Source organism: Vicugna pacos, chromosome 25 (genome assembly GCF_048564905.1).
Source record: "Vicugna pacos chromosome 25, VicPac4, whole genome shotgun sequence".
NCBI classification, from domain to species: Eukaryota; Metazoa; Chordata; class Mammalia; order Artiodactyla; family Camelidae; genus Vicugna; species Vicugna pacos.
The window spans coordinates 37,782,195-37,913,330 of NC_133011.1; the positions used below are offsets into that span (position 1 = coordinate 37,782,195).

General features: G+C 57.6%; 2 protein-coding genes across 6 annotated transcripts; both read right to left on the reverse strand.

Moving 5' to 3' along the window:
- Positions 1-3,521: 3,521 nt before the first annotated feature.
- SLC45A4 (solute carrier family 45 member 4) lies at positions 3,522-72,998 on the reverse strand. Of its 5 annotated transcripts, XM_072949808.1 has the most exons (9): positions 72,050-72,175; positions 71,576-71,865; positions 32,524-33,159; positions 11,520-11,708; positions 9,354-9,533; positions 7,812-8,845; positions 6,865-6,964; positions 6,203-6,414; positions 3,522-4,223 (listed from the first exon to the last, which is right to left on the reverse strand). In XM_072949808.1, the coding sequence occupies exons 3-9, from the start codon at positions 32,765-32,767 to the stop codon at positions 3,864-3,866; spliced, it is 2,319 nt and encodes a 772-aa protein (XP_072805909.1). In that variant the 5' UTR covers positions 32,768-33,159; positions 71,576-71,865; positions 72,050-72,175; the 3' UTR covers positions 3,522-3,863. The 5 variants fall into 5 exon arrangements, with proteins under 5 accessions (XP_072805909.1, XP_072805908.1, XP_072805910.1 ...); XM_072949807.1 differs by lacking the exons at positions 71,576-71,865; positions 72,050-72,175 and adding an exon at positions 72,810-72,997; XM_072949809.1 differs by lacking the exons at positions 71,576-71,865; positions 72,050-72,175 and adding an exon at positions 44,974-45,078.
- A 34,312-nt stretch (positions 72,999-107,310) lies between these two features.
- Positions 107,311-117,378, reverse strand: GPR20 (G protein-coupled receptor 20). Its single transcript, XM_006220291.4, has 2 exons — positions 117,341-117,378; positions 107,311-108,419 (listed from the first exon to the last, which is right to left on the reverse strand). Exon 2 carries the CDS (start codon positions 108,391-108,393, stop codon positions 107,311-107,313), a length of 1,083 nt encoding a protein of 360 aa, XP_006220353.2. The 5' UTR covers positions 108,394-108,419; positions 117,341-117,378.
- Between the last annotated feature and the right edge of the window lie 13,758 nt (positions 117,379-131,136).

Below are 131,136 nucleotides of genomic sequence, written 5' to 3' on the forward strand. Positions count from 1 at the left end.
ATGGCTGTTGGTTGAGCCCCTAAGGGCTGTCCAAGGTCAGAATTGACCCCACTTCCTCAGGAAGTGGGCCCTCGGGGCAGCCCCGGCAGGCAGGCTGGAGCCCTGAAGATGGATGGTGTGTCCCAGAAGCAGCCGCTGGCAGACGTAACCTTGAGAAGGATGGGCGTGTCTGTCTCTGGAGCAATCTTCCAAGGAGGACCGTGGCAAGGGTGCTGGTGCTCACGGCTGAGGGGGCCAGAGGGGACAGAGGCTCAAGTCTAAGCTCGGCAGCTCGAGGTCGCGTGGTGTCTGCTGAGTCTGCTTTCACAAACGGGTGCAGCACAGGCGTCTCCGTCACTGGCCGCTGTACACCGTTAGCCACACAAGAGGATGGCTGGGCCTTTTTAGAGTGATTTTTAAGCGCACCTCGCAAGCAGCAAGGCGACAGAGGCCTGGGCCGCCCTGGGGGGCAGAGAGAGAAGCGCTGCCCTTCAGCGCCAGGTCTCCCTGCTGCTCCTGCTCCCGCGGCCCCCCCGCTGTGGGGCGCTGCGGGTCAGAGGGCTCCTGCTCCACTCCACATGCTCACGCCTTGAAGAAACATGCCTGAGGACCACTTGGCATCCGTGCCCCTCGGGGGCCCAGCCATCCTGCCCCTCTCCAGGGGACACTGCGGTCCCCCGACCCTCACAGCGGCAGCGGGCAGGGGCTGGCATGCCCAGCAGCAGATTGGACCCCACTGCCAGCCCCCCAGACCCCCGAGAACGTCAGAGCACTAGCTCTGCCGACAGAGCAGGGACAAGGCGCTGCCTGGCCGACACTGATGTCTCCTCTGTGCCCTCCTACCGGCGCACACTCCTGGGCGACGCAGACCTCTGCCATGTGCTTGGGCCACCTCTCTAAAAGATTTGTCACTTAGCTGACTTTTATAGGGAACAGAAGATGCCAATCTGACCAGTGTTACCCTCTTTTGGTAATAAGTTCATTTATATTACACAGCAACCAACCAGATCCCTGCCAAACACGCTACCCGCCCTCTGCTCATGGGCACCTGGCCGGAGCCCACAGACCCTGGGGGCACCAAGAGGCCGACCCCAGGCTGTCACAGCCCACTGGTCACAGCCTGACCGGGGCCCTCAGCTAGAGCACCAGACAGAGGACCTTTCAAGTTAGCAGGCCAGGCTGCAGGGGAGCTGCTCGGGGGCAGTGCCCCCTGCGGCCCCGCCACGGGTATCTGAGGTACAACGTTAGAAAACACATACACACACAGCCGGCAACCACCACGAGCGGCCACACAGCCCTTCCTCCAGGCTCTTCTTAAGACACACGGTGAGGACCCCGGGCTTCAAGTCAGTGCAACCTGGGAAAATCTCAGTGCAAGGATGGGGCTGAGGTGAAAGGACCCACTGTGTGGTCCCCCCTGAGCTCACACCTGGGCGAGGGCCCGGAGGCAGCTCCAGACGCCGCCCCACAACTGTCCCTCTGACCCAGGCCACGAGGCACCTGCCCTCCCGGCTGGCACCGCAACACACACTTTGGTCACAAACATCCAAAGGGCTTCAAAGTCTGTAAAACCTACTGAAGCACACTCGCTCACTGGCGCACGGAGCAGCAGACGGCAGCTACGGCCTTCGCAGGCCTTTCCTGTGAACACCTTCCAGTGTTGTTCTTGTCCAACAGTGACTTCAACATAATGTCCTTAGACGTTTTCGCCATTGCAGATCGCGATCAAATGTAAGGCTGGGATCTCAAGGGTTAACATGCTTTTCGGGTGGTGGTCCCACCATAAGCTCCTCTTGCCTGTACACACCCACCGAGCCCTGGCCAGGCCCTGGGCCTCCTGCACGGCTGTGTGCGCCCGGGGAGGGGCAGGCCCTCCGTGGGTTCATCTCAGAGCTCGATTGGGTCGCTCTTGCAACACCCCCATATCCTCCGCTCCCTGGCCTCCCACTTTCTAGCTGCCAAAAGACCCCTCCAGGAGTAAAGCAGCTAAACAGAGGCATGGCCACAGTCCTGAGAACCACAGCAAAAGTGGGCCCACCATCCTAAAGCCATTTAGGGATCAAATTGCATATAAATGACCTGCCAGGGCACCAGCTGGGCGGAGGAGGTGGAGGGTGCACGGCGGGCGGCCAGTGGGGGTCAGGGAACACCGACAGGGCCTTCAGGAGTGGGAAGGGCTTTCCTGTCCAAGTATAAGATTGACAAGGCTGTTCGTTCTCCGGCTGCGACACACATCAGAAATGCTCACGTCTTCCAGCTGGTTCTCTGTGACCCTGGTCTTCGAGGGACGACCTGAGGCCAGCGGGCGCATCCGACATGGACAGGTGCACCCGGCGTGGACAGGTGCTGCTGCTGCTGCTCCAACACGAGCCACAACCTACGAGGTGCCGCCAGGGACTGAGAGACAGGGCGAGACCAGAGCCGGCCAAGTGCACACAACACGGCGGCTCCTTTCAATACACAGAAAATTCAAGTAGTTTATTTAAAAACTGCTTAGTTTCATCTTGAAATATATATATATAGTATATGTATCTGCTTTAGAAGGATCATATTGCAGCATGATTCTCATGCACTTTACAGCACTTTATTTTAAAAACTTCACCTTGAGGCGGCGAAGCACTGCAGGTGTCTCACTTGATCCGGCGACGTGCGGGAGGCCTCCCTCTCTCCTGAGATCAGTAAACCTAGACTGACCGTTCCAAGTTAGAAAAGCAGAAACCGCTGAGTTAGAAAGAGATTGTGGTTTGAAAAGCATTTCCAAACAGCTGTGGCACATGATGGCCATGCTTCCCCCGGAGTCCGATTCTGCGCTGACACCAGGCACACCGCGCAGAGCGGACCTGCCTTCTGTCCCAGAGAGACGCTTTCTTCACACCGCGGCGGTTCTGATTCCGGCGGCAAAGTGGGGAGAGCAGGCCCAGAGGTCAGAAGATTGTGGAGCGCTCCTGCGGGCAGGCCTGGCGCGCGGCGGGGCCACGCTGGGGGCTCTGCCCTCATGATTTCCCTAACAAATGGTTTAAAGATGAATCAAAGTGCAATGAAGGAGTCACAGTTTCTTCGGGGAGCTTCGGACAAAGACGACGGGGCCGGAGGGCCGACACAGCAGCCCCGCACGCAAGGCCCAACCTGCCCCTGGCGGCGGGCCGTCCTGCGCACATGGGGTCCCGGGGGCCCTGCCTCCTCCCAGCTTTGGTGTTGGCCGCTACCACTGCCCGCTGACCAAGAACGGGCTGCCCGGGCACAATTTGTCAGACTCTGAGGAAGAAAAAGGAGATGCTGTTCTTCTAAGAAAGCCATAGTTTTGGGGAAAAAAAATCTTTTTTTTCTAAAATAATCATAGAGAAAAATACTCTCCAATAGCTGCAGCACCAGCAAAGTGTGACGAGATGTGACAGAACGTCCAGATACCTGCAGGCGTCCACAGAGAAAGACTTTGATAGAAATGTTTTAGCCACTGACTGCCACACTGCTATCTGAAGTATTCAGATAGGTTATAGCACAGGGCATCAGATCTTTTTTGTTTTCAATTATAACTTTAGAAATGCAAAAATCTTATCTTTTATTTCTAAATTACTTATTGTCTATATTGTAAATCTGGTTTACAATTTTAAAACATGCAGAATAATATACCTGCAGAATAAAAGAGTTGAAATTAAAAGATTTTTTCGATTAAAAAAAAGATTTTAAATGATTTTTTTAATTGTGGAAAAATAATTAACGTGGTATTTTTGCCTAGTGGCTCAAACCTACCCTACAACTACTGAGTCTCCACTCCGCTTTGTGAAGGGGCTCTGGTCCGCGCTGCCACGAGGCCACGGCAGCCAGCCCGCCCGGAGGGCCGCCCTCCCCGCCTCCCGCCGCCCTGGAACGTGTGCGCGGGAGGCTCAGACCATGGACTCGGTCTCCACGGGCCCCTGCGGGCCCTCCTTCCGGGACAGCCGGAGGATGGTGGGCTTCTCACTGCTGCTCCCGCCTTCGCCCAGTGCCTGGGAAGACAGGCCCTTCTGCTCTTCCTTGGCCTCTTCAGACACCTCTGGGTAGATGACCAGGAAGGTGGCCGTCAGGAAGCCCAGGAAAGAGCCCACGGAGGCCACCATGGGGATGACACGCACGGTCCCAACAGCGTCGACCACGCCACCGAGAGCGGAGGCCACCAGGATCTGGGAGATGTAGACCTGGCAGGAGAGGATGGCGCAGTCGATGCCGAAGCCACGCCTGGAGTTCCCGGGGCTGTGGTGGACGTACTGCAAGAGAGGAGGACACAGCATGAGAGCTGGCACTGCACCCAGAAACCTCGGAACAAAACCCGCCTTCCCCTCAGCTGCTTGGCGACCATGCACCTGTCTCCCCGACCCGTCCCACTTATACTGAATATAGTATTGGAGGCCATTGCAAGAAGGCAAGGAAAATAAATAAAATGTATTAAGGATTGTAAAGAAAGAAATAATATTCATTATACATGGATGATGTGATTATGTATGCAAAGTCCAGAAGAATGTATAGATATGCTACGAGGATTAATAGATTATACCATATACCTATTTACGGATAGAAAAGGTCAAGACTACAAAGTTTTAAGTGTCTCCAAATTGATGTATATGATTGATGTATTTCCAATAAAAAAAAGTCCAGAACTTAACTTTAACATTTAAATGAAAAGGAAATGGTCAAGCCTTGACGAAGAACTGAGCTGAAATGTCAACTTACACTGCCAGGTTTCCGGTCTTACTATAAAACTACTTAAAACGTAGTGGCATCTCTGGGACAGACCGACCTATGGAGGAGAATACAGACATGCCCCCAGACTCCCCCAGACGGACGTGTGACTCCTGACAAAGACAGCGTGGCAGCACAGGTGGGGATGCTGGGCAACATGGCCACCCAGACCTGGGGAAGCCGTAAAGTTCTGATCTTCCACCTTAAACCACATACATGAAATTCAGCCCAGGAAGACTACAGGCCAAGGGTGCAGGTGCAGGATAAAACATGGGCAAGGATGTTCCGTGCAGCAGCACCAGCGATAACCCTGCCCAGGAGAACCCCGATACCGCCCACAGCAGGGTGGCGGATGAGCTGTGGCCAGGGGGTGGAACACAGGAAGGAAGGAGGGACCACAACCATGTCGTGCAAGCGCAGGTGGGAATCCCGGACACAAAGTGAGGTGAAGGCAGCAGACTGTCTGGTCTTACAAAGTCCAGAATCCGCAAGACCAACCACATGTTAGAAGCCAGGACAGTGACTGTCTCCAAGCTCCACTCCTCGGTCTGGCTCGTTCTACAAGTGTGTTCTCCCTCCTGGAAATCCATCGAGCTGTTTGTTTACAATTTGTATACTTTTCTGTAGTCATGTTGTACTTCAACTAGAAAGTTTATTTAAAAAGTAATGCTGTCTTTAAGACTTTCATTGGTTTTGCATGTGGTAGGCACCTAATCACAGTGAATTCATCTTGCATAAGAGGTTAGAAGCCGATATACATCATTCAGGTTTAGGAAGAAAGACTTGTGAGCTTTTCTGTGTCTTCTTCCTTCCTGTTGGAGGGTCTGTATGTTCAGTTTGAAAGCCATGGTCTACTTTTGAAAAGTGGCTGGCCTAAAACAAAAGGTGCTGTGGGTGTGAAATAAACACCGAATTCCCCAGACTTGGTGACAATGCAAAGTACCTCAGTGTTTTATACTGGAGTACATGTGGAAATAATGATGTTTTAGATGTACTGGATTAAATTTTTAAAAAACTATTAAAATTGACTGCACCTGCCTTTTGTTTGTCAGCCATGGCTACTGGAAGTGTAGACCTGCCTAGGCGGCTTGCACTTTGACGGGACAGTGTTGGTCCACAGCTTCCCCTCCCTCGGGGGCCTGTGAGGGGACCGCGAGGGCCAGGCAGCCTCCCCAAATCACAGCCCTGTGAGGTGCGCCTGAAGCCTCCAGGCAGGTGCCAGTGGCCCAGGGGAGCCAGCAGCTTAAGGAGCAGACCCTCCCGGCCAGGGATCCCGCGCCTTGGACAGGCTCCTCAGGGGCCGTTTCAGAACTGCAGACCCAGGGGACCGTCTGTGTCTCGAATGTCCCCCAGAAGGTATAGAGCTCTGTCTAGGGCTGTGTGGAGAACAGCCTGAGCTGTGGAGCCAGACAGATCTAACGACCGGTATGGAGGTATGATCTGGCCTCTGGCCTCGTGCCCCACTGCCTCGCCCAGTGCCTCGCCCGCCACCCCACCGGCCACATACCTCCTTGATGTCATGGTACTGCCCGAGCAGGGCGTAGGGGCAGTAGGAGATGCTCATGGAGACAATGCCCATGGTGCTGATCATGATCATGGCCACGTAGACATTGGCAAACATGGCCATCACAGCCGTGCCCACGGAGAAGCCCAGTGTCCCCAGCACGTAGATGACCCTGATACTCAGGTCGTAGTTGTCCAGGTACTTCTGGAGCAGGGCTGCAGAGACAGCGCGGCCACAGGACAGTGATGGATGTGCTCCCCTCCCTCCCCCCACCCCGCCCAGCCCATTTCCGTGGTGCTCAGCCTGGCTAGGGAACAGGCAACGCCCCTCTTCCCCACCCAGACCACGCACTGCCCACGCTGCAACGATGGCCCCCACCCCCCAACATGCCTGCACTCCGCTTCCAGGGGCTCCAGCACCTCAGAGAGAAGGCAGCCCCCTTGGTCCCAGACCATAGTCTGGTCCTGTCCCACAGCTCCCCGGGGCCTCCCTTGGATAACGGTGGCTTATCCTCAAGATGAGGATGGACGGTTCTCAAAGCTGCTGTACCTGCAGTACAGCCCCAACCAATCCCAGCCCGCTGTCCACAGACCAGGATGCCCATCAGTCCTTCTAGTCACCAATCATGTTCAGGTGCGCCACTCACCTGACTGGGGGCCACTCACCTGAGCAAATTGCACCAGTGGCCGCATAGATGACCAGGCCCCAGCAGCCCATCTTCACGCCTGCATTGTAGGCCTGCCAAGCCGTCGAGTTGGATGGGGCCTGTTCCAGAAATGAGACTGGGGTTAGGGGGCAGAGACACCAGACTGAACCCTCTGGGCAAGGGAGGTTATTTTAACCTCGACCGCAGGCCAGCTGGTGACTCTAAGAGGTGGTGACACCATGTGGAGGAGACGCAGCCACGGTCCAGGTCAGTATCTGTGGCAGACTGTCTGCCACCTCCTCCCCCAGCTTCACTCCTTCCCCGTATCTGGGTGGATCCGACTTGCAGCTCCTGCCTCTGCTCTCTCAGAGCCCAGCGGCCACATGGAGCAGCTTAGACGGGCCAGGAAGGTAGGAACACATGGAGTGGGGAGGCCTGAGCCTATGCCGCGGCCATCTCGGCCTTCCTGGACCGACCCCAGGCGATATGGCCATGGGTGTGAACCAGTGGACGCCACAGGTGCACCCAGATGACCCGGCCCCAAGTAACGACAGATGGAGGCTTGGGTCGGGGGCAGCGTCAACAGGGTGAGAGCTGGCGTGGTGCCTCCCTGGCTCCTCCGTGGCCTGTGCTTGCGAGAGCCCAGGGGTTTCCTGCTGCTCTCATGCACTCCAGGTGTGTACCCACCCTCGGGCTCACACAGTGATGCCTAACCACATTGGCAGGGGTGCACACTGGCTGGCTGCCCGCCACGCGCCCCAGCCCGACATGCAAGGCCCGTGATCACCAACTCAGGTGCTGGGCTGGGGGAGGTGAGGGTGGCCAGGCCACCGTGGGGGAGGCCTTGGGCCACCATGCTGCCACCACTGCCCGGCTCCCCCAGGTCTCCTCTGGTCTGGACCTCACCACCGGTCGTGAATGCCACCCGCCCCTCCCAGTGGCTGAACTAGGGGCCCTGGCGCTGACCTTGGGGTCCCCCTCGAAGATGACCTGGCCCATGAAGTCGGTGTAGAACACTGCCTCCGCGATGACGGAGAACCAGGTGAGCAGGTGGCAAAGGCAGAGCCGCACCAACTCCTTGGGCATCTTCAGCATGGACAACCAGAGCAGCCGCACGGTGGTCTCCCCCTCGCCCTCCTCGCTCTCCGTGTCCCCGCTGGACGTGGTGGCCCCGCTCTGGTTGCGGCGCCGGCAGCGCTGCCGCTGCCGCTTCTGCAGGTCGTAGAGGTCGCTCATGCTGCGGGAGGGCTTGATCAGGACCACCGCGTTGGCCCGCCGGTAGCGGTAGCGGTGGGACCCGATCTTGCCGTAGTAGGAGAAGGTGCAGGAGGCCTGCCGGCGGAACATGTGTCTTCGCCGCCTGGCGCAGCTGGACGTGGCCGAGGGCTTCATGCCCACCCTGCCATAGCTGCCGAGGCCGTCGCATGCGGGGGAGTGGCCCCCGTTGGGGAGCCCGCTCACACTGAGGTGGTTCTCGAGCAGGGTCTCGTCTTCCCTGGCGGGCTCCCTGAGCAGTGGCGGCAGGCCGGCTGGCCTGGCCCTGGCGAGCTCCTGGCTGGTGCTGCGGGGGGTGCTGGGGTAGGAGGCATCGTGGAAGATGGAAGGCTCGATGTCCTGCAGGAAGAGCAGCCCAGGCTCCAGGTCCAGGGCGGCGTCGGGCACGTGCAGCACCGAGTCGCTCTTGCTCCGTGCCATGCCCACGTCCAGGTAGTCCAGGGCCAGCTCGTGCTCCGACTGCACCTCATCTGGGAATAGGGCGCTGCCGTCCAGGATGCTGGCACGGGGGCCGGGGGCCGTGGCGTCGGCCACCTCCACGCCACGCTCCTGCTGGGGGCTGTGCTGCTCCTCCTCAATGCTGAACAGGTGCAGGGCCACCGATACCGTGAAGATGACGGCCGCGAAGAAGAAGAGCACCTGGTTCTGTGTCCGGAACCAGGTGCCCAGGAAGGTCTGGGTCCAGTCCAGCCCCCCCAGCACGTAGCCGATGGCCCCGCCAAGGCCTGTGGGACGGGAGGGGAAAAGCAGTCATGACCGATGCAGGTGCCTCCGCCCCGACAAGGGAGACTGGCCCGGAGGGGCGGCCAACCCTCCCTCGGGGGCCGGGGCCACCACTCAGAGTGAGAAAACCGCAGGACAACAGAGGAACTGCAGCTGCCCCGAGGCTCTGCGTTCTCTGACCCCACGGACTCTCACCTAATAAGCCAGAGGCAGAGGACGGCAGCTGCTCCGTGTCTGCTCTCGGCATCAACTGCCACTGCAAGCTCGGAGTCCGTATTCCTCAAGGAGGTGTAAGCTGCTCGGCTAGGGCCCTGGGCTGTGGCCACTGGCTAGCATGTCCCCCCCACCCCAGACCACAGTCACTTGGGCCTGCTTGGGTCCCCGCTCACAGCCTCGCCCACCGAGGTCTGAGATGCAGCCACAGGCAGGGGTCACGGAAGCCACCCTGACCCTTGGGAGCAGCCTCCCCAACCCCGCCACCCTCCGACGGCCAGGCGAGGGCACACTTACCGGCAGAGAAGGCGTGGATGTTAAGGGCCATGTCCTGTTCCTCGCTGTCCACCACGTCCAGCAGGTAGGCGCGGATGGGCCCCTCGGTGGCGTCGGCGCTGAAATCCAGGACCACCACTCCCAGCACCGTGAGGATGATGCCAATGGGCTGCCGGCTGGGGACATCGCCGAGGGACAGACCTGACAGGGCACAGAGGAGCAGTCCCATCTCAGCGCCCAAGTGCCACGGCGACCTCCCGGGAAGATGGCGACCCTCCGCCCAGCCAGCAGGGTGTGCTCCTCGGCACAGACGCTCCAGACAGAAGCTGACCTTTGTCGTTTCCAGGGTAACTTTTTCTCCCCCTTCACTTTAGCTGCTCGGTGAACCTCAAAGACCTTACTCACCATTACATTTTGTAACTGAAAATGGGGAAATGATCCTTCCTGTCCAACCTTCACCAGGGGCCGTGCTGGGAGCGCTGACTCAGTGTCAGTGAGGAGGGGGCCTGAGACACACCTGGTCACTCGCGACACCTCTGTGCACACGGCATTAGAGGTCAAAGTCAGCTCCTCTGGGCGGGGGCCTCCACAGGGAGCCTGGGTGCGGGCTGGCCCAGGGTCTGCAAGTCGTTCGGCTGGTGCTTCCTGAACATGATGGGTTTTCCTGATTATCTGAGAGACACTTCCTTATCCGTACACTGTGGTTTCAGAGGAAGACTCTGCTTGAACGTGACTTCCTGAGCTACACAGGGAGCATGTGTCCATTTTCCAACTTGCTTTACAAAGAATTAAGCTTCCAGGACTACCACTGACCCAGGCCTCATGGCCAGACAGCATCCAAGGCACCGGGCTGGGCCAACGGCCACTGCGTCACACGCCGGTAGAGCCTCGAGCAGAAGCGAAATGACACCGAAACGACACCCATGCCTGCCCCTGGGAGTCTGTCAAGCTAGTTCACTGCACGGCCTGCCCTCCAGCAGGGTGCGGCTCTGAAGAGAGGTCAAAGGTCTTGCTTTTAGCACGAGTCCTCCCAAGGGGGTCGTAAGCACACAAGAGCAGCGATAATTACGCACCTGCTGCAGGTGAGTCTGCTCCTGAACCCAGAGACCAACCTGCTCCCCTGACAGCTGAGCTAAGGCTGGTTTACTGGACTCATTGCTGTGAACCGAGGACACTCTGCACAGAGGAGCTGAGGAGGCAGCTGGCTCGTTATTTGGGACCTAGGCTCTGCAGACAAGGCTGGTCACAGACAGACTGGCCCCACGTGAAAGAAGGAAAGGCATTCTGACCCGGGGCTCCCTGCTGGCTACCTCGACCCCACCGTGCCCAGGAGAAACACAGGTAAAGGAAGAGACAGGCACCAGAGTGCAGGCTGGAGCTCCAAGCTGATGCCTCTGGGCCACAGTGGCTGGGGCCACCCTACAGGTACGTCCCTGAGAAAGCCATGGCGTTCCCTCTGAACTGAGCATGCAGGTGCCAGAAGGGCACCACCCCCTGGACTTCTGATCCAGAGATATCCAGCTGGGGAGGGGGCACAGCTCCTTGGCCGCCCCCACCACGCCTGGGAGCAAGCTCGCCCAGCTGGCCCCACACAGGCCTCGGAGGGGCCGAGAGGCTCCCACTGCACAGAAAGGTTTCCTCTGCGGCCCCTTCCCGAGCCTCCCAGCATCAGTGACCCCCACCTGAACTGACACAGACGTGGGACTTGCTCACATATGTCAGAACTCAGATTAAGCCTCCATCTTAAAAAGTTGTTGCCAGAAAACAGGATTCTGTTTTGAGCAGTTTTGATGGGTGCCCTCAAGACAAAAGCTCTTTCCCACATACAGTTGCTCTAATTGAAAACAATACAAAACAAAACAAAACAAACCACGAGGACGTGAAACCAAAAACAAGATCAAATTAGGTCTGCACATTTTCAATACCAAGTCTAAGAAAAGGAGAAAAAAAAAGAAAAGATAATTTCTGAAATAATGCTGGAAACAGGACGTGGTGTCAGATACGCATTAAAAACAAACGGATCACAACAGGAAGCGCTCGCTGAGAACAGGTCCCCACGGCTTTCCCACGCGGGGCCCCGCTCGGCGCGGCCAGGCGTGCCCCGTCCAGGACCAGCCCGTCCAAAGGATGCAAGCCTGCACAACTCACGGAGGGAGAGCTGTCCCAGGCGGGGTGCAGGACACTCACCTATGGCCGAGCCGTTAAGGAAAAGGGCCACTCCGAAGAGCACGCCCACGCAGAGCGCGAGGATGAAGGGCCGCCGGCGGCCCCAGCTCAGGGTGCACCGGTCACTCGCAGAGCCGATGAGAGGGGTGAAGATGAGGCCCAGGATGGGGCTCAGGAACCAGGTGAGGCTGTAGTACTGCTCCGGAAGGCCTGCAACATACACGCGGGCCATTACACACACGGTGCGCGTGCTGCAGACCCACCCACCCTGCTCGTGTGGTTCAAAACTCCTTGGGGGACACGTTCTCCCTGCAAGGCTGAGTGTTTGAAATCAACCAAAGTCCCCTGGGAAGCGTCAGGTGGCCCAAGGCCAGCACCTGGGCCTTAGAGCGAGGGGCCCGGGAACTGCCCGCGGTGCCCATGGCAGCTGGGCACAGAACGTACAGAACAGCACACGCCGGAACCAGCGGGGATCAGGCTGGCCATGCACACGTGGGGAGCACCGTGCCAGGCCTGCACGCAGCAGGTGCCGCAGGGGCAGCGGCACGAGGCCAAGACCCTCTCATTCTACTGGCGCTGACCAGGGCCTCAGGGACTGCTTCATGGCACAAGGCACTGTGCCCCCTTCAGCCCAGAACAAGACGGGTCAGGGGGTGCAGCTTCAGAGAGCAGTGAGGACCCATGCTGCTGGCATCCTGGCCTCACTGGCCGAAATCCATCACAAGGGTGCTGCCGAGGGGTCTTAAAACCATTGACAGGCTCAGTGACCCCGGCAGCAGGCTTATGAGCAGCCACCAAGAAGCGGCAAGAGGGGAAGAAGCATCAGTGTGCGGCCAGCTGGCGCCTGGGGTGTGTCTGGTGCTTATGCTCACTCACTTGTCCTCTGAGCCACCAAGGGAGGTAGAGACGATTGTGCCCATTTTACAGACGGGGAATCTGAGGCTCAGAGAGGCTAGGCAACCTGCCTGGAGTCACAGAGCAAGAAAGTGGAAGCCCCAGGATTTAAACCCAGGGCTGCCTGATTTCAAAGTTTCTGTCCCCCCGGCCTCCACCCAAACTCTACATGGTGCTCACACAAACCCAATGCCCATCAGAAACAGGGCTGGCACATTCTTACTCGGGAGCGCCAGGCAGCACCTGGCGTGAACAAGCAGCAACGCACAACATGGCCAAATCCACACACATTTGGTGCAGAAGAGCACACGCTGGGGGTGCTGTTTACGTGAAGTCCAAAAGGGCTAACGGCATCTCTGCGGCAGAAGGCAGGGTGGTGGGCACCCTTGGGAGGGGCATGGGCTGCAGGCTGGTTAAGTTCTGATTCTGATTTGGAAGGGGGTCCCCGGTGACGACTCGCCCAGCTGGACACTTGGATCGTTCACCTCTCTGTATGTCATACTTCAGTGACGCGTTTACTTAAAAAATAAAAGGGGCTTTGGCACGCCAGCAATTCATCTAGCTGATGCTTTACACCGCCAAAGGCGCTGAGCTACCAAGAAAAACAGACTATGCAGGAGGAAATCATTTTCAAAGGAGGCGGGAGGCTCCTTTCAAAACCACTGCTAACCCGCCCACTAAAACACTCGCACATCCAGCCTAGGTTTCAAGGTGCCGCCTCGACCTTTGCCTCCCGTAGAGCCTCAGGAGGGGTGGATTTTGTTCCTGTTTCAAGTCAGCAGAATGTACTGATGGTTCAGGACCCGTGGGGCTTGCTGAGTGTGCTCTGCTGACACACTGTGGCTTACACAGCAGGCTGGGTCCCCGTGCGCCGTCAAAGTCAGGCAGTGGGGAAAGCGACAGCTGGGCAGCCACAGCGGCCACACTCGGTAAGGCGCACGGCTGAGCAGCGGGCTTCTCGGAGACGACTGCCCCGCACAACCGTTAAGCAAATGCGACGCAGTCAGTTTCAGAAAGAACGGAAAACATTCTCAAGGTGCATGGACTCCGACTTTGACTTTCGCTGGGAATTTCAAACATCACAACTTTACTAATAAATGCTGTCTAGCCTGGTGACGGGGCTCCACGCAGAGCTGCAGCACATGCACGCACACACACACACAGAGGCATGCGCGTGCACACACAGCGACACCCTGCCGCTCCCTGTCTCTCCTTGGGGTCTGGCCTTCCTGCTCTGGGCACAAGGACGTGCTCAGCTCCCTGCCTGCTTCCTGTCAGAACTCAGAGGGGTCACCCCCCAGGCCTTCCCACGCGCCTGCAGCTCCCACTGACCCGGGCTCACCACCGCTGCTGTATTTCCACACTCTCCTCCCTCTCGAGGTCAAGGCTCCAGACCAGGGCTGACCAGCTCTGTGGCCTGTTTTTGTGCAGCCCCCAAGTTAGGAATGTTGCTACATTTTTAAATGGTTGAAAAAGATCAAAATAGGAACGTGGAAAAGGTTTACACGACATTCCCACTTCAGCGCCTGTACGGCTGTGTTGGAGCGCGGCCACACGGGCCCGCTGGTGAGCGTGTGCGGTGGGGCTTAGGGCCGGGACTCACACGCGGCCGGGGAGCCGGGAGCACTTCCTCCGCCGGACGCGGCTCCGTGTTGCGCCGTCTTCTGCGCTGTGCTCAGGCTCCCTGTCACCGCTGAACGAGGGGTGTTACAACCGCCAACAATGATGGCGGAAGTGTTCAATTTTGGCCATCTCTGCTTAACGCGTCTCACAGCTCGTCTCAGGCACGCACCCCCCATTCCTGAGCTGCCCCTCCATCCTGAGCAGCCCCTCTTTACTGCCAGCAATACTCCGTCTTTACCTGAAGTCCACTTGGCCTGGGATGCATACGTCCTGTGTCCTTCCCTTACTTCCCACTGCTCTGCGACGCAGCGTTTTAGCGTCTCTCTTCAACAGCAGGTGGATGGTTCCTGCTGTTTCATCCATTCTGACCTCTCCCCTCGCTGGTGTGGTCGGTCACATACAGAGTAACACTGACCATGGTCAACGTGAGGGCCCCCATTTTACTGCTTGCTTTCTGTCTGCCCCCTCCTTGTGTCTCTGTTCCTCTTTTCCTGCCTTCTTTTGGGTTAAATGAATTCTTTTCTCACATTCCATTTCAATGTATGTATCAGCCTTTTAGCGTTATTTTGCAGTGGTTGCTCTAGAGATTGCATTCTATGTCAACTTCTCAGTCTGTCAGCGTCTGTTATACGTGTCACATAAGAGCTTTGCAGCTAAAAAAGCGGGGGTTTGGAGGAGGGGATAGCTCAGTGGTGGACCGTGTGCTTCACATGCACGAGGTCCTAGGTTCAATCCCCAGTACCTCCACTGAAAAAAAAAAGCTTCGCGGCTCTCTCTGCCTGTTTACCTCTCGACCCTTCCTGCTGTAGTATTAAACAATCATTTATTTTAAAAGAATTGAGAGGAAACTTGTCTTTTATTTTTACCCACCCATCTCACCATGTCCATACCCTCCCCTGCGTCCTGAAGCTCCCAGGCCCCCTGGGGCATCACTTCCCTTTGGCCAGAAGAACTGTCTTTAGTTTCTTCAGCATTTCTGAGAGCTCTGCTGCACTTACATTTTATCTGAAATCTCATTAGTTCGCTTTTTTTCTTAAAGGACATGTCTGCTGGATCCAGAACTCCGGGTTAACTCCTCTCCTCCCAGGGCCCTGGGGACTGTCCTCTGCGGAGAGAGCTGTGAGGGTGCACGTGACTGCAAACCTCAAGTGTGTCTTCTTCCCCCGGGGTGCCTTCAAGACTTCCCCTTCGCTGATGGCTTTCAGCTGGACGGTGAGGAGCCTGAGCGGGGTTTGGTTTTCTTCACAGTCCCCTTGCTCGGGGCTCACCGTGCTTCACGAATCTGCGGTTTAAGCTTCCACCGAAGTTAGGAAATTTCTGGCGGTTGTTCACTTCACCTTTTTATGCCGCGCTCGCTCTCCTCTCTTCTGGGACTCTGGTGACACGTAGCTCAGGCCTTCCTCCTGACACTGTCCCACTGTTTCCAGGGGCTGGTTTTCCCCCAGTCTCTGTTCTGTTCTTCACAGTATCATTTCTACTGACCAACTTCTTAGCCCACAGAATTTTCTCTCGTCCCCCAAGTGGCCCTTAACCCCATCTGATGAATTTTTATTTCAGATACTGCATTTTTCAATTCCAGAACTTTCATCTTTTTTTTTTAATAGCTTACCTTCCTCTGTCAGGACTTCCTACTTTCCATCACGAGCTGTTTTCCCTTATGCCCTGGAGCAGAGCAGGCCTGTCTGATCATCCCCGCTCAGGCAGGCAGTCGTCCTGGAGTCCCACGCCCTGCGGCCTTCTCTCCTGATGAGGGCTGTGCTCTCGGCCCCGAGGACTCGTGCTACTGAGCCATGCTGCAGACACTGCGTTGCAGAAACTCTGTATTCTGCTATATTCCTTGTAAGAGTATTGATATTTTTGTTTTAATAAACAATGAACTCAGCTGGACTCAGACTCAAAACTGTCTCTCCTGCAATGGGAGGTAGAAGAAATCTCTGTTCTGTTCTTTTAGTTCAGCTGAGTTGCTTGAAATCTGTCTCACAAATGTACATTTCAGGAATCAGCAAGAGAGATGAGCAGAGATGACACACAGGATTTAGGGTTCCCTGGCTCCAGCTATGCCCTCAACTCTGTCCTTGGGTCCTCAAGGCAGTAATAGGGCAGGTACCCAGTGATGTTCCAATCCCACTGTGTTGCATCACATGAAGCCAATTCAAGCAAAAAGCCACAAAACAGTGAGAAACTCACCTGGTGCCACACCATTGTATCTGGGAAGTTCTCCAGTGCTAACGGGGAGAAAGGAAATTGCACGGATAAAATTGTTCCTTGAAGATTCAGCCTCTTTGACTGGCGAGGCACAAACAGTGGCCAAGCACTTCCTTCTGGCCACGAGTGGTCTCATTCCCACTGTTGTGACCAAGAGCTGAGAGGCTACAGAGCCTGGTCACAAGACAGCTGTTTGTCCTCACTCCCCAACTCACGAAAACATCCTGCAAACGTCTCGGAGCTGCAGGGCTCTGTGGCAGACGGAAGTATCTGAAGACTGACTGCAGAGGGCACAGCGAGTGCCTGTGAGACAGGCCCACAGTCCCCCCTAGTCGACAGGGGCCGGCAAGCGCGGGACACGTGGGGTCTGGCCGATGCGGGGCCTGCGCTCTTCCCAGGGACACGCTACAACACGGACACGCATGGAAAGGAGGCTGTGTGAGGCGACAGAGAAAGCCACCTCTGTCGTCGGTACCCCCTGGAAACTGAGGCTTCTCACCAGGGAGGGTGCACAGTGTGAGCAGAAGTCTGCACAGCCTTGGGACCACTCCCGGGACCATCAGGAACCCAGAAAACTGCGGCGGACCCAAAGGTGCCCTCCCATCACAGCTCACACTGCGGCAGCACTGCCCCTGCGGGCACCTGGCAGGTGGTGGGCGCCAGGTCCTACTGGCAGGTGTGTGTGTGCTTCACCCCAGGAGCTGCAATGCTCGGGTCAGAGTGCGGCTCACCCCTGTGCCCGGTTCCTGAGTTCAAGTGCATGCCCCAGAGCCAGCTACCACTCTGCTTGCCCCCCAAAGGCTCCTTTCCGGTGAGCTGTGAGCTGTGCCGTGTGTTTGCTAAAGACAGCCTTTCGGAGCAGGGCTGTGGGGCTCTGTGGGCCGGTCCCCTGACACAGAGATGACCCCTGGCTGGTATGACAGGACGAGGGTGTGGCTTTCAGGTACGGGGCTCACAGGTGCGAACTGGGAAGTTCTGTCACCCCTTTCTGAAAACACTTGGGTAACTAGAATTAAAACAGTTACCAGTTTAAACCAAATCTTAGGAACTCATTAGGAAATCTGTCAAGCTGGGTGCTGGTCAGCAATTCACCCCAAGTCCGGGTCCCACCCAGCATCATGGGCCTCGGGCTGTCTGAGCACTGGCCGGCCTCAGGGGCGGAGGGGCCGCAGGTGCACGCGGAGCCCCGCTCACCTTCCCCAGCTCACAGCGATGCTCTAATCCCTGAGGGACCGAGGAGATGGCGGAGGTGTTGGGGAGAACCCGGCCCAGGAGTCGGCACCCTAGCGCACATGCCCTTTCGCCCTTGCCCCTGCCCATGTAAACTACTCCCTCCTCATGCCCCCTTTGCTCCACCTGCTAACACCCACAGCCCCCCGAAACTGCCCTCCTGGTCACCAGGCTGCCCGCCTGCCTACCCAGCCCATCCTCATCCACTGACTTGGCCAAGAGCCCAGAGGGCCCTACGTTGGCACAAGTGCTGGCCCATCTGGCAGAGCGCCCAGTGTGCAGCGGGCTCCAAAACCACGTGCCAGGTAACAGCGTCACTGGGCAGTGGTGCCAGCTCCCTCCCCTCCCTCAGCGGGGCCGCTCTCCCTCCTCCTGCCCACTCCACATGTGACACCACAATCCAGGGAAGGCCCTCTGGGGCGGGTGGCAGGGACCACAAGCTGGTCAAGCTGAGGAAGGCAGGAGAGCCCAGGAGGAGCAGATGGGACCGACCGTAGCTTCTGTCCCATTACTTTCTCCCCAGCCCTCCTGGAAGGGATCCAGGCTGCAGAGAGTGTGCAAGCCCACCAGGCAGGGTCTGTGCCGGGCTGAGTGGCCAGGGCCATGGGAACACACCCTGCACTGGGTGCCACGGGGACACCCGGCCACGGCTCTCATCTCAGCACGTTGCAGAGAAAAATAAACATTTCCCATCACGTCCCCAGAGCAGCCCCTGGCAGAGCGAGCGAGCCCGGCTCCAGAGGCCCAGCCCTGAGAACACAGCCCCGTCCCCGACCCCGTCCCCGGTGAGGCAGCCGCTGGGACGCCCTGGACGTGGCATTTCCCAGCAAAGCTCTAAACACACGCAGTGCCGGTGCGTAGTAAATAATTTTTGTTTTCTTCCAGGCAAAAGCGAACAACAATGGTGAGACCAGGAAGGCTCCCCGTTCACAGGAAACACTGAGTGTGTCACCGCTCGTCGGGCTGAGTGAGGTCACGGGCGACGCCACCACGCTCGGTCACGCGCGGCGCCCCCATTCAACACAGCGTCTCTTTTGATAAACTGGTGCTCCTGGGGGAGGGGCGGGGGCGGGAACATTGCCTGTAAATGTTTAACAAAAGATCTGAAATGGGAATGGGAACTACATTCTTTCTCTCAATAGACAAAGCCTTCCCCATCAAGATATGCTTGTGCTGCAGACAAAAACTGCATGATAACATTAAGCCCATGAGAACCGGGTCCCTGGGAAACGCTCAGCAGCCTGGAGTGACCTCTGATGAATGTAACCAACCCTGTGGGGGACCATCACCAAGGGGGCTACAGACATGGCAAAGCAAGGGTCCTGCCCTCCAGAAGCACACACCAGGCCCTGGGGCAGAGGCTCAAGTGTGAAGTCCAGGAAAGGGGCCCCCTGAGCAGGAGGGTCTGCCCTGGGCAGAGGGCAACACCTCCTCCAGCTGGAAAGAGGGCTGCAGAGTTGCAAGGAACCTTCCAGAATCCCAGGAAGGTAGGGAGGAGGAGGTAAAGAGAAAGAAAGGGGAATCAGCTCAGATGCCTCGTCTGGGGCCTCCCCTGGCACAGCACCTCCTGGCGTTTCCAGGTGCAACAGAAAGGGCCCTGCGGGTGTGTGCCCGGCCCAGGCCTGGTCGTGCCTGGGAGCACAGAGACAGCGCGGACATTAAAGAGCAGGGGCGGGAACCTGGGCCACGTGGGGCCGGACCCAGTGACGCCAGGGACAGCAGTGCCATGGAGAGCCACGAGGCGCAGCCAAGTTCGTTCAGTTTATTCACTACGTGCTCCCTGCGAGCAGACTCCGGTGAAGACAGCCGAGAGGCTCCCTGTGGTTCAAGGCACCATCTGAGAACAGTCACTTAGGATGGGGCAACAGTTTAGAAATGGCACCATCCAAACTTACTCAAGGATTCATTAATTAAGTTCCAGCAGGTTCTGAATGGTCTTTCTTCCACTAAAATTAACATTCTCCAGCCCCTTGTGTTGGCCCTGAGGCCTGGCTTAGTTTCAAGGGAATAAACGTGTGCGGCCACCACCAGCCCTGCATGGGGGCTTCCCGACAACTTGGGGTGAGGGCACGGGTCCTATGTCTGGACAAGGAGCAGCCTCAGCAGCCCAGTAGGATGCCCCCGGCCACACGCAGGCAGGCACTGAGCCTCTGGGAAGCCAGTGGGCACACCTCCTGCTCCCTGGGGCCCAGCTGCAGGGGTCTCTCCTCCCAGCAGCTCCCCAGGATGCAGCCCACCGCAGGCCCGGGCATCAGCCGCTCTCTGCCGGTGCAAAGGTTGGGGAGACAGTGCCACCTCCAGAGCTGCGTCAGGATTGGGTCATGGGGACCAGCTGGCTGCAGGCGCACATCGTGAACACGTAACATGGTCATGGGGTCCGCACACCTCGCTTACGAGAGTGGGGAAGTTCCTCCAGCAGCTCTGCTCCCTCCTGAACCACACACCAGCATCACTGCAGCCTCCGGCCTGGCCTGGTCCAGGGCAGGCGGAAGTGGCCTGGTTTGTAGAAGCGGAGAGGCTTGAATTCTGATTCTATGCTTTCTGGCCACCTCTGGGCAAGTCACCTCCCTTCCTGACCCTGACACCCTTAGCACAGGTCTTGTCTAGGACCCTCGGGAGCACTGAAAGGTGACAGGTGAAGTCCCTGGGCCAGCGTGAGACAGGCTCTTGTGTCTGTTCCCTCCCCACAGCTCAATCCTTGTACGTTATTCATTATCCCACTTTGACATTTTTTAAAAATCACAAATCACTTTTGTTACCGCTCTTAGGATCTCTCCATCCAAATGGGGATCCCAGGTGGCCTGGCCTCCCCACCAGCACCTCGTGTCCACCACACAAGGGATCCAGAGGTGGTCGGGGGATGGGCCAGCTCTAGGCGGTCCTGGTCCTTACCCGATTCCTGGTCTCTACAATGTCTCCTCAGCCCTGCCCCGGCCAGGGCCCCCACCATACTCTGCCTGCAGTGCAGCAGGGCCCCAGACCTGGTGACGGGAAAGCCAGCACACCTGGCCTGGCTCCCCACGCTGGGCTCAGCCCTGGCCCTTCCTCCAGCAGCCAGGCTCTCAGGGCCTGTGCCCTGGCCTGCAATGGCTGTCACGTGGTGACCTTGGGACGAGCTGTTGAAGAGAGTGACCTCCCCTTTATTGCTGGCCTCCTCTCCCCACGCGTGTGGGCTCACCTCCAGTGACAGCAAAACCCTTGGGCTGGGATGCAGGTAACCTGCACACTCAGGGCTCTGCTCACCAGAGCTGCAAAGGCGAGGGCTGGGCCTGCCCCGCTGTCACACCGGGAAGCCGCGACCACGGCAGCACCTCTGAGCACCAACCAACACAAAATCAACATGGAGAGACGCGTACTCTGCTCTCCACTTAGGTTAATGATTCAGGTGCACGAGATGCAGGTGAGGCACCCTTTACGAGCCGTGTTGGACCACAGGGTGCTGGCGCAAGCAACGAGGAGCACTCGAACCCAGGTCAAGATGGGTCCGCAGACTGTATTTCCGGTTTGGCCACAGGGGAGCTGAGCTTTGCTGTCAGTCTAGTAAAGAGGAAGGTGAAGAACACAGGCCACACTTCTACTGCAGAGAACACGGGGAGAAATGGGCCGAAGGCCTCCAGTCAGCCCTGCGATCACAGAGCACAGAGCTGTGCGCCAGGGCGAGCAGATCGGGGAAGTGCTCAGAGCCAGGCTCCCGGAAGAGGAAGTGCGGGGGCCCCTCATGGACCCAAAACTTACCATCAAGATAGCAAGTGCTGCCCGCCAATCATGCTTTAAAGTAACAGCAAAACGTGAGCATGTGTAGGGCTAAAAGGAACTTAAGCAAAACATGATTTGGTTGAAATTGATGAAACCTTACAACCTCTGGCCAGACTCGGCACCTTCCCGCCACCCCATGCTGAGCCTGGGACCCACCCTTGACTGTGGGCACTTTCTGCCACCGATCCTCCGGCTGGGAAATCCAGGCCCAGGCGCAGGGCTCTCCCGCGCCACAGTCAACAGCCCAGTGCACGGGCGGCCCGCCCTGACCGCCTCAAGCTGAAACTCACACTTTCAGTTTCCACCCAGTTTTGCATTTTGTGATACACCTTCACCGAGATTTGCAGATACAGTACTTCTAACAAGTTACTTCCAATTCAGCAGGTCGGTGGAGGTTCCCTCAGTTTGTGATGTTCCTACAGCAGTTTGTAAGCTGTAAGATACACCCATGTCCTCCCTTCATTTAACTGGGTGGGGGCAACGACCCATCTTGCACCAAAGACAACTCCTACTCCCACATGATTGCATGTGACATGTGCACATGTTTTGCTGAAGATTTATTTAAATTGTTGATTTTTTAATGACAAAATTACCATCATCTCAGAAATAACTGAAATATTTTCCTGCTGGACACATTCTATACTGATTATTTTTAAGAGCAAAGTTAAGAGACCATTTGTTCATTATAAAGTCAAATGATCATTTTCTGCAGGAATAACTGATAAAATTTTTTTCTGTCTTCTTTAACCTGAGTGTTACAGTAGTCCTTTGGTATCCGCAGAAGATGGGTTCCGGGATCCCCCCCGAGATTTCCATAGTTGCTCAAGTCCTTTATATAAAATGCTGTATAGTATTTGCATATAACCTACGCACATCCTCCCATATACTTAATTTATTTTTAATTGTACAGTCGGTTACAATGTGTCAATTTCTGGTGCACTCCCATGTATTTTAAAGCAATTTTATATTACTTAGAACACCTAATACAATGTAAATGCTATATAAATAGTTGCTGGCACAGCAAGTTCAAATCTTGCTTTTGGGAAGCTTCTGGAATTTTTTTGGAGTATTTTACATCTGCAGTTGGTGGAACCCACAGGCACGGAGGGCTGACTGTACGTGACTCCTGTCCTGTTACTGTAATTTTGAAGACTACAAAGATCTAGCACATTTGGATATGGCTACAATATAATAACACAGTGCTTACTATTAAGACTTCTAAAAAGCATTCCTGCTTTACCTGGGCTCCTGTGAGCACTACTGGAAAAAGGCAGACTCGCTCAGGTTTCTCTGGAGATCACCTCCTTGCAGTGGCACATAAGGCCTCCTATGATCTGATTCTGGCCCACCAGGGACCAGATCTCCCCTCACACCACTCTGCACCAGGCTCACACACCCTTAAGTTGCCACGCAGACTTAGTCACAGTCTCCCTAACACACCCAACTCTCTTCCCTGCCTCTCCTGCCGTGCCACAACCCGGAATGTGCCAACGCGCCTTTACTCGCAGACCCCTGCTTACTCTTCACAACTAGGAGGCCTGGCACCTCCGCTACACAGCTCCCCCACCCCTCGCCCCGTCTTTCTGTGCCCAGCCGGGGAGCCTCCTGTCTTGTTCTGCTGTCGACAGAGCAGGCAATGGCCAGTACTCTGTCCTTTCTCACTTTGCTTTTTGGGACCATAAATCACAACCTGCACCCCAGGCCCTGGCAGCACACGGCGCAGGGCACAGGCTCAGTGCCTGGATGACCTCCCTGCCGCCTCCCCAGATCTGGAATCTTTTGGCCCTTTTGGCTGGAATGAGGGGGCCAGCTTTCCCACATGTACTCCAAGCCTCTCACCCCCCTCCCCATAAACCGTCCGTGACGTGCCCCGTCTCCCTGCGAGGCAGCGACCGCAGGCTGCTCCAGTGCGTCTCCGGCCCCTGGCCCCGTGCCCGGCACCTGGCAGGTAGGCACTCAGCAAGCGTTTGATGCGAGAACAACAGGCGTGTAATTCCTTGGGAAAAATGACTGCAGCTGACATTTCATTGTTTCTAAAATACAATGATCTGAAACATGAGGAAATCTAGACTTCCCAATCCAAACAGAAGAGCTCTGCACAACAGTTTCTTAATTATTTTAGGCAAAATTCAGGAGATCTCTGACAAACTTCTGCCAGTTTACGTGTCTGACCTCTGGCACACTGCTTGTGAGCCTTGGAGGCCGAGTGAGGGTCCCCCAGCCCGGGTGGGTGCTCACGCCATGACTCCCAGGCACGGACACCATGTGCAGGTGTCGGGAGCTGTCTCCCACCCGACCCCCAGCCCGGGCCATGTGTCACCCTTCAAGCTTCCTCAGTCTCAGTCAGCAGGAAGTCCAGTCTTCAGCTGGATATTCTGTAAGGCCCAGCTGATGTTCTTTCACATTTGAAAAACTGGGATAAAACATACGCCGTGTAAAAGTCCTCATTCTAACCATCTCTAAGTGCTCAGGTCAGTGACACCAGGAGCACCCACACCACTGTGCGGCCACCACCACCATCCTCATGGGACTATCATCTCACAAAACTGAAACTGTGCCCTTTAAGCATTCACACACACACACCCCCGCCCCACATTCTACTCCCATCGCCATGGATCTGACTCCTCCAGGTCCCTCGTGTAAGTGGATCATCATATAGCATTTGTCCTGCAACTGGATTTAATGTCCCCGAGGGCCCAATCAGTCTCGGCCATTTACCACCCCCTCCTTCTCGGCACCTCCAGCCCTGTGGGCCCAACTGCCCCGCTCACTGGATGGTACTCCGGGGGAAGGGGAGGACACTGAGCCCAGTGCTCTCTGCACAGGACAGTTGCCCCCTGTAGCCTGAACACCCCTTCCCCAACACCAGGGGACACTGCAGGGGCAGAGCAGAGCCCTGCCCTCGGGGGCTGCACCTGATTCTTTGAAACAGCCCTTAAATGACGCAGGGTCGTGAATGAAGGAGTGGCAGGTGATCCTCATGAACCCGAAAGGTACGCCTTAGGAATTCTTCTGGCACAGAGGAAACTGAGGGCAGCAAGGTGCTGGGTCTGCTTCTACAGAACAGGAGCACCAATCTGGAGCCTTACCCGCAGGAGGCCCCGGGGTGTCCCACCCGAGCAGGGGATCCTTAGGAAGGTGGCAAGCGAGCCTGAGCCACAGAGGTGCTTCCGTGCATTCACACACCTGCTGGAAGCCCACGTTAGCTGCATTGCGCAAAATGTAGCTCAACTTCACGACAGGTCACCTGCTGGCAACATCTGTGCCCACTCGGGGAGGGTGCAGGGGACCCAACCGTGCTCAAAGTCATGACTCCGCGAGAGCCCACCTGGGCAAGCGACGCCTGCGCGGGCGCACACACGGGATAACGAGGCGCTTTTCACTTCGGACGCAGCGTGACCCTGCGCCTCTCAGTTCTCCCCACGGACTGGTGCGGGGCGCTGCCCCGTGGGGTTCGACCGCGAACTGCAGCCAGTGGCACGGGAAGGCACACAGCTTTAGAGCCGGGGCGCTGAGTCCCTGGAGGGCTGGGCTGTAACCTCTCACTCCCTGGGGGGGAAAGGCCGCACCCGGATTTCAGAAAGGTGTTGATTGTGCGATGAGTCAGCGAGGCCGCTGGCGGGCTCCCGCTCCGCTGCTGCCCTCCCGGCCTTGACAATCAGGGAGTGGAGGGAAATGACCAGCACCTCAGGCACTTAAGCTGTGCTGCTTTCTTTAAGACAGGCTTTTAAAAGGGTAGGCTTTTCCCACAGGAAGAAAACGGGGGCTCCAAGTTCTGACAAATCACATCCTAGGGATTCTGACTCACATTAAGCCATGACAGAAAGTGGAAAAACTCTGCTTTGGAAAATTAAAAAACAAACGGGCATAAACAAAATGAACAGTTTCACCAAGTTTCACCCTCCCTGAATGAGACAGCCAAGACCTGACCTTCCCCGTAAATAAACCTGCAGGCCCCCCCCCTTGCTCCCGGGGGCCGCGGCACCCCCGCCTTCGGCCAGCAGGAGATAAGTCCAAGTCTCTCGCCGTGGGCTGAGGGGCCACAGGGCACTCTTCTTCCTCTGACTTTCCTTTTCCCTCGAGGACACTTCTTGAACCAAGAGGGAAACAATGGGGGTGAGTGGGGGGGTCTCTCTCCCAAGGGACAAGGCTGTCTGGGAACAGACTGTGCCAGCGGGAGCCACCTGCCCAGGAGGGTGCCTGCCCATTAGGGAGGTCTGCTCAGGGCTCTGGGCAGGCTGTTCCCAGCCTCTCCTTCACGAGGGACCTCACATTCCCCCTTGATCCTAACTCTGAGAGGCCAGGTTCATCAGCTGTGCGTGAGTGCACACACGCATATAACACATGCACACAGACACGTGTGCAGCATGCAAACAATGGGCACCTACCTCCGGTGCGAGCCACGTGGCAGGAGTTGGTCTGCAGAAGCTTCCCGGCAGCCCCTCCTCTGCCCTCAGACCACCGGCCCTGCAGGAAGTAGGCACGGATGCTGCTACGCCTCAGCATGGCCTCAGGCTACCAGCCCCTGCACGTCACACCCCACCCTCTTCCTTGTGCCCAAGTTTGAGGCTCTTACCAGAACACCCCCTTGGCACTAACAAAACAGCAATTTTTAGGAGCTACTCTGATCTTCCTCATTTGAATCTTTCACCCTGAAGCCTAAGAATGCACATAGTTTTAAAAGTCCCCACTAGAAGCAGAAATGTTTGATGGTGTGGAAATCTAGAATACAGCAAATGTGGCCTCTGGACAGGTGAGGAAGAGACGATGGTGATGCTTGAAGACACATGGGACCAGCCCCAAGTCGGCCAGGAACCTCCTGCAAAGTCAGAGCCAAGGGGGGCGCCCACCAGGGTGATGCAGTGACGCCTGGAGAGAAACCCACAGGCTTTCCGCTTTGACCTGGAGCTGGGCTCTTTCTCTGCTCTGTGCTCTCTGCTGCTCCTGGGGACAGGGACAGGGACAAGGCACAGGGCCACCAGTCTCGTGTGTCACATGTGTGGGAAAACCCTGGGAGCTGGGCGGGCACCGAGGTGAGCATGTCTGAATCTGCCCTGAAGGTACTTGAAATCTGGCGGGAAGCAGGGGGGACAACCCACAGGAACAGCTGACACGAATACGGCTCTCGGAGCCTCCCAAGTGTAGGGGACACGCACACACTGACCGCAGCAAGCCCGGCCTGGGGACAGGCTGCGGGTCATCGCATCGGAACTATCGCCACTGCCGAAGCGACAAGCGTAACAGGTCGCCCAGAGGACAGGGCTGGATGTTGAAGGGGCTCGGGGCGGGAGCGCAGGCCACGCGCAGGCGGGTCTGAGCTCTTCCAAAGCACGAGCTCTGCGAGCCTTTGCAGGAAAAAAAGAGATGCTGGTACCCACAGAGATACAAGGCCGGCCGCAAAGATGGATTCTCCAAGAGCCAACATCTGGTTAAGAGGCGGCCCCCTCCCAATTTCACCATGGGGTGGGGGCCCAGGCAGGGCAGGGCAGCTCTGTGCCACCCAATAATGCAAAAGAGAAACCAGAACCACACCCTGCGTCATCACCACAAAGACGAGCGCTACGGTTCACAGTGCGCTCCAGAGCCAGGCTCAGCAGAGTCCTGGGGCCCAGGGCGCAGAGGACGCTGAGCCTTGGGGGCCAAATGGCAGCCCACAGCCTCCTCTCTTCCAAACGGGTATGTTGCGGAGACACTGCACAGCCAGAGCACCTTGCAAGGAGCCCCAGGGAGGCCAGCCCGGAGGAAGGGCAGCAGACACAGAGGGACCCTGCAGACCAGCTGGAGGCCAAGGGGCCCAGCTCTGTTGGAGACTACAGACAGCCTGCAGGGGGCCCTTCTTGGCGGGGGAGCTCGGTCTGAGTGCTTGCTGTCAACAGCCACTGAACCCCAGCACAGCCCAAGATGGGGGGCTGGGAGCTCAGGGGCTTCTTCACTCACACGTTCATGTCTTGACTGGCGCGCGCGCACACACGGCAGGATGGTCCCGGTTTAACAACGCCGGAAAATTGTCAAAGATGAACTGTCACACGCATGTTCTCAACTGGCTAGCTACTCCTGGGTGGAAAAACTTTTCTAGTAATTTTTATGATGGCAGAGTTTGAACTGACTTACTTCTCAGTTTTCCATTTGCTGATTTTCCATGGGAACCTTTTCACTGGAGAATCAGTCTAATGAACAAGAAAGGGCAGACTTGCTATTGTTTGATATTTCAAAACACAACCACTTTCTAATGTAAAGATGTGCTGAGATATTTACCAATACAAATGTGTTCCATCTAAAGCACTTCTACGCCTTTTTCTAACATGAATACTTAGGTAATGGGGAAAACACAGACTACATTCCTAACTACGAAGGGGGAACGGTGCAGTCAAAACCAGTAACAGAGCACGTGTCATCAGCTACCCACTGCTGCCCAACAAGCCGTGCACCTCAGAGCGGCTCAGAACATCTATCACCTGGCAGTTGCTATGGCCGGGAACCCAGGCCCGGCTCGGCAGGGTGGTCCCGCGTGGGGTCTCTCCCAGGGCTGTGGTCATCTCGAGGCTCCGCACGGGGAAGGCAAGGCTCACCTGGCTGGTTGATGGGAGGATCTAGTTTCCCGCAGGCTCCCAGACTGAGAGCCTCAGGTCCCCACCGGCCAGGAGGGGAGGCCTCTCTCAGTTTCTGGCCATGCTGAGTCTCTCCAAGAAGGCAGCTTGACTCATCAAAGTGTACAAGCCAAGAAGGCAAGAGAGAGCGCCTTCTGACCAGATGGAAGCCACAACTGTTTGTGACCTAGTCACAGAAGTGACATCCCTCTCTGTTGTCATAGTCTGTTGGTCACAAGAAACAACTGTAAGAGGAAGGGGTTATACGAGGCCAAGAAAACAAGGTGGAGGGCACCACGGGGGCATCTCAGAGGCTGCTGATCACAGCACACACTGCAGGGGTCTCTGGGGTCCCATCTATACTCACTCCTGACCCCTCTGTGTAATGGTGGTTTTATTTATTAGAAATAAAAATTCTAATAAATGATTTCATTAGGAAGGAAATATCTAAAAACCAATGCTCTAAGCTTGACATTAAGTAATAAGAAAAAGAGCAAATTTAAACCAAAGTATGCGGAAGAGAAAAATGAAGAGCATAAATCATGGAAAAAGAAACAGACAAGCAATAGAGAAATCAATGAAATAAAAAGCCACGTCTTTGAGATCAATACAATCGATAGATCTTTAACCAGACTGATGAGGAAATAAAGAGATGATACAAATCAGCCATACCAGGACAGAAGGAGCACCACTCCAGGTCTCCCAGACATCACAAGCTACCAGGCTAAGTGAGCTTGGCAGGACTGAAGGCTACGAGGTCAATTCACAGCAAAGATTTTTATATTTCTATATATAGTGATTTACAATCAGAAGTTGAAGTGAAAACAGTACAATAGCTTAACAGAGTTGAACACTTGGGGATAAACTTAAAATACATGTGAGACCCATATGCTAAAAATTTCAAAAAGCACCTAGGAGAAACTAAAGACCTAGATGTACACAGAAGGGGTACCATGTCCATGGATTGGAGATCCCAACATCAAGATGTCAATTCTCTCCCAATTCACCTGCAGATTCGGTACAATACCAGTAAACACCCAGCAGGCTTTTTTGATAGAACATGGTTAAGCTAATTCTAAAATTTATATGGAAATGTGAAAAGCCTAAAGCAGCCAAAACAAGTTTTTAAAGGTAGAATAAAGTTAGAGAACCTATATTTGCTAATTTCAAGATGTACTGTAAAGCACCGTAATGAAGGCATTGTGGTACTGCGGATAAACACATCAATGGGACAGAATAAAGAGTCTAGAAATAGACCTGCATATATGTGGCCAGTTGACTGTCAACAAAGGTGCCATGGAATTCAATGGAAAGGACAGCCTTTTTACAAAGGGTGCTGGGAAAACTGGATCTCCACATGCCAAAGGGTGGAGGGACCCTCCAACTCGTACTGTACACAAAAATTAATAAAAAATGGATCACAGATCTAAATGTGAGAGTTGAAACTATAAAACACCTAGAAGAAAACATAAGAAAATCATTATGTCCTTGGGTCAGGCAAAGATTTTCTCAGTTAAAACAAAAAGAATAAAATAAATTGATATACCAAATTTCATGTAAATGAAACATTTTTGCTTTTAAGGTACTGTTAAGAAAGGAAAACCACAGACTGGGGTAAAATGTTTGCAAACATATCTGAAAAAAAAAAAGTTTGTATAAAGAACTCTTGCAGTTCATATGACAAACAACCCGTTTAAAGTATCAGCAAAAAATCTGAACACACTCTTCATCTAAGAAGATATACAAATGACCAATAAGCACATGAAAAGATACTCTGTGCTACTACTCATCAGGGAAACGCACATGTTGTCAAGGATGTGGGGAAACTGGCACTCACACAACAGTGGGGGGAAGGGTCTGCTCTTCTAAGCATGAACCTGCACTTACCACGTGACCCAGCGTCCCACTCCTGGGTCTCTACCCATGAGAAATGAGACACACATCCACACAGAGACTTGCAGGTGAATGCTCAGAGCAGCTTTATTTAAAACAGCCCCCAGATGGAAACAGCCCAGATGTCCACCAGCTGATGAGTGAATCGAAAACAGGGGGTGTGTCGGTTCAGCGGACCCCTAGTCAGCACAGCAGGATGGATGAATCGGCCACAGAGGCATCACGCCAGGTAGGAACCAGACCACACACCGTGCGATTCTGCTCATACGAACTTCGGAAAGGGCTAAACTGTGACAGAGGCAGGCTGGCGGTGACCGAGGGCCGGCGTGGACTGACGTGAGGGGACACGGGGGGCCTCGTAGGAAGGATGATGACAGTGTTCCTGGTCTTAACTGTGGAGGTGGCTGCACAACTGTAGGCGTCTATCAAGCGATCTAACTGCCCCCTCGAGAGGGAGCACACTGCCTCTGCACCAGCTTCGACAGTCGTCAGTACCCCAGACCCAGCGATGAGGACAGTGCCCTGGGCGTGGCCGACAAGGCCCTCCGGCAAGGCCGGGCGCTCCATCGCCCTGCGGCCCCTGAGAGGGCAACTACAGCACAGCCCCTCTCGGCATCTGGACAAATCTAAACCCCGTCTGATGACTCCCGTTGCGTGCCGTTCTTCTCACCCACAGAAGCACCCCGTGCCCATGAGCCCTCTCCTCCTGCGGACCAGGAGCTGTGTGTGCGGTCCTTAGGGTCAGTGGCAGGGACACTTTCATCCCCTCTGGGGCAGTCTGCCACAGCCACCTACTGGGACAGCTCTCCTGTTCGCCATCATCGTTTTCAGAAGTGTATCTGGAACAGACGTACCTGTAACTTTCAAAAGCTACATTTAATGTACGGCCTGTGTATTATACTGTAAGGTAAGCAATACATGTTATACTGGATCATCTGAAATCGATACAAGTCTCATGTGATACATGAAATACTTACAACCAAACAGTGAAATGCAAGTTGTGTGGAAACGAGACGCACAACCTATAAAAGTGTGAAAACTCCCAGGAACCAGTACGAGGGTCTGAGCCGCAACACACAGACCCGACCACAAAGGAACACGGGAACAGCAGCTCCCAGAGCTCTGCTTGTGCCGTCAGTGTGCCTCTCAGTCACCAGAGGTTGTGAACTCTGCGCGTGTCACCACAGCTGTGAGAGGTGGTCGAGAAGTTACGTAGCGGTACCCGAGTCTAACCCTCACCTGGGCTTCGCCACAGCTGCCTCTGTAATGACCTCAACCCACACACCCACGTCTTGCACAACCCAGGGACAAAATGACTGTCTGCTGAAATTCAAGGCCGCTGGACTTTGCCCACCCCGGGGTCTGGCCTCAGAGGTGGTCTCGGCTCCTGAGCTCACCAGGCCTCTCCACGCTGGCGCCCTGAGAGGCCTTCCCAGCCCGCATCCCCGGAGGAAGCCGCGTGGGAGGGATGTGGCCTGGCACGGGTGGGCGCTTGGGGAAGGTGAGATGGTGAAATACAGAGATGAAAGGAAGGAACTCTCCAGAAGGTCCCGCACCTCACCTGGGCTGCTGGCCCTCTGGGACCTTGGGAAGCCTTCTCAGGCCTCACATGGTTTTAAAGATGAATGAAACACGCGGATGCCAACAGAACACATGTGGAGACACAGCAACCTAAACACGGGGAGGGACACGCAAGCTCCTTTGTGATGCGCTGGGCGACGAGGGGCGGGGCGGGCACAGGACCCCCTGTGACGGGAGACGGTCCGAGAATGAGTGGTGTGTCCGGACAGCTGCACAGCGTGACTTGGGCCCCAGGCCGCTGCCCCCACCAAAACCAGTGGGTCCCCACGCCCCCAACTGCTCGGCACCACAGTGGGCCTTGGTGCGCACTCTCGGAACAACAAGTATTTTATTATGTTTGGAGAAACAAACACTCCTACAACCGCCAAAACAAAGAGATTCTAAAAACACCCTGTTCTGCGCACGCGGGCTTCTGAAACGCGCCGTGCTTTCCAGCAGCTGGGCCCCGACCCAGACCTTCCTTCTGGGGGCTGGGGTGGGGGGGTGACTAGTTTGGATTGTTTATTTTTTAATGGCGGGGCTGCGGATTGAAGCCAGGACCTTGCGCATGCTAAGCATGGGCTCCCCCACTGAGCTGTACCCTCCCCCCACCAGATCTCTCGTAAGTTGGAAAATCACAGATTTTAAAACCTTACACATTGGGGAAAATTAAACACCACGACCACATCCCAAGTGGTAATTTGGAAGGGGTGCCCGTGTTTTCACATGCCAGGCTTGGTCTGCTGGCCTGAGTGTGTCTCTGAGAATCCCAGTATTTCTGGGAATACCCATCATTCAGCCACCTGAAGTCCACAGTGGACTCAGATTTAAGTCAGCAATGAGAAGGAAAGAAAACAGCATTCTTCAGGGTTTTCTAATAGCCGGGCATTGTCCTCATAAGCATGGCCTCATACCTGACCGGGGGCTGGTCTGCGAGTGAGTGAGGGGCAGGGAGGTTCCCAGGATGACACAGCTGGTGACCCCACGGCGGGCTGGGGCCCAGCAGACGGCACCTGGGGGGAGGTGGGCGCAGGTGGGTTAGAGCTTATCAATGCCGAACGCACTTGCCCGGACGCCCAACCGCTGCCTGGCCAAAACCTCTCAGTCCCTGTGAACATCCCAGGACCAGTTCCCGCCCTGTACCCAGTGAAAACAGGAGGAAATGGATCGGAAGAGGCTGAAGGGAGAGAAGATGGGGACACCTGTCCCCAGGGCCCTGGAGGATGCCCAGCCCGGCTGCCGCCGTCCCCGCGGGGGACTCCCTGGGCAGCACTTACCAATCTGCAGCAGGATGGGCGTGACCAGCGCCGTCTCCATGGCATAGCAGAACTCCCGGCCAAACATCACCGCCCCGTGCATCACCCACAGGCGCACGGGGATGCGGTCTATGGACCCCTCGCTGACGGTCTCATCCCGCGTCTCGGCCTCCGTGCCTCTGGGTTTCTGCTGGTCTGGCAGGGGCACCGGTAACTCCTGAACTTGCATAGACTCTGAGTCGGCGTTCTGCGGGGCCATTTTCATCACCACCGAAAAAATATATATATATTTACTCTAGCTATATAAATAATACTATCATATATCTTTAAGGATAAATTAAGACGTCTTCTCTTTCTGCTTCAGCTGTGTTCCTCTGGCAAGTAACACTTGTGTTCCTCCTTGTACAAACGGGGTCTTGAAACCTCTCACAATCAGACGAGACACGCAGCAAAGCGACGACTTTTGCTTGACGGCACATGTGGCTTTTGCTGGTTTACTGTGAGTTAGAGTTAAAAATCCATAATTGCCATTCAGTTAATACCAGTTTCATCATCATTGCTGAAGAGGTGCTGACGCGCCTTTCCTTGCTACAGAGGGGTGGGAAGGTGACACACACAGGCGGTCCGCCGTCGCTCCCCATCGAGTGACCGGTGGGTCTGCAAGAGAGGAGAAGCCCCGCCCATCAGACGGCGCCTGCTGGCCTCCAGCCCCCACCTGCGGGCGCCCGTGCGGCTGACCCCTGGCCACTCAGGAAACCACGGACCTCTGTTCTCTGGTGCTCACCCGGGGTTGTCTGTGGCGAAAACAAAACTCAGCGTCTGGAGAGAGCATGTTCTCGTGTGTGGAACCAGTCCGGGGGCTAGGGGGGACAGACAGAGATGGGGCAGCAAAGGGAAGCTGGATGAGGGAAGAGGACACAGAAGGAGCTCAAAGCTTCTGCTCCGGGCCCTGGGGACCCCGCACAGGAAAGGTGTTAGCAGGGAGGGGGTGGAGGAGGAGGGGAAAGGGCAGGATGTGCACCTGCCCAGGGGAAGCTCAGAGTCCACCCTGGATTCCTGCTGTGGGCTGTCTACAGCCATGGTCCTTGACCTTCCTGCTAGGAGACCTTTTGATAATCAAATGAAAGTCATAACCCCTCTCCGGAAAAAAAAAAAGTACCTGCACACCGAACACTAAACACCACGTCCAGGGGCTTGCAGACCCCAACCCCAATGCACACAGCATTCCAGGGGCTCTGGAACCTGTTCCCTAATCTTGTTTCCAGCATCCTAGTACCTTGGACCCAGCTTCGTGCCCCATTCTCTGCCTGGATGAACACAGCACGTACGGCGTCGGCTGCCAAGACTCTAACTACAGCGTCCTTTAGGGAGGTTTCAGGAAAGCGATCATCGTCCCCGTGCGAGGCAAGACCAAGGATGCGGTTTTTCCCTCCCTCTTCTGCACGTGCACCTCCAGACAATGGGCTTCTGTTCAGTCTGAACTGTGTTAAAACAGGTAACCTTGAAATCGCACACAATGTGTTACATTTTTATATTAAGGTAGGTCTGTGGGTTGATAGCTTACCAAAAATTTTCAACAACTGGTTTAAATAAAAATACTTCTAAGCAACCTAAATGTCCATCAACAGATGACTGGATAAAGAAATTGTCACGTACACACACACACACACTGGAATACTAGTCAGCCATAAAAAAGAATGCAATAATGCCATTTGCAGCCACATGGACAAACCTGGAGACTGTCATACTAAGTGAAGTCAGACAGAGAAAGAAAAATACATGATATCACTCACATAAGGAATCTAAAAATTGAGACAAATGAACTTATTACAAAACAGAGACAAACTCAAACTCACAAACATAGGAAACACTTGTGATTGCCAAGGGAGAAGGAGGGAGGGTGAACAGTTCAAGATTAGCAGATACCAACTACTGTATATAAAATAGATAAACAACAAGGTCCTACTGTATAGCACAGGGAACTATATTCAATACCTTGTAATAGCTTACAATGAGAAAGAATATGAAAAGTCATCTATATATAACGGAATCACTATGCTGTACACGAGAAATCAATACATTGTAACTGAATGTACTTTAGTAAAAATTTTTTTAAATTTCTAGGTAATATTGATTTAACCAAGGATGATCTTAACTAGCTTCTCCTTTCCTCCCTAGAAAGTACCAGAGATGGAAGGGTGTTCTTCACTGAGTCTCCTCCTTGGGGAAGCCTGGAGGTGATGGTGGCTCCCTGGCTTGGCTGCTGGCAAAGCTGAGCTGCTTGCCCCCGAGGTTCTGAGCCCCCACCTCACTCTTCCATCAGGCTGGGGCTTCCATGCTTCAACCAAAACCTCCTGGGGGGTCCCAGGTCCCAGTGGTCCCACCGACACACTTGCTTCTGATGCCCCCGAATTTCACTGCAGCCCCTACCCGAGATTTCTCAAGTTTATCAACATCTTCTACCAAATAATCAATATCTCAATAACAGCCGGCGTTTCCCCACGGTCACTCTCCTACAATCTTCTCTGCAAACGTATTAGCATGAAACTTTCTCATATACACAAAGTAAACAAACCAGTATTTTTTAAATAACCATCCAGCGTTAACAGTTACCAACATCCATCCTTGTCACTCCATGCCTGTCTTTCGAGCGATTCCCACCCCGAGACAAAGTCTCATGACTTTTCTCTGGGTTCAACCTGCCACTCTTAGACCAAAATGAGATCAATAATTTTAAATGCCTTTTCCCACCAGTAAGACGGGTCATTTTTATGTGAAGAAAGTGTATCAGGACGTGTCTTTAAAGCTCTTATTGATCAGTTGGGCCTTCGGCAGGAACACCCTTGTCCCACTGTGTCTCTACCTTGAGACTCCCGTCTGAAATAAAGCATCATTTCAGCAACAGCTATAAATTAGGCAATAAAGCTCCATAGCAAGTGTACCTGAATTATTTCAAGGCTGTAGTTCTTACCCAGGGACACCTGTACCCCTGGGGATCCTGGGTGATGCCTGGAGTTCTTTAGAAGCCAGGGCTGGGGCTCAGCACCCTGCAGTGGCCAGGACGCCCCCACAGCAGAGAATGATTATTAAACAGGAAAACGTTTCTTTAAAAATGCTGAAACCCTTGATTATCACACTCTGAATCAATCAACTGGACCAGAAGCTGCAACCTCAATGTCACTACCGCTGTGTTTTCCTACATCAGCCTTTGCTTGCAGAACCGGAAAACGCAGGTGAGCTCAGGCCACTCACGCCCTGAGGAGGCAGGGTGTCTAGGGTCAGGTTTATAAGAGGGAAGGGGTGCAAGCCATCCCCTTCCCGTCAACTCACCCACACCACAGGTAGTGGCACCCCCGACGTGTTTTCAAAGAAAAGGCAGCTGAGCACTGCCAGTGGGCCTGCGGGGTCTGCTCAGGCCTTGGGCTCCAACCCCAGGCCCGGGCGCGCCTGCTCAAAGGCCTGCGGAGTCGGCTACGGGTTTCTCAGCAAGAGGTCTCGATTTTGCATGGAAGGCCGAGGAGCTGTGGACTGAACACTTCAGGGGCAGAGGGCCCGACATCCAAGGACAGCCGCACGTTGGCAGAGCCAGCTGGTCAGTCAAGTGTCCCCTCAACAATGCGAGTCACCACACCCCACTTCCTCCTTGTGTCCGGGGTTCCCACCAGACTTCTACAAACGGTCCCACAGCGGCCTCTGGAAAGAAGTGGGGCGGGGGGGGGGGCAGCTGGCGGACGGTCTGCGCTCCCCGGGCTCCTCTAGGGCGGGGTCCGACCACTGGCCCGTCTCCCGCTGCTCACGGCCGCCTGACAGGCAGCAGTCTGCGTTATGCTGAGGGCGCTGCGGGCTGGTCTCAGGGCCCAGGGACCCTGCATTTCCAGACGCACACACGGTGCCCCTCCAACCCCAGCCACACGCGCAGCCTTCTGCAGCTGGGCACTTGCCGGGGGCGGGGCTTGCATCTCCAAGGCCCCCCGGTGCTCCATCGGGGGAGCCCATCCACAGTCCAGGCCCAACACAACGCCTGTTTCTAGGATCAGAGGGCAGGGATCAGCTTTCAGGGCAGGATGCCTGCCGCCCCCTCGCCCTGTTCTCCACTCTTCCCTGAGCTCTCAGCACGAAGCCCACCTGCCCGTGGCTCAGCACCCTTTAACCTGGGCCCACCGGGTCTCCCACCTTCAGCTCAACTCCCTCTGAGTCCCTGAAGGCTCTTCTCAAGGCCCAGAGCCCCACCCCAACCCCGCGAAGGGCTCCCAGGCCTACCGTACTCGGGGGCCACCAGAGACGCTGTCACCCAGCTTCTGTCCCTCTCATGTCACCCCCTGTGCCTGGCCAGGCAGGAGCCCAGAGGGCTGACTGAGAGAATGACAGACCAGTGCTTGCTGGGGGCTGTCTGCCCCGGTGACGTGGGTGCCCAGCTGACAAGGTCCAGCCTCGTGGGACGGCGAGAGCGTGGTGGGCTCCCCTGTAACCCGGGGAGTCCAGGCAGTACCACAGCCGCCGCCCTCCCTCAAGCAACAAACGCTGCGGTGCCGTGGAGAGACTTCACACAGTCCACTCTGCTGCCGTCCGCAAGGGTGGGAACCGCACGTGTGGTGAGCATCTTCGGTGGGCCCAGCGTCAAAGCCGCAGCTGGTAAGCACAGTCCCAGAGCTCTGCGCACCCGTCCGAGCAGCATTTACCCTCTAGCTGGGCTGGGAGCACCCGCACCGGTGAGCACCGTCTCCTAGAGCAGGCCTCACTTTTTAAAAACATGGAGGTGGCTTTCCAAACAGCAGTTTTACAAAAGGCTGACGTGACTAATGAAACCGACGCGCCAGAGAACACTGGCCTTCCTCACAGACCTGACCACCCCGGTTCACAGTCTGGCCCCTTGAAGACAACGCCCGGCTGTTCAACAGCAGGACATCACTGGGTGCAACCACTGCGTCCAAACACTCCTTTCCTGCAAAGCCCTGGGGACTTGATAACATTGCAGGGGATGCTATGAAACCACTTCGAAATAAAGTTAAGTTTATACTCTCAGAAATAAGGGTCCTATCACCTTGTCAAGGAACATGGGCACCTAAAGACCTAAGTGGTGGGGCTGGGGAGGGGGCGGGAGCACAGAGGACCACGGCCACCCAGCCCGGGGACCAGCCATCCTGAAGTTGGCTGTGCCAGAAGCCCAGAGGTTAGTGTCGGAAGACCCAGGGTGAGCACTTCTGTTGAAGAGCCACGGCTGAAGGATGGGTTCCTGGGTCCACAGGACATGGGAAACGCACCTGCGAACGCTGGCCTGTCTGTGAGGACTCCACAGGCCAAGCACGTGGGTGGGAGGGTGTTCGAGCCCACCACCGGTTCCCCCACAGAAAGCCAGCGGGGACATTTCCGACCGTGTGTGTGGTGTGAGGAGCAGTGTGCGAGGTACGGAGCCCCTGCCAACTTTTCCCGGGGCCAGCCGGCTGTCTCGGTGCGATTTACTCACAAGCTCGTTCCCAACCCTTGGAGACGCTCCCCCTTACGTGTCGCAGTGGCCAGGCCCGCGCTGAGCCGCATCTCAGTTTCCTGCTCTCCCCGCCAGTGTGCCTGTCTGCCCACTTCCCGGGGCCCTCGCTGAGAACTACGCACTCAGCAGGTCCGCATCTCTGTGGGGGCCGACCCCTCGGGCAGCTGCTTTTCCCAGAGTGATCCCATTCATTCCTGCATGTTTATTTGCAAGCACTTTAGGAGGATAAGTCCTTCAAGAGCTTGACCAGCCCTGGGGGCTTGGGGGTGGGGCTTTGTTGCTATTTTTACTGAGACTCCATTGATTTTATAAATTAGCTTGGGGAGGACTGCCACCCTCAGGCTGCCATGTCACCCTGGCCCAGAAGCAGGGCCGTCTCACCGTTTGTCCAGGCCCACCCCAGTGCCTTTCTAGAGAATTTCAAAGTACGCCTTCTACAGCTCTGCACACTGCTTAAGTTTCTTCCTACTCACTCTGCCTTTTCTGCGGCCACTGCAGATGGGGTTTTCCCTTCCCCTGCACCTGCCAGCGGGTCGGTCTGCACACGCGAAGGGAAGCAGTGCTTGCTGATCTCCTCAGCAATGGGTTACACGCAGTGACAAGTGTACCATTCAATCAGTCGTGACTCATTTATGTCAAGAAACAGAACGTTTCCAACACCCGAAGTCCATGTGTGTCCCTTCCCATCCAGTTAAGGCTAACGATTTTTTATATTTTAATTGGATAACCTCGTTCTTTGAGAATGGGCAAAAAGAAGACAATGACCACAACCAACAACAAATCCAACCGTCACCCAAGTACGCACGCTCCTCTTGGTTGTGGTGGTCTCGCTGGCGCGCACATCTGCCAAAACGTATCAGGCTGCACCTCTGAAACACATGTAGCTTACTGCCGGGAATTACACCATAATAAAGGTGTCCCAACTCAGCTCAAGGGAGGACTGTGTTCACCTCGTCAGAGACTAAACTCGGGTTCCCCTCAGTCTGAACTAAAAATTGGCTCTGAGACGTGGAACAAGTGCCCACGTGGCACACGTGCACCGTCCTGGGCACAGAGACCCTGCAAAGAGTTTGAGCTGCTTCCCCACAGCCTCCCCCACCTACTCCGATCTGAGGGCCCCTTAGAAAGGGAAGGAGAGCAGCTCAGAGAGGGAAAGGCGGCGTGAGGGTGGGGCCGCCTGCGAGCCCGGTGTGTCGTCCCCTTTAGGGCCGGACCCGCCAGGTTCCTTGCCCACAATGCAGTATCCACGAAGCAATCAGATCATTTTCTTTAAGGAAGCTATTTTATACAAACGCCAGAGCTATTAGGTGTAATATCGGAAACCATGAAAATGCTTTCCTCTGAAGCACCTAACTCAGGAGGCCCAGGCTGAAGCCTGACAACGCACTGAAGCAATTTAAGAAAGATCAGGTGGCTCCTCCCCGAGAGCACAGGCAGGCCTGTGCTCCCAAGGGCCTCCTCCGGGGCTATTGGAAAGTGCGGAGTTCACGCTGAGACCTATCCCAGTATCTCCTCTTCAAAAAGCCAGAAAAACTCCAAAGACAGGTTTTCCAGAGCTCAGAAAACACGCTCCCCCTGGGGCCGCTCCGGGCACCCCACGGAGCCTGCGCCAGGGACAGCAGTTTGGTCGTGGTCTGCAGACGCACTTAGACACGGGAAACTACAATTGTTCCAATCAACAACTTCCTCTATTGTCCTGTTTCTAATTTAAGGGTAACTGATGCCAAAACACATGACTTCCTACAATTTGCTGTGTGGACCAGCTGGCTGTAAACTTAATGTTATCAAAAAGTTAACTGCGGAGGAAGTTTTGACAGGCAACCCAAGCTTTGGTGACAGTTTAAGATTCTACGTAATGGTCACAATATTCCAGAGTAGTATGACGACAAACTTCAGTGACTCACACGTCCTGGAGGACGGCTGGGGCGGTTAACGCACGTTTGCAGTGCAGCTGACGCACGCCGGCTCCGGGCGCGGCACCCCCACCCCTGCGCGTGCAAGAGCGCAGGGCTGGGGCCCTGGAGACGTGCAGCAGCAGCTTTACGGTGCCCGGTTTCATGCACCCACCGTTTAAACACAGACATTTCTACCCTCGAAAAGCCACCACAACTACCAGTGTTTTCATAAAACATAGTCAACTATTACCTGCGGATGACCTTGTCCAACACTGACTAGAACATCCTCTCCATCGCCACCAGCACACCTCTCCCCACTCCCAGTGACCACGGCAGAGAACCTAATGACACAGAACAGATGACACAGAAGCCAGGGAAGCCAGACAAACAGCAACATATTATAAAGATCAGCTTTTGGACCAAGAGTGAAAAAGGTATAAAATCGAATTGAACAAGGTCAAAGTATCTGTGATAGAATAGGGGGGGAAAAAGCTTTCTGGTAAAGTTACTTCCTTAAAAGCATTTAAGAAATCCCATTGGTTTCCAATATAAAATCAATGTGTCCAGAGAAGGCAAAGACAAGGCACAGATGGGAGAAAGTACTTGTAAAAGATGCAGCTCATAGAGGAGTGTTACACAAAATATACAAAAACCCACAAAACTCAACAGTAAGAAAAGGAACAACTCAATTTAAAAAATGGGCTGAAGATGGGAAGACACCTCACCAAAGACTGAGAGATGGCAAGTAAGCACCTGGAAGGCTGCTCCACATCACCGGTCATCAGGGGATGCAAATGAAAGCAACGAGGTCCCGCTGCACACCTACTAGAATAGACAAAAGCCACCACACCGACAACACCCAGGGCTGGCGAGGATGTGGAGCAACAGGAGGGCAGGTGCTGCGGCCACTTTGGAAGACAGTTGGGCGGCTTCTTACGAAACTAAACACACTCCTACCGTACGATCCAGCAGTCGTGCTCCTTGGCATTTACCCAAAGGAGCTGAACACTTACGTCCACACAAACACCTGCACGTGGATGTTTATGGTAGCTTTATTCATGATGGCCAAAACTTGGAAACGACCAAGTTGTCCTTCAGCAGGTGAATGATAACCTGTGGTGCATCAGTGAAATATTCTCTAGCATTAGAAAGAAGCGACCTCTTGAGCCACGAAAAGACACGGAGAACCTTAAATGCACAGCACTAAGCGAGAGGCCAGTGTGAGAAGGCTGCCCACTGTACGACTCCAACTCTGTGACATTCTGGGAAAGGCACAACTATGTAGACAGTAGAAAAATCACCTACCGCCAGTGGTGCGTGTGGGATGGGGGTGGGGACGAGCAGGCAGAGCACAGAGTTTCAGGGCAGGGGCACTGCTCTGTATGACACTCCAGTGGTGAAGCCATGCATTACACATGTGCCCAAGCCCAAGGACGTGCACCACCAAGAGCAAATCCCAGCATAGTCTCTGGTCTCTCGGGATCAGGACGTGGCCACGCAGGCTCGCCCGCTTACAAATGACCACACTGCGGGGGGATGCTGATAACCGGGGAGGCTACGCACGTCTGAGGACGGGGGTAATGCAGGCACTCGGTACCTGATGCTCAGTTTTGCTGCAGCCCTTAAACTGTTCTAAAAAATAAAGTTTATTTTTCAAAAATGTTTTGTTCTCACATTAAAAAAATAGAAGACATAATCAAAAACATCTGAAAAGAAGGGCATTAAGAGGTGGTCACACTGGCTGCCACAACTTGGTGACCCCTTTTCGCACCTGAAGTTATCCAGGAGGGAACTGACCCGCCTCAAGGTGTCATGTGCATCACCTGCAGAAGCCCAGGCTGTCTCCTGTGCTCAATGTGCCTCTGGTCTAGGATATGTGAGCTGAAGAATTACAAAATTAACACCATACATTTAAACCAGACAAGTGACGCTGTGGTATCCCCAGACCACACAGCTCAGCATCCCTGTGGATCAGTGCGTGTTCTGGTTCAAGTGTCTGTGTCCCCCGGATTCACATGCTGAATTCCTAGCCCCCAAGGTGATGCATGAGGTCATGGGGCAGGGGTCTATGGGATCAGTGCTTATGAGACCCCAGAGGCATCCACGAACCAGGAAGCAGGGCCCCGAAGACGGAACACTAGCGACTCCTGGACTTGGGCTTTGGGAGCGCTCCGTCACGGCTCCATCATGGGACGGAGGGAGACACTGAAACCGCATGAACCAGGAAGGCCGAGGCAACGCACTTAAAAATGTAGATCCCTGGGCTCCACCTGGTCCACGGACCCGGAGCTCTGCGGACGGGCCCACAGTCTGCAGGGAAACCCGCTCCCACGCCCAACCGAGCGTGAGCCGCTGGCGCAGGTCTGACGCCCTGGTGCTCCGGTTCCACTGCCAGCCACACCGGTCACTCTCAGGGGTCCCAGCTGGACAGCGTGAGGCCCCGCTAGGCAGAAATGATCCAAAGCTGAACTGGGACTTCACTCTTCATAAGCCAGCCTTAGAGCATTTTGTGTCACGAGACCTCGTCAAGGACACTTCACAGACCAAAAGGTGTGTGTGTGTGTGTGTGTGTGTGTGTGTGTCTTTCTCTCTCTCATATCCTCAGTATTAAGAGACTGAATCAAAGAACTCTGGAAAGGGGCCCCAGGGGGCGAGGGGATGAAAATACTGCTACACTGTTACCAGTCCGTCTGGTTCAAGTATTTCTCAGTGGATCAGTACCCCAGCAATGGGCAGCAGCAGCCCTCCGGGGCCTCCCGCTCCTTCTCCCAAAAGCCCTTCTGTTGCTCCTTATCCCGACTGCCCTTCTGTTGACCACACAGCCCAGCCCTGCTCCCTGGTCCCTCTCCCAGACAGTGCCCAGGGTCTCCCTGACCAGAGGGCACCTGGCCTGGGCCAGGCTGCCCACTCCTGCAGGAGGCCGGGTCATCATGCTCACTACAGGGCTCCTCTACACCCACCGTAAGCTCTCAGAGCAGCCCCTTGCGTGTGTACAGGACAGAGGACCTGAGGGCGTGGCACCTCAGAGGTGTCCCAGCCCCCACTTTTCCTTCAGGAGCCACCAGATCCGAGGGGGCACCCAACACCAGCGTCTCTACCGTCCCCCACCATGGCACTGCCGGAGGCCCACAGCCCCTCGACTCACAGCAGCCCACCTGGCTCTGTCCACTCACTGACCGCACAGCCAAGGGCAGGAGGGGCTCGGATCACGCAGGAAGTCCAGCCTCTGGCCAGCACAGGCCCCCAGATGGCTTTAAAATAATGAATTCTCGAGCTCGGGAGGCAGAGGACCAGGCTAACCGCAATTACTCCATTAAAAAGAAAAACCAACTTTTTAGAAATCCCTCCCTTTCAGAGAGAAGAGCAGGATAATCACAGAGACCAAAGAAGAGCCATTCCTCTTCTGAACAGGAAGCAGAGGCCAGCGCGTGAGTGCCAATGAGCAGCGGGCTCACTTTTTTAATGCCTTTAAACTGGCATACTGCAAATGAAGTGAACTTTCAAAACACACTCTACTTGAAAACTATTTTTAAAGTCACCACACCCCGCAGCTCACAACGTCATGTCCACACAGAATTTTGCAGGAATTACTAAACTTTAATGAGACAGGGCACAAGTCCAGCTGCTCTCAGGTGTGACCCAGGTCCTTGAAGCAGAAAATGGCGGTCAGGGTGGACATGCAGCACCCTCCAAACCAGCCCCCACCTGCCTGTCAGGGGTCCTGGTGCCCCGTGTGATGCCAACTCAGTCTAGTGGACTCATCCCAGACCAGCTGGGAGGCTTTTGGGGTGTCTGCTTTTGCAGCAGTAAATCGTAGACCCCAAAAGGTCTCCCGCTGGCCCAGGGACTTCCTGGTCCCCCGGAACAGGAGGAGCACCACCTCTGCCTCCCACCGCCCTGGCCAGACCTCCACTGTGGCTGGAATCGGCCACGTGTGCTTGTCTCCCCACCCAGTGCAAGACCTGTGACCTCAGGGGCGGCAGAGAGCACAAGGGGCCCCGGGGGCCCAGTGGACCTAGAGGACAGGGAACGTCATCGCTAAACCGGAGGCGAAGAGCTTAGCCAAGGCAGGCTGCGTGCCCGCGCACCCCCCCCCCCGAGCCAGCTGTGCAGCCACAGGGGACAGCGTGTCGGAGACAGAGCTCTCCTGGAAGGGCCCCGAGCAGCTCTGAGGACAAGGACCTTCCAGCCGGGAAGCAACTGGCCTAGTGCAGGAGGCTGACGGGTCTGCTGGGAGGACGGACTCCCTCCACTCCCGGGCCCAGGGTTTCCTCTGCCAGCACACCCAACTCCAGAAGCTACTTCCCATCCACGAAGCAAACATCAGAACTGCCAAAAGAGTCACAGGCTCCCAACAAGAATTTTGTAGGACCATCGGGGACAGGGCATGACTGCAGGTTCCTCGTGGTGGCAGGCCTGCCCAGACATGCGAGGACCGTGACTCCCCGGAAAAACGCCCAGCGGGCCGGTGGCAGGGAGTAGGAGTGAGCGGAATGGAATTCACGGTGAGCCCCAGGGAGCCCCCTTCCTGCCCCCACTCCGGAACGGGCCGGGGAAGGCTCAGGTCCCCTCCATGAGAGGGCCACCAGGGGAGCCCCGGTCGGCTCCGAGGCGGGGTGTGCGCTCCACCCCGCACGGAGAGCACGCGGCATCACGCCCCGGCGGGACTCCGGGCCACCCCTGCCCTCGTTCCCCAGGGCAGCCGACGCTCTAGACCAGCTGAAAGCACGACACGGTTGTAGTAAGTAGAGAGGGTCATGGAAGCCGAACCAACAACCTCTAGGGACAGCTTACAGGACAGCAAACATCTGTAACATGGCCCCCGCCAATGTGCTTCCCGTTCCACCTCCTAAAACTGCGGGGCAAGGACTAGGACTAAGGTCAAGCACCCTCTTAAACAGGTCCCATCTTCGCCCTCTGCTGAAGCAAACTTACCTACGTGTGAACGAGGGTAAGATCCAGCATCCAACACTCAGAAACTCGCTCAGGAGGAAACTACTCGGAAACAGGGACAAACCGCCCCCCAGAGTAAACCCTCTGCAACGTCTGCCTTCTGCTAAAACACAGAGGCCTGCTCACGTGACTCCTCACCTCCGCCCTTCACATGGTTTTCCTTCCACTGCACGATCAGGTGAGCAGCAGCTTGTATATTTTTAATTAAAAAGCTGTGAGGTTTGTCTTTCCCCTCCCCTTCTTGTAAAGGCTCCTCGCACCGATTTGCTAGATTAAGCTGCTCGGGTCAGAATGAAGCTTTGGCTGCCATGGAAACAGCAACAAGCCTCTGGCCGGTGCAGCTCCTAGAATCCCGGCTAGCCCAGGAAAACTGAGCTGCGGGATCACCTAAAACGCCAAGTGAGCAGCCGCTGCCCGCAGTTCTGGGACAGGCTGGTATTTCTCTGAACGTCTAATTAATTACTTCAGCTAAGGTGCAGGGCCAGGCAGCGGAGGACTCAACCTCTGTGTCCCGGACAGGGAGACGGAGGCAGGTCGCCAGCTGCCTGAGGACACTTGTAAAAACCAAATGGTATTAACAAATGAAAATAAAGATTCCTCGCATTACACACATATAATCAAGAACTGACCTCAAAGACAGGGGCATAATTAAGGGCTACCACTAAAGACTGCCGAGATGTAGTCTTCTGGCGGTACTTGCAGCATATGTAATGCCAAGTCAAAGCAGCTCCCAGAGTCCCAGTTTATCCTAAGGGAAGAAAGGACGCAATGCTACAAAAGTAAGATCTGGAAACAAATTAACTGTCTGACAATATGGAATTATTTGAATTATGGTCCATGTGTCAGGTAAACACAAAATGTCACTGTTTTTACAGAGAAGTATGAAATATACTTACGGAATGTTAAAATCAAAACTGGTTTTTAAAATAAACCTAACATTTTCGTGAATGAAGAGAACTTATACACGGCATTAGCCTGGGGTTGAATTCCTCTTTACGCTCTAGGACCATAACCCAGCATTCTGCATCCCTCCCCGATTGCACACCTGAGCCAGGCTGAGGCTCACTGACCTGCAGAGATGGATGAGTCAGGGCTGCGCCATTACAGGACAGTGTGGCCCATTTGAGCTGCCAAGAATGTACTCAGAGCCACACTACAGACTTGTGAACTCCACACCCTTGTCAGCCCCCTACTGCCTCACGGCCCCTGTACATCATCTACAGGAGGAAGCCGTGGTCCAGGACAGTCCCCGCCGGGAGCCCCGTCCGCAGCCAGGCTGCAGGTGGGGGACGGACGAGGGGCAAGGCAGCCACTTCCTGTGTCCACTCCACCTCAGCTCAGGGCACCCACTGGAGCACCCAGGACAACTCCTGCCTGGTGGGCAGAGGGGCAAGAGGGAGTTTTCTCAATGGCATAAATCAGACTAGAAGCTCACGGAATCTGTCCTCCCCCCTCTTCAGAGTAGCCCTTAACCTGGAGGTCTCCCAACATTCTGTGAAGAAACCCAATTCGGTACCTGAACGACTAATCCTCCTCCTACCTGGAAAAGCCCCCAACTCAGAACCAGCACCCCGGCAGGTCTACTTGGAGCTGTGCAGACTCGATCACCAAGAACCGTCTCAGAAGCATTCCCCCATCTGACGTCAGCATTAAAGTGGCTCCAGACCTGCTCAGTTACCTACCCAGGAACGCAGCAGATCCTTCCCCAACGTTCTGGTACCTGGAGGCTACTCCTCCCTCCAGTGTCCCAGCGTGGACTGGACTCAGCGGTTACTCCGGTTTCTAATCACGATCACAGGGTGTTTCATTCAGCAGCACTTACGGCTCCTCCTGGAGCTCAGATTTCAGTCTGCTTTTCTAGCCTTCTCCTAGCTGGACCTCCGTTTGCTTTGTGTATCACAGATTCTCCCACAATGCACTGAACCCAGGGGTACTCACCACCAGCCTCGACAAGCACGTCCACCAAGGAGAAAGAGGAGTCAACTCTTTCCTCTTCTCTGCAGGACAAAACAGAAAGGCCCCGCACCAAGGTCTGAAGCAGGTCCTCCTGGGACTGAGAAACTCTGCTTCTTGTTCGGGGGATGTACAGCAGCTTCCTCCGCCCGCAGCCAAGATGGTGCCCGACTTCCCAGGCCAAAGGCCTCATTTGGGTTTCTCAGCTGCAAACACCTAGGGGCACCTTTCCCATTCATTAATCTGTGGGTGCTGATGTCCCCCCGGCCTAAAGCACCGCCCTCCACAACCAGATTCCCGTGTGTGGGCCAGCGGAAATGCAGCCTCCAGCCAGCGCTGAGAACACAGCCAAAGACACAACCCTGTGAAACAGGGTCTGCGCCGGACAGGAGGCCAGAATTCCCAGGCACCTGCCATCCAGGTGAGTGCAGGTGTAAGGGCTAGACGGTTCCACCACGCCTGACACAAGTGTCAGAAGTACCTAGGCCGCCTTCTGCAGGATGACACCCATATCACGCAGTGCGGGTCCACACAGGGCCTAACAAACGTGGCTACAGCTCTTTCCTTTCACCGTTCTGGGAGACCAGCCAGCTCCAGCCAGCTCCGCGCCTGGACGCCTCATGCTGATGCGAGTGAAATGGTGCCTAGGACGCAGAGACGATCGGGCCCCAGGTAAGATCATGAACACAGAGTGATGACCACCGACCTCCACCAAAGAGCAGCGTCTCGCCACAAAGCCCGGCCACAGTTCAGGAGCGTGGAGCACAGGAGTCTTTAAAACTGGGGAAGTAACTAAAATCAAGCTGCTCGGGCACAATGGAGCCCTCAGATACACACAGTACGTTTAACTAATGAAAACTCAAAGTGACAGAATGACCTGGACGTGTATCACAGACACCACGTGTGCCAAGATGGATGGGAGCAGAACACATCAGACCTCACCTCTACTGGAAGCAAACGACAACTCACTTAAAACTCATTGCCTTTACTTAATTATGTATTTATTTCATTTACTGAAACATAGTCGGTTTACCATGTGTCGCTTTCTGGTGGACAGCATGTTTCAGTCATACATATGTTCATTCTCGTATTCTTTTTCATTACAGGTTACTACAAGATACTGAATATAGTAAGTCACTGCTTTTAAACTCTACACTTCCCATCCAAAAATCAGTCACACACCCCTCTGCGTCGCCCTCGGGTCAGCCCGGCCCGTGGCTGACATTCCGACAGTCCCAACATCAGAGAGGAGTGCTTTCCACCGCTCAGCAACAGGCACTAAGTTTGTGAACACACAGCATGACCACAGGAGCTTACTAACTACGATGAATTTTCAGGTGCATTGAAAATATTTGTAACGGGTACAGAGCTTCCACTGGGGAAGACAGAAAAGCTCTGGAGATGGATGGTGGCTGCACAACACTGTGAATGTGCACTTAATGCCACTGAAATGCACCCTTATAAATGGCTGAAATGGTAAGTTTTATGTTAGGTATATTCTACCATGATAAAGAGTAATAAACGTAATATGCGAGATCTATCTGGAAAATGACCTGGGAAAGTTACGTTAGGCAAGAAAGTGAGCTTTCCCCTCTGGAGGAACTCAGTTCAGCCCCCCAGCAATTCAGCCAACCACCCATCTTTTAAACACAGATTTTGAGACCCATGAGGACACTGGGGCATAGACAGGGATGAACACCTGTGTGGCCGTGTGGGGATGGCAGGAAGACACTGCCTCCGGCCCCGCTCAGGCCACGTGCAGCTCAGGGGGCGAGTCAGGAGAGAGGGACAGAGACATGGAGAGACAGAGACAGACAGAGACAAAGGAGGAGCAGTGAGTCAGCAGGGCAGAGTCAACTGGCCCAGGAGGAAGAGCTAGTCCTGACTGAGGTCTCATCGGGCACAGACGCAACTCCACCAGCTTGGCGGGGGGGGGGGGCTGGACCTTGCTGGGTGCGCGCACTCAGGCAGGGCCACCTGGCTGGTCTGATGGGCACCTCCGCACACTCCCCCACCTCCAGCCCCCCCCTGCTCTGCCCCCCGTGGGGCCCAGCCCCACACCCTCATGGGGGAGCCCAGCCCCTGGTGAACTTTAACTCACTTTCTGGACCTCCCGCTCCAGTTTTCACTGCCCCCCCCATCAGCCGTGCCGAGTCCACAAGTCTGTCCTGGTGCACAAGCTGCGGGGATCTCCTCCCAGCCTCGACAGGCACTGTCCTCACCCCCACCTCCCACCCCCCAACACTTGTTCCAGGGCTACCTCTTATCCACCCAGTCAAGAGTCAGGGGGCTGCCACACAGAGGAAATCGATTCTGGAGAGGCCCCAGGAAGCGGCTCCTTTTACTGAACAGTAACATCCTCAAGAAAGGTCTCTATTGGAAAACTTTTTTAAGGACTGAGTTCCCCATCAGTGTATTTTCCTTTAGACCTGAAACCTCCCGACCGCACATAAGTGATACCGTCTACCGCAGGTTGTTATTTGTATCGCTCTTCCTTTCTGACACGCTGTTAAGTCTTTGAAGACTGCGTGGTGAGGCCAGTTTTTCCCCTGGAAGGAAGCATCTCTACTTCCAAAGGGACAATTCATAAAAAGCCAGGGCTCCAAGCGCAGCAGTCCGGATTCCTGAAAAGCCTGCCAATCACGGAATGAGTAACACCTGAATGTATTACAAATCCGCTCGGGGTGCCAAGTCTCCCCTCTCGAAGCACATGCCAGACGCCGGCCAGTAACAAACAAAACACGCATGGATAAAGACCTCTTCACGAGAGCAGCCAACACGATTCCATCTGTTAACAAAAACTAACTTGCATTAAAGGTTGCAAGTTCAGACACAATCTGGCTATTGTAAGCACTGCCTCAGTTTATCAACGTAACAATGACTCTCTTTCAAAGACTGATAAAGCTCTCTAGGCAAGTAACCGCCCTCCAGCATTTTTAAGATACTTCGCAGGATAAATATTAGCTCGGGACTTGCCTACAGGAGAAGTGAAAGCTGCCCAAGAAGCAGTTTTATGAAGAAGAAAAAAAGAAGGAACAGCAGCAGCGGGAAGGCAGCGAGCCTCCGGGCCTGGTCTCCCACGGCCCCTGCCTACCCGTCCCGGGCCGCCCCGCAGCGGGGCAGGGCACCAGCACTCAGCAAGTACAACGGCCTGGCAAACAGAAAGCACTGGAAAGTGGAGTTAATTAAAAGGAGAGATTTTAAGATGACTGCTGGGATGAACGCAAACGAGGAGCGTTACAGCTGAAATCTGATTAAATGTGGTTTAACTTCAGCAGCCTGGGTGACCAAAGGCAGACGGCGAGGGGAGGGCGGGCTGGCGGGGTGTGCAGGGCGCTCCCATGACCGGCTCCAGACGCTACTCACCCTGACTTCACCTGGGGGATCTTTTCAAGTTTAATGCATGAGCCTGCAACTCAGCAGGAACTGGACGCAAACTCACAACCACAGGCACGGCACAGCGCCAAGGGGGCCAGAAAGGCTCCAGGACAAGCGGGCAGCCGGGGCGTGGCAGGAGAAAGAAGGCTCAGCTGGGGTCCTGCAGGCCTTGACCCTGCATCCTCCGTCTTCAGAGGCCAGGCTCCCTCCTCCTCCCCACATTCCTTCTGAGACAAAGCATGCAAGCTGAAGGGTGTCAGCACTCTGCCAGTGAACCTGCACCGTCCTGGAAACAGGCTGGGCTTCCCAGCCCGATGGTGGGAAACAGCGGGCGCCAAGCCTGAACCACGAGCGCATCTCTGTTAACAGCTGGGACTCGGACACTCGGCCCTCTGCTTCCCCCCTGGAGACGAGGCAACACCCACACACGGTGGTCCTGGGGACGGAATGGCGCGGATGACTGTGTGCAACAGGCTCAGGAGGTCCTGAGCTCGGGAGCAGAACGGGCAGCCTCTGGTCACGTTCGGGTAAGACAGTGCTGCAAACTCCCCGTGAATCGAACGCCCTGTTCAGCTCCAGCACAGAGCGCGCAGTGTTCAGGTGCTTGGTCCCAAGGAGACAGCCCACCGAAACAATGGGGAACCGTCAAACAGAATTTAAGTTACTGAACGTGGCCTCACTTTTGAATGGCCCAGAAGAATAAAGGAGTAGTCTAGTAATGACGGTATCATCAGTTTTATGAGGATTTTTACCCAGAGTGGTCACTAAAAAAGATAAATTTTCATTAGAAGAACAAAAATTGAGCTTAAGTGTTCTACTCAGTTATCTGAACGCAGTGCAGCCTGCTCTCTCTGTAACGAAGGCGCAGGGTCCCTGACCCACAACCTCACCTCCAACTTCTGCCCAGCACCTGGCCCACCACTAGGATGACCAGCAAGGACTAGGGTGTCAGCTAGGTGCACGGGAGCGCTGGTGAGCGGAAGCGCGGAGGGCAGGGGCCTGTCCAGCGGCCCGAGGGGCGTGTGGGCAATGCGACATCTCGGGGAGGGTTTCCCTCTGACCCTCCCACCCCGACTCCTAGGTGTCCTGAAAGGAAGGACCCTGGCCTAGACCCCAAAGTAGCACGTGTCCAGGCTGCCCACCCACCAGGAGCCACGCAGGGGACAGAGCTGGAGGTTTTCAGCAGGAGCAGGACGGTTCACTCATTCCATGAATAGTGCTGTGCGCTTGGACTTTCCAGTGATGGTGACCATGGGGCCCACCCTGCCCCTTCAGAGACACCCACGAGTGGACGGGCCAGTACAGCCCAGCAGACAAGCCCGGAAGGGCAGACCTGCTGATCAGTAGTCCCCAGGCAGACCTAAGGTGGAGGACAGGGAGGGGCTGGAACTTAAACTGACCCAGGTGGGTCGTGGGGCTTCCAGGAGCCTGGAGCAAGTGTGAACATGGACATGGAACTCCTGTGGGAACAGGCAAGCATTCACAAGGACCAGGCTCCAGGCCACAGGCCGGGGGGGGGGGCAGCCCCACCCCCCCGAAGAGGAATGGGGTGGGGAGGCCGGGGCGCCGGCAACGGCACTGACGTGGAGCAGAGCTGCCCTGACACCGGCTCCTCCGGGCCTCCCAGGTGCCCCTTGCAGGACTTCCTCAAAGTTCTGAACACTGGCTGTCTGTCCTGAGTGTGCATGAACAGAACAGACTCACAAGCAGTCTGTGCTGCATGTTTGCCTGTCTTGACGAGAAGAACCCACACATGTGCTCCACACCGCCACCGAGACCGCTGACAATCCCTTTAGCTGCTCAGGCCGCCCGGCCTCCACGCAGAGCCCTGCCCCCACTGGCGGCAGCTTCCCCAGCCAGCTCCTCCTCTCCCCCGCTGGTTCTAGAGGCCCCTTGCTACTTTGTCCCCAGCAGATGCAGGCCAGGACCCGAGGGCCACTGGGGACAGTCTGTCTCCAATCAGCCCACCCCCAACACCGTCCCTCTGCTGCTCCTCTGCCTCCCTCCAAAGGAGACCACCTCAGTCTTCACCGCCCAAGGCCCAGGCTGCACGCAACAGACGACCTCTAGGAAGTGAACCACCTTCCCCGCGGAGGCAGCTATGCCTTTAAGATTTGGAACAATGTCACTGGAATCTTATCTGTCTCCTGAGTGCCTGAACAAGGGGCCGCAGGTCAAGGGGCCTGCACTGGTCCCCTTCCCTCCTACAACTCCAAGGCCACGTCTCATCGGGTGCCTAGCAGTGGGACAGGCTGTATAAGGCCAGACGGAGAGGTGGCACATCTCAGCAGGGCCTCACACCCAGCACAGTGAGACAGGGCAGATCCTCAGCCAGCCTCCGTGAGAGCCTGGGGCCTGGTGGCCAGCAGGGACTTCTGGCTGGGCTGCAGGGACAGGAAAGCACTGGTGAGCCACTCTAGCACCTTATTGTGCGGCTTGCCACATCTGACACCGAAAGCCTCTTCTACTCCAAGCCCACACCCTCACCACCAAACGACCCCTACAATCTGAGTTGTATGCAGAGCCTTTCGGGGGGGAGGTCTGAGCCTAGGACCCCCAAGTACACCAAGAGCCTCCGTGCTGAGGAAGGCTGGGGTGGGGGCGCACATAGCACCCCTCTCCATGGGGAGCCAGCAGCAGCCCGCCTCCAAGTCGGCAGAAGTCTAACGGCACAGGCAGCTTCCCTCCCAGCCACGAGGTTACAGGCCTCCCTGGGGCCTCTAGTCCAGAGCCCTGGGACGGACGGGAGAGGCAGGCAGAATGGAGGACAAGCGAGGAAGTTCTTGACACTGTAGCCTAGAATGTCTCAACTTCTCCAGAAATTCCAGGCATCAGCATCAGCTCCCAACTCTGCCTACACTTTCAGGGCGATCCCAGGAGCCCACCAGACAGAGAGGACAGCAAAGGGGCTCCGGTCATCCAAGCACACAGCTTAAAGGCACAGAAGACAGGTGGCAATGCAGACTCAGGCTAGGACTCCAGTCTAGACCCAACGGCAGAGCGATTACCAACCCCGAAGGCGGCACGAGGGCACGGCTCCCAGAACTTCACAGGGTGTTTCAGCACCACAGTCCCACAGCCCAAGCCCAGCACATGTGTGTCTAAGCAAGGGAGGACCTCACAAATGTGCTGCTTTGGACACATCCCAGTTAACAAAGTTAAGGAAGTGAGACAGGGGATGTCTCCGTGTGACCGTCATAGCACGGACCTGCCTTAATAACGGCTACAGTCACATTTCTTTTCACTGGCTTCTGCCTTTGCTTTGCCCTGAGATTCAGTGACCACAGTGACCTTCCACAGCTCAACAATGAAGACGCTGAGGTCTGTGGTCTACAAAGAAGAGTCCCAGAAGGGAGCTCGCAGGCACGGGGGAAGCTGGGTGGCATGGAGTGAGCACCCTGAGGCCGGCCAGCCGGCCAGCCGCAGGATGAGAGGGGCAGGTGCTTGGAAGCGGGTGGAGGGGCCCGGGCCTCCAGGGCCCAGCCCCGCCATCTCGGGATGGAAAGTTGGCCAGGGCTGGCGAGGACGTCTAGTGTCTATAAAAATGTTCCTCCCAGGGGAGCCTCTGGAAACAGAGACTCCAAGATACTTTCATTCTTTTCCTTATTTGCCACTCTGAAAAATAAGCCGTTCTTCCCATTCTGAAATGGAATACGAGTCAAAACCTTCTACAGTAAATGGTGACCCAGAGAGAAAGGGTGCTAGATCCAAAATATTTCTCGTTTGGCCAGTGGCCCAAAGTAGCTCTATTCTGTTTATTTGGTTCCTCCCCTGGGAGAGAAAAACCTAATCCAATAGCAAGTTGCCCATATTCACCCACGTCTCGTAAAGAGGCTGCGGGGCAGGCAGGTTCTCGCTCCCTCTGGCGGGTCCTCCTGGGTCCTGGCCACCCCCCGGCCTAGGGACTCTTCCCTGTCCCCACGTGGCCAAGCGTCGAAGAAACTAAGTGCCCACTTAGCTGCGCCTGTCCTGAGCGTCCACCCCACCCCAGCCCCCAGCAAGGCTGACTCCGGAGAATGGTGACGGGAAAGGCCTGAGCAGAACCAGACCCGGGGCTGAGAAGGGGGCTCGGGGTCGCCTGGCTCCACATGGGCTTTCTCCCCCTAACACCACGTCCAGAAGGAGAAGTCGGTCCCGCCTGCACCACGGGTCCTCGCCCTGTTGTTTTCTGCAACTTCAGCCGCTGGGATAAAGACCAACACCCAGCATCTCAACAGGCTTTCCTGGGTCCCAGCACCTCAAAGGCCTCTGCTTACTGCTCCAAGCTCTGAGCCAACGCCTCCTGCCCTGGCAGGACCTTGCCTGGGCTGCAATGTAGACAGTTCCCCACGTCTGCTCAACCTCCTCTAAAGCATCGCTGAATCCCCACTTTGGGAAGACAGGCGCTTTTCTGCAGAAGGACCCACTTCAGAAGACTGGACACACTCCCAGTGTGTAAATCCCACCCAAGCAGCCTGCCTCAAACAGACGGGTCTTCAAGACTCCTGGGAGGTCTGCACCCTCTCAGCGCACACCTGCTCCCGCCTTCATGGAAGACGTCTCCTGAGGAGGTGCACGCCCCGCTCAGGGAGACACCTCCCCAGAAACAAGACCAATGAGGTGAGAAGGGGAGGTGAAGCCCAGACGCCCTGTGGAGGCCCACGACAGAGGCTGGCACAAAGGCCTGAAGGCGCGGAGCAAGGAGAAGGAAAGTGCACGGGTTTGCACACACTTCCTGAGGCCTACTCCCAATGGGGAGGCTCTGCACGCCCTGGAGGTACGCAAACACAAGATTTTAGTGTTTCCCCAGACAATCCCTGAAGATGAGAGAGCACGAGTTTTAGCAACAACTCCAGATGAAGCATCCGCGATGCTTCTAGGACCAGTGAGGGTGCTTTTTGCCCTCTGACATCAGTCTACCAGCTGAGTGTCCACAAGACACTGCTTCGCAGGACACACCCAAGGCCAGCAGCATGAAGGGGCAGGGCAGGGGGGCACGTGGAAGGAGGGCGATGGGCGGCGGGCTCTGGGCCCATGGAGTCCCTGGGGGCTCCCCCCTGACACTATGTACACGGCTCGGGGGTGACAACATGCTGGCTTAGGTGAGCTAATACCCACTAGGGGGCCCCAATCGGGCCCACCCTCCTGGGCTTCTCCTGGGCAGGAGCTGCCTCAAAGGCACAGGGGAGGCAGGCCTGGCTGCAGCCCTTTGGGAGCCCCTGCACTGGGTCTCCAACATCTCCCCCGGGGGAGGCGGGGGCCTGAGCTCATGGGCCCTCTTGCTTCCAATTCCGTGCTAGAAAGACGGGATCAGGACGAGGCGAGGAGGAACCACAGCGCCTGCGCAGTGGTGGTCTCCACGTGCACGCACTGGAAACAGGCCAAGGAGGGCGCAGTAAGCACTTACCTCACTGCGCCTTTAAATACATCCCCTACCTAAACCATCTTAAATCCTTTCCAGAAGAAGGTGAGTGTAAGCAGAGTTACGCCCAAAGCCCATCGAGGTACAAGGGACACAGTAACCTGCATCGTCTGCACTGTCCCCAGAAGCCTGACCACGACCCCTGACCCCAGGGAGCAGTCCGTCTCCCATCTTCCATCTCCGCAGTCTGCCAGGAGACCGTCCCGCGGCCCTCTTACCCACAGACCTCCCCACAACACCGCCGTCTTCTGTCTCAGGCACACCTTCCCCCAACAAAACAGAAGAATCCAACCCTCCCAAACCACCTACACCCGCGTGAAGGCAGCCAAAGTAATGCAACCATCCCGTCTGCTGCAGGGGGTGGGGTGTCCTTCACCATCTGCCGAGGGGCTCTGCCTTCAGTCTCTCTGAGGGCACTATGAATGTCAAAGGCACGGCAGACCAGGACCCGAGGCCGCTGACCCTAAGGAAGCTGTTGACCTCTCCAGGCCGGGAGCACAAGGCAGGGTGTGAGCACTGGCCCTCCTCTCCCACTTCCCCAAGCTCCGATCCGACCATTTAAGACCACGCACCAAGGGCACCCTCATCACAGGAGACAGGCCTGCAGGGCGGCAGGAAGCCTGTAATAGACACATTATAAACTCAGCACACCTCACTCTCCCTTCAAGACTAATTTTAACAGGGAGAAGACATAACCGCAGCTACAAACCTTCCCTTGCGGATATAATTTACAGCATCATGACTCAGCGGCCCTGACGGCCTGACAGGTGAGATCACCTGGCTGCGTAATGGCATAGTCATGAGGGAGCCGCATCTGGCAGGGGAAGGAGAGCAGCTTTAGCACCCAATCCCCGCCCCAGGGACCACCCTCCCGGGCTTCCCTCCCCCAACGCCCTCTGAGCCCCTCCACCTGCCTGGCCCCCCTGTTAACCCTTCACAGCACGCCCGCAGTTCCCGTTTCCTCCTGGGGAGCATTTCCACGGTCACGATGGCCCAGCTGGCTGAACCACCAATTAAACACAGTTGACTACAAATAGAAAAATTATGTATTCGGTTAAAGAGGTTATTTCTTTGGGGCATCTGGTAAGTCTATCAAGAAAAAAATTCAGGCCATAAAAGGGTCACTGTACCACCTCTCACCACACCACCTCCTCCAGGGCTGCAGCCAGTGCAGTAGGCTCCTCGATGGGCCGAAGGCCACTGGGCTGGGGGCTCAGGCAGGCAGCCAGGGGGACCCTAAGCAGCCCCAGCACCTGCAGGCACCAGTGGACCACTGGCCCTAGGCCTTCCAGGGCACAGTCCCTGAGGGAGCCCCACGTGGGGACGAGCTGGGGGGCCCCCCGCTCTCACATTGCTCCCATCCACTCTGGGTCCCGCCGGGGCCCCTTCCAGGCTGCTTCCAGAATTCTAACCCTCCCAACTGGACCTCAGCCTCTGCTTCTAAGCAGGCCAGCCACTACCTTGCCCCAACTCTAAGCCAGTCTCCCAACCCCAGCACCAGGGACCCAGCCCCCACACACAAGGAACCCACAGGCAGTGAGGACGGCCACCAGAACCACCTGCTCTCGTGGCATCTCCTTCTGTTCACAACCCTCCCAGATTCCACGGCCCTTGCCAGACAGGCAGCCAAACGTGCTGCCCTGGCCCAGCGGTCAGCACCCCTGCCAGCCTCGCCCAGAGCTGCCTCCCTCTGCCCCAGCCCGGCCCAGCCCGAAACGCTTGCAGGTTGAGGTGCTGGCTCTACCCCACCACGAAGGCACGCACTCCAGCATCCAACACAGGATGCACTGCCCCCATCGGGGAGGTCCGATTTCCCCCACTGGAGCTCACCACTCCCTCTCGGGAACTGCAGCATCTCTGTGTAGTACTGAATCTTTAGCTGCTCCATGTGGGTGTGTAATTGTAGCCGAAACTCTGAAAGTACTTCCTGTGAGCCAATGACTATTCTAGCTGCTGTGCATATATTAACTCACTCACACCTTGTAACAGTCCACTACGGTGAATACTAGTTTTAGCCCCAATTTACAGATGAGAAAACTGAGGCCCTAGGCCACTTGCTCGGAAGATGCAGGATTAGAAGTGCTGGGCCCGCGGTGCTGCCTCCCTGCGCTGGCGAGAGACCGGGGAGAGGCAGGAGCCTGCATCCTCCTTGTCCAAAGAGGTCAGGCAGGCAGCTGGACACAAGCATCTAGAACTCTTGCTCACGAGGCAGACGGGCAGCAGGTGCACGCCCGCTGTGGAAATGTGGCCTGTGAAGGAGCAGAGCCCCAGGCGGCTGCGGGGGGGTGGGGGTGGGAGCAAGAGATGGCTGTGCTTGTTCCTTTCAAGGAAGAAATTAAAACCAGGTCTCATCAAAATTCTCAGGTACCACAACCTTTACTTCACCCTTCACACACAACAGACAACCACTAGAGTGACACTTGCAATCCCAGGGATGTGACTGGACCCGTGGCTTCCTACTCAGGTCGGACTAATTGCTAGGGCTGCAGACGGGGTGACAGACGCTGAGAAGCACCACAGCTGGAGGGCTCTCTGCACCTGAAGAGCACGGCGACACCATTCTGTGAGTGGGTGGGACGCTGGGTTCTTCTCGGCTTAGAGGAGCGGGGCAGGAAAGGATCTCACATCCTGTCCAGAGAGGAACTCAGTGGCCCCCAACCAGACCCGTGGGGCCCCAGGGGCCGCTGCCTCTGCAGAGGGACCTGGAGGAAGTCCTTGGCCCTCCTGCTCGCCCAGGGAAACAGACTCGGGGCAAAGCAGGCCCTCTGCCGACCTCCCACTCCTGAGTCAGGAGTCAGCCAAGCACCCTTCTGCCCAGCCGGCCCAGGGGACGCCTGGCACTGCAGCTTCAGGCCCTCCACCACAGCCCTGCAAGACACGCTGTCCCTCACGTCATCAGTGGAAGTGAGCTGGTGAGGAACGGACAGCTAGACACGACATCCCCCCAAAGAACATTCAGTAAGTGAAATACGCATCATGGTACAAGACTGCGTTAGCCGCCTTGCATGTGTGTAACTGCGAGTATCACATGTGGTATGTCACACTTTGTAGTCAAGTAGACATTATATATGACTTACTATAACATAACACACATACATATGACAGACTCCATCACACTACAACACTATGCCATATATAAATGAATACACTGGTCTCTCGGTATCTGTGAGGGACTGGTTCCGGCACTCCCCACGGGCACTCCGGTCCTTATTCTATAAAACTGCATTATATAGTCGGCTCTCTGTATCCCAGATGCAGAACCTGCAGATGTGAAGGGCCGACTGTATATTTTAAAGCCAGGGCATCTACAGGCCGCGGTACACATCTGGCTCTGGGGTTAACTACACAGAGGCGCAGCGCAGACAGCGGCCTAATCCAGCGGCCCCTCCTCAGCACTTCTTGGCACTGACACCAAGGTGCCTTGAGCTGCAGCTGCAAGCCTGACCCTTCCACCTCTGCTCGGCTAGGGCCAGGAACTCTACCTGCCACCCCGAGTCTGACCTCAGTGTGACACTGCTCAATTCTTTTCGACAACCTTGACACTCCGAGGCTCTCACTGCTAATTTTAACTACCCCACATTCTCCACAAAGTAAACTGGAGCATCCCAAAGTCACCGTCACGACAGCATCCCACTGCCACCCTAGCCGGCACTCTGCCCTCGGCTTCTAGACTCTCCAGCCCTGAGACAGATGCCCCACCACGGTCACAACAGCCAGGAAGCACCACGGGTCACCGCCCTCCAGCCCAGCCCAGCCCCTTCCAGAGCTGCTGGATGACAGGCTTACGCAGGATTCCAGAGACAGACCAGGCGGTCCACCCTGCGGGGTTGCAGCCTGGCTCCAGACAGGGCTCCTCAGACAGGGACCCGAGGACTGTCCCCAGAGGTGTTAGGAGACCCACGAATACTTCCTAGAGGACACACAAAGTGGTGTCTCTGCATTTTTGTGAGAAAGAGGTCCAGAGTCTTCACCACATTTCCAAAGGAATACACGCCCCCCAGAAGGTGGAGAACCACTCGGGGAAACGGGCGGAGGGAAGTGCACACAGTCACACAAGTGGCCAAAGGGAGTCTTGCTGTGACACGGCTGTTACATCACCTTTTCATAATTTTTCAAAGTCAGTCCTTCCTTTTGTAATTTCCTGTAGAATTTTGTTGAGCAATTTAGGTTCAAACAAACAAAAAAGGCAGATAGGAACAAAGAAAAGCAGCAAGATGGATTCTAAATTTAGGAAAAACTCCAAGGGCCAGCCCAGAGCATTACAGAGCTGAGAATTTTCTGGACCTCAAACACACACACCTGGTGACATCAGACAGCAAAGATCAAACCACAGTTTCTAGAACTGACCCTAAAGGAAAGGACTCAAGCACACACCGCTACGAGTAAAGGCCTGCCACTCTGTCAGAGGAAGTGGAGCCAGCCAGCCAAGCCCTGGCGTCTGCAGCGGAGTCCCAGATGAACGTGACTTACTCGGCTTGCTGGGGTGACAATGGGCTTGTTTTGAACCTTCTGTGTATTGCATTAGTGCATTCATTTTGAAAAGTAACCCAGGACAAACCCAGCGGGGGAAAGACTGAGTGAGAGAAAACAGGTCAGCAAAACACTGGTCTCATGTTTCATAACCAAACACGAGCCGCCCTCCACATAATACCTTAATCTGATCCGCACACAGAGTTCACATGAGGGGTTCAGGAATCAATCGCCTGTCTCCCTCAGACCACCTCGCCCGGCTCCGGAGCTGTCTGCCAGGTGCTGGGGCCACAGCTCAGACCCTGATCCAGCCAAGGCCTCATCCAAGCTCCCCCTGCACACCCGGCGCACGCGCACTGCGGCTCCCCAGGTAGCTCCAGGGCTGCCCTGACGAAAACGAAACCCACCTGCAGCCCTGGAAAATGAGAACGCGGCCGTCACCCGCGGGGCTCGAACACACGCTGAGCAAGGTCACGCCTGGATCCTGGGCCCTGGCGCCTGCCCAGCCTGGGCTTCCCAGCTACACTGCCAAGACCCCAAGTTACCTTAACCCACAGCCGTCGGCTCCCACCAAACAGGGAGCCGCGCCAGGCAGCAGGAAGGCCAGGACCACGCGCAGGTGCACTGCGCCCAGGGGCCGAGCAGCAGAAGCGGGGGCTTTGGGCTCCTGAGCTCCCAACCTGACAGGTCACCATCAGTGGACCAGGCCCCTCCATGGAAGACCACCCTGTCTCCCGCAGACCCTCTCTTGAGTGGTTCTGGTCACTGTTCCTCCCTGTGTCCCTGGGGCCGGGCTCGGAAGGCTCCCAGCAGCAGGCGAGCCCTGCAGGGCGTTACCCCCACTGTTGGTGTCCCTTAGCCCCGCCCACCCCTCTGTATGGGCCTTTCTAAACCCCCTGGCTCTGCTGAGGATGCCATCTGCTTCCTGCCAACAACAAGACAGAACAGATACAACAGCACACCACCCCCACCCCACAACACTGACACACACGCAGTCACCACGGGGCGTGGAAACCCGCAACCCCTACTGGAGGATGAGGGAGGGCTCAGATGTTCTCCATCAATGTGTTACCACATCAAGACAAAACCTGCCGCTCTGGAAACTGACCCCCAGCTGCAAGACAGTAAGTAGGCTGTGTAAGCAGATTCCAGACGAGAAGCCTGTGTGCCCTCAGGGCCCAAACTAACCGGGAATCATCGGAAATGGGTATCAGACACCCACAAGCGTGGAGTCACTCAGGCCAGTGCAAGGAAAATGGAACCTAAAGGCAGCTCCGAACAAACTGGATGTGCAAGCCCCGTTCAGTGTAAATTAGCAATTCACCATGAAGACAGCAGTTTACTCACACCACACACACAGCGTGGGGAAAACGCATCGTGCTCCACAGAGTGCTCCCCCTGGGCTTGGCTCCCAGCATTGTGGGGAGGGGCGGTTGTGCTTAGAAATGAATGCAGCGTGTATAAAACGTCCTGCAGTGAGAACATAACGCAAATCTAGACAAGATCTTTCTGGGGTGAAATCTGCAAAAGAAAAAGTGAGAAAGAAAGATCTGAAACAAAGGCTGAGGATTCCTGGTTTAGGGCTCAAGACCAGCTCACGGTAAAAATAAGAAGGGGCCAGGCCAGACTCTGACCAGGAGGGTCCTGGGCCCAGGGGCCAGGGTCTCGGGCGGCAACCCCTCCCCTGCACGCTGTGCTGGAAAGCTAGGACGGTGTTCCAGCAGGGCCAGAGGGCACGGGCCTGCCTCCACCCTTGAAAACAGGCAGTGAACAGAGGTCCGGGGTCGCTGGACACAGGTCTTGTCCGCCCACTGCAAGGGCATGGACCTGTCTGCCTTTGCCTGCTGTCAACTCCCGCATCGGCCCCGTGCCCGGGCCGCAGTAAGAGCTCATGGATGCTGGCTGAGTAAGCGGGGGGAGAGGGCAGTGCAGGGAGTTGGGGGACAGCACCAATCAGAGCCTGTTCTGGAATGCCCGGGCCTGAGGGGCAGCAGAGGAAAGCGGGGCAGGGCTCAGCACAGGCAGGACACAAGGTCCCTGCTGGTCCAAGCCAGGACCCACGGAGCCCCAGGGGGCTTCTCTGGCCAAGGGCTCATTAGCACTGGTCCTCGCAGTGACCAGCCGTAACTCTAGAACTGCCGTTGTGGGGACAGTGGTGGCGTGACAGGTACCTACTGACCACAAGCCGGCATCAACTATGATCCCAAGAGACACCACATGGCACACACAAGGTTAACAGGGACTGTCCCTCAGGCCCTGGCTCAGACAAGGGCAGGTTAGCCTGGGGAACAGAACCACTCAAGGGCCCCACCTGGACCCGCTTCAGACTCTGAGGACAGGCAGGTGTCCAGGGGACACCAGGCACTCCCCCAGGCTGGGCAGCATGGACAAGAGTTGACTCCCAGGTCAGCATTTACCGGGCACCTCCCGGGGGCTGGCCTGCACCTGGGCTACCTCACTTCATCCTCCAGGGCACCCCAGCAGCTGGGTTCACAGGTGAGGACCATGACCCGCGAGCAGCAGCGAGGACCCAGTCACCCCCCCCCCACCCAGAGCAGGGCACAGACCTTCCAGGTGGGCTTCAGGAGGGCCCCAAGCCTAGAGGTCGGTCTTCTGCTCCAAGGCGCTGGCTCCCAGCAAGGGAGGCGGGCCGCGCCACACACAACAGGTGCAAGCGAGCCACAGAAGCCAGTGGGGAGGCAGCCCTCGGGCAGCGAGGCCCAGCGCGACCAGGGGGTGTGGATTGGCTGTGGAGGGCCCTCGGGAGCTCCCAGGGCTTCCAGACAGTTCCAAGTTCCCTGGTCCATGCCCCACACCTGTTTCCAGATGGAGCCCCTGAGGCTCACAGAGGTTAACTAGTGGGTCCCAAGTCACAGAGCCCTAGGGCAGGCAGCGGGTCCCAGCCTCTGCGGGACCTCCCTGCTCCCGGCCTGGGCTTCCTTACCTGCTATCAGCTGGCAGGTACGGCCCAGGCTGGTGCTCAGCCAGAATTCCCAGAGTCACCAACTTCCAGTTAGGTGAGCCGCGCCAGTCACTCAGTCTCGTTAATATAGATAAGGATATCTCACTTTAAAAATGAGAATAACCATTCATCAAGGGTTGTTTTAAGCTTAAATGTTATCAGAAGCTCGGTGTGCAGGGCACGGACCTCAACCACGGACAGGTCTGACGGGGTGGCTTCTCCAGCCCCCCCCCCACCTGCTACTGTGCAATGGAAACCAAGGCAGGGAGCACCCAGCTTCCCTTGGGGACCCCCGGTGGGGGCAGGCTTCAATCACGCAGCTGCAACTTCCCGGTCTGAGCTCCTGAGCTGCCCCCAGGAGCCCCCGCCGCAGCGAGGGCTCGCAGGGACCCTGAGGAGAGGAGCTGTCAGGCCGCACGCAAATGCGCTCAAGCTGCATCCACCCGGACGTGTCCGATGTACACACTGCTGAAGGCAGCTCCTTCCCGCCAACACAGTGCTGAAGGCAGCTCCTTCCCACTGACCAGGCCGCAGCAGCAGGGCAGTCAGGACCCAGAAAAGCCATGCGCAGCACAGAGTGTTTCTAAGCTGAAAGGATCTGAGAAGCTCGAGGGCACCACACCACCCAGCATGTGTCCAGCGCCCACCCCAGTCTGGCCTTGTCCCCCCCGCCCCGCTCTGGCACAGAGCCCCTGCCCCCCTCAGCTGTCCTGGCGGTTGTGATCTGGCAAGGCCACTGCCCAAGTTCAGTGGTGTCTTGAACCTGGCAGCAACCCAGGCAGGGTCGTCATTCATCAAAATAAATGTGGTTGAAGGTGTGTCCCTCCTCCACCATCCAAAGCAGCAGCCACATCTTCAGACCTTGACAGTCAGGCTTTACTTCTGCCCAAGCCAGTGATAAAAGCCTCCACTGCCAAGAAGCCCTCCCTGAATACGCTCACCTGAATATGGTAATAATTCTTCTGTGTGTCCCACGAGCACTGCACCATCACCCTTGTTTGTGTCTTATTCTTCAGCTGGCACCTCTGCTTAGGCTAAAACTGCTTTTGCATCTCCCACTGTCCCTTATACATTTTCCAGCAGAGATATTCAACCAGGAGATAAAATTCCAGGCGGATTTCCTAAGGTCTCTGGGCCTCAGTTTTCTCAACTATAAAATGGGGATACCGCTCCTTCTGTGTAGACAGTTGGCAAATTCAGGCATGAACTCTGAATCTAGGTGGCCCTTCACAGAAAACCTGGCTCATGTACATACAGGTGCCTGATACAGGTCTGGGGGATTCCTGGGGGCTGTGAGGACCCTGTAAACACTCAGAGATGATGGATGTCACCTGGGCACACCAACGCTCACAGTGTCAGGACCCCTGGTCCTAACGGCCACTCCATTCATCAGAGCTACTGACGGAAGTCTCCACCCTGCTCACACAGGGGCCTCAGGAAGCTCAGAAACTGCTCCTTTCAGATCCTTCCTTGCACAACCCATGCATTTTAGGAAGTATGAATCCCCAGCTGCCCCTGCCCCTGTTGTTAAAGTCAAGTGCACCCAGGACTCCCAGCCTGTAGAGCAGCAGGAACTCCCCTCCAGCCCCCACAGCGAGCCCCCTGGCAGGGGCCCTGGCAGGGCCGTGAAGAGGCGGCCTGGGACCCCAGGCCACGTCTGAAGTGCTCCGAGCCCAGCAGAACCATGCAGGCAGGGATAAATCCCCAGATGGACAAGGGTCTGAGCGGCCACAAGGAAACCCATATCATCATGGTTAAAACTATCTCCCCAAACCATACGGGAGCCAGGCAGAAACCACGGCCTGCGTTCACCTGGCTTCCAGACCCTCCCACAGACCCACGGAACTGAATCGAAAGCCTATCTGAACTTCACAACCATGAACAGACGTCGTCCACAGGACTCTTATCAGCACACGGCCTCTCTGCAGAAGTCACTCCAACAGTCAGGGATAGACCAAGGACCGATAACAGGCGGCGACACTGCCCGTCACCAAGAGCCTGGCCCGCGGTGCCCCGTCACCTGCATCGCCGTGACGCCCCATGACGCTTCTGTCCTTTCTCAGTTTTGAATCGTCAGTGTAATGGTCACCAGCCAGTTCACTTGTTGGAAAAACGGTCCCAGTTTTACTTTGCATTCAGCTAATGTGAAAAGCTGTTTCATTCTGTGAAAACTTACCAACATCATGACACAGTCACAGCACTGGAGAAAGTCATGATCCCCGAAGTTCAGAAACACATGTATTCTCGCCACACAGTGACCCCAGCTTTCCATCCAGATGGAGGGAGGCGGCCCACAGCCCCAGGGCTGACGGCGGCCCACAGGAGACCCAAGGCCTCAGGCCCAGCACCCCCGCAGGCGAGCTCCAGGGCGAGCTCCCAGGCTCGGCCACTTACTGTGTGGCTCTGGCCAAGCTGTTTAACCTCTCTGTGCCTCTTTTTCCTCTCTGTAAAATGCAGCACAGCCTTCCCCGGGCTGTTAGAGAATGAGCCGACTGCTCTGCACAGCCCCAGCCCTCTATCAGTTATTTCTCAGGGCCTGCGAAGGGCCAGGAACAAATACTCATTATGTTCCCCAGGTTCTCACACAGACATTGAAGCTCGGAGCAGTGGGCGGCTTCTGGGCCAAGGTCACAAACCCCGGGATGGGCCAGCCTGGGAGCTGATGCTCCTGGCACAGCACTGGGCACAACGCTCCTGCTGCAAAATTAAAGGCACAGCCCCGCCCCCCATCCTCTTAAGAATTAAGAACACATCAGACATCTGAGTACTTCAGGGCTGTGCTGACAGCCATGTTTTAAACAGCCCTGAGCTTCCGTTCCGCTCCCGTCCCACTAGGCTTGTTGAGCCCAGGCCGGTAAATGGGAGAACAAGACAGCCTCAGCTCCACCTTCCCTCCCCAGCACCACATCACGGCTGCCTTCAAATGGGCACGCAGACCGGCAGAGGCAGCCCTGGCCGTCCCCTGGGAGGACGGGCTCCATCCAGCAGAGGGTAGTGGTGTGCAGGCCTTGGTGGGGAGGGCCTTCGTCGGCCAAGCTTTTTATGCAGCGGGTTTTACAAAAACAGGCATCAGAAAGCACTGACGGTTCCTGCAGTATTCCAGCAGGGGTGGCAGTGGCGCGAGCCCACTACTGCAGCCAAGCCCCAGGTGAGGCGGTCATTTCTGGTGACCCCACTGGGCAGGGTCACCGTGCGCCTCGGCTCCCTGTGAGCAGCCCCAGCCTGTCTCTAAGCCCTTGTTGTAAGAGTCTTAATCCTTGATTTTAGCATCAAGGCCTGAAATGCCAAGAAAGCACAAACAGGGATTTATGCTTCAAGGATCAACGGAGGTGCCCACTCCAGGGCGCCTCATCCCTCCTCGAGCTGGGGTGCGGTGGCGGTGGGGGGCAAGGCCATGCTGCCCGGCCACCTCCTCCCCAGTTAGATGCCCCACAGGGTTCCTAGAACGAGATCCTGGGACTAGCTCGCTTATCTCTAGAAACAAAGGCATTGCCTCACAATCTGGGGAAACACATGGTGTCCCGAGTATTTACAAGTCTGCCTTCAAAGTGAAGCTTTCATAAGTGGACTCTCAATGGCCAGACCTGGGGACAGAAGACAGGGAAAACTCCAAGAGGACCCATGTTACCAAAATCCAAAGAGCCGGGGGAGCAGCTTGCCTTCGCCCCGACAAAGCGGATTGAGCAGAGGCCCCTAGTCACCTGGAACCCCCACATGTCATAACTATCCCGTGACACGAAGCCCTAGAGCTCTCAATCCAGAGCACTTTCTGTTTCAGGGCATGAAGGTGGAACAACGTGTTGTTGTGTCTTAATTACTAAACTTACTTTCATATCAGATTTCAATTGGCTTTTAGGCTACAAATGGTCAATGTTCATGCTTCAAGAGCATCTCCAGTTTACCCAAGAGCAGCGCAGCCCAGCACTGCCGAGCAGCTCTGAGCGAGTTCTTGGGAACTGACGCCAACCTCAGCCCACCGCCCAGGGAGAGAGAGGCCCCACTCTCACCAACCCGGACCCGCCAGGCTCCTCTGCACCCCCAGGAGCCTCTCACAGCCCAGAGCGGCCCCCACCCCAGAGACAAGCAGACAACACTCCCCTCCCGGAACACACTCACTGTTGCCTGGAGAAGGGAGACAGGCAGAGCAGGCTTACTGGATTCCTGCGGGGCGGAAACCTCTTTGGAATCCAAAGCCCAGCCAAGCAGTCTTTTCCGCTTCTAACACCTCTTTCTGGAAAATTAAAATTTAACTCAAAGCACAATTTTACATGCTTACATTTTAACCCAATCAAATAAAAATGCATTGCCAAAAACAGATAAACAATAAGGTCCAACTGTGTAGCCCAGGGAACTATATCCAATACACTGAAATAGCCTATAATGAAATGGCATATGAAAAGGAATATACACATATTTACATGGACACCGGAATCACTGAGCTGTGCACTAGAAGCTAACACAACACTGTACATCAGCTACACTTCAATTTAAAAACACGCGTTGCCACGAGCCGTAGCACGTGTACTTATGGACGTGTCATCTCTTGCCCTTTGACACAGCCCATCTAGAAAACATGTAATTAAACGTTAAAGCACACATGGGCCAGCACTGATGTCATAATTTAATGAAGTGGCAAAGAGTTCTTTATCCCTCCGTCCACCAAGCACAGCAGTGTGATACAGCAGAGGCACTTTCCAGCAGGTGTCCAACGCAAAGACGTCCCCGGGGTTCTCAGGCGCGGGTGACTTTGCGAAACACCATACAGACCTTCAGTGTTGAAGTGCCTGAGACCTAGGTTGCCTCCACACTCTCCCTTCCCCTGGGAGAAGGCACTCTCTCAGGGAATGTCCCTGTAGCAAGTGCATACCTGGCGCCAAGGGCAGGCGGACAATGCCTCTCACTGAGGCACTTTAAACAGATCTCCAACCAGCTCTGTAAGACACACTCCTCCAATGTATTTTTATTTTGTGCATTCAGTAATTATTTATCAAGATCAATACATTTTTGCTTCCATGATCCATTTTGTACTGATGACATTTACAGTGACAAAAAATTCTTCTGGAATTAACAGAGCCTTATGATCATAGACATGCTTTAAATTGCAGTTTACGTATATTTTTGCAACAGAGAAGTCTGACGAATGATCAATAAAAGGCTTTCAAGTATAAAAGTGCATGACACACGAATAAAACCCCACGAGGGGAGACGGAGCAAAGGTTCAGGTTCAGGAAGAGAAGATGCCTGGGTGACAACTGTTAAGAACAGTTTGCTCCTTTTTTAACGGGTGATGGCAGGCTATCAAATCGTTACGAGTGTTCAACATTAAAACTTAAAAAAATTTTTTTAACATTAGAAACTTTTAAGGGCAATATAATAGTTATTTTAAATGGCTACGTATAATAAACTGGAAATTACATCTTTTACGCCAACATTAGCAAGAAAACGTTTAGATGTCAGCTTAAAAATACACCCGAAGTTCTTCAGTTATTTTACAGAACAGGAGCAAAAGTGTCTGAAGATCTCTTCTTTGAGGCAGCGTTAACTCTGTTGTCCTAAGGTAACCGGTCGCAGTGATGAAAGCACCGCCTACTACTCACTCAGCTGGTGCTCCCCCACCCCCGCCCAGTGTCCATGACCACTGGACAGACAAGCTCATCCCTGCTGCAGAGATGTCAAAACCCCTCCACTCAAAATAACTGATGGAAAAAGGTCCCCTACCCCTTCCAAACCAAAAGTCGTACTCTTCTGGATAAATACATTTTCCCAAAACAGTGACTGAAATGTTGGCAATGAGGAGCTTATTTACTGTTTTCTGGCCTTACAATGTCCAGGTGGCTGCTTACAATTGAGTAGCAAGATCTGTATGAAAAAGTACAGCCACCACTACACCTGGACCAGATAATAAGGACCCGTTCCAATACTTCTTTACCTGTTTTAAGGGTTTGCTATGAATTTTGCACTCAAGATTTCCCTTTCTTTGAAACGGGAAGAACGTGGTCGCCAACCAATTTAACTGGCTCCAGGATTTAACGGCAGAACCTCAGGAGAGGCCCCTCCAGCAAACTCCAGTAACTCAAAACCAGCTGCACCACAGAACCCCAGGCTGGAAGGTACTCCCCGAACGCAGCAAACAGAGCGCCTCTCGGGCACTGGTCCAGGAATGCTGTTCTCCTCTCACTGCCAGCAAAGCCCCTCAGCAGGTCTGGGAGGTTGCAGACACCAACAACCTAGGTGGAACAAAGCTTCCCGCCCCGGGCTTCGGGCCAAGCAGAGGTGGGAGGACAAGACAGCCATGCTTCGTAACTTGAAGTGGTTCCGCAAATCCCTCCAGCTGCGAGGGGATCCTACCCTGGCGCAGCCAGCACCCCCACTCCTGCACTTGGGAGCCCCGACGGACTCTGCTATTTACTCTGATCACCTCTACCTCGCCTGGACTTCCACACCAGCCAGAACCCAGAGCCCTTCTCACCAACCTTGGGGATCTGTCTTCTTTCCCAAATCTCTCTCAAAAAGCTAAGCAGTGTGCTTAACTCAACATGAGCGTGCTCAACAAATGACCCAGGCAGGCCACCTGACCACACTTCCGACGTCCTGGAAGGCCGAGGTGGGAACTGCTGCGGGAGGGCCGCTGGGGAAACCAGGTGTAAAAGGAACATCTGAAAACAACAGGGGATGATGGAGCCTTGCAAGCCCGTGGATCTTAATCTTCTTAAAAGGCCTCGTCTAAAAGTCACTTGCCAAGAAAACAGGTTCACAAACACTATTAGGCCCCCAGTAAACATTTCCAAAGTCACTGCTACCCAAGTGGCAGTGGGTTGAAAAACGACCACTGTGTACACTGGTCTGGCTGGAGGCAGGAAGATTCCTCTGCGTGTGTATTAAAAAGGTCCACCATCTCCCAGCTTGCTCAGAGTGCCTCATTTCACAAAGGCTTAGCATTTGATACCTTAAAGGGGGAAAAAAAGCCACTAAAAGCACATTTGAAAGTTCTACATTTAAAAAGATCCTTGTTCATTGATTTTGGTGGGATAATTAAGCTAATCTAAACAAGGGGACCTTGTTTGGGTGCGGGTGGGGGAGGGGCCGCGGGCCTGGTCCTGGCCTGGGAGACCCCACGGACAGTGGGGCTCGGGCTCTGGCTCTGGGGTCCTCTACCACCCCCTCCTTTCTATATGGCCGCTGTTCATCTGAGAGGCTTTTCTCCTCTGGTCAGATTTCCACTCAGCAAAGCTAAATTGCTCTCCTATTGCCTGGCTTGGAGTGGAGGCCATCCCCTCAATGGTGTTTCGCGGAGTGCACCTTCATCCACAGAATGATGTTGCGATTAAAAAAAAAAAAAGGCTAGGAAACCAGAGGACGCGGGCACGGGACAGCAACCTCTCCCGACCTCCAGCATATTCCGGCTCCGTAAATTAGAGCCCCGGCTCTGCAAGGGGTGTTCCCGAGGAGGGCACAGCAATTTGGGGTTGCCCGCCACCTATGGTGCTCACCCAGACGCCCTCACCCTGTGCCACGCTGAGAGGCTGTTAGTCACAAACCACCCCTGCCGGCTACGCAGGGCTGGGCTTCTGGGCCCCACAGCAGGAACAGGAGAGGGCAGAGGATGCAGACGAGTGACAGGGACAGATAGGCACCACATTCAGAAAATGACAGCACAGCCAGGACTCCTGCAAGGCCATCCTCTCTCCTCCCCACCATCCCTCTGACAACATGGATAAAACCAATGCAACACCAAGGAACCTAGCTGCTGGCTAAAATACCTAGTTGGGTTCCTTTCCTCCACTGGGGATGGGGGAACTGCTGTTGCCGCAGCCCCTCCTCCCCTGCAGACCAGCAGGGTGGGATCTCGCGGCTCCAAGTGGGCAGAGTCCCGTTCCCAAGCTCATCCCGCCCCTTCCCACTCTCCGATAAACTAAGTTGAGGGCAGAGACAGCCCCAGAAGGGTGGAAACTACAAGCCACCTTGGAGATTACCCAGTCCCATCTCTGCTCCGCTTTCACCATGCGACACGGGCCAAGACTGCAGCACACAGCTCTGCAAGGGAAGCCAGCAACCCTCAAAGGCCCGGAGCCCCCCCGGGCAGCCTCCCCAGGGAGACACCCAGTCCACAAGCGCCCACCATTAAATACCTAATATGCATTTCAAATGCATCTCCATCGAGCCCCATCTTTCCTTTACAGCTGCTGCCCATAAAAAACAATTAGCCTGCATGGGACTGGAATTCCTGGTTTTTAAGACCACCTATTCCCCACCCCTTCTCCAGAAGCACTGGTGTCCTTCAGAGGCCTGCGTCTTCCCACCTGGGGCCTGCAGCGCTCCAGGGCACAGCTGCTGACCCTCCCCACCTTCAAGCAGATTATAAACACTTAACTCTTCCTTTTAGTATAGAATTCAGACCCAGCAGCAAAGTGAAGAGAGTATGCATTTTTTAAAGGAGGCTAGAGTTACCGTTTCTGAGCCCCAGCCATTTGTTACATTTCTTCCTCAGTAAAACCAACCTCAGCTTTTGATTTTCTTCCTTTTTCTCCTACTATAAGCAAAGAATGGAAGAGATGAAAGATTCCCCCACACCCTACCTGCCTTTTGTGGCTGGGAGAAGGGGAACGGCTGCAGGGAAGAGCAGGGCACACTCGAATAATGCCGGGAAGATCGATCTGGGTTTTCCCCGGAGAAATGGGCTTCGATGCTGACGATCATTTGACCCCAAAACAACTGCTTCAATCACTCATCTTCTAAACCCTCCTCCCTTCCCAGGCCTTAGGCTAGGAGATGCCCCAATAACCAGGAGCGACAGGGCCTCTTCTGCTGGAGTCAGCTGGGGTATCCGATGGGGCTCGGTGGCTCAGTCTGACCCATCAGTGCCCCACTGGGAAAGAAAAAAAAAACAACTCACACTCCCTAGATCAAGTGCTCCCCTGCCACACACCCAGAATCACTATGGTTAACCTGGAGGCTGTGCTTTTTCCAAACCAACACCCCTCCCATTTTGACATACATCCCCTGATAAAGCCCTTTGCTGCTCCCAAGGAACCCGATCAAGAGCAACACACCTTGGGGAGGAATGGGTTAAACTCAAGAGCTCTGGGCAACGCAGGCAGCACGGGAAAGGGAAAGTGGTGCTGAGACGCAGATAATGTGCCGGGACTTCTGCAGAGCAGGAGCTCTGGACCTGGTTGCAGAGATGCACTGGCCCCTCTCCTCCAGGGGCAGCTTGGCTGTAGGAGGTGTCTTCAAAGGACAGACCAGAGGACAGTGCAGATAAGACAAAAACACAAACACAGCCCAGGAGGCAGCTCCGAGCCCCAGGTGTGGAAGCCCGGCTAGGCGGGCTGAGGGCGTGAGTGTGCTGGGGGTTCAGGCAGAGGGGACAGAGGCTGAACTCTCAGAAGTTGGTGATGTCAGGCCGAGGGTGCAGGGCAGGGTCGGATGGAGGCGCCAGGCTTCCCTCCAGGTAGAATAATTCGAGGAGACAGGGGTGGGGATGCTGAGGGATGGGACCAGGGCAGGGTCCGTGGGAAGATGCACACCGCAAGAAAGGGCCCGGGATGCTCCAGGAGGCCGGGGGGGACGGAGACGAGGAGGGGCAGGTGCAGTCCGGGTGCAGAAAGGAACAGGTCAAGAACGGGGGCGGGTGCCCAGCCGGCTGGCCGCGTCCTGGACGTCTCCTCCCCGGGGAAGAGATGCCAGGCAGCCAGGAGCGGGACCCGGAGCTCGAGGCCGCAGCCGCGTGGGGGTGGGGGCAGGGAGCGGCAGGTGCCGGGCACCCAGGTGCGCGGCCGGGGGCGGCGGGCCGGCGGGGCGGCCGCTCACCTGTCTCCTCCGGCCGGGGCCGCGGGGCGGCGGCGCGGCTGGGCGGCCGGGCCGGGCCGGGCGGGGACAGCGGGGGCGCGGCGCTCCGGGGGCGGCGGCGGCGGCGGGGCCCGGCGGCGGCTGCTCCTCGGCCGGCCGGCCGGGCGGGCGTCAGAGAGCGAAGCGGGCGCAGAGGGAGCGCTACGAGACTGCGGCCGGCGCGCGAGGACAACGCCGCTTTATCAGGTCGGAAACAGCCGCCTCGCGCCGCTTCCGCTGACGCAGCGCCGGCCTGCGCTCATGACTATGCAGCAGTCGCCGCGGGGGGTCGGGGCGGGACCTGCGCCTCTCGCGCCCATTGGTCGCCGTGCGCCCCGCCCACCACTCTGCCCCGCCCCTCTGGGCGAGGCCCCGCCCCTGAGCTGGCCCCGCCCCTGGCCGCGTCCCGCCTTCTGCCTCTGGGAAGGGGCTGCTGCGCGATCCCAGCCCCCGCTCCTCGCGGCCTGAGCAGCAGACCCTCATCGAGAGCCCTGAACCCCGACTCCGGTCGCGTCCCTCTCGGTAGCGGCGGGAAGGAGAACCTGCAGCCCCCGCCTCTCCCCGCTCCTCTCTCTCCCTAAACGCCCTCCGCGCAGAGGGGCCGGGAGAGCCTCGCGCCCGCCAACAGCCTAGTCCCTCTGCAAACACCCTCCTCCCAACCTTCCGCCCCCAGCCCGTGATGGGCGGGGTGGGCTCCGCCCCTAGGTGCGACCGCCTTCGTACCCAGCTCTGGGTCTCTTACAAAACCCTCCTACCTCGCCATGAGCCGTCTCCCTCTCCCCACGCCTCACGCATCTTCCACGCTCAGTGCGCCCCTGCCCCTTGCAGCGGAGGAGCGCCCTGGAGAGCTGGGCAAGACCCCAGACCCCGAGGCTTCCGCTCGCGGCCCGACCCATGCCAAGGTCACGGATCCCGTGTCACCCAGCAAGTAGAATGGCTGTACTCCGTAGGATGGGGCTGCTAGGAAACCCTGAGGACAAGGTCGGGAAAGGAGCTTGACAAACGGAGAAACATGATAAATTGGGCTGAGGTCAAACAGCGCTGTGCCTATGCCAGGGTTTAAGTGGCTCTAGAGAAATTACTTCACCTCTCAGAGCCGCGGTGTCCTCATCTGTAATACAGAGATCATAAAACCCATGGGATTGCTGAAGGTATTTAGAAATAAAGGGTGCACTGCACAGCCTCCAGAGCAGTAAAAATGGGGAAATCTGACAATATTAAGTGTTGACAAGGAAGTGGAGCAACTGGAACTCTCATACGCTGGTGGGGATGCAAAGTGTTGCAGCCACCTGGGAAATCTGTTTAAAAGTACTTGATTCTATGTAAAGCCTCCTAGATGCATACCTTATGTGATCCTATTTCTGTTCATAGCAGCTCCATTTTTAATAGCCTGAAGGTAGAAGTTGCCTAAATGCCCATCCACCATAGAATGGATACATAAATTGTGGTATATTCACACAATGCAATGACAATGAATAATCTATAACTACACACAGCAATATGGATGACTCTCACACATGAGGAATAAAAGAGTCAAACCCTAAAGCATGCAGGATTCCAAGTATATAAACTGGTAGACGTGTAGGTAAATGGTGATAGAAGTCAGGATAGTGATTAACCTTGGAGAGAGGGGTGCCAGAGCCAGGCCTCGAAGGGAATGTCTGGCGTGCTGATTACATGGATGTGTTCAGTTTGTGACATTTTCTCCAGCTGTGTATTCATCCCGTGTGTATGTGACACTTCAGTGAGGGCTTAAAAAGAACATCAGGCGTGTATAGATAAAGAGCAGAAAGTGCCACCTGACATGTCCTGGCTGCTCATAACTGTCTATCTACCTGCCCTATTGGGTTTTGGCTCCTGTGTCCAGAGGACGGAGGCAGAAGTAATTCCGGCAGTCCTGTGTGCCAACTGCGTGGTCTTGGGCACCTGACTTCATCTTTCAGAGTCCTCATCTATAAATGAGACTTCTGATAATACGTTGCTCACAAGTCAACGTGAGGATTACATAATGCTTTTTCAAAAGGCTTCATAAAAGTAAGGAGCACAGAGTAAGGACTTAGTAACTTTGATTATTCGTTAAGCACTGGTATTCACTAAATGCTGTATTTGTTGAAGCTTCTTTATTTTCATTCATTCAACAACTGATGACTGAATGCTTGCCACAGGCCATGTACTATGCCAGGTTCTAGGTAGGACAAGAGCTGACAACAGGATCTGCTCTCTCTCGGTAAGGATGCCACAGTGGAGGGGGAAACACAAATACCCATCAGCCGTAGAATGGATGTATAAACCGTGATACATTCACACAACGCGGTGACAGCGCAGACAATGCAGCTTACCAGCCACTGCAGCCACAGAGCCCAGCAGAGGGATCTGACCAACACTGGGTTCTCCATTAATTTCTGAAACAGTAAATGAGTGAAAGAGATGGGATTTCCTTCTGTCATCTGGAGCTCCACAGAGAGATTGGACGGAGAGCAAAATTAAGGAAAAGCATGGCCCCAAAGTGCACATGCCCAAAGCTGCACGTGTGTATGTACGTGTGTATGTGCGTAAGCATGTGCACTAGGGCCAGGGCAGGGCCACTCCACCAGCACTCCGTCTCAGCCTAGCCAGCTGGGCCCTCATCCAGGTGCCACCACCAGGAAAGGTGTTATGGACTGCGTATTTGTAACTCCCCAAAATTCTTCTTGAAACCTTACCTCCAATGGGATGATATTTGGAGGTGAGCCCTTGGGAGGTGATGAGGTCACGGTAGGGGAGAGCCCTCCTGATGAGACTCGTGTCCTTACAAGAAGAGGCAGGAGAGAGCTTACTTCCTCTCTCTGCATGCGTGCACCAAGGAAGGCCTTGTGAACATAACCAGGAGGAGGCTCCATCAGAACCCGGCCTCCCCAGCCCTGATCTCGGATTTCCCGGTGTCCAGAGCTGGGAGAAGCGGGTGTGCGCTGTCTGAGTCAGCCAGACTCTGCTACTCTCATTGCAGAGGCCTGAGCTGGCTGAGACAGAGTGGGAAATGTGTCTGTGGCCTGTGGCCCCACCATCTAGCCGCCCAGGAGGGCCTGGGAATGGGGCCAGCGGGGCCTCCAGCAGCCTCTCCTCTCTCCCTTTGGAGTGACTGGCCCCCAGTCCTGTGAGGAAAGAGCTTGACACGTGGGAAGTCCTCTTGTCCTGGGCTTTGGCCTGGCTCCAGAACAGGGTGTGCGTGGGCATCTACCTGTCACAGGTGTGCAACCTAGACTCAGAAGAGCTCCACTCCTGTTTTACTGCTCTGTTGTCACTCTTTCAAGTCTTAATAATTTTAAACAAATTATGGAGCCAATCCTGTGTCCTCATTTGTAAGCACTTTGACCGGCAGGGACACTTGTGGGAAGTGTCCATGGCCTCTTGTGCAAACTTGCCTTCTCCCCACCTCCCATGGGGACCCTTGGAGCAGGGCTATGTCTGCCTCCTCCATGGACTTCCAGGGCCTAAGAACTATAAAACTGTAACCTTGATAATTTCTGGATATTCACCAGGAAGCACCTCCTCCAGGAAGCCCTTCCAGGTGTCCTGCCTTGGAATTATGAGTGGCTCCCTCCTGTAAGCTCTGAGGCACTCTGCCCCTTCACTAATCATTTCAGACTATTGAGTTTTGGCATTAACTGGGCATTTTCTGTCTCTCCAGTGGTCTGAGCCCTATCCAAGGGACTGGCACCAGGTCAGTTTCACTGACACATCCCAGAGCCTGACCACAGTAGTGTTGAAGACATGTTTGGAGGGAGAGAGGGCAGAGAAGAGAGAGAAAAGCAATTTCTAAGTTAGGGCCCATGGAGAGACTTTGGGGAGGTGTCCACGGGCCCCTGAAACAACATGAGCCAAGCTTGCCTGGGTCCTTGCTGAGGACTGGACCAGGTGTTCCATGTGTTTCCCACAGTCACACGCCTACACGGGTCAAGAGCTTTCATCTTCATCTTGTGATCCGACCCTGGTCAGGACACCCGCGTCAGAGGGCATGAAGCCCCAGTGACACTTAGCATCCCTGATTCTGGTGCCGGGAGACTGGGAGAGGATGGGAGGGTGGGGCAAGATTCAGAGCAGGTCAGGGTTTGAGAAGTGGTGGGGTGACCAGCAGATAGGCCCTAGGGGTCCCAGGATCTGGGTTGGAACTTTGACTTCATTGTAAATGAGCCTGAGTCTGTGAAATGGAGGGGACCTTACCTGGAGAAGGTGTAGATCAGGAGCACAGACAGGGAGCACCCCTGCCTGGGCTGAAACCCGGACCAGCCCCTAACCAGCTCTCTGACCTTGGGCAGGTCCCCTCAGCTACACAGACCTGGGTATCCTTAGCTTCCAGGAAGATGGCAGTTCCTGCCTGGCAGGGCTGTTAGGAGAAATGGATGAGGCCGTATCCATCAGTGAGTGAGAACCTTCTCGGTGCCCGCTGAGTACTTCCCAGGGGCTGGCGCCGGAAGGGAGCTGGTATGCCTGGAACTCGGTTGACTGGATGGCTCAGATTTCAATGTGATTGAAACAATAAGCCTCCTTATTCACTGAGGGCCTACTGTGCGCCTGGCCCTCTTCCTATCTCACCAGATCTCTTTGGGGAACTGAGATGGGAGCTCTGTCCTGAGACTGTAGTCTGCCCACATAGAGGGGCCGCGGGGATGGCGGGAGGGGAGTGTGTGGTCAGAGAGCCGGCAGCTGAATGAGTATCAACTAGACAGCCCTTTAGTGGGTGCCTCCTTTGCTCCTTTGCAAACCTCTCCTTTGTTGTTTAAGCAGCAAACACTTTAAAAACTTCTGTAAAGTCCCAGGATCTCAGTGAACGTGTTCATTCATCAACAGGTATTTCTGAGCACCTGTTCTGAGCCAGGCTGGGTCCTCAGGGCGCTGGGTTCCAGTTCTCTGCCCGATAACATCTTCCCTCCAGAATGGAAATCATGGGGGCAGATTTCCCCTTCTGCCACTTCCCGGTGTGACCTTGGGAGAAAGACCTCATTTCTGTGAGCCTCAAGGCAACACGGAGAGTCTTGGAGCCCTCAGAGAGTGCGGTGTGGACTTCCTGGGATGCAGGGTAGGTGGGCCCATGCCCTACGGTTCCCAGATCTGCAGCACGGCGAGGTTCCCCGATTGCCCGTGATAAAACCCGAGACCTCAGAGGACACTGCCTGCCCATCCCCAAGGGGGACAGAACCATGAGGGACCTCCAGGTGCTGGAATCGTCAAGAGCACTTCAGGCTCCCTGGGGTGATAGTGGTACTCTGGGTCATATGACTTCCCAGAGTCAGAAGGCTACCTAGGGTCTTACAGACACCTGAGGTCCTTAGATATCCAGGGTCATAGAGCTTCCACAGGTCACACAGACACTTGGAATCATGTAGCTTCCTGGGGTCATATGGCTATGTGGGGGTCACACAGCTTTCCAAGGTCATGTGGCTTCTGGGGGTTATGAGGCTTCTCAGGGTCATATGGCTCCCTGAAATCACACAGCCACCTGGGTTCATACAGCTACCTGGGGTCCCATGGCTGCCCAGGGTCATACGGCCTCCCAGAGCCATATGGCTATGCGGGAGTCATCTGACAATCTGGGAGCACATAGCTTCTTGGGGTCATATGGCTCCCTGGCCATAGGCTGACCCATGGCCATGTGGCCATACGCTTCTGAGTCGTATGGACACCTGGGGTCACAAGTTGGAAATTTGGGCTCCTTCCAGGTCATTCTATTGCCTCTGTGTCCTGAGTGAGCCCCACTCAGTCCTGAACCTTCCTCTCCTCATCTGAGAGGTGGACAGGACATTGCTTCCAGAGCACAGGGCTGCAGCAAGGGGCACGGGGGAAAGGATGCACATGCAGCCACACTGGCTGTGCCCCATCAGCAGCAGCAGCACCAGGGTGACCAGCTGTGGCCACCGGAGCAGCACTTCCCCACCTCCCCCAGCCTGGGGGAGTTCCCCAGAAGGGACCCGGGCTGGTTTTCACCAGGAAGTGAGGAGGGCCTTCTAGCTTGGAGATTGGAAAACGCCTGGCTGGTTCGGACAAGATGAGCGGGTTGGGGCTGGGACGGGCCGGGTGTGGGGAAGATGCGCTGAAGGGGGCGGCAGGTTCCCTCCGGGCGGGGAAGGGCGCGTGGATGTGACAGGCCATGCCTGTCTCTGCAGCTGTCTTAGTCCTACAATTAAACCTGCAGACTAAATAAGTGAAACAGTAAGACACCGACTCCAGCCAGGCTGGAAGGGCCTCTGGTGCGGGGCCATGGAATTCGGCTTCTTTCCTTTTGGCGAGGGAGCCTTGGGAGGTCTTTAAGTATCTGGGCTGGGAAGCCCCACAGGCAGCGGCTATCCCCGCCCCGCTGGAAACAGGGTGAAGATGGGCGGGGGCGGGACAGAAAGGCCCCAGGAGGAGGCTGTGTGAGTGACCATATGTGGGGACAGGGTGGCCATCTCATGGTCCCTGAAGACCTTTCCTGCTCGTCCCCAGGGCTACCCTTCCCCACCCACTCAGCTCCTTCACACGATTGTCTTGCCCTCTTCCCTCCTCCCCTCCTCCCACAGCCTGCCCCCTTTTAAAAAAGAGGGCAGGGCTTACCCCACCCCAGCACCCACCAGAGGAGTCCATCCTGATGATGGCTTCTTAGGCAGCCGAGTGTCATAGGGGAGCCAGCACGTTCGGGGGTGCAAAGTCCTATGGAGGGGTTCACAGAGCCTTAAAGAAGGCACACTCAGGCTCGTACGCACGCACAGACACACACCATGGCTGGAATCCCAGCCTCTCAATTCGTTTCCCGGCCCAGGCCTCAGGAAAGACTGGGGAACAGAACATCCTCCTGTCCCAATACCTGTGGGGCCTGGAGTCCCTGCAGGAGCCCCCAAGTGTGGGGCAGTCCGGGTTCTTGCGGGAAGGGACCCAAGAGTCCTCAGGTGGGGACAGCTGGGTGCCAACCCATCTGGGTCCCAGTCCTCGCTTAACCCCGTCCTTGCCAGCATCACACGGGCGCCCTGCTCAGAATGACCCCATGCTTGGTTTAATGCATCAACACTGCCATTCTGCAGTTCCTAATAACTTGTGACCAAGGAGACCCAATATTTCATTTTACCCTAAAAATTGTGTAGTGGGTCCTGGCTGTGAAGGAGTCTCTTTGCTTCTCTGCACCTCAGTGTTCTCACCTGTAAATTGGGTACCTGGGTTCATTTGCTAATGTCTGTCTGGCTTGAACTCATGAGCCTGGGGAAGGATGAAGAGTGATCGCCATGATGGACTGAACACCAACCCAGGCCCTGCCTGGATAAGGTCACCTCTTGCCTCAAGCAGCCCTGAGCTCAGCATGTCAGCATCCCTGTCTGCTAGAAGAGGAAACTGAGGCACAGAGAGGTAAGGTGGCAGGCCTGGTGTCCTGCAGGGGGCAAGTGGCTGAGCTGGGATTTGAATGCAGGCTGCCTGGCCCTGAGTCCTGGTGTCCTTCCCCAAGGTCACAGAGCCAGGAGCTCCCAGACTCTCAGAGTAGGGAGAGGCTGCAGCCTCTGCTCACATCCCGAGTCCACTTGTCAGGATGGGGGGGGGGATGATCAGGGTCCCTTCAGCTCAGCCATGACACAAATGACCAGGGTGACCTGGACAGGAGGCGGGGAGCCAATTGCCTACGGCAGGTGAAGGGTGGGGCATCTGGCAGAACTTCTCAGAATGAAGGGTGAAAGTAGGTGATGTGTGGGGCCACTCCACCCAGGGCCTCTGGCAGAGGCCGCACCTGCTGATGTCAACAAGGGCAGGGTGGGCCCCTGGGGTGTTCCAGCCAGCTCATGGTCTCCAGCCAGGACTCCCACCCCCACCCCTGCTTTGTCGGCAGCTCCCCTCAGTCCACTGAGTCTGCTTTCTCTCCTTCTACCTTCATTCCTCCTACCAGAAGTGCCCACCCTTTTACTTGTGCCTCCTCCAGGAAGCCCTCCCAGACCACCCCAGTGCACAGTCATCCTGGCCTCCCCTGGCACGTGGCAAAAAATAAAGCTGGGCTTTGATTGTGTTCTGAATTGCTATGTACAGAGAAATCAGCACTTTATAAGACACTTTTCCTGTCCATGGTCTCTTTAGAGCCTCATAGGAACCGTATGAGATCAGACGGTTTTGTCCTCATTTTGCAGATGGGGACCTAAGAGGCAAGGTAAGGGCCTGAGCTTACATGGGGGTGCAGTTGTACCAATGGCTAACACTTGTGGGGACCTCCCTGGGTGCCGAGGGCTGGCCTATGTGAGTTCCATTCATTCATGAGATAAATGTTGACTGAGCCCCTGCTCTGTGCCCCCCACTGTCAGAGATGCTTTGGAAGCAGCAATGAAGAAAACAGACCAGCACAGTCTCTTCTCCTGAAATTTGCCTGCAGCCAGGAGACAGATAAGAACAGGCATCGCAGGGAGAGGAGGCGATGGCAGGTGCTGGGCAGGAGCAGGAGGGAGGAAGTGCTGGGGCAGGGGAGGTCAGGTGTGATCCCTTGCAAAGTGAACCTTGCGGAGAGGCCTGAAGGGGAGAGGGGACAGTCCCAAGGGTGTCCATCCTGGAAGCCATTTGGTCTCATGCCAGGGGCTGGGCATCTCTCTTCCCTCACAAAGTGCAGTGGGGTTCTCTTTCGGCCCCTCGCTGGAGCTCTCTCCCTGACCTACCACCTGGTCCTCCCCCCAGCCCTGGCCACTGGATCCGCGACCCTCTCAGCCCGCAGGACAGGCCCACCCTGCCTCGCTGCTCCTGGGCTCCCTGGCTGGGGTCAGCACATGTCCACACCTGGCCGGTTCACCAAGGAGCTACGAGCAAGTGAACTTGTGGGCAGGTGGCAGGTCCTGGCCCTGCTCACAGAGGCCCACTGTCTCGGGTGAGGGGGTCAGGGTTAGGGAGGAGTTCCTCCCCTTCCTGGGCCAGGCCAGAATCAGCACACCCTTCAGAAATGAGCTAAAATAGGACTGCCTCCTGGTTCCGCTGCCCTCCTGTACAATCACACATCACACATTCACTTGTTCACATGGCTGTACATTCAGCAAATAGAACAGCCTGTCTGGAGGTGCTGGGGTCTCACTGAGCAGGTAAGACACAAAGTTTTCACTCTCAGGGGGCTTGTATTCTAGTGGTGAGACATAGCAACAGGTACCTAATGGTTATCAATACTCCTGAGAAAAAGAAAGCCTACAAAGGAGGCCGGGAGGAGGGGTGCTGTCACAGGGCTGGGGGGTCAGGAGGCCTGGAAGAGGAGGGACACACTGCACTTAACATTTTTAAAGGTCCCCAGGCTGCTGCCTGGAGGATGCCTACTGGCCTGGGCAGAGAGGGAACCATGGCGGGGCCGGGCTTCTGTGATGGTGCAGGGGAGAGGGGGACAGGGAGGGCGGGGGGAGTGGGGGCTGGACTCTGGACAGAGTCGCAGGATGGTCTGGTGGATGGGAACGGGACGTGAAGGAAGTGATTACGAGCAGTGAAGTTTATCTAATCATCCTTAAGCCTCAGTTTTCTCACCTGGTCGTTGGGGTGCTAGGGCCTCACTGCCCACCCAGGCTCTGGGGAGAAGCCGGGAGAGTGTGGAAAGCCTTGCCGAGACCTGATCGGTGCTGGCCCTGGTCTAGCCCGGGGCACAGCGCGCAGTGGGTGCTTTACAATTGTGGTTTCTTATTTTTCAAAAGGAAGTGGTAGAGGGTCATGCTGAACCCAAAGGCAACGAGGAGCTGGCGATGGGACTGGAGCCACTGCGCTCAGGTGGAGGCAGGCCATTTGGGGGCACAAGGGTGGCAGTGTCGGTATTGTCTGACCTTGTGGTCAGGGAGCCCAAGAGGAGCTGCCGCGGGTGACCGGAGTCCAGAGCCAAGCACAGCAGTCTGACCCCACTTTCCGGTCGGTCGAGGTGCTGGGAGGCCTGTTCTCCATGGTGCTGCCTGAGCTCCTCCGGCTCCAGGGAGCCGAGCGCTTGGGCCGAGCCCCCAGGGCCACTCCACGACAGGCTGCCGGGAGGCAGGCAGGGAGCAGCGGGGGCGGCTGAGTGTTGCCCAGGCCAGCAGGGAAAGGTGGGGGCAGCAGGGTGGGCAGCCGCTCTTGAATCTGCAGGCCTGGGAAGCCACCCAGTCTGGGCTCAGTGCTGGGGCTGGGGATGGAGCTGAGCTGAGACACCTTCCTCCAGGCCGCAGGTGAGGGAGGGGTGGAGCAGACGCAGAGGGGTCATGACTCAGGAAACAGGGCCAGGCTCAGTCAGGGAGCAAACAGGGTCGGCGGCGTTCAGCCAGTAAAACCAGAGCCAGTGGTAAGTTGAGGGCAGGACCAGGGCTTAATGTATAACCGGGGTCAGGGGCTCGTGTCTGAACAAGGTTAGTTCTTAGCATGTGAACACGGTTGAGGGCTCAGTGTGTGCCCAGGCTCGGTGCTCAGCGCTCATTCCATGAACAAGGTCAGAGTTCAGCCTGAGGCTGGGACCAGGGTTTAGTGTGTCCCTAGGACCAGGGTTCAGAGGGATCAGGGCTCAGTCTGTTACTAGGACTGGGACAAGTCTACACGTGGGATCCGGTCTCTGCGGTGACTGACAGAGGGCTCAGCATGGGGCCCAGTGGAGCTGGTGGTCTCGAGGCTGACGTGGCAGCTACAAGCCAAGGTGGACTCAGGGTTGCGTGGCCTCTTTCCTTGGCACTATTAAGCCCCATTCATCTTTGTCTCTCATTTAAGAATCATCTATCTGTTCGGTGCCAGGCGTTGTCGTCAGACTCAAGGTGCTTCAGACTCAAGGGTCACCTAGCTGCCGTCCCAGCCCTAAAGGGCCTCCTGTTCCCCAGGTGCTCAGCCAGGCCTCCACTGGTACAAGGTACTCTGGGGCCCAGAGGAGACCAGGGATGTATTTTTGCCTTGGACTCGAGGCTCCCTGGAGAAGCCTATGAAGGCTGCTTCACCCGAGGGAGTGAGCAGGAGGGCATTCCACGCAGAGGTACCTTGAGCAAAGGCTTGGAGACAGGGCAGCTCGGAGCAAGGCAATCTGGTTGCCAAGGTGCCCACTTGACCAGTGTCAGAGCTGGGGGCCTCTGTGGACGAATAGGGCCCAGTCCCCAAAGAGTGGGTTTCAGAACAGCCTTGGGACAGGAAGCCACACTTGAACGGGCTCAGAAGTGGCCCCAGCCAGTTCCCACCAGGTGACAGGGTGATTGTTTTGGTGGGCACTCCCTGCCCCGCAGGCCGCCCACAATGGGTGGACCGGACGCAGCAGCAGACGTTGGGAAAGAATGAGGGTGCCTGAGGCTGACAAGCATGGCTGGCAGGAAGGGGCGGAAGGCGAGGGAGGGCGGGTGGCAGAGGCCCTGGGAGAGTGGATGAGGCTGCACACGGCCCTGGGAGAGCCACCGTCAGCAAGGGGCATGCAGCGGGGCCTGGGACACCTGTGGGACTTGGCGGCGGGGCTCCCAGCTGAGCATCCTCTCTGAGTGCTCGGTCAACAGGCCAGGTACCTGCAGCCTGGAGGCCTCCCTGTCCCCACATTGAGCCTGCAGAGCCAGGCCTGGGGACGTCCTCCTTCTGGTCTGCCATATATGCAGGAGTGTGCAGGGCAGGGAGGGGGGACCCTGGGCTGCTGGACCCCAGACTCCCACCTGCCCAGACCTCAGCTTTGACATCCTGTCTGGCCCACTTCACACCCACCTTTGCCAGTGAAAGAGTCATTTTTTTCCAAGCACAAAGGAACCAGATCTGGCCACTGCTTAACACCCTCCCGGTTTTCCTGCTCCTGACCCTGGCCCAGGCTACCAGCTACTTGGGAACCTTCCCACAGCCTGGCTCAAGTGCCCCGACCCTAGAGGGCAGCCGCTGGGCCAAGGCAGGCTCTGAGGGTGACAGTGGGACTATCAGAGGGGCAAGGGCTGCTTCCCCACGGCCCAAGGAGAAGGAGAACGCTGAGGCTCGACAGTAGGGAGGACTGCGGGTGCAGGCACTGGCTGGGGAGGTGGTGGGCTCAGAGGAGGAGGTCTGCAGACTGGAAGTGGGTGGCCAGGGTGCAGGCAGGCTAGGGTCCTGCAGGCCGGGCCGGCACGACTACCACAGCTCCTTCAGTCCTCAAAGAGCCCATTCCCAGGGGCCAGGTGCTACCATTCTTCCCTTTGCTCAGATGAGGAAACTGAGGCCCAGACCAGTCAGGTGAGGCATCTGAAGTCACCCAGCCACCGGCAGAACCAGGGCTCAACTCCCGGCCAGCGGACCCAAGGGCGGGAGCTCCAAACCCCATGAGATTTCAGGACCATCGAGAACGGAACCAGTGCTGGGCAAAAAGCTGGATGTGGGGCGGGGGCACAATTGAATTCAGAGGAGGCTGAGCCGTGGGGGGCTGGTGGGTCCTGCCTGCTGCTCCGACTCCTGCTGGGGCACCTCACCCTGATGCGAGTCATCACTCTCCTAGATGGAGAGTTGCTGAGCCTGAGCTAACCACAGCCGGCATTTAGGGAGCGTTTACTCTGCACTAAGCCCTTTCCTCTCTTGCTCATTTGAGCCTCACCCCGCAACCTGAGGGCCACGTTCTGATCCCCGTTGATGGATGCAGAACAAAGGCTGAGAGTGGCGCAGTAGCCTGGCCCCATTACAGTTGACAGCAGATCTCTGACCCTCCGTCCATCGCCTTCGGCTGTCCTCAAGGCCAGGAATAAGTTCACCCTTGTCCTGCAGGGGTGGGCGCAGGGGTGGAATGAGGCCCACCCAGTTCCCGCCCAACCTGCTGGGTTGGTTTGGCCCTGCCAGTGCCCCACACCTGGGGAGCCCTCCGGTGCCAGTCTCCCCATTGGCTTCTTTAAGAGCGGGGACTTGCAGAGTTAGCTGTGACTGTGAGAGGGGCAGGTCCTCGGGGGACCCTCCTTAGTCTCTGGAGAGTACGAGGCTCAAGGAGCCAGGCAAAGCCTCAAGTACGCCAGCCTCGTGGGTGAGCAGGTGTGCAGTGATGGCCGCCCAGGGCCAGCACTGACCCCAGGGCAGGTGTGCCGTGGGGGGCCCTGCTCAGGACAAAGCCCCGCCCAGATGTGGACAGGTCACATTGCTGGCTGGGGCCTCGATTTCCACATCTGCAACTTGAGGCAGTGAACACCTTCATGGAAGCCCAGGAAGGGGTTCATAGAGTGCCGGCTCTGAATGCAGCCCCAGCGCCCAGCCCCACAAGGCTCTGCCCCCTAGTTCCGGGGTTGAGTGTCAAAGGGCACAGGCTGAAACATGATGCAGATGTCCAAGTACCCTCGGCCCTCTGCTAGCTGTGAAGTCGGACGTCCTGTATCCCCTCTATGTGCCTTGGTTGCCCTATGTGTGATGGCACATGGCACTTGCACAGGTGCTGGGGGGCAGTGGGTTCTCTGGGGCCCCCAGGGTACCAGATGGGGATCCGTGGCCACACACACACACTCTGCCCTCAGACCCACAGTTGAACACACTCATACACGGGTGTGCACAAACACTACATACTCACCTACAGTGCCCACAGATCAGCCTGCATGCCACGCCCCGCTGGAAGCGCCCGCCCACCTCGCCTGCACACAGTGTGCATGCTGGTCCTCTCCCGCAACTGATGTGTTGTCTCTCTGTCTCCCATGCCCTGTCCCAGGCTCACCTGAAAGCCAGCGCAGGTGTCTGCTCTGCTTCGCTCCCTGTTTCCTGCACCCCTCTCTGGAGCTCACGTCTCCGAGAGGGTCAGCCCTGGGTCCAAGGGCTTAGGCAGCATTAGAGAAACAGGAGCCAGCCAGGTGCTCAGCCAAGGCCCTCCTTCCTGCTGGGGCCACAGTGGGGACCCCCACAAGCTGAGGTCACTTCCCATCCATCCTCCACCTGAGAACTCTGCAGAACTCCACTCACCTGCACCTAGAGCCCTGTGGACCCCCAGGCCCCTCAGCAGCCCGGGGAAGTCTGGGGGCTCCTCCTTTCGGGGTGCCAGTCTGCTCCTCTGCAAGGGCTGCCCTGCCCGCTTCACACTGCTTTTGCCACCCAGAGTCCTGGCTCCAGTGCTCACCACTGTGTGCCGTGGGGCTCCCTCTACCACAGTCTCCTTACCTGTGAGATGGGGACACATGATAGGACCCACCTATGGGGCAGTAGAGGGCTAATAAGTGAATTGCAGGCCTCACAGCGAGGACCCACCAAGGAGGGCAGGTCCTCCTGATCCTGGCAGATCATTGCCAGCTTTGGAGTCACACAACTGTCCCTGGTCACCTGAAGGAGGCCTCTGCGTGTCCCTCGAGGCCCCTTCTCCAGGACTCTCCCGACAGTGGGTGTGAGGAACTGTGGCATTCACCTGCTGTGCCTCGGTTTCCCCATCTGTGAGATGGGCCAGTATCCCAGCATAGGACTTGGGTGGAGGATGTGAGAGTAGCTTACATGAAATGTCCTCAATAAAGAAAAGCAACAATGGAGCCAGTAGGGATGTGACAGACTCTTTATCCCCGAGGCCACAGCACCTCGGAGACATTTGCTCCTTCTGGATGCTTCTCAGACTCTTTGATGCTGTTGGGGAAGTTTGAGCGTCCTGCTGGGTCTCTGCAGTGTGACACCCTCAGTAACGCAGCACCTGGCTCGTCTCTGACTCTGGGGTCTTTGGGGCAGAGAAGGGTCTTGTGCAGCACATGGCAGGCCCTCACTGTGATCCTCAGAAGAGTGGAGGACACCAACCAGAAATGATGGGCAGCCCGGTCCCCACCCCGGCTCACACCCATGTGACCTCCGATGGCACTAGTGAAGGAGATGCTGCCACCCCACTCCCCAGGGAAGGTGCTGAGGTCCCGGGCTGAGTGGCTTGCCCGCCCTCCACCCAACAACCCCTGCCACAGCCTGGCTCTGAGCCTCCCGTGCCATGACCTGCCTCCCGTGGCACAGTGTGGGACCTGCTATTGACAAAGATTCTACTCCCACGGGTCCCCCGGCCCTGCAACCCTCCCAGGGGTGTGGGAGGGTGGCAGGATTAACTCATCTGTGAATGAGGAAACTGGACTTTGGGAGGTGAAAGACTCGTCAGGGAAGGTCATGGGTTCCTGGCTTAGCTCACCAGGGCTCTTGGCTTCCGCCTGAGAGGGACTTAACTCTCCATGCCTCACTTTTCTCACCTGTGAAATGGGCAGGGTTGTAATGCAGGCAAGGGCACAGCCAGAGCCTACTGCTTCTTGTGTTACTACGACCAGGGCTCAGGGAGGCCTGCTGTGAGTGATGTTTGAGCCAGGTGGTACGGAGGGGCTGGTCTCTATTAGCAGACAAAGTAGGGAAAAGCATGCTAACCGAAGGAACAGCATGTGCAAAAATACCAAGACCTGGAGATCTGCTCAAGGCCGGACAGACCCCTGTGAGGTCTGAAGCCAAAATGGGTGGGTGGGTGGGGGGTGTGCTGGTGGCCACGGGAGGCTTCCCGTCTGCACTGTGAGGGCACCCGGAGCAGGCCACTGTCAGCAGTCAGCCCCACTCACAATTACACATGCTGTTCCTTCCACTACAGTGCCACCTGGCCCTGCCCACGCCCTCCACCCCATCCAAACTGAACCAAGATGCAAAGGCTCACTCATAAAGGTGCAACAGCAGGAGCAGCACCATGCTGGGACCAGCTCAAAACACACAGCGAGGAGGCCAGTGGGGGAGGTTTCCCGGGGTGGGGGGTGACTTCAAAGCTGGGACTCGGAGTGAGGAAGGCCCTGGGGGGACAAGGAGGGGTAGAGGGCTGAGAGCCTTCAGGTCAGACCCAGCCAGGCCTGAGGTCCAGCCTCGCTCCGCCCTTCCCTGACCTCCACTGAGCCTTATTGTCTATGACCAAGCTGGTCAAGCCCCTACAGAATTTCTCTGAGTTTTAGAGAGACCTCCTGAGCTCAGGACAGGAGACCACTGTTCACAGCAAGGTTTCCAGACACCCGCTCCTCACAAAGCTCGTTGGGGTGCTTACTGCGGGGTTTCCTCGTCCGGGTGCTTCCAGGCACTACTCAACCCTCACTGTTGCCCATTCTACAGATGGGCACCCTGAGGGGGAGAAGAGGCCTGCCAGGGTCCTGGCTGGGAGGAAGGCAGTCTCCTGGGCCCAGGGTGGGGCGGCCAGGAGGGAAGGTGCCAAGGCTGCTTCCCAGGCAGGGTGGGACCCGCACGGCCTGTGGGAACCGTCCCCCGGGGCCTGCAGGAGAAACACCGATACCCCCCCGGGCGCCCACGGTCAATTAGCTGAGGAGGAGGAGGCTGTTGCAAGGGCCCAGATTTTGAAACTGGACTGTGACAGCTGCCCCGGTGAACTTGCTTCACCCACAGGCTGGGATCCACCTTCTTTGGAGCCTCCCTCCCCCTGTCCCTCCCTCCAGGTAACGCTGGTTCCCCTGTACGCCCAGCAGGCTCCCGGCCCACTTCCTAACCTCCTCTTCCCTTTTGGGAGTGTTTGGGGTTGAATTGTGCCCCCCAAAGTCGTATGTCCAAGTCCTAAGCCCTCGCAGGACCTCAGAGTGGGACCTTACTTGGAGATGAGACTTTTACAGAGTTTGCCAAGTTACAGTGAGTTCCGGTGACCCTGATCCAACTGACTGGGGGATTTGGACGCAGCGCCACAGGAAGAGTGCTGTGTGAACAGGCGAGCAGTCGTCTACACGCCGAGGAGAGAGGCCTGGGGCAGATTCTCCCTCACGGCTTCAGGAGTCAACACTGCTGACACCCGGATCCTGGACTTCTGTCTCCAGAGCTGGGAGACAGTAAGTGCCCACCCATTCGGCCTCCCCTTCTGTGGTGCTGGTCAAGCAAATAATACAGCGAGGCTGTTAAGGTCCTTTACATTACAGTATCTGAGGTGCCGAGTGTGACGTCTGGCAGATGTGGGCCTCCAATAAGTGTGGGCGATCACGTTAACATTAAAAAGCCCGTCACGCCCTCAACAAAATGAAAAGCAACTGCAAGGCCGGTGTCCGGCCGGCCGCTGGGGGAAAGTGGGGCTCAGGGTCCACCTCTGAGCCGCCCGCGGGGGAGGGGGGTGGGTGGGGAGGGCAGCCGGCGGCACTGGCAGGGTCTGCTCCGTCACCAGGAGCTCAGCACAGGACTCGGGCTCAGGAAGTCTGAAATTCTTGGCCCCATTTGGGAGCGTGGCTGCCTCAGGGACCCCCCACTTAAACACCTCCAACCAAAGCTTCCCAAGCACCTACTGTGTGCCCAGCCCAATGTAAGAGCATCAGCACTCTCAGCAGCACCACGGCCCTGGGAAGTGGGACCCATTCCTATGCTCCCATTTTATAGATGAGCAAACAGAGGCTCAGAGGTGCGTCATTCAGCCCAACCCCACCTGACTCTAGCACCACGTACCCACCTTTTCAAGCCCAAGCCAGCTGGGCATGGCAGGGGCTGCTGGAGTAGACGAGGGAGGTGGTTGGGGAGCGACGAGGAACGGGTGACACCTCAGACAAAGGGGGAGCCGGGATCAGGGAAGGGCATTCCCAGAAGAGGGAATGGCTTATGCAGCGCTTGAGGGGGGCTGGGCTGTGGCACAAATGGGGCAAATGGGAGGTGGGGTTAGCAGCTAGAAATGGCACTGAGTCACAAGAAAAGTCCACGCTGGGGCGTGAAGGGCTTCCTTAGAGAGCCCTCCGTTGGAGACAGACGTTCCTTGTGTTGGTGGTGTGGGCAGTGCTCTCTGATGGAAACGGTATGCCAGGCACATAAGCAACTTCAAGTTTTCTAATAGTCATGTTATAAAAAGGAAAAAGAAATCACGCAATTTATTTTAATACATTTTATTTAACCTACTATAATGAACAGTGACTGAGACGTTTCACATTACTTTTCTCATTCTAGGTCTTCAGAATCCCACTCCCAGCCCATCTCAGTTTGGACTCGCAGCTAGGGCTCAAGTGCTCAGGAGCCACGTGAGGCTAGCGGTCACCACTTTGGACAGAGCAGGTGTGGACACTGGGCTGTGGGCGCCAGAGCGGAGGCAGGGAGGCTTGTGGGAGGCTACTGTCTAGGGGAGACTTGTGCTGGCTCTGGCCTCCCTCCTCAGACGCCAGCCCAGGTGGGGCACAATAGGAGGGACTTGTAATGACCGGTCCCAGACTGCACAGAAGGCAGCACCAGGTCTGGGCTCCTTCGAGCTGGACACGTCAAATGGGCAGATCACGAAGTCGCAGCACCACTGCCTGAGCTGGTTTCAGCCCAGACAGCTGGTGTCCCCAGCTGGCCGGGTCACTCTCCCGGCCCCTGCCCACCCCGCCCCTCCAGACTAATGTGAGGCTTCCTGTCTCAGCTGGAGGGTGACCCAAGGCCTGACCCTGGCGGCCCTGGCGGATGAGCCCGGAAGGAGGGCCTCCTCCTCGATGCACTCCACGGCAGACAGCTGGCTGGGGCTTCCCTAGGGACTCCCTCGGGAAGCACTTCACACACTGGTGGGCGCTGAGCCAGGGCAGCCCCCAGCCGCTGCGGGAGGCGAGGGCCTCAGGGGCAGGGAGGGCCAGCGGCAGCGCCTGGGGTTGGGGGCAAGCCCAGGCCGCCCCTGCGAGGGAGCCGGAGCTCTCAGGGAACACGCAGGCAGGCCGGCAGGCCAGCTGCCTATCCAGCCCAGGCACGGGCCAGGGTGAGAATTCAGTGAGCGTGTGTGTGTGTGTGTGTGTGTGTGTGTGTGTGTGTGTGTGTGTCCGTGTCCCCATAAGAGAGCTCCACCTGTAGCCATGCCATGAAAGTCACAGGCCGGCTCCTCATTTCTGGTGTGTGGCCTCCTCTCACCTGCGCTGAACTCTGTTCCTGGGATGCAAGCCCCACTCTGTTCTGGGTGTTACTCCCTCCCGCTCGGTGTTCATCCTCCGTCAGAGTGTGTACTGGGGACCTCCAGTGAACCTGGGACGCCTGGCCTTGGGCATCTCTCTCCTTCCTTTTCCCTTCCTCCCCACCCCCAAATATTTATTGAGTCCCTACTATGCGCCAGTCGCTATGCTGGGCACTGGGGATTTAGTTGGGAACAAAACAGAAAGCTCTGTCCTCCAGGAGCTGACAGTCTGGGGGCAGACACCAATCACTTAGAGAGTAAATGCAAAACTGTGAATGTCTCTAGCCCGTTGGAGAGATGCCCGGCTGGCATAGAAGGGCAAACAGCAGAGGGATGGGGGCCAGGGGAGGGACTAAGGGGAACTAAAAGAAGTGTGAAGAAGTGGGTGGGATGGGGAGGCGTGGGGGAAAAGCAGCAAGTGCAAAGTTCCTGTGGCCCTAACTCTGCGGCTGGATGGTGGGAGGAGCTGCGGCAAGGGCAGGGCTGAGCAGGCAGGACTCCAGCGGTAGGCTGCGGATGTTGATCTTCTCAGTCAAGAGCCTTGAAAGGACTGAGCAGGGTTGATGTGCTCTGGTCTAAAAGATCAGCCTGTCTCCTGGGGGAGTGCTTGCAGGGAGTAGGTGTGGGGCTAACAGCCTGGACAGGACCTTAGGGACAGAAAAGGTAGAACTAGGTGGCTGCCGCACGCAGGAGGCAAAACCACCAGGCCTTCTGACAGGTTGCACGGGAGGGCTGGTGTGTGCGAGGGTCGGGGGCGCGTACCCTCCCCTCGGGGAGTCCTGGCTAGTGGAGGGCGCTCTCCCCGGTGCAGCTTCTGGACGCCCGCCCCTCCCACCTCCCCAGTCTCCCTCGCCTCCCCCTGATTGGTGGGTCTGGGAGGAGGCCGTGCGCATGCTCAGCCCGGGAGGGCTACCCGCCCCCTCTCCCCGCCCCCTCTCCCCGCTCCGGCCCGCAGGCGGTGCACCCTCTGCGCATGCACAGCTCCGGGAATCCCGTCCTCAGGCGGCGCGCCCTCTGCGCATGCCCAGCCAAGGGAGCCTTGCCCGCAGGCGGCACACCTGCCCTGCTCGAACGGTGGCTGTCCCAGCGCCCCTGGCGGTGCGGCCTTTGCCCAGCTCTGGGGGGGACTGACAGGGAGCCCACTGAGGTCGTACGCCTGAGCACCCTCTCCAATATCCAATGACTCAGGAATAAAGGCGGCATTGGCCTCTCCTTAACGCCTTACTCTTTTATCTGCTCATTGAGAATTAAGTTGGGGGAGGTGGGGACGCATCATCCTGTATGTCCCCGCTCCCGCATAGATGGGTGGCGGTGGGAGGAGCCGAAGTCTAGGGCCAGACCTGGGCTGCAGGAGGGCTGGAGGAGAAGCATGGTGGCTGGATGGGGGTTACTCTCCAGGTTGTCTCCCTCCTCAAGTCCCAGAATCCACGTGTCCGGTGCGGTCTAGAAGCTAGTAGACGCCTGACGCACCTTGATGTGTACAGGCCCTGCCTTCCCCTCTCTGTCCTCACCCCTTCCCCTCTCCCTCCCGCTGCGAGTTTTGCTTCCAATTTCAAACATATCAGACAGTATTCCATCTCCATTCCCCTATTCTGAGCTATCTGCCGCCAGACAGGCCCTTCTGGGGAAAATGGAGACGAACGGATCCACCACCCACCGGAGAGGGGTTTGCTCAGCCTGTGTGAGCAGCATCTGACTGGGAGATGGGGATGGGTTCTTCTGCAGCTGGGCTGCGGGCATGCATAAAGAGGGCTGGAAGTTTAGGGAAGGGGAGGAGCCCTGTGAGCCTGTCCTGTGCCTGTGTGGCCAGGGGCATCCGCTTTGGCTTCTGAGCCTCATTTTTCCCCAGCTGCCTGCCTGGTGGGGACTCAGCCTTCAAGGTGTGGGCCCTGGGTCTGCACACAGGGCTCTGTTGCCAGTGACCCTGGGGGGCGGGGCATGACAGGCTTGAGGATGAAGCCGAGGGGGAGTAGGGAGGGACGGGGACAGGATGAGCGGCAGGCAGGGGCTCTGAGCCGGTGCTGGTTCCTGTTCTCAGCACCGGGACTCTGATGGAATGGAGGGTCATGGGCTGTGATGGTGCTCATAGCCAAGGTTCTGGGCAGAGGTGTCCAGGGGGATGGAGGGCGTCACATCACGCTGGGAGACAGGTCAGTGCTGAGCAGAAATGAGAACTCATTATAATTCCCTGAGTGGAGAACAGCCCTTGATCCTGAGGCCCCATAATCCCCTTAGCCGGCTTTCTGGTGACCGAGCAGACGGCGAGGGGCCTTGACGTGGGCCTCTCCTGTCCCCGACTGCTGTCACAGCCCTGAAACCCTGCCATTGGGGCCGCAGTTCTTTGATCCCATGACATTCCTGGATTTTCAGTGTTAAGCACTCAGAAGACACTGCCAGCAGCTGACGCTTAGTAAGGGTGTCCTGTGTAGCAGGCTTTGTTCTAGGGTTTTTCATTATCTCTTATTTATGCAGGAAATAAATCCTCTCAACAGCCCTTTTACAGACCAGGAATCAGCAGCTCAGAGAAGTTAGGTAACTTGCCCAAGGTCACCCTGCTATGGGTGGCAGAAGCAGGATGGAGCCCAACCTCGGGGCTGACTGGGGGGAGTGCCCTGATTCATCTTCAGAACCTCTACCCTAACCCCGGCGGGAACAGCAGACCCCTGAAAATGGGCCGAATGGAGGTGATTAGCCAGGCAGCCGAGACGGAGGACAAGGGAGGCTGCTCCTGGAGGTCCCGCAGTCCTGTATTTAAACTCTGCTCTGCCATGAAAAAGCTGTGTGCCCTTGGGCAAGCTACTTCCCTTCTCTGAGTCTCAGTGTTCTCTACCAAACAGGATACTAAGATATGATTCAGAAGTATGTTGTGACAATTCAGTGTAACATGGGGTGGCGATCAGGAAGAGGTGCATCAGGCAGGCAGTTCCCCCCTCATTCCTGGCTGACCCCAGCCAGTCCCTGCTATAGATGAGCCACTCTCTCATTCTGCAGGGAGCAAGCTGAGCCCAGAGCGGGCACCAGCTCTCTCTGCATTACACAGCAGAGGAAGCCCAGAGATGAAAAAAAGGAGCATTCTGGCTCTGGCTTTATCACTATGGCTGCAGCCTGACCAAGGCAACTGTTCCGACTGGGGGCCCCAGCCCCGCACTGCTCTCACATGCCCCGAGCCTTGGCCCGCCTGGCAGCACGGTTATATCACTAGGTTGCCGGAGGTTTTTTTTAAAATGGAGGGTGATGCTTAACCCAACAATAGTTACATCCAGCCCGGTCCTTGGCGGGATTTCCTGGGGCCCGCGTGTACTAGTGCCTGTTAACACTCTGAAAACTAGGGAACAGCCCCCCACCCGCTGCCCGCTCCTGGTGACGCTTGACTGGGTAGAGCAGAGGGAGAAGATTTGCAGTCAGAAGCGCCTGCAGACCTGTGTGCCGCCGAGAGGCCTGTGATGAATGTTTCAGCCGTCCTGATAACATCACTTCCCAGCTCCCAGACTCTCCCTCTCCCAGTTTGTCCTCTGTTCTGTTTGTAAGTGGTGTCGTGCCCTTAGTCACACCTTGATTAGGAGGGAGACACCCCTCCCTGCCCTCTCTTTTCCCTGTTCCACCTTCCCTGCTGCTGAATGTTCAGCTTTTAATTCAAAAGGTGATCATACAAAATGTTTGCTAAAAATAACCCACTCAAACATTCCTAGACGTGGTATGCTATTGTAGATCTTAAAGGCTGCTTAAAAATGACAGTGCCCCAAGTAGGTTTTCATAGAATATAAATTTCTTTTTTAAATCCAGTTTTGAGTCTGCAAAATGTCCTGAAAGACCCAGGTCCTTGGGACCTGGTCTGGGTGGCCTGAGTGGCTTGCCTTTTCTCCCACCTCCATCTCAGGGTGGGCTCTGGGGTCTGCCAGAGCTGGGTTCCAATCCCAGAGCCACACCTTCAGAGCTGGCCAGCTGAGGGAGACTGACTGCCATTGGTGCTTAAACGCCAGGGCAGTGGTAGCACCCCACCCTGCACCCATCCCTCCGAGCTCCGATTCTGCCCATTTTATGGAAGGGGAAATGGAGACCCAGTGTAGTCCCTGCCAAGACCCAGAGAAGTGTCTGTGCAGCAGGCTGGTCAGCTCCCGGCGTCCCCACTCTCTCCTGGAAGACCCCCCTCCTGCATCTGCCCCCGCATACCTGCCCCCTGCCCCAGCTGGGCACGCCTCCATGCCTGAGACCACGCCGGGCCTTCAGCCTGCACCTCTCACCCTCCAAGTCCAGGGCGGCCTGCAGACCCAGACCCTCTCCGCTGCCCAGCCCCTAGGGGAGGGGGACAGAGGGGCCTAGGGGCGGCCCAGGGCGGAGGAGTCTTGCTGTGCCCCTCTCCTGAATGCTTTGTGTGATCTCAGTCCCTGGACCATGGGGTCCCCAAGGTCCCCTTGGCTTGGAGGACAGTCTCCTGGAACATGGGGTCCCAAAGCTCCCCTGGCTGTTTTCTCCTGGGCTGTTTTGAGATGAAGTTCCAGCGCTGGTCCTCCCGGTCCTCCCAGGCCCAGAAGTCTGAGCTGAAGCCTCCCTCCCGGGGGGAGGAGGGGAGAGGGAGTAGGGTGGAGGTTGGGGGTCAGGTGCAGACACCAGTACGGGGCCAGGAAGCAGCCGGGTCCAGCTCCTATGGTGTCAGAGCCAGGAAGGAACTTGGACCCATAGGCTCCTCCCCTCCTCAGCCCCAGCTTCCTCACCCACAAGATGAGGTGGGGGCCCCACCCTCCTCGCAGGGCTTGAACAAGATTGCTGACAGCACAAGGCACAAAGCCCCCAAACCCTATCAGGAAACACGCTGAGGCGCCGGGATGCGGGGCGCTGGCAGCTTCTCAGGCTCACGGCGGCATCCTGACCGGCGGAAGGGCTGCTCCAGGCAGACCCGGGGCGGGTGGCCGTTGGCAGGGAGGGGCCTCGGTGTTCTCATCCGTGAGTCAGCGGCGATGGGAACATTAATTTATTTGAGTGGCTGGCATGGCTGAGGCCTTGGAAGACAAGAAGACTTTACCAAGGGTGGGCCAAGGGTGCCAGGGTGGGGGCAGGGATGGCGCCTGGGAGACCCCTTCTCGGCCACTTGATCACTGTTCCCAGGGTCTGCTGGGAAGTAGGCCATGTGCCATGGACCTGCCCTCAGGGAGCGTCAATCTGATGGGGGACCCAGGTGAGGGAGTTTGTGACCTAGATGATGGGGTCTTGGGGGAAGGTGGGCAGCTGGGCAGGATCCGCAGCAGCTTGCGTGGGCCCCGAGGGGAGATCTCCAGGCTGGAAGAGGCAGGAGGCACAGTGTGGCCTGATGGTAGGAGGAGCTGAGGAGGAAAGCAGTTTTCCCCTGGAGCCTCCAGAGGGAACCGGCCCTGCTGGCACCTTGATTTTAGCACTCCTGATCCCCAGGGAGAATATGTATGTGTGGTTTTAAGCTGCTAAATTTCTGGTTCTTTGGTACAGCAGCCATAGGAGACCAAGGCAGGCTTTTCTAGGGCCAGAGGCCAGCTGTGGCCCCAGGCTGATGCTGCTAGCTGCCATCTTGGGGCAGGGGTGGGTGAGGCCAATCCCAGGATCCCCGGTGGCGGTCGCTAGGAGCCCAAAGCTGGCCCCACCCACAGGCCATGGAGGCAGGCGGGCTTGGGCTCAGGCTGGCCCAGGACTGTGACCCCCAGGCTACGTGCAGGCTCTGGAGGCAGATCTACTGTGGCACCCCCAGCCCCACGCGTGGTGTTGGGGTCCTTACATGAATGGCTGGGTCGGGGGTGATTCGGAAGTAAGTAGGGGTTCCGGGCCAGTCTCTGGGATACTTTGGGATCTCCCAGGAGACTTCGAAGCCCATGGTGAGGGCTGCCCTCCCCGCTGCTGACTCACCTCCCCGGCCTTGTCCTGAGCACTGGGCTTGGCTGGAGAGGCAGCGCTGGGCGGGTCACCAACAGTACAGATGGTACTTTTCGTTAATCCTGTCAACAGTCTTGTGGGTGTTTCTATCCCTGTTTCTCAGATAAGGATTTTTTTAATAGGTTTTTTTTTTAATTGAGGTGAAATTCACAGAACATAAAATCACCATGTTAAAGTGTACAATTCGGTGGCATTTGGTACATTCACAATGTTGTGCAACCGCCCCCTCTGTCTAGGTCCAGAACATTTCTGTCACCCCCAAAAGAAACCTTGTACCCATCAAGCAGTCACTCCCCACTCCCTGCCCCCAGCCCCTGGCAACTGCTAATCTTTCTGTCTCTGGATGGGCCTGTTCCTGACGTTTCCTATAGATGGAGTCACACAGTGTGATTGCTGTGTGTTCTGGCTTAGCTCATGCAGTGGAATGTTCTCAAGCCTCACCCACACTGTGGCACGCGCCAGTGCCTTGCTCCTTTTCATGGCAGAGTAATACTCCATTGCCCAGCTGTTTAACGGCTCATCTGTTGATGGACATACAGGCTGAAGCTGGAGTTTGAACCCCTCTTTTCAGGGTCCTGGCTCTGCTCTCCCCCACAGACTTCACCACTCCAGGCCTGACCTCCCCTTGCCTGGACTTAGTGACTTCTGCCCTCCTGGAGGCCGGGCTGGGGAGGGATCGGCCAGGGAGTGCGTGAGGTCCTTCTAGGCTGTTTGCGCACAGGAGGTGTCCTGCAGCTGCCCTTCCTGCCTGAGGCTCCAGGATCGGCCAGTCCTACAGTTCCCTGGCCTCAGAGCTCTTGGGTTTGGGGAGCTGGGGAGTTCTGAGCAGATACCTGCCCCCGCCCCGCGCCCACAGCAGGCATCACTAATGGAGGCGGCTGGGCCTTCAGCATCCCTGTGGGGCCTGAGGCAACGACCACCACTCGCTGGGGGTGAGGCCCATGGGCCCTACTTCCAGCAGATGGTCTGTCTCCAGTTGACCCTTCTCTCCCTGCTGGGCTCCCACTCCCCTCCCATGGCCACAGGCCCTTCCCTGCCCCCTCCTACACGAGTGGGCCCTGGTCTTTCCTGCCACCTCGATCCTGTCCCCAGCATGCTGGGAACAGCTGGGTGGGCCCTGCAGGCTCTCAGGGTGGGGACAGGTGGTGGGGATGGGGGAGGCTGCCCGGGTCAGGGTGTCCAGGTCCCTTGGGCAGCAGCAGAGAGCCTGGCTGAAGGGCAGGGGACGACCCCAGGAGGTGACAGGGCACCCCCTGCTCCCTCCCTACCTTCCAGGCGTCAATGCCCCAGTCAGTCCTCTGGGTGGGGAGTGAGCTCTCGGAGGGGCAGTTTCCCGTGAGTAAGGTGTTCACACCCCTGACATCCTGTGGGCACTGGCCCCACTGCATCTGGAAAAGGGGTTTTGGAACTGAAACTGTGCACCCTGGGGGCTCAAACAGAGCTCTTGGTGACCTGGGCTCCCGGGGGAGGGGAAGAGAAGGTGGGGTGCTCTGTGTTGCTCTTGTTGGAAGACAGATTCTGTTTCTGCTCTTTGTGCCTCCCACCCTGTCCTCTCTCTGCAGCCTGGGAGCGGGGATCTTTTGTGGGAAAGGGCGAGCTCTGGCCTCGAAATAGCTACATGTGGACAGAAATAACCCTGGCCTCAAAAAAGAACATGGAAAATTAAATAAGGAACATGAGCAGTAGTGCTTGTTGAGTGACTGGTCAATGGACTATTCTCATGAACATGTGAGTGGAGGTAAGTTGAAGCCCTCATCCCGTCTCCTGCATTTTCATCACAACAACCTGAGAAGTTCAAGGTAGGATGGCCATTTTACGGATGAGGCTCAGAGAGGTCAACTCACCTGCCCAAGGTCACACAGCAATTCAGGGCTGGACCTGGGATTTGATCCCAGCCCCACAAGAATGGATATTTCTGTAGAGCCCACTGTGTCTGGTGCCAGGCTCAGGTGGACCTCTGACTGTCCAGTTTGTCCACTCCCTTCTTCTCCTGCACCCCATGGCCTGCTGTCCCTTGGGCTGGCTCTCATCGTGGCATCTGAACACCCTTCCTCTCACCCAGCACCCCCTCTGTGGATCTGGCTTGTCTTCTGAGGACCCCCAGGCATGGAGGGACGTGCTGTCCCAGGAGTACTGCAAAGATCCTGCGAGGTGCCACCTGCAGCCACCAGGGAGACCAGGAAAGGTGGCTTTTCATGGGAAGGCAGGGGTGTGGTTCACCAGCCAGAAGTCTGCATTCGAGGGGGTTCCGAGACTGAGAACCACAAACCTCCCTCTCTTTCCTCCCTTAGCCCGGCCCCCCACTTCTCTTTCCCTTTGAGGGGGTCCTTGGCAAGCACCAAGGCCTGAGGCTACCCATGTGAGAGGCTGGGGTTGGTAGAGGCCACAGGGAAGCAGGGAGTGGATGGAAGGTTCTAGAGCCGTTGCAGTGAAGGAAGATGAACACAGGGAGGATTTCAAGGCTCTGGTGTTCACCTATCCGTCTGTCTGTCTCCTGCTTCCTCGCTGCCTGGCTTTGGGGCGGCACCAGCGCTGTGGTTGGAAACGTCCAGTGCTGCTTGTCGGGACGCCCCAGCCCTCGGGCATGCTTCTCTCTCCTGCCCACACAGCGGGCCTGCCTGCCAGGCTGTGTGACTCAGGGCAGCTGTCTGACCCTCTCTGGGTTCATAAGATGGTGAATGAGGTTCTTAACCTGGGGACTGTGTATAGCCATAGGGGGCTCTCAGCTACCCTAAATCACGCAGTCAGGGGGAGGAGGCATCTCGGGGGAGCCCTGGCAGCCCAGAGCCCGCAATCCCCATGTTTCATGGAGTTATCAACCTCTCTCCACAGCCCACGAGCAGGGTTTGGCTCACTGTCCACTTCCCCCCCTCTGGCCACCTCACTTAACCTGTCTGGCAGGTGGGGACACAGACCTAGAGCGAGGGGCTGCCCCACAGGTGGCTGTATTGAAGGGGCCAGGGACTTCCTGACACTGTCACTCTCCACACAGGGAGCATTAAGGAAGCTGCAGCTCTTCCAATCAGCTTTCCAGGATTGCTGGCTCTGGGGCCACCCCTCCGAGGGGCAGGTGGCAGAGCTGATCTTGAGGGTCCCTGCCCTCTGGGTCCTGGCTGGCGGCTGACGCCTCAGGTGCCTCTCCCAGTCCAGCAGCGCCACCTGGTGGCCCCAGGCACTCAAACATCTCCATCCAACTGGCATTCCCAGGGGATCCGCTGGAGGAGTTGGGATCTGGGAGGTGCTCGCTCACCCAAGATCTCTGGCAGCTCTGAGAACCCAGGCATCCTGCACCCACACACCTCCCCAGGTCATGTGTGTAGGTTCCAGGGGAAGCTCAAAGACGGGGCTTAACCCAGAAGAACGAGTGAGAATGGAAGGGTCCCTGTCATTGTGACTAGTGTGTGTGTGTGTGTGTGTGTGTGCGCGCGCGCGTGTGAGTGCCCAGTTGAGGGGGCAGGTGTCCTGTTGGGAGGGAGACCCTCAGGTCACATCCACCACAGGAATGTAAAGGATGCTGTTGAATAAAGGAAGGAAAATGAATGCATGTGCTGGGGCCTTCCTTGGGGAAGCACTATTTCCTTCATTAGCTCGGTTCAGTCACTAATTATTGCCTGGTGAGCACCATGGGAACACACACACACGCACCCCCACAACAACACTCACACACACAACACACATGTACACACACACATAAACACATACACACCCAATACACACAGCAACATACACAGACACACACCACACAATACACACCTACACATACACACAACACACATGTACACACAGACACACAATGCGCACACACGTACACATGTGCACACAACGCACATGCACATATACACACATAAACACACATACACGTGATAAGTGTGTATACATACACATACATACGAGTGTTTAATTCTCATAACTGCACCTAAGGCAGTGGTGTAAATCCTCCCCCAGTCAGGTCAGGAGAGGAAACTGAGGCTTAGCGATGGCACGTGACTCGCTCAAGGCTGGAGAAGTTGTTGTGGCCAAGGGGCTGGCGTGGGCCGCACACGCCGTTCCACCGGCCTGGCTCTGAACCTGGGGTGCCTGCCCTGGGCTGGGCTGCGGCACTCCCCATGAGCCTCTGGCCTGAGGATCCGGGGAACTGCTCCTAGACCCTCCCCGCCGTGGCTTTACTCTGGAGAGGAAGGATGGAGTGCAGGTTCAGAGCCCTGGACCTCACCCCCATGGACTAGAACTTGACCCTCAACCTCCAGCAGGTGACTAAGGGGTGTACCCATGGGGATGAGTGGGGCAAAAAGACCCTCACAAGGTCCCAGGTCTCCTCTGTGAAGTGGGGCCTCAGGCCACTGGTACAGTCTGGAGCCTTGGGTGCACGGGGTCAGGTGCCTTTCATCCCTCCACGGCCTGTAGGTCCTGGGTCCTGAAGGTTCCATGCAGCGCGGGTGACTGTGGCCCTGGGCGGCTCCTTCCACCAAGCCCCACCCCTTCTCCCACCTGGGACCTCGTCAGGAACTCCCTCTCTGCTGTGTGGTGCCCTGGGAAGGCCTCCCGAGCATGGGGTGTGACCGGGGACCCCACGCCTTGTGAGGCCACCTCTCTGCCCAGGATCCTTCCTTCCCCCGCAGCTGGGGCCCGAGAAGCCAGGGGCCGCAGGGGCAGGGGGAGCAGAGCCTCAGGCGGGTTCACAGACAGCTTCTCCCATTCCAGTCGTGGCTGGCCTGGGTACCGAGGATCTACCACCACAGGGAGCCATTTGGTCTAAGCTCCTGATTACAGTCGAGGAAACTGAGGCCCAGAGAGGGGCAGGGATGTGGCTGAGGTCTCATGGGCACCTGGTGGGCCTCCTGTGGGGCTGGGCTCTGCTGTGTCTCGAGCTGGGCAGGGGCTGTCTCAGTTTGGGGGGGCACCTGCAGGCCGGACAGCAGGACCCTCCTTATAGATGGCAGAGCCAAGGCTTGGACAGGTCCCAGAGTCAGCGAATCTGCAGATGAGCTGGGCTGGGACCCACATGTATGGCCCCAGCGCGTGGGCTGGTGTCCACACACCCTGGGGCTCAGTTTCTTCATCTGTAAAATAGGGGTGAAATGCCCTGGCCCTGCCAGCCTGCTGAGGCACCAGGGGAACCTGATGCTTGAAGAGCTCCCAGCACCACAGCCTCCGGAGATGCCCAGCCACGAGGGGTCTGGCAGCCAGGTGGGCATGGTGAGGACCAGGAGGGCAGGGCCTCGAACACCTCCTCCTCTCTGAAGCCCTTCTGGACGCCCCTGCTCGGCTGGCCCCACACAGTGTGGGCGAGGGCTCTGAGCCCACAGCCGCCCAGCTGTGCCCCAGGCTGCAGGCTCCCGGGAGCCCTGAAGAGAAGGCGCTGCAGTGGGCAGTACTGAGAGGGAAGACGGGGACAAGCCATGCAGAGTCCCCGAGGGCCATGGCGCTGCTGGGGCAGGGGCCCAGTCTGGATGGCACAGCTGGGCCATGGGATCTGTCCTGCAGTGGGCTTGGTGGGGAGGAATTCATCAGGCTGGCCCCGGGGGAGCAGGGCAGACTGGCAGGGCAGGGGGCCTGCTGAGACCCAGACCCAGAATAGATGGGACCCTCAGGGAGGGTGTGGGGGAGCCCTGGGCCCTCATCCTGCCAGTGTGGGGTGCAGGACCTGACTGGGTCTGAGGAGGCTCCAAGGGGCAGGTGGTCATGTGGAAACAGGGAACAAGGGGTGGGGAGGTGGTGAGCAAGGCAGGGAGCAGGGGGCCAGGCCTGGAGGCAGGGGAAGGTGGAAGCTGTTTGCCCAGGCCCATCTGGCCCTGCTGCGGCAGCCCTGCCCCCCTACCCACCCCCTCCTGCACCCAGGGCACCCTCCTTTCCGATGACACTCAGCTGACTGGTCCCTACCTCCCTGACCCATAGCTTTCCTGGCTTCTGTCAGGGGGTCAGGGGGTCAGGGGGTCAGGGGGTCAGGGGGTCAGGAGGTAGGGACCTTGGCCCTGGGGTCAGGCAGGTCCAGTGGGGAATGCTAGCTCCGTTTTGAAGATGGCATTGGGTAGACTCGGTTTGGTGCCATTAGCTCTCAGCCTGTTTTCTCCTCTGTGAATTGCAAACGCAGGCCCCTCGGGCGTGGGGGCCAGCCCAAGTGGGCGGGCGGACACGAGGAGCGACTGGCTCCGGGGGGTGTCTTCACCTTGTCCCAGGGTTCCCCTCACCCCTGTCTGCTGTGCTCCCCCGTCCTGGGCTCAGGGAGGGGAGGGGGGCACTAAGAGCCTCCTGAGGGAGGCCGTGGGAGGAGTGTGAAGCGGTGGGAGTTGGGGGCTGTGAAAGTGCGGGGTGTAGACCAGGGCATCGGGGCGGGACCTCCATCTCCGCAGGCCCCCCACCCCTGCTCAGGCACCAGAGGCCCCAGGAAGCCCGGGCGGGCGCCCAGTGACATTTCCTGCTATTAATGGAGCTTAATCTAAACAGGCCCTAATATTTACCTCCAGATGCCTCCGGCCTCTGAGGGTGCCAGACAGCGGGAGTGATGAGTCCCGTGCAGGCGCAGCCCTTCTCACCCTGTGCTTTCCTGGGCCGTGTGTGAGGCAGGAGAGGGGCCTGGAAGCTCTGGTCCGAGCCCCCTCCCGGATGCCAAGAGACTCAGTTTCCCCATCTGGCTTATGGGGAGGATCAGAGAACAGGACAGAGCTCTTTCAGCCTATTTGGTAAGCAGTGCTGTGGTCCTTCCCTCTCTCCCTCACTCTCCAGTGTCTACCAGCTGACACATCTCCTCCTTCTCCCTCCGGATCATGCATTTGGTGATCTGACCAGATGTTGTGGGTAGTCTGGCTGCCCTGCTCATGTCTATGTTCTCTCCCTGGGCAGGCAGAGTTGTGACCAGGATCGGGCAGGACCCACCATTCTGCAGGTCTGTGCTCCTACCCCAGCTACTGCTCCCACACCCTGCCCACAACTCTATCACCGATGCCCACCCCTCCAACCCTCACCCTTCAGAGGCCCCTACACCTGCCCCCAGCAGTGGGCAAAACCACGAACCCACAACCACAGTCTTTCCCGTGGAGCCCCTGACTGCCGCCAGGACGGTGAGTGGAGCCGGGGGGGACGCGTGGGCCCCCACCTGGCTCAGTGCCCCCCGGCGACCCCTGCCCACCAGCCAGGGCACTGCGCCAAGGGCGCAAAGGGAGTAAACAGGACGAGGACGCCTCGTTAAGGAAAATGTTCACATCAGATATAAATATACACACCATCTTACGTCTCTCGGGGTTTTCAAAAATCTGGGAAGGGAGGCTCTGCAGATGGAGGTGCAGGGACTTCACACCCTGGCCCCCGTGGGACCAGGGGCAGCCCCAGTCCGGCCTCTGGAGCCTCCTGGGCCTGTGCCCTGATAGAGGAGGCCCGAGTGGGAGGGGCAGCCGTCAGGAGGAGGGAGCAGGTGTCGGAGGAGTATGGGGACACAGACAGGGCCATGTGGGGTGAACCCCTTGCCTCCAGCTCCCTGCTCACCAGCTGCAAGGCCAAGGATAGGAGGGGGTGGGGTGGAGAGCGGGGGAAATAGGCCCACCCAGGGAGGGTTCTGCAGGGGGGCCATCAGACTTGGCTTTCTGAGGTGTGAGCTTGCCCCTCCCAGGCTCGGGTGGTGGAAGGCTCTCGTGGGGTCCTTCATCCCCAAGACTCTCCCAGTCCCAGAGAAACCCAGGTGGGAGAGTGGGATTTCACCTGTAGGCAAGGGGAGGGGGCTTGGGCAGCCTGGGTCTGGACCCCAGTTCTGGCCGCTGGGCTCTTACTTCCATCAGTGGTGGGGATTCAGGCTGCAATGCGTATGAGGCAGACCCAGGCAGACCTGGGACCCAATCAACATTTGCCCAGCCCCATGCTGTCACCCCTCCTTAGAGAGGAGGAAGAGATTTTCAGAAAAACTGCAACCTCTCCATCCCCAAGCACAGCAATCAGCTAGTGTCAGACACTCACTCTTTAGAATAAATTAGAGTGAGAGCCTGGCTGCTGACCCTGGGCTGGGGCCAACCCCTGACACTGACCTTCCCTCCCCTGCTCCGTGGTGGCCCCGGGGGGCGGCTTGCAGGCTGGGGAGAGGCAGAGCTCTGCTGGAGGCTCCTGCCTGAAAACCCACCGTTATTGCTGCTCCCCGGGCTTGGTATTGCTGTTGCTCTGGGCTTCTTGGCACAGTTGCTCCATGCCCTCCTTTCCTGAGAGCCAGGCTCCTCCTCTGCCCTGTGCAGCTCTGGGTCCTTGGTGAGCCACAGCCTTCTCTGAGCTGGGAGGTGGGAGGAGGCTCCAAGGGTGGTGGTCCTGATCCTGACAGCCACACCCTCTGCTTCTTGAGCATCCAGGCCCAGGAAGCAGCCCTGGGCTGGGGGCCCGGCTCCACCACCATCTGAGCAAGGCTTGGACTTCCTTGGGCTCCAGCATCCCTGCCCGGCCAGCCCACAAGGTCCTGGGGCCAGAGACGCTGACCCCGTGGGGCTCCAGCTGTAGTTTGCAGACAGTGCTGTTCTTGCAGTACTCACACTGTGACCCTGGCAAGGTCCCTTCCCTCTCTGAGCCTCAGTTTTGTCTTCTGTAATATGAGGATATAAATGGATTTCCTGCGTCTCATCCAGGCCTCACTCCAGGGCCCTGAACTTGGGGGACAGGGAACTCTGCCTGGAGCCACTGAGCATGTAGGAATTTTCTCTGTAGACAAAGGGCAAACTGGGCCCAGATCCCATCTCACCTGCATCAGTGGCGTTGGCCACGTATGAGGGTGGAGCCTGGTGGCTGGAGGTGCCCGGGATGCCCAGCACTCCTCTCGCGCAACAGGCACCCTCCCCTCTTACAACAATCCAGAAAGGGCTCACAGGGGCTTGGAAGATCGACAGAAGAAATCTGAGTCCAGCTCAGAGAAGGTGACCAGAGGCCCAAGCCAGAGAAATGCTCCCTTCCCAGGAAAGGCCCGGAAGCGTGATGAGCCAGGCCAGCAGGAGAACACAGGGCTCTGTGGAGGCGGGGAGCCAGTGGCCTTGGATCAGCAGGCCAGGGTTCAAGTTGCTATGTCTTTTTTCTTGGTTTCTCATCCACAGGATGGGGCTGTGAGCCCTAGCGCCCTTCAGGGGAAGCAGGCAGGGTATTCTGAGATGGTTCCTGAAATGGGGGGCTTTGGGAAGAGCTGAGCAGTCTCCCTGGGGCAAGCATGGAGGCATTGGAGGAGGTAGGGCTGGGTTTTATTCTGACTTGGTCGTTGCCCAGCCGTGGCACCTGTACGTGACCCTCAGCACCCCCAACAACCTTCCCTGTGTGGTGAATGGGCGAAAAACAGCCTCTCCTTTGTAGAAGTGTCAGCCCAGATACCACTGCGCTTACGGCAAAGCACTCCATGGTGTCATGCTGTCGTCTTGTGAGATGCACAGGTGCCTCCAGAGGGGATCCTGCAGACGTGAACCCGTCATGTCTGCTAAGGTAACATCAGTGTCCCCTGACGTTTCCATTCTGTCCTTGTTCTTCTCTGTCGGGAGGGAGATGGGGGTGGGGTGGGGAGGGGGCCTCTTCAGGTCATCTTTTCAGCCCTCTTTGAAATTCCCAGAGCCTACCAAACCTTTGTCCCTGTTTCTGAGGAACCTCTTCTGGGATTAGAATGGTCCAAGTGAGAAGCAGCTCCTGGCTACCCCTCTGAGTTTTCAATGGCCACAATATACCCTAGGGGTGTCAAGTAATCAGCATTCAGGCCACCATGCACTCTCTGGAGCCCTTGGCAGACATTGCTAATCAATCTCCAGGCAGTGCACCCGGCAGCCATCACCAATTGATCAAAGTGGACCCAAGTTGCTACCTGGGTCGAGCAGATGTCTGTGCCGTCCCTGGCCTGGTACACCCAGATTAGTCCTGGCCCACGGCCCCCTTGCAGAGTCCTGCTGACTAAGCCTCAGGCCCATTAGCCAGGGTCTGCGTGAGGGCTCGAGGTCTGGCTCCGAGGATGTGATGGTGGCCTGAGCCCTTGGAGCTCCTGTGCATGCTGACCACGTCACAGCTGCTGGGCTCGCACTCCACTCCACGCCCACGGAAGAGGCCCCGGACGGTGGCCTGGAAGCTGCTGGTGACGAAGCAGTAGACGATGGGGTCCATGCAGCTGTTGAGGCTGCTGAGGGTCACGGCCACGTGATAGGCCACGAGGCTAGTGTGGGGCGGCACGTCGGGCCACAGCTCCACGGCCACCTGGCGGGCATGGAAGGGCGTGAAGCAGACGAGGAAGATGACAAGCACGGTGAGCAGCAGCTGCATGGCCCGCACGCGGCGCTGGCGGCCCTGGCGCAGCAGGCCCGGCCGTGACAGCGCGCACAGGATGCGGCCCGTGAACATGCTGATGACCAGCAGCGGCAGCAGGAATTCCAGGACGGTCAGCGCGAGGACTCGGCAGCAGGGCCCGCCGGTGGCCGTCACGCTCAGCACGGACAGGGTCACGATGCTGGCAGCCAGCCATACGAAGGCGCACACGGCCCTGGCACAGGCAGGCTGGCGCCAGCGGCGGGAGCCCTCGGGCTGCACGATGGCCAGGTAGCGGTCCACGCAGATGCAGGTGAGGAAGAGGATGGAGCAGTGCATGTTGAGGAAGTAGCTGAAGACGTGCGGGAGGGCGCAGCGCAGACAGCCGCGGGCACCGTAGAAGACAGCGAAGCGCGTGGGCAGGGACAGCCCCACCAACAGGTCGGTCACCACCAGGTTGATGGTGTAAGTGACCGACGGCGTCTTGGCCCGGGTGCGGCAGCCGAAGACGTACAGCGCCAGCCCGTTGAGCACCAGCCCCGCCAGGAAGATGACGCCATGCACTGCCATCAGCACCAGCCACAGGCCCGGGAAGGCAGCATGCAGCTCCTCGTCCAGCAGGGCAAACCGGTGGAACAGGGACATTTCTGACATGCTGTTGTTGGCCCACATCACCCCCGCCACCGTGGCATTGGGGGCTGCCATGGCTGAGGGCCCTGTGGGAGAAGCGGAGGGCATGACAGTGGCCAGCGTGCACCCTGGGCCTGGAAGGAAGGAGACGGGGTTAGCCTGGGGTTATTGGAGCCCTGCCCGGAGGCTGAACCCCACCTGGCTCATCTGTCCACCGAGCACCCCAACATTCCTGCCTTCGTGCCTTTGCCCGGCCCAGCCCTGGCACTTGCCAGTGTGGAGCTTTGGCAGAATGCTAGGGCTCTGAGCCCACGCCTCTCTGACGCAGGAGGTGAAAAGCCTTGCAAGATGATCATCAGGACTGAGAGAAGACAAAGGCGACTGGTGTGGCACAAATAAGATGATGGGCCAAGTGTGGGGTGTTTGAGTCCAGGCTCTAATTCCAGGTCCTCCCTTACTTGCTGTGCAACATCAGGCAAGTCACTTAACCTCTCTGTGCCTCATGTCCTAATCTATACCACTGGAACTGCAGAGCCGCTGGGAGGATTAGCTGAGCACAGCAGCAGCGCCCAAACACCACAGTTCTGCTCGGACAGAGCCCGGCCCATGGTCACCCCAGACCACTGACCCCACACGCATACCTCACAGCCCTGTCCTCCAGGACACCCATTGGTTCTCACCTCCTCCAAGGCTGGCACCAGGTCAATGCCCGGGGCGAGGATCCTCAAATGGGACCTTGCCCAAGGAGCTGGGATGTGGGGAGCGGGAGTCAGTCCCCTGGCCACCCCAGTTTCTTCCCAGCTCTGAGAGGCTGCCACCTTTGCTGTCTCGGAGGCCCACGAGGGCTGGCTCACTGGGCCAGGGGCCTGGCGCCCAGCCCCGGCAGCAGCAGGGCGGGTGTAAGTTAAATAAACTCCGTGCTTCCTGCCGGGCCCAGCCCGGTGGCCGCCCTCGGTGGGGTGGGGTGGGGGCTGGACTGGGGCCGTCCACTTTGTTTTTATTCCTGCTGAGCTGTTTAGCTTGTGGAGATTTATCCCTTTGTTTATAAATGAAGGGTTAACAGACTCCCACCCCCACCCTGGGCCAGGCAGATCCTCCAAATAAGGACATTTCTGGCTTTTTCAGGAGAAAGGAGAAGGCTTCGGGGGAAGCAGGGAGGAGTGGAGGGCATGTGGGACATCCCAGGGGCAGAGCGCGCCCTCCCCAACCTGCAGGGGGAGGGAAGACCCCCCTTTTCCTGGTGACTGAGGGAAGTGAGGTGTCTGCCCTGCCTACTCCCCCTGGCCTCAGGCAACAGGCACCCTGTGGAAGCCCTGCCTGCTGGGGGCTGGGGACAAAATGCCCAGCCCGGCTGGGTGGGCACAGCAGGGGAGCTCTTGCTAGCTGAAGTTCGGGTCCCAGCCTGGCCTGGAGGGAGGCCCAGGCAGGGCACGTGGCTGCCTCCCTCCTCCCGCTCAGAGAGGTCAGCACCAGCAGAGCCTCTGCCTTGGGAGTCTGCCCTCACTCGAGGCTGCGGGGAGGGGTCAGGTGCTGCCCGGGCCTGTGCCCGGCCGCTGAGCCACCTCCGGCACAGGTGTGTCCAGGCCTCAGCTCCCGGGGGGGCGCCCTCTGCTCAGTGTCCTCAGCCCTAACGCACAGGGATGGTGGGTGTGTATGTCAAACGGCAGCCCGGGGACGTAGGAAGTCAGAGGGACATCTGGGACAGAGACCTTCTGTGGGCGCGAGGGGGCAGCGAGGGGAGGCGACGAGGCTGGCACCGCGGGGCCGTGGGCAGCAGGGTCCCAGATATTCCCTTGGAGGGACGGGGACGCCTCCCAGCGTGCCGCTTCTCTACTACGAGAAACATGACGCCTCGGCAAACCAGGGAGGAAGGGGCCAGGGAGCGAGGAGCTGGCCCCAGACACACAGCAAATAATGGTTTTGAATTTCCTTCCACGTGCTTTTCAGTTTTCCATCTGCACGAGATCTGTATTAGTGTCACAGTCGGAGACAAATCATAAACATCGCAGAGCGCTTCCTCTGGGGAGATGGTCCCAGGATGACGCTGGCCCGGGGGAGCCTGCCCACCCAGGAAGCTCCCCAAGGGCAGCCTCGCACGCTGGCCAGCAGCTCGCTGAAGGTTCTGGGGGTTCCAGGCCAGCACTGCAGGCCTCGGGGGGCCCCAGAGCAGGGAGATGTGCACGCAGGACACCCCAGAAGCTAGACAGGTAAGAACAGAGGATGTCCGCAAAGCACATGCTGGTTCTCAGCTCCGGGAGTCTGCGCCTGATCTCAGGCGCCCACTGGGCGCCAGCCCTGGTCACACACTGAGCCACAGTCCAGGAACATGATGACCCTTGGTGTCTGTCGCACTGAACCCGGGGCCTGGCCGCAGCCTGGTCCCTCAGCCCTGACTTCCTCACCCGCCATCCCTTCCCCTCTGCTCTCTGCTGAGTCTGATCTCTCAGCTTCTGTCTGTGTGACAGGACTGCCGCCACCCCCCCACTCACCCCATCCCCAGCAGGCCTGGCCCTCTGCCCTGCCTCTCACAATGACAACCATGGATCTGATTCTCAAAGGACCATTCTCTGGGCATCTGCTCAGGATCCCTTTGGTTCTGAAAGATGAGGAACTCAAACAGTGAGACTCTGGACCCTGTGCTCAGCCTGTGGAGGTGGGCCTCCCGAATCAACCATCCGCGGCCCTCCCCTCTCTGAGGCAGGGAGGGAGATGGGCTGGGAGGCTGTGGGCGGAGCAGCCCGCACCCCCCACAGCCTCAGGGAGGAACCCCCTGCTCCGCCTCGGCTTCCCAGTGGGCTCCCCTGCCTGAGCTCCTGGGCTCCCCGATGCACCCTGGGACGGACTCCCCACCCCCCTGAATCCTTTGGGTCAAGCGTGTGCCCTCCTGCTGGGCCCCCAGCCCTTCAGCCAGGTGCCCCCCTACCCTGTCCACGCTCTCAGCACCCTGTGCTCCTGCCGACCCTCTCCGCCCTCTCCTCCCGCTGTCCACACCCAGGGCCCCTGCGCCCCTGCGTGCTGCCCCAGGCCGGGCCTGTCCATGCTTCCAAGGGAAGCAGGGGCTCAGGGCGGTGTGGAATGCCACAGCGGGTGACAGCGGGGGGTGGGGAGTGTTGTGGGGAGCGTTCAAACAGTAACAGTCACCAGCGGAGGTGCGGGCTGGGGGCTGGCCCCCACTGGTCACTGGTCACCCGGGGTGTTGATTAACCTCCCTGAGCCTCAGTTTCCCTGCCTGGAAAGTGATGGAACAAGAACACCTCCTTTCTGCAGCCTCCAAGCAGACCCATGGCATCGCTTCTGTGCAGAGCTGGGTGCTGCGCACCGGGCCCTCCTCACCAGCTCCTGGCCTCTTCTGTTCTCTCGGAGGAAACTGCGGCTCTGGGAGGGACAGGCCAGGACTTGAACCCAGGTCTGCCTCGCATGAGCCCACAGCCAGGGCCTTGCTTCTGGGGGAGGGTGGGGCACCCCGGCAAGCGGCCCCCTCTGCCCGTGGCTGGGACTTCTGCTGGCAGCTCTTTCGTGGGTTTCCCAAGCTGGTTGGATGTGAGACTCAAGCTGCTGATGGCTGTGTTCCTCTAGAAGAAGTCCACAGGAGGAGGGACACAGTCCTGACAGGGCGATTCAGGGCCCGGGTCCAGCCTCGCCTGGAACCAATATTCTGGGACTTGCGGGTTACCTTCCTCTTTGACTTAAGTTACTTTGAGTAGAGTTTCTGTCACTTGTGACTAAAATAATTGGCTGTACCCTCCTATTCACCTGTCAGCTTTCTTCAGTTCAGATGCTTCTTCCTTCAGAGAGCCCTCGCTGATTGCTTCAGGTAGATTTGCTGCCACTTCTGTGCCCTCACAGGCCTCCCCCACCAGCCTGTGAGTTTTGGGAGGAGAGGCTGGCACGCTCACATTCAGTAAACGTCAAATGGGTGAGTGAATGACTGTGTAAAGGCCCAGCTTGCACTCGGAGGGTGGAGAACTTGCTACCTGCCAGGCTAGACCACCGCGTAGCCCCTGGCCTCTCTGTTTGGCATGGCTTGGAATATGCCTGCTTTCTCTGCCCCTTTCCCGGGGGCCCTGCAGTGAGAAGGAACTGGGGAGAGACATCTGGACCCTCCTATCATTGTGGAGGGGGAAGATCCGTATTTTATGAGTGAGGATGCCAGATGGAGAGACAGAGAGCTTCAGCAACTAGCCTGGGACCTTGCCCCGCCTGGCCTTGGAGTGAGAATTCTGACAGTGCAGGTGTCCTCTCTAAACCTCAGTATCTTTGCTTGTGAACTGGGGACAGCCACAGGGCTGTCGTGGGCCTTAGCTGAGATAGAACACCTGGTGCAGGTATGGCCAGAGGTGGAGAGGTGGGGCAGGGCCCCAGCAGGGTGCTCTGTATGGTCCGTGGAGGGCAGCCTTTTTCCCCTGACCCCTCCAGATGCGCAGGCCTGGAGCTCCAAGACCCTCTAGGGGAGGCGTGGTGGGTGAAGGATATCTCCGTCTTCCTCATACGCCTCCCCCCTGGCGTCTGGTTACAACCAGCCTTCAGGGGTGGGGCCACCGGGGCAGGAGTCTTCCCTGGGAAAAGCCTGAGGCTCTGAGCCGGGCTGGGGGAGCCCTTCTGAGTGAGGAAGCTCCAGGTGCCCTCCAACTGCTGTGCCTGCGCCCAGGCTGCTCCCGCCCCCTCCCTCTCCTGCCTATTTTTAGGACCCCCCCCCAAGCCTCAGCTCCTCGGGAAGACGTCTCTTTCCTCCGTGACTGGTTTGGTGTCTCTCCTGGGTGTTCCTCGCCCTGCACCCTGTGCTTCCTCCAGCCTGGGACCAGCCCACGGTGCCTCCCCCACCAGACTGTGAGCATCTTGGGTGGGCCTGGTGGGGGTGGGACTGAGCTCCCGTCTGCAGCTCCCGGAACAGCGAGGCACAGAGTGGCATCCATCTTTCTCTCTGGCTGAGTGAACCCCTGAGCAAGCCCAGCAGAGCCTGTGGGGCGAGGCCCGCTCAGGCACTTGGGGCCTCCACAGGTGGCCCAGCCCCTTCGTAGCCCACCCAGTGTCCCAAGCCCAGCCTGGAACTGGCTTCTGCCCTCAGCTCCGCCCTCACTCCCCACCAGTCCTCCCAGCCTAGCAGGGCTGACACCTCCTCCTGGAAGCCCACCCAATCGCACAGCACGTCTGGCCGTGTTGTCCCCGCCCCCTCCCCCGACCCTTGGTGCTCATCACTGGTGTTTGTCTCAGAGCCTCAGTTCCTTCGCCTGTGATGCTGCGCATGCTATTTGTCGAATGAACGAGTGACTGAGCTCATAAGTGAAGTCGGCAGGACAGCTAGAGGTACTGGTGGGGAAACGCCTGCAGACGCCCCCACACAGAAGGAGCAGAAACAGCCATGCCCGAGGCCCCTGGCTTCCCGCCGGAACGAGGCCTGCCCGGGTCTGCCGCCCACCTCTGCGGAGAGGCCCGGGTCACCCCAAGCGCTCAGTGCAGGGCTTCTCAGAACTTCTGCCAAGCTCCCAAACCCAGGGAATCTTCCCGGAGGGGAGGATGAGCGTCTTTCCCAAAGTCACTTGACCCTGCCCCACTTTGGGCCCCCTCTCTGTCCAGCCTGGTGGCCACACCAATTCTCCACACCCAGAGTGGGAGGTCATGCCCGGCTACCTCCCTCGCAGCTTTGGGGTCCTTGCTGTGTGCCCAGGTGCACAGGCCAAGACCCGGAGCCTCAGGGCGCCAGTACTTGCCCACGGACGGCTGGGGGGTGCCGGCCGCGCTGACCGCCCTGCCTTTGCAGGTGAGGGTGCATCCTAACATCTCCTTGGCTTCTCTTGAACCCATCCCGCCATCCCTGTGTGTTCTCTGTGGCTGCCCAGCTGCCTGGCAGATGCCAATCCCACAGCTTGGCTGCTAATATGATACCAGGGCAGCCAGAGAGCCCGACCTCAGCCCTGGGCAACAGCCTGGGAGTTTATCCCAAGATCCCAGGTTCATCTGAAGCTCCCATATCAGGAGCCAGGAGGGACAGGCATGGAGGACAGGCCCAGCCTTTCCCCTTCGAAGGTGCCTGGGGCATCTGCTGGGGACCAGCCACCCTGCCAGGAACTCTGCATCCACATAATAATCCTGGGTTTTATAGGAGAAGTAGAGGCCCAGAGAGGTGAGTGACATGCTTTAGGACACACAGCATGAACTCGGAGCTGGGAATCAAAGGCAGGTCCACCGGCTCCAGACCCAGGCAGGGGCAGGACCGGGCTGGGGTCAACATTTCTGGACCTGGGGTTTGCGCGCAGATTCTGGGTACACAGAGCACCTGGATATGCCCGTGCCCTCGACGGGGTGACCCTCACGGCCTTCCAAGCCCCAAATAGCCATTACTGGGGGAACCACCTGCATGTTAATTATCCTGATTATTCTTGACTTCACAGCATCTGCTTTAGAACATCGCCTGCTGACTTTGGCCAATCTGAGCCTCTGTTTGTTCCATCCAGGGACAGCTGGGCCCTTACTGAGCCCCGACCCGGGCTCCGCAAGGGGACCAGACTGGCCCTGGTCGCCCAGCAGGTCCCAAGTGGCACCAGCGGAGTCGAGGTCCCCACCCTGGCCAGGGCTCTTCCGCCTAGCCCCTGGAGAGGGGACACTCGTGGACCTAGGTTGAGCACCTGGGCTCCACCCCACGTAACCCAGCCTCACGTTTTACCATCTGAGAGCCCTTGGCTGAGATCTTGGCTCTGATGGCAACGCAAGCTTCTCTGGGGCAGGCAGCCGCAGACATTGCCACATATGGGGCTCCTGCCTGGTGCTAGGCAGTGCTCCCTGCCAGCCTGGTTCACCCCGCACCTCGCCTCGAGGGCCACAGCTGGTGCGCAGCAGAGCCCGCCGGCCCCACCCGGCCTCCCGGGGGCAGCGCAGTGGCTTCCACGGCTGCTTCTGCCCTATGGCCCTCAGCCTGGTCCACAGCGTCTGGGCTGTGGTTCCCTCGGCCTGATGTGCCGCTTCTGCCATGTCACCTGTCGAAGGCCCCTGGTGCCCACAGTCCCCCCCGACCCCACACAGTCCTCCCTGGGCCCCTGGACACCCCTCCACGGGGGCAGAGCCGCAATGCCACAGTTCACGGGTTGTCTCCAAAATGACCCCTCCAGGGTCTCACTGCCTCCTCCCAAGACGCCCTCATGCCAGTGTCACTGGCCCCATCTTGCCTGCGGGGGAACTGAGGCACAGGGAGGTTAAGTAACATGCCTGGGGTCAGCCAGATGGGGGTGGACGAGCTGGGATTCGAACTCTGCCCCAAGGACCCTCTCGCCTGCACCAGGCCACTGAATGTTTACCATGGCCCACTGTGCAGAGAAGGACTCAAAGGTCCGGGGGCTGGCCGCTTGCCCCACGCCACACATCCAGGGTCCTGGGAACAGTTAGGACCACATGCTTTGGAGGCATCAGATCTGGCCCTGAACCCCAGTGCTGGGGGCACGAAGGGTCCCAGGCAGATGTAGCTCCAGCTCACGGAGCTTGCAGCTGGGGGCAGGGTCGGGGAAGTGGGCTGGAAGTGGCAGAGGGGGCAACTTTGGCCGGTCAGGAGCAGGAGGGCCCTTAGGAGGGTCTAGGGGAACAGTGTTTCAGGCACTGGGAAGAGCACAGCGTGGGCCCTGAGGCAGGAAGCAGGCTTCTGTGTTCAGGGCACCCTGAGAGGCCTATGGGGTGGCCTGGGTGTGGTGCTAGCTGTTGGTGTTCTTCAGGCCCCAGCGCCACCTCCTCAAGGAGGCCCTCCTGGATGGCCCAGCTCCCTGCATACCCTTGACTTCCACCTGCTTTCTTTCCCTTGCAGCCCTTCCAACACCTGACAGCTTCGTATTTATTTCTTTCCTGTTTCTTGTTTTTCCCCTACTGGACTGGCGATGCCTCGAGGGCCAGGACCTGGGCTGGCCTTTCAGGGCTGCGGCTGAATAAATAAACAAATGATTTTGAGAGACCACCTTTGGCCTCTTCAAGCCTGAGCTTCCTCACCTGTAAAGTGGGAGTGCTGAGACCCCCCGCATCACATCAGGTTACCCCAGGACAAAATGAGACCAACCCCTCCCCCACACACTGGGGGCTGGGAACCAGCAGATCTTGCTTTTGCTGAGGCTCAGAGGGGGCCAGCGACTTGTCCATGGCCACACAGCTGCGAGGGGAGGTGGCACCCTGGGTGACTCTCTGGTTGGGAGTGACCAGATGTTGGCAGAAGAATATGGGGGCCAATGGGTGGGGCCAATGTGTAGGGCCAGCCGCCTGCCTGAGGGCTGTGAGCCACTGCCACCACCCCTTCAGTCCCTTCCGTTCCCAGTCTGGCCCCAGGACGCACAGCTGCTCCCTGTCTGTCCTGCCCGGCACCCTGGCCACAGGCCAGTTCCCAACCCGCCCTCCCCCTCGGGACCCTGTCCTTGCTGCCTTCTCACAGGGCGGTCAGTGCCAGCGGGGGCCAGGCAGGGCAGTGCAGTGACAGGTCCACACTGAGGGCTGGGTGGGCTGGCCGCCCTGGGCCTCAGTTTCTCCATCTCTACAAGGCTGGGGGAAGGGCTGGGGCTGGGGCTTAAGACCTGAGCTGCGGGATGACAGGAGGCCACCCTGCTTGGAGCCTGTCCCCACGAATCCCCCAACCCTCAGCCCTGCCCCAGCTTGGGGGATGCTGGTGGCCGAGGTCCCAGAGCTCATCAAATGCCTCTGGGGTCCCCCAACCCCTTTCCTGGCCTGGCCTCTGGGGCCACCCTCATGCCTTGACAGGTGGGGAAAGGCAGCCCCCAGCAGATGCCCAGTAGGAGTGTTGAATGAATGATGAGTGAACGAGTTCCAGGGAAGGGGGCTGTGGATCCAGCAGCACAGATGGGGCTCAGGGCAGCAGGAGCTCTCCCCACCCCCAACACAGCCCTCACCCTCAATCTCAGTTTTCCCATCTGTGCAATGGTTCCTTGCACAGCGAGACATCAAACCCCTTTCAGGCTCCGAGCGCTCTCCTGCCCCTGTCTTTCTCTGTCCTGCAACCTCTTCCTGCCCCGCTGAGGAGTGAGGACACCCAGTGTCCTGGGAGGGGAGGTCTGGCCCGCCGAGGGGGACTCACCACGGCTGGAGAGGAGATGGCCTCCCGCTGCAGCTCTGCGGGCCACTTACTCCGATGGCCAGCCTGGACCGCGCCTTCCTGGGGCCTGACGTCAGGCCCGTGCTTGGGACTCCTTTTGGGCAAAGGCAGCGGGGGGTGGGGTGGGGGGGGTGGGGGTGGGGGCGGGGCAGGCTTCCTCCCGCCTCCGCCGGCCCCTTGAGGAACTTGGTTCCAGGGCCCTGGGGGAGGGAACCTATGGGCAGTGGAGTCTACAGCTCCGCCCAGGCTAAAGAGGAAACTGAGGCATTGACGGGGGGGTGGGGGTGGTGGTGTGAGGGGGTGGGGGCGGGGCAGGTGTGAGGTGGGGGGTGGAGCCAGAACCCTACCACCTAGGAAGGGGGAGGGGAAGGGGGAAGGACGGTGGCCCCAGCCCTGGCTCTCTGTCCCCGCAGTGCCCTGTCTGGGGAGACTGCCTGGGCTGGCACTCATGTGCCGCGTGTGTGCTGTGGGCGGTGGGGGCACACGCAGACCCGGTTTTCTGCCTGGGAGGGGACACAGGCGTGGTGAACTGCCTCTGGCCGCCCTGGCGGCCCCGTACAGGTCCCGGCCCCCCGCACTGCTCTCCAGTTCCGTTTGCCTGTTCTGGCCCTGGGGTGCCCGTGTGTGCCTGCCTTGACCGAGCACCCGCGCACGTGCACGCCGTGTCTGGGCCTCCGTTTGTGCCCAACCGTGCGAGTCCCTGGGGGTGGATGTGGCTTCACAGGGGCTCATGTGAGCCTGAGCGTGTTTGTGGGGCCGGCACCAAGCTGGGGCTACATGTGATCGTACATAACCTCTGAGTGCTGGCGGCTCTGTAGGGACACATGGGTTGGAGGGGGCGGTATGGGAAAGACAAGGGCCGGGCGTGGGGCAGCGAGCCGTAAACCTCCCTGGCCAAGGCCGGCTCCAGGCAGCGGCTGTGAGGGACATCCCTCCGCAGGTGCCCTGCCCGGGGTGGAGGCTTGTTGAGGCTTTGGGGTCAAGGTCAGGGAGGGCTCAGGGCCAGATCTGTGATGTGCTGCTCCCTGCCCAAGTGCCACCTCTGGTCTCCTGGCCCTGTGCCCCTTCCCACGCATGCGGCTGAATCATCCGGTGCCCCTTGACCCAGCACCTGCTGAGCTGGCCCCGGGCTGGCCACTGAGGACACACAGACGACTGCCCAAGACAGGCCCTGGGCTTCCGAGCTCTGAGTCTGGTGAGGGACATGGTGGCAATGCACCAACAGGAGGGAGCAGGGGTGCTGCAGGGCCCTGGGCAGCCTGCTGGGGCAGCGTGGTCAGGAAGGCCACGGGAGGGGCCGCACAGCTCAGGCAGAGGCAGGGGTAACAGGAAGTAGGCAGCCTGGATGGACAGAGGGAGGGAGGCCATCTGGCATTGGGAACTGCACAGCAGGGTCCTCGTGAGTGGAGGGCAGGAATGAGCCATGAAGCTGAGAGTGAGCAGGGGACTTCCACACTGGCTCATAGCTGCCCCTGTGCAGACCAGATTGGGGACTTGATCCTGAGGGCAGTGGGGAGCCATTGAAGATTCTGGGGGAGGGTAGTACTTGGAGCAGCCTCCCTGTTCCCTGCAACCAGGCTGCCCAGGGATGCAGGACTGAGCCCACAGGCTGCCATCATCTCCTTAGAACACTGTCTTATCTGTCCCAGAAGGGGACACTGAGACCCAGAGAGGCACAGGAGCCTCTGGCCCATCCATATCCTTGCTCCAGCCAGCAAGGCAGGAGCAGCCAGGGTCTAGCTGGGGGGAATGTGGATTCCATGTTGTTTCTGTGTGGGGGTGGCCTGGAGGCAGCCAGGATGTGGGGGTGGAGGGCCGAGGCATCTGAGGCTCAAATTTTATGATCTGACGACCGCTGAGTCACTGGTAGGCCTGGCCAGGCCTCGTGCCCACTCTGAGGGCCACGGGGCTCTAGTCTGGCACAGGAAGGCTGGTTCCCTAAGAAATCTCAGGGATTCTCCAGAACACAGCGGGCACCGTGGACTTCCGAGGAGCACCCCTCCCCCAGGGGGCTTTTCTCTGTAGGACCCAGCGATCCTGGGCTGGGAGGTGCTGGAGCCTGTGAGGCTTGAGGTGACCCCCTGTGGCCCTCGGTGGAGACAAGGGTACACGGACAATTTTACCCTGTCTCCTCCACAGGCTGGGTCAGGCCAGGCTGCCTGTGTCTGGGGTCAGAGGTCAGATGTTGGCTTGGTCAGGGGTCAAGACCCCTTCCAGAGGGTCTGACTGGAGCAGTTTAGGGTGGGGCTGCCCTCTTGGAGCCCAGCCAGGAGGAGAGCCCTCGCTGAGCCCACAGAAGCCCCCTGACCCTCGTGGTTGCATGGTGAAATTCCACAGTGGTATTTCCAGGATGCGCAGACCATGGTGGGGACTGCCATTCTGAGGGGCTGAACCACAAAAGCAGTAGAGCAGCTGAGGGGGACCGAGGGGCAGCAGGGGACCCTAGGTGACAGCCAGGTGGGTCCTGTCCCCGTCCTGGTGCTTCAGCTCTAGACCTCACCCGTCCTCCCTCATCACAGCACCACACGAGGACGTAAACACGCTGGGACCCTGGCTACACGTGCGCCGTCCGCCCCGGGAGCAGCTGGGCGGAGGGGCCTGCAGGGGCCGGATGCAGGCCCGCTCTGGGGAAGGACTCTGCTCCTGAAGGGGTGATCCTGAGAGGAAAGACAGCAGCTGGGGCTGGGCAGGTGGCCCTTCCTAAGGGGTCAGTGGCCACGTGCCCCCTCCTGTGTTCTGGACTCACTGGCAGGGCCCGGCACCCACAGGGAGGCCCAGGTGGGCAGAACCTTTCCCTGCCCTGGGGAGAAGTGACCCTGTGTGTCTGGGTTGGAGGGGCCTTTGGGCAGCCCTGGGTTCGAGGCTGGCTGGACCACTCACTTATGTGCTCTGACCCTCAGCATCTCCCTCCAAAGTGTGGACAGCGTGGCCTGTGAAAGCCCCCTCCTCTCAGGAAGCACCCAGTCCTGCCGCATCAGGCAGGCTGCTTCACAGGAACACTCATCCCCAGCGGGTGTGTGGAGGCAGACCGCAGCGGGGGACTCACCCTGGGCCCACAGCAGCCACTGGGGGAGCCGGAGAAACCAGGGTGGGCTTCCTGGAGGATGAATGAGGCTCAGCTGGGGCAGAATTTTCGAGACATGAGTGAGCAGGGGCTGGGCTCAAAGATGCCCACCTTCCCCCCCACCTCTGTGTCCTAAAAGGAGCAGGACCAGTTCGGGCCAGACAACCAGAACCGGGCTACAAGCTGCTTGTGTGGAAACGTCCAGGGCACCTAGCACGGGCCTTGGGCAGAGTTATGGTGGGAACTTGCTCTGAAGCTCTGGGGACCCACCCAGGGGTGACTGCTGGGACCATTGACCGTGAGCTTTGTCCCCGCAGTTCCCTGGGCCACTCTTCTGTGCCCCATTTGTCACTTAGGAGCTCCTCAGAGCTCATCTTATGCCACCTTCAACTTTCACAGGTGGAGAAATTGAGGCCCAGAGAGGGACAGAGTCTTGCTTAAAGCCACACAGTGACCGGATCACTGCAGATGCTGGCGGGAGCAGGGCCTGGGCTTCCGTGTGGCAACACACACTTGGGCCGCCTGAGTGACCAGGAAAGGGCTGTTTAACCTCCTGTTCAACTCAGCGTCAGACTGAGAACGGCCTTCCTCGTGGGTCCTTGGGACTGCGGCCCCGGTCCTTGGCAAGCTTAGCGTGGGAAGCAAGGTAGACTTCTGGTGCTGCTGTGGACCTGGCAGAGTCCCCGCGGAGCAACAGGAATGACAGGGAGGTACGGGGTGCTTCGCACCCATGAGGAGGCCGAGGGGAAGCCCCAGGTCTTCAAAGGGTGGATAAAACCCAGGAGGGAGTGCTGGAGGAGGAAGCCTTGTCAGCAGACCTTGCAGGACTCGAGGAGCCATGGTTCCAGGGAGCAGGTCTCAGGGAAAGAAAGTCAGAGCATCATTCACACCCCAGAAGGGTTACACCGCGAGCTCTACCCAAAATGCTGTTTCAGGGGTTCCACATGCATCACCTCATTTTCACAACAGCCCTGAAAGGCAAGTGCAAGTGTGATCCCACTTTACAGATGTGGAAACTGGGGCCAGGACGAGGCCACTGAGCAAGTCCTGCAGCCAGAGAGCAGCTGGCTGAAGTTGGGACCAGGCTGACCTCTCAAGCCCGCAGCACATTTCCTCCACATCTCAGCCCTGAAATACGTGTCCACTTTCCTCCCATCCCTATGCGCACAGACACCACAGTCAGCCCTGCTCTGGCCCCTACTTGCTTATACATGCATTGGCGTGTATGCACACACATGCACATACACATATCACATGCATAACATACACAGGTGCGTGCGCACAGGTGAACACACACACCCCTGCACACATATGTCGATGCATACATGGGCGTGTATACACACAGGCACACATGGTGCACACTCACACTGGTGTACACTCCTGCACACACGTACACACACACTGGCACACACACATGACATATGGATGTGCACACGCAGATTCACGGACATGCCCCTCCCCAGCCTCCTGGTTAGCATCAAGTCCCTTTGGGAGGCGTGTGTGCCACTTGCTTACATGTGTCCAGGCTGGGCCGTGACAGCGGGAGGAGGAAGCCTTTCCAAACAGGAAGAGCTCACCTGGGTGGCATTAGGTCCTCCCGGCTGAGGAGCAGGAGCCTGTCACCGGCCCCCTGGCCCTCCTGCGACTTGCACCTGCTTTGCCTGGCTTGGCTGTGGAGCCCACTGAGGTAGCCCTGCCTCTTACAGGTAAGCGCACTGAGGGCAGGAGTGGGGCTTGGCACTCCAAACTCAGCTGCTGCTTCAGCCCTTCGGAGCCTCCCCAGAGTCTGGGTAGGTGTGCCCCTTGTCACTCACCTGTGACTGGCCAGGTGGGGCAGGGATGCACACTGAGTGCCCCCTTGGGAGACAGAGGGGAATGGTGGGTTCCCCGGGGGCAGAGAGGATAGGGGAGCCCTTGCCTCCCCTGGGCTCACACGGCTGCCCCCAAGGAGCCAGGACGGGGACCAGGGGGCTCCGGGGCGGGGCCGTGGCTGCTCCCACCACCTCAGGACTGTCTGCACCCGGGGCCGAGGAGCGGGCAGAGCCTCCGGGTCTGTCCAGTGTGGGGGCTGCTGGGATGACTTGGTCACGAGGGAGAGGGCGAAAGGCGGGCTCTCTGGGGCCTGAGCTGCACCCCCTCCCACGTGGCCTCCTCTGGACGCTTGGCTCGGGCTGGGAGGGCTCTGGCGGGCCGCCCGTGTGAGCGCTGTCCCCACTGGCATTGCGGCGTGGGGACGTGGGGTGTGGGCCTGCTTATTTCTCCTTAAGGCCTGGGCGCTGGGATGCAGAACAGGCCAGTTGTGACCCCACTAAACTGACCCACTGCTGGGTCATGGCCTGTGGCTTGAAAACGCATGTCTAGGGGGTCGGCCAGTCGAGCACCGGTGACGACGCACAGGAGTAAAAGCTGCATTTATTGAGCAGGTGCGACGTGCCAGGCTCGGGGTGGAGCACTTTCCCAAACAACCCTCCACGGAGGCACCCTTGTTACCGTCCTTGTGTGATGGAGCGGAGCCAGAGGCCCGAGGTCATGCAGCTGGGGAGGGGTGGAGCTGGGGTCTGAGCCTAGGCAGCCAGCCGGGCCCGCAGATCCCCGGAGTTGCCCTGAGGAGTTGGATCTGCTTCCTCTGCAGAAGCATCGGGAACCCATGCCCCAGGCACAGTGGCAAGTACTGCACACCCAGGGTGTGGGGATGCTGGTTCTGGGTCTCTCCCCGGTCCAGGACCCTGTCCTCAGGCAGCTGACAGCCTAAGCCTGGAGATGCAGGCCAACCACTGACAGCTGCCCTGGCCTGGGCTGGGCGGCGGCTCCCTCGGCAGAGCTAGGCCGGCCCACTCAGGTCAAGAGCCGGCCACATACCCCGCAGGGCTTGGGACCTGCTTTCTATTTCAGCCCTTCCCGGCCTCTGCACGGCCCATGGGACCAGAATAGCCTTGTCTGTCTCTGTCTGCTCTGCAGGCCTCAGGGGGGTGGCCCTGGACGCCGGGGCTGCCTCCCTGACCCTGCAGTGGGAGCAGGGCTGGCGAGGGGTAGGGCCCTTGTGGGGACACTGCTGCAGAGCTGCTGGTCTCTGCACAACTCCGTCCACTGCCCCGCACAGAAGGCAGTGAGCTCCCCGTCCCCGTAAGTGACTGAAACAGAGCCTGGATGGACACATTCCAGAGCTGCTGTGGGGGGTCAGCCTTGGGTGGGCAGGAAGACCGATGACCTCTGAGGAAGGGGACACAGAGACCCCAGACTCTAAACATCGCCGATTCTAAGATTCTGTGGTTCCAAATTTCTAAGGTGTTATTACTTCTAAGAGTCTGGGTTAAAGTTTCTGGGATGGGCCCTGCCCAGGCTCCACCCGCTGTCCTGTGACAGAAGATGCTCCCCGAGGCCTCTCCCCACTCTCTGGGGGAAGCCAAGCTCCTTGCCACCTCCACACCCCCGCCCCGACTGACCTCCCCACCTTGAATGCTCTCGCACTTCTCTCTAGATCCAGATCTACCCTAGCCTCAAGGCCACCTCTTCCATGAAGCCTGTCTTGAATGGTTTCTCTCAGTCCTGAATTCTGAGGGCAGCCTGGACCTGGGTCACTTGTCTCGACTTTCCTAGGCCACATCTGTCTGTAACTGGATGTTTAGCTCCTCTCTGACGGGGCCAGAATCTTACGTGTTTCTCCGTCTTGATGCTCAGGGTCTATGAGGGTACACAGTAGGAGCTCAATAAATGCCAGTGCCCACTCATTTTAAAAGTGGGCAGGCAAGGCAGGGCCCCAGGCTGGTGTGGCCCTGTTGCAGACACCTGGGCCCCTTTCCTGCCTCTGCAGACTTGCCCAGAGCCGTCCAGGGTGTGCTCTGTCCCTCTGACAAACAGGATGCTCTTCCTAGTGGCTGACCTCATTCTCTCCCGCTGCAGCTTCCCCTGATTCTTGCTGGGTTTTAGGGCCGCTCACCCTGCCTCTCCTGCTGGCGAAGGGGATGGGGCGGGGTGGGAGCATCATTAGCACCACCTTCCCTCTTCTAGGAGGGGAAAAAGGCTCAGAGAGTGCAGGGACCTGAGGCCTCCCGGCTACTGGGCGGGGGAGCCAGGATTAGAATCAGGCACTAGGGGATGTGGCCCCCAGACTTCTCCGCACTGAGTCTCTCCTGCGGCTGAAGAAGCACAGGGGGCAGCGGGAGCCTGGGTCGGCCCCTGCCTCCCAAGGGAGCCCTGGACATGACCCACCGGACTCCTTCCTGACTGTGGTCTGTCCATCTGGGCAGTGGGGATGAAGCCCTGCTGAGGGTGATGGGAGGATGTCAGGGTCCCAGTCCGCGAAGGCCCGCCTCCCCCTCACTGCCCACTGCCCCGAGGAGCGGGCAGCTGGTGGGAATGGGAGGAGGGATGCTGTTTCTGTTGGCCAGGATGGTGGCTTTCCGGAACGCTGGTGCCAGTCCTCTGGTTTTGTGGGCGGGGAGGGCACTAGGAGAAGGCGGGCTCCAGCCAACGGGCAGCTGGGCAGAGGGGCAGGTCAGACTCCACGTGTCCCCAGAGCCTCTCTCCCTGTCCAGAATCTTGGAGACCAAACTGCTCTGAGATGGGAAAGCACGCAGGTGAGCTTGACTCAAACCCCCGCAGCTGTATCAAGTGGCCGGAACTACCGGAGGCTAGTGGGGTCTTCACGTGTCCTGCTCAGCGTGAGCCTGGTGCTTCCCTTTGTGTTTGGTGGAGTGGGGCTGCCCCTGACCCCGTGAGGGCGTCACGTAATAGACGGCATATGCATTTACTGGTTTTGGAAAATCGCCCCCAGAAGGTTCACAGGAGCAGCTGTGGATCCGACTGTCTCCTGCATCTTACAGAGAACTGACCCGGGGCGCGTGGGGTCTGCCCTGGTGGTGGGACATCTGCTTTTTGTCAGCCCGGAATCCCTGGCCTTGCTGACGGAGGGCAGCGTGAGGTCAGCCCCCACTAAGGAAGTACCTGCCCCCAGGTAGGTCTGTTCTGTCCTGAGCTGTCTTCTCAGAGGCCTCCAGGGGAGCTCAGCGCCCCGGCCCTGCCAAGCGCTGTCCCCTGTCAGTGCTGGAGGTGGGCCCTCTCTTCCCCCAGCCCCAGGGCACTTGCCCTGGCAAGGCTGCCCTCTCCCTCATGTGGCGCCTCCAGGGCCCTTGCCAGGCCCTCAGAAGCTTTGGTGAAAGGGAGACAGTGCCAGACTCAGGGCCCCGGACCTGGCTCAGGTCCCAGCTCGGCGGCTGACCGGCTGCGGGGGGCAGGGCTGGGGCCCCGTGGCTCTGGACCTCGGCTTTCTTACCTCGAGGAAGGGACAGTGAGCCTTCTGCCTGACAGCTCGTGGGGCCATATGGGTCAGGCTTAGAGTGGGACCAGGGCCAAGGCTCAGTAATGACCAGGGTCAGGGCTCAGTCTGTGACAAGGGCCAACCTTAGTCCATGAGCAAGGTCGGAGTTCAGCCTGTGACTAGGATGTGGGCTCAGAGTGTGACCAGGTCTCAGTCACTGGCTGGCCACCCAGCTTGGGTACATGTGCTGCCACCATCTGACTCTGGCACCTCTTAAGAAAGGTCTTCACACATCACAGACAGCCCTGTGGGTTCTGTGCCCTGCCCTGTCCCTGCCCGTGGGAGGTTTCTCTTTCCGATGAAAAATGGGGAGGTGTGGATTCCATCCAGGGCCCTTCCAAGCCCTCCTCTTTCTCCCACGGAGCTGGTGGTGTCTGGGACCGGCCTGGACAGGCCTGCTGGCTACTTCCTGCTTACAAGGCCCGTCAGGAGGACAGAGGCCAGACCTAGAAGGTGTTTAGATGGGTGGGAGGGGTTGGGCGTGGGTTGAAGCTTGTGGGAGGGCAGGAGAGCCGGGGTGCCGGCCAAGGCCTGTTTCAGGCTGTCAGGACGGCAGCTTTGCCGCCCCGCCAGGGTGACCCTGGGCAGGTCAGTGGAAGGAATGAAGGTTGGTCTGCTATGCTTCTGACGAGGGGGACTCAGGGCCCCGGCCCCGCCCCTGCCAGCTCTCAGGACATGAGCCGAGTGTCCACACTGGGTGCTTGTCCCAGACCCTGCACTTCGGGCCCTGCTCTGTGGCGGGTGCGAGAGCCTTGGATCTGGCAGGGAAATGGGCCAACAAAGCCACAGATGCAACTGGACGTGATAATGGCAGTGCTGCTGGTGGTGGAGTGACGGTTAAGGCGGGGACCGAGGCAGCAGCAGCAGCTGGGGTTTGCTGCGCACAGGCGGAGCCCGTCCAGCGGCCCTGCACCAGGACCCGGAACTTGGAGGAGCAATTAGGACTGCATTTGCTGCAAATAAAGGAGAGCCTCCTCCCATACCACACCTGCTCCCCAACCCCACAAGGCTGCAGGGGGAGCCGGCCTGACTCAGGAACATCTCACAACCACCAGGCTCTCCTCTGCTGCCTGGGGACAGGAGGGCCGCTGGGAAGGTGGGGTCTCAGGGACCTGCGGCATCAGGACCCTTTGGTGACAGATCAGACCACATCACCCCCACCCCTGGTGGGAAGGGAGCTGGGAGCTGATCCAAACCCACCATCCTCCAAAGCTTTAAGCAGCAGAATGTTTTGTCTGAAGAAATTACACGGAGACCCCATGACATGAAACGGAGAAGGGGGCTGCCCTGGAAGCCATGGGAGAGGGGTCCAGAACCCCACTTCCACCTTTGCCTCAGGCTGTAGTCTAGGGATGGGCAGAGCCCGGGGCTCTGTGGACCCCAGGCAGCCCCTGAGAGCCGGTTCCCAGCCCCGACTGCCAGTGGGCCCTGGGCGGCAGGTGGGATGGAGGTGGGGTCTCCTGGATAGGAGTTGGGGTGGGAGCTGGAGGAGCAGGGGCCAGGCTGGGAGGCACCGCTAATGGTCAGTTCTGGGTGGGACCTCTTGTCACCAGGGCAGGAGCAAGGTGGGGGCTGGGTTGCAAGGGGCCCTATGTCTGGAAGCCAGTGGCTACTCTGTGTTCCACCTGTAGGCGTCTGGGGAGGGGGCGGGCTGCGCATGGCATGGGTGGGGAAGTGGGGGTGGCTCTCTCCATCCACAGAAGGGACCCCTGGGTGGGGGCCACTGGCCTAGCTCCTGCCTCCTCCAGGCACCTGTGCGTGTGGGCAGGTAGGCAGTCGGGTAATTCAAAAACATGCTCCAAGAGAGGAGATTCTTTGAAACTTCCGTTCTTTTAGCCAGGAGGCCTGCCAGACATCCTCTGACTCAGGGCTCTGGATCTGGGGTCCTGGGTGGTCTCAGTGGATCTACAAACCCCCGGATTTGGGTGGGAAAGTGTTCTCGCCATGAGGGTCGGCCTGAGCCTTCAGGGATCTGAAGCCCCCTGCAGGTTAGAGCTGGAGTGTGGTCCAGCCCCCGAAGTCACACAGGGAGTTGGAGGGTCAGAGCCAGGACAGGCTGAGTTAGCTGGGGGGGGGGGTTCCTGTCTGCCCCCACGCTCTGGACCCTCTTTCTCAGGCCGATTTCTGTCCTGAGCCTGGTTCCCCAGGGGGTTGGAGAAACTGGGATGGAGACTCAGAATGAGGTGATGGAGACATTTGGGGATGACAGATTTGGGTTCTAATCCTAGCCCTGCCCTCTCCTACCTGAGGCACGTCACTAGTCACCACGTGCCTAGTGTCCCCATCTGCACAGTGAGGACAGCAGTGTTTGGTGCTGCGGTGAGGAGCAAGTGAGAAAACAGATGTGTCTTGGGGCCCAGCGCGTGGCTGCATGGGGCTAAGTGTGAGAGTGTATCAGAGGGTGTGTCAGCCTGGGAGCTTTGATCAAATACAGGTGCCCAGGCTGGGCCTGGAGAGACTGACTTCAGTGGTCTAGGTAGGAGCCTGGGCACCAGCGTTTCAAAGAGCTCCCCAGCGATTCTGATGTCCAGCTAGGGGTAACTCTCTCTGGGTCAGCCTTGGTTCCCACCAGTACACGGAGATGCTGGTCGGAGCGGACATTGGTCTATCAGCCTTCTCAGCTTCCAGTTTCCAACCTAGACCCTGGCTGACAATTCGCTACTGCCAGACCTTAGACTCAGTTGGGCACCATCTCTTTCCATCCATCTATCCATCCATCCATCCATCCATCCATCCATCCCTCCCTCCCTCCCTCCCTCCATCCCTGCATCCCTCCATCCATTCGAGGAAAGACATTTCCGTGTCCAGGGCCTTGTGGATAATTATTTTTTCCTTTTTGTGAATCAAATCCTGTTTAAATCTCACTTCAATCCTTCCAGCCAGAGCCCCCGGCGTCTGCTGGCCTGCTCCGTATCTCCGGCGGAGCAGGTTTGTTTAAGGCCGGCTGACACTTCTCCCGCGCCTCCTCCATCTGTTTACACTGGGGCTGTCAGCGGAAACTCCAGATGCAGGAGCAAGGCCTCGAGCTTGTTCTGGCCAGAGAGAGGGCAGGGGATGCAGGCGGCTTCAGGGCACCCTCCACATGGTGTTCCCAGCCCTGTCACCAAACCCATTTCACAGGTGAGTCCTCAGAGGCTCAGAGGTCACCCAGCAAGCCAGGGACAGACCTGAGTCTTGGCCCCAGGCTTCCAGGTCCCTGCTTCTCCAGAGAAGGAGCCCAGGAAGGCTTCTCAGAGGAGGTAACATTTGAATTGGTTGTCTGTGAAGACAGAGGGGGAGCAAGCTGGTGGGTGGCGGAGGGAAAGTCATTACTAGCAGGGAGAGGAGGCTGGGCTGTGGCAGTTCAAGGAAGGAGTGGCCAGAATGCAGGCAGTGTGGGAAGGGAGGGAAGTTCTGGGCCAGCTGTTTGGATGTGAATCCTGGCTCCACCATTTCTCTGCTGTGTGGCCTTGGGCATGTAACCTAACCTCTCTGTGCCTCAGTTTCCTCATCTCTAGAGTGAGGGGAATAGGTGTACTGACTTTTCAGGGTCATCGTAAGGATGAAATAATCTAGGAACGCAGGTGGGAGTCATGCTCACAAGTTTTGGCTCTGCTCTGCAGGCAATGTGGGGAGCCATGGCAGGCGGCTGAGTGATGCCACAGGTGGACAGATTTCTGAGGCTCTGGCCAGGCTTCCAGACAGTGATGGCTCTGAGCTCCCAGGACCTTTCTGAGCGGCTGGGTTGGGGTTTTACAGTGCAACCCTCTGACCAATCACAGATCACCTGCCCTTCCTCCTAGCCAGTGACTGGTTCAGGGGTGGGCAAGAGTAGGCTGATTTAGGCCAGTGAAAGGTGACCAGAGGTGGCCTTGTGGGTTCTGTTCTTTCTCCTGTCCCTGGAGGAACAGGCAGCCTTTTTGTGACCATGAGCGAAGCCCACACCAGAATGAGGGTGGGGAAGAATCTCAGAGAAGTACAGCTGGAGCTTTGATGGACCTGTGCCCGGAGCTCACATTCCCTGTGTTCTTCCTGTTATGTGAGATAACTTCCTTTCCCGGGGCAGTCTGTGTAGTGCTGGTATGGTCGCCTGGGTCAGGCTTCACTCCTTCCTACGGCTGAAGAGTATTCCGCTGCAGGATGGACTGTGCTTTGCTTGTCCTTGGACCAGCTGATAATCATCTGGGCTGCTTCCATCTTTGGCTTCCTGAGAGGAGCTGCGGTGTATTCGTGAGCAAGGCTTGGTCTGAGTCCTTGCACTCGGCCTTTGGGGTGCATACCTGGGCGTCACCCCGGAGTTCCTTCGTTGCACTGATTCTTTTCTGCAGTCACTGTTCCAATTGTGCCTCTGTTTCCCCCAACCCAGAGACCTGGGGATGTTAACAACCCCCGGCTCCTGAGGGCATGTCGGAGTATGAGATGCGTTTTGCTTTTCTCATGGAGGTACCGGACACTGCCGCCCTTGGCTCGTGCCCGCAGAGCTGCCTGGTGTCTTCCTGTCACTGTCCCCTTGTGGCCCAGGCCTGGCATGCAGCAGGTGTTCTACTGAAGCTCGCTGAATCAGGAATAAGTTCAGAGTGATAGCTTGGGCTTCCTGGGGAGTTTTGTTTGCGAAAATAAGTCTGCTGCTGAAGGGGTGACCACCACGCTGTTTCCTCCGTTAGCGCCCAGGTAGGGGGCTCGTCTGCCAGGTGCCCAGGGGGCTGGGAGCGAGGTGAGGGCGCCCACTGCCAAATTCTGTGTTCGGGCACAGGCGAGGTGGGGTGGGGCGGTGCCTGGGCCCTCCCAAACCTCTGTGAAGAAAATTCCTCAAAAGGAGTTTCAGATGCTGCTGTGCCTGGGACAGCAGGCTGGTCTCCCCTCCTGTAGAGGTGTTTCCTCCCCCATCTGCTGCCAGAGGAGCCCCCAGTGGGGCTTGGTTACCTCCAAGAACGGGGTGCTTACCCCCTCACCAAGAGTGGGGTCCACTTTTGACTGTTCTTCTCCACATCCTAGAGGAACATGTGTCTCCCCATCCCACAGTCTTGTCCCGAACTCACTCGGTTCCTCATGCCTTGGGCCATTGCCCTAGCTCTGCCCCCTGCAGCCCCGGGTGTGGGTGGCCGTGAGCATCGGCATCGGGGGCTGGGTTTGCCTTGGCTCCTCTGTTGCTGGGCACCTTCCTCCTGCTCTCTGAGGCTCAGTTTTCTCCTCTGTTAAGTGGGGATGAGGAGATGTAGCAGGAAACGTGCTTGGCCGGGGCCTGGCACACACCGAGCGCCCAGCAGGTGCCAGCTGTGGCCCATAACCATGCCTGAAAGGACACCTTGCCCCGCAGAGCAGAGCGTCCGAGGTCTTCTGCTGTCAGGGCACACCTGACCACGCCCCAGCCCTAATGCTGCAGCTGCCTTTGTGTTCCCAACACGCTACGTGCTCCTG

Bases quoted from the DNA above. Each gene is read 5' to 3' on its own strand.
- SLC45A4 (XM_072949807.1), bottom strand. From the start codon at position 32,767: ATGAAAATGGCCCCGCAGAACGCCGACTCAGAGTCTATGCAAGTTCAG. The intron at 8,846-9,353 runs GTAAGTGTGCCC...CCCGTCCCACAG, and splicing joins CATCCACGCCTTCTCTGCCG to GCCTTGGCGGGGCCATCGGC. The intron at 6,965-7,811 runs GTCAGCGCCAGG...TTTCTGGAACAG, and splicing joins TCTTCGAGGGGGACCCCAAG to GCCCCATCCAACTCGACGGC.
- GPR20 (XM_006220291.4), bottom strand. From the start codon at position 108,393: ATGCCCTCCGCTTCTCCCACAGGGCCCTCAGCCATGGCAGCCCCCAAT.